Source organism: Zeugodacus cucurbitae, chromosome X (genome assembly GCF_028554725.1).
Source record: "Zeugodacus cucurbitae isolate PBARC_wt_2022May chromosome X, idZeuCucr1.2, whole genome shotgun sequence".
In the NCBI taxonomy this organism is placed as follows: Eukaryota; Metazoa; Arthropoda; class Insecta; order Diptera; family Tephritidae; genus Zeugodacus; species Zeugodacus cucurbitae.
The window spans coordinates 29,442,007-29,570,718 of record NC_071672.1 but is presented as its reverse complement, the minus strand read 5'-3'; the positions used below and the strand labels follow the sequence as shown (position 1 = coordinate 29,570,718).

The following is a 128,712-nucleotide window of genomic DNA, read 5'->3' as shown; positions in this document are numbered from 1 at the left end:
GAACTTTACCGATTAGAAATTAGTTGCCTGTACAAATACAAAATGAAAAGTTCAACCCTTTCATACCTCTTGCCTATAGCCAACATTGTTCATACCGGCTTCTAATTCTTGTTATTTCAATTTTTTTGACAAGCGCTTTTTTCTATTATGTAGTCTTATGTGTTTTGCAAGCTTCTTCTTCTTGACAGGCGTTGACACCGCTTATGCGGTTATAGCAAGTCCAAAACAGCGCGCCACGTATCCCTCCTTCTGGCAGTTTGGCGGCAATTGGTTATACCAAGCGAAGCCAGGTCAGTCTCCACCTGGTCCTTCCATCAAAGTGGAGGTCTCCCTCTTCCTCGGCTTCCACCAGCGGGTACTGCATCGAATACTTTCAGAGCTGGAGCACTTTCATCCATTCGAACAACATGACCTAGCCAGCGTAGCCGCTGTTTTTTATTCGCTGGACTCTGTCTATGTCGTCGAATAACACATACAGCTCTACGTTCCATCGTCTGCGATATTCGCCGTTGCCAATGTTTAAGGGACCATAAATCTTAAACAAAACCTTTCTCTCGAAAACTCCTAGTGCCGTCTCATCGGATATTGACATCGTCCACGCTTCTGCACCGTAAAGTAGGACGGGAATGATGAGAGACTTGTAGAGTTTGGTTTTTGGTCGAGAGAGGACTTTACTTTTCAATTGCCTACTTAGTCCATAGTAGCACCTGTTGGCAAGAGTGATTATGCGTTGGATTTCCAGGCTGACATTGTTATTGCTGTTAATGCTGGTTCCCAGGTAGACGAAATTATCTACAACTTCAAAGTTATGACCGTCAACAGTGACTTGGGAGCCAAGACGCGAATGCGCTGACTGTTTGTTTGAGGACAGGAGATATTTCGTCTTGTCCTCGTTCACCACCAGATCCATAAGCTTCGCTTCCTTATCCAGTCTGGAAACATGACATGAAAAGAATATAAATACATTTAAGAAACAATCGAAAATAAGTAGGAAGGTCATTAACATTATATTAGAAACGTGAGATCTCTCAAAAATGCTTCATAATAGCTCGAGAGCGCATAGACTAAACTTAGATCTCCTGATAAATATATCTTATATATATATATTTGTCCTAGTAACCGCTTACGCCATTATAGCCGAATCCACCAGAGCACGCCATTCATTTCTTCTTCTTGGTTTCTGGCGCCAACTGGAAACACGCCAGTTCCCTCTCCAGCTGGTCCTTCCATCGGAGCGGAGGTCTGCCTCTTCCTCGGCTTCCACCAGCGGGTACTGCATCGAACACTTTCAGGGCTGGAGTGTTTTCGTCAATTCGGACAACATAACCTAGCCAGCGTAGCCGCTGTCTTTTTATTCGCTGAACTATGGGGGATGGGGTCATATGTAGAAGTTCACGCAAGTGAGGAAAGTTTCTGATTGCCATTCACTTGGGAGTGGCCAGGAACGATTCTTTTGCATATGACTCAAGCAGCTCACGACTTCCGGTTTTAGACCAAGTATCCCCTGGGTAGCTAACAGACATCCGTTTGGAGGCGAGCTAAAGTGAGAAGGCGAAGCCCGCTTGTGCGGTTGTGCGTAGGGCTTGGGACCCACCACATAAAAAAAAATCTCCCCAATGAAAACAAACACCGAGCCTCGGATGAGAAACCCCCCTTTTGATGACGACCCCTGCAAACGTACTAAGGATCATGATTTGAGGGCATGCACCTGGAATGTCCGGACTCTTAATTGGGAAGGTGCCTCTGCCCAGCTGGTTGATGTCCTCATACAACTAAAGGCTGACATCACCGCCGTCCAAGAAGTGCGATGGACGGGACAAGGACGGAAGAAGGTGGGTCCTTGTGACATCTACTACAGCGGCCATATAAAGGAGCGCAAATTCGGTGTTGGATTTGTGGTGGGAGAGAGACTACGTCGCCGAGTCCTGGCATTCACCCCGGTGGATGAACGTCTTGCCACAATCCGCATCAAAGCGAGGTTCTTCAACATATCGCTGATTTGCGCCCACGCCCCAACGGAAGAGAAGGACGATGTGGCCAAAGATGCTTTCTATGAGCGCCTAGAACGCACCTATGAGCGCTGCCCCCGCCACGATGTCAAAATCGATTTTAACGCCAGGGTGGGTAAAGAAGGTGTCTTTGGCACAACAGTCGGAAAATTCAGCCTCCATGACGAAACATCGCCAAACGGCCTGAGGCTGATCGACTTCGCTGGGGCCCGAAATATGGTTGTCTGTAGTACCAGATTCCAGTATAAAAAAATTCATCAAGCAACGTGGCTGTCCCCTGATCGAAACACGCGCAATCAAATCGATCACGTTGTGATAGACGGAAGACATGTCTCCAGTGTTTTAGACGTGCGTACGCTCCGAGGACCAAACATTGACTCGGACCATTACCTAGTAGCAGCAAAGATACGCACTCGCCTCTGTGCAGCAAAGAACGCCCGTCAACAAACACAAGGAAGGTTCGACATCGAAAAGCTGCAATCACAACCGACAGCCGAACGATTTTCTACTCGACTTGCACTCCTGCTCTCTGAGAGCACTCATCAGCATCTCGATATAAGGGAGCTGTGGAACGGCATCTCAAACTCATTGCATACCGCTGCAGCCGAAACAATTGGTCTCCGGCAACGCCAAAAAACCAGTTGGTACGATGAGAATTGTCGTTCCGCAGTGGAGAGAAAACAGACTGCCTACCTCGCAACGTTGCGATCGACCACAACACGTTCGGGGTGGGATAGATATCGAGAACTGAAGAGGGAAGCGAGACGCATTTGCAGACGTAAAAAGAAAGAGGCCGAAATGCGTGAGTATGAAAAGCTTGAAAAGCTGGCCGACATGGGTAATGCTCGAAAATTTTATGAAAAGATGAGGCGATTAACAGAAGGTTTCAAGACCGGAGCATTATCATGTAGGGACCGAGAACGTAATCTGGTAACGGATGTCCAGAGCACACTGGGATTATGGAGGGAACACTTCTCCGACCTGCTCAATGGCAGTGAAAGTACAACACCAGGAGATTGCGAACCCGATTCCCCAATCGATGACGATGGAATAAATGTTCCATTACCCGACCATGAAGAAATTCGAATAGCAATTACCCGCTTGTAGAACAACAAAGCGGCGGGGGCCGATGGATTACCGGCCGAGCTATTCAAATACGGCGGCGAAGAACTGATAAGGTGCATGCATCAGCTTCTTTGTAGAATATGGTCGGAAGAAAGCATGCCTGACGATTGGAATCTTAGTGTGCTCTGCCCAATCCATAAGAAGGGAGACCCCACAATCTGCGCCAACTATCGTGGGATAAGTCTCCTCAATATCGCATATAAGGTTTTGTCGAGCGTATTGTGTGAAAGACTAAAGCCCACCGTCAACGAACTGATTGGACCTTATCAGTGTGGCTTTAGACCTGGAAAATCCACAATGGACCAGATATTCACCATGCGCCAAATCTTGGAAAAGACCCGAGAGAGAAGAATCGATACTCACCATCTTTTTATCGATTTTAAAGCTGCCTTCGATAGCACGAAAAGGAGCTGCCTTTATGCCGCGATGTCTGAATTTGGTATCCCTGCAAAACTAATACGGCTATGTAAGCTGACGTTGAGCAACACCAAAAGCTCCGTCAGGATCGGGAAGGACCTCTCCGAGCCGTTCGATACCAAACGAGGCTTCAGACAGGGTGACTCACTATCGTGCGACTTCTTCAATCTATTGCTGGAAAAAATAATACGAGCTGCAGAACTTAATAGAGAGGGTACAATCTTCTACAAGAGTGTACAGCTCCTGGCGTATGCCGATGATATTGATATCATCGGAAGCAACAAACGCGCCGTTTGTTCTGCGTTTTCCAGACTAGATAAAGAAGCGTCGTATAACTAGTACAGCTCATCGTTCCATCGACTGCGGTATTCGCCGTTGCCAATGTTCTGAGGACCATAAATCTTGCGCAAAATTTTCCTCTCGAAAACTCCTAGTGTCGTCTCATCTGATGTTGACATCGTCCAAGCTTCTGTACCGTAGAGCAGGACGGGAATGATAAGCGACTTGTAGAGCTTGATTTTGGTTCGTCGAGAGAGGACTTTACTTTTCAATTGCCCACTTAGTCCATAGTAGCACCTGTTGGCAAGAGTGATTATGCGTTGGATTTCCAGGCTGACATTGTTATTGCTGTTAATGCTGGTTCCCAGGTAGACGAAATTATTTACAACTTCAAGGTTATGACCGTCAACAGTGACGTGGGAGCCAAGACGCGAATGCGCTGACTGTTTGTTTGATGACATTAGATATTTCGTCTTGTCCTCGTTCACCACCAGACCCATAAGCTTCGTTTCCTTATCCAGTCTGGAAAAAGCAGAACTAACGGCGCGGGTGTTGTTTCCAATGATATCGATATCATACGCCATAGCCAGTAGCTGTACACTCTTATAGAAGCAGCTCGTATTATTTTCTCCATTATTTTTAAAGAAATCACACGAGAGTGAGTCACCTTGTCTGAAACCTCGTCTGGTATCGAACGGCTCGGAGAGGTCCTTCCCGATCCTGACGGAGCTCTTGGTGTTGCTCAACGTCAGTTGCGTTACACAGCCGTATTAGTTTTTCGGGGATACCAAATTCAGACATCGCGGCATAAAGGCAACTCCTTTTCGTGCTGTCGAAAGCAGCTTTAAAGTCGACAAAGAGATGGTGTGTGTCGATTCTATTTTCACGGGTCTTCTCCAAAATTTGGCGCTTGGTGAATATCTGGTCTGTTGTTGATTTTCCAGGTCCAAAGCCCCACTGATAAGGTCCAATCAGTTTGTTGACAGTGAACTTTAGTCTTATCCCACGGTAATTGGCGCAAATTGTGGGGTCTCCCTTTTTGTGTATTGGGCAGAGTACACTGAGATTCCAATCGTCAGGCATGCTTTCTTCCGACCATATTCTGCAAAGAAGCTGATGCAAGCACCTTATCAGCTCTTCGCCGCCGTATTTGAATAGCTCGGCCGGTAATCCATCGGCCCCCGCCGCCTTATTGTTCTTCAAGCGGGTAATTGATATTCGAATTTCTTCACGTTTGGGCAATGGAAAATTTGCTCCATCGTCGTCGAATGGGGAATCGGGTTCGCCATCTCCTGGTGTTGTACTTTCACTGCCATTCAGCAGGCTGGAGAAGTGTTCCCTCCACAAACTCAGTATACTCTGGTCATCAATAACTAGATCACCTCAGTTAGTCGCCGGATCTTTTCGTAAAATTTTCGAGCAATACCCCTGTCGGCCAGCTTGTCAAGCTCTTCATACTCACGCATTACGGCCTCTTTCTTTTTTTGTCTGCAAATGCGTCTCGCTTCCCTCTTCAGCTCTCGGTATCTTTCCCATCCCGCTCGTTTTGCGGTCGATCGCAACATTGCAAGGTAGGCAGTCTGTTTTCTCTCCACTGCGAGACGAATTTTCTCTTCATACCCGCTGTTTTTTTGACTTTTCCGAACACCAATGGTTTCGGTTGCAGCTGTACGTAAGGAGTTTGATATGCCGTCCCACAGCTCCCTTATACCGAAATGCTGATGAGTGCTCTCAGAGAGCAGGAGTGCAAGTCGAGTAGAGTATTTCGTGGCTGTCTGTTGCGTTTGCAGCTTTTAGACGTCGAACCTTCCTTTTGTTTGTTGACGGGCGTTCTTTGCTGCACAGAGGCGGGTGCGTATCTTCGCTGCAACCAGATAATGGTCCGAGTCTATATTTGGTCCTCAGAGAGTACGCACGTCTAAAACACTGTAGATATGTCTTCCGTCTATCACAACGTGATCGATTTGGTTACGCGTGTTTCGATCAGGAGACAGCCAAGTAGCTTGATGTATTTTCATATGCGGGAATCTGGTACTACAGACGACCACATTTCGGGCCCCGGCGAAGTCGATCAGCCTCAGACCGTTTGGTGATGTTTCGTCATGGAGGCTGAATTTTCCGACTGTTGTGCCAAAGACACCTTCTTTACCCACCCTAGCGTTGAAATCGCCAAGCACGATTTTGACATCATGGTGGGGGCAGCGCTCATAGGTACGTTCTAGGCGCTCATAGAAGGTATCTTTGATCACTTCGTCCTTCTCTTCTGTTGGGGCGTGGGCGCAAATAAGCGATATCCGCTTTTATGCGGATTGTGGCTAGACGTTCATCCACCGGAGTGAATGCTAGGACTCGACGACGGAGTCTCTCTCCCACACCGAATTTGCGCTCCTTTATGTGGCCGCTGTAGTAGATGTCATAAGGACCCACCTTCTTCCGTCCTTGTCCCGTCCATCGCATTTCTAAGATTGCGGTGATGTCAGCCTTTACTCTTACGAGGACATCAATCAGCTGGGCAGAGGCACCTTCCCAATTAAGGGTCCGGACATTCCAGGTGCATGCCCTTAATTCGTAGTTCTTTAAACGTTTGCAGTGGTCGTCATCAAAATTGGGGGCTGTTTCTTCCTTGTCATTGGGGGGTGTGTTTATGTGGTCGGTCCCAAACCCTACACACAACCGCATAAGCGGGTTTCGCCTTCTCACTTTAGCTCGCCTCCAAACGGATGTCTGTTGGCTACCCAGAGGATACTTGGTCTAAGACCGGAAGTCGTGAGCTGTTTGAGCCACATGTAAAAGAATTGTTCCTGGCCACTCCCAAGTGAATGGCAATCAGAAACATTCCTCACTTACGTGAACTTCTACATATGACTCCATCCTTGTGCAAGCTTACAGTTATATTTTATGTTATGAGCTGTGCACTAAAGTGGTTATACGAAAAGTATTCAAAAACATAAAAATAATTGTTTTATTTTAAAACAAAGAGAACAATATAAATAAATATAGATAAGAGAGTTATTTAAAAAGAAAATTTCATGAGAAAGGTTTTTAGTTTATTTATAATAATTTAATTTATGCCTATAAGCAACACCGTGTATCTAATGATCCAGGATACAAAGGGCTTTGAAATTTTTTTTCAATTCATATTTGAGTTAAGACTAACATATATCTGTACTAAAAAAATTTTAGCTCCGCCCATTTTAATCCGGACATGAGAGGGTTAAAGCGCTTTGTCGTCACTTAAGTGTCTTCGGCAGCCATTTTGAGTAGTTTGCGGCATGACAAAGGACAGGCTTTAGCTGTCTCCTGTGCCACAGCAGCCCCTTTGACTCTAACTTAACCTATCCCATCATAGCTATTTGTTTTCAAATTAATAAAACTGAAATTCATGTCCGGAGTTAAACAAATCATTAAGTCAGCACTGCCTGGATAACTCTTATCAAACTACTTCACTAAAATTTTGCATTAAACAAGTAAAGAAGTGCTTAGTTCGGGTGTAGCCGAAGGAAGGATCAAATGTGGTGAAATATCTTCAGGTGTTGGTTAAACTTTATGTATATACTATATGTATGGCGTAGAAACTCATCGGATGTTGTCATCGTCCATGCTTCTGCACCATACATAAGGACGGGAATAATGACTTGTAGAGTTTGATTTTGATACAGACAATATACCCCAGTCAAATAATTATATGTGCATTTCTGCTTTTGTTTATATTTCTTATTCACTGTTATTTTTTGGGTTTCGGTAAATGTGGAATAAAAGGTTGATATGTTACAGTTACTATGCACGGAAATTGTTTCATACTTTTCTCGTTCGTTGGACAGTTACATTAAGATGGTGCTTGGGAATTGGGTATTGCATAGTAAATATTTATATGTTCAAAATCAATTTAGCGGATCTCTTACTGATAGTGTCGCAGCAAAAACTTTGTTTTCAAAATTATTGTAGGTGCATTAACTTAATGAATTATTAAAAAATTTATTACATTTATTTAACATTAAGCCTAAAATGCCTCGTGGCACTAGTTTATCAGCTGAGGAACAAGTAATAATCATAGGAATGCATGAAAGCGGTTCCAAAATGGCTCTAGACCAAAGCGACATCGGAACTGTATCTCAAAATTTCTTAAAAACCCCACTAATTATGGTATAGTGCGACGCAGCGGACGAAAAACAACATTGATGAGCGGTGCGAAAGGATGATTCGACGACTAATAGTTGCGGACTTGATAAGCAGCTATCAAATATGGACCTAGTTAAGACAGAAAATTACAATAAATATAATTTTTCCAATTATACATAAAAATCAGTTTCTGTAACACACCTCCATGACACCTAAACCAACGCTAAAGAAAGACACAATCAAGCACATTTGAGGTTTGCAAATAAATATCAATTCTGTGCCGATGAGTGATAGAATACAGTCTTTAGTGACGAAAAAAAATTAAATTTGGTCGGCCCAGGTCATTGCAAGAAATATTGGAGAGATTCGCCCCAGGAACGACGGTCCTACTACAAGATATGTTTTGGAAGCGGTACCTTGATTTCATGGGCTGCGTTTTGCTGCTGTAGAAAGCTATCTACATGTTTTATATTCACTCAAGTAAATGCTAATGTAGATCTTTTGGACAGCGAGTTAATAAAATTTGCTAGCAATATTTATGGCTATAACTGGACTTATCGAAAGGATAACGCTTCAATCCACACGAAGAACATCAACGACCGGAAACTTCCGGTATTACAATGTGCAGCATTGAGTTCGAACCTAAATTCTATTGAGGATCTCTGGGGGAACCTCTCTGCTCCTGTTTTCCAAAACGGAAAGCAGTTTGAGACAGTACGTCACCTTAAATTAGCCATAAAGCAATAATTTGCCAATATTTACATAACTATTCTACAGTCAGTAGTTAATACTCTGATTAAGCGGCTTAATTTAGTTTTAAAATATAAGGACAATTCTACTGACTATTAAAATAAACATTTCTTTCAGTTAAACTCAAATGTATAGGCTTTACTGGTAAAAATAGTAAAATGCACATATAAAAATTTACCATTAGCCTAAACTTCAATTTTGTTTTATAGTTTATTAAATATTTTGAAATTTGTTAATTTTTTGTTTTTTATATCGTATACATTAATAATAACAAACCTGCAAACTCAGAAATATTTTGCAATTTTGTAATCTTTAATTTAACTTTTTGCAAAAAGTTCATGCACATATAATTATTTGACTGAGGTACATCAACCAACAGCGTCGCCAAACGTACAGCCAATAGTTGCTCGTGATTATTTTCTAAATGCCGAAGAAAACTGTTAATAAAACAATTAATTAAATATAAATCATAATTAAAAGTAACAATATGAATCCATTCGACTTACCTTTTTTGTTCGCAAATGACGTTTTTTCAACAGTTTTTTTATTTCCCATTTTTTAATTTTTTTGGCAATAATTTGTTTTTATTTATTTTTTATTTCACATTGCTAGTTCGAAAATATTTACGAAATAAAGATTAACAAGCAACTCTCTACCTTTTTCCGTTTGTTTTTATACTCTCGCAATAAAGTTGCTACGAGAGTTTAATAGTTTTGTTGGCCTAACGGTTGTTTGTAACGCCTAAAACTAACTAACTCGAGTAAGGTATGGAGTTATATATACCAAAGAGATCAGGGTGACGAGTAGATTTGAAATCCCGATGCCAAGAAAATTGAAAACTGAGATATCTTGATAAACCTTGGTACACATATTCCTTGGCACGATAAGAAGGTTGCTTTGGAACATGGGCGAAATCGGTCAACTGCCACGCCCAAAAAATGGCGAAAACCGAAAACAGATAAAGTGCCATAACTAAGTCATAAATAAAGCTATAAAAATTTGGTACAAAGGATCTCACTAGGAAAGGGCATATTTGGAAGGTTTTTCGGGAAAGTGGGCGTGGCCCCGCCTACTATTAAGTTTTTTGAAGGAAATCGGATAATAACCACGCCTACTCCCATACAAAGGTTATGTCGAAAACGACTAAAAATGCTTTAATTCAGTAAGGGAAAACACTAGAAACCTTAAATTTCATTATATGAAGCTACAGAAGGGCTCCACCCAAATTGGTTCACAGAATTTTAAGTGGGTGTGGCTCCGCCCACTTATGGGTCAAAAACCATATCTCCGAAACTACTCGACCAAAATCAATGAAACTAGGTTTGTAATATTTTCCTTACATCCCAATGAAATTTTGTGAAAATAGGCCAAATCGGTTCACAACTACACCAACTTCCTATATACCAGAACTTTGAAGTCGACCTGAATAGTTTACTTTACAATATGTAAAGTAAGCACTAGTGAAGATATCGAAACAGAACTTTGCATAAATACTGCACATATAGTGTGGCAGCCCCTTTATAAAAATTTTCCACCGTAGCTTAGAGTCAAGTTGCATTCCCAAGTATTTGGCGAGTTGAAGTATGGTATTCTTACACCGTCCATGAAAATTGGTAAATACTGTATCTTGCTGTACGTAAAAACAATCTGCATAGACTTAGCTTCTTCTTCTTAACTGGCGTAGAAACCGCTTACGCGGTTATAGCCGAGTCCACAACAGTGCGCCACGCATCTCTCCTTTTGGCGGTTTGGCGCCAATTGGTAATACCAAGTGAAGACAGGTCCTTCTCCACCTGGTCCTTCCACCGGAGTGGAGGTCTCCCTCTTCCTCGGCTTCCACCAGCGGGTACTGCATCGAAAACTTTCAGAGCTGGGGCACTTTCATCCATTCGAACAACATGACCCAGCCAGCGTAGCCGCTGTCTTTTTATTCGCTGGACTATGTCTATGTCGTCGAACAACACATACAGCTCATCATTCCATCTTCTGCGGTATTCGCCGTTGCCAATGTTTAAGGGACCGTAAATCTTCCGCAAAACCTTTCTCTCGAAAACTCCTAGTGCCGTCTCATCGGATGTTGACACCGTCCACGCTTCTGCACCATAAAGTAGGACGGGAATGATGAGGGACTTGTAGAGTTTAGTTTTTGTTCGTCGAGAGAGGACTTTACTTTTCAATTGCCTACTCAGTCCATAGTAGCACCTGTTGGCAAGAGTGATTCTGCGTTGGATTTCAAGGCTGACATTATTATCGGTGTTAATGTTGGTTCCTAGGTATACGAAATTATCTACAACTTCAAAGTTATGACTGTCAACAGTGACGTGGGAGCCAAGACGCGAATGCGCTGACTGTTTGTTTGATGACAGGAGATATTTCGTCTTGTCCTCGTTCACCACCAGACCCATTCGCTTCGCTTCCTTATCCAGGCGGGAAAAAGCAGAACTAACGGCGCGGGTGTTGTTTCCGATGATATCAATATCATCGGCGTACGCCAGGAGCTGTACACTCTTGTAGAAGATTGTACCTTCTCTATTTAGCTCTGCAGCTCTTATAATTTTCTCCAGCATCAAGTTAAAGAAGTCGCACGATAGCGAGTCACCTTGTCTGAAACCTCGTTTGGTATCGAACGGCTCGGAGAGGTCCTTCCCGATCCTGACGGAGCTTTTGGTGTTGCTCAACGTCAACTTACACAGCCGTATTAGTTTTGCGGGGATACCAAATTCAGACATCGCGGCATAAAGGCAGCTCCTTTTCGTGCTGTCGAAAGCAGCTTAAAAGTCGACAAATAGATGGTGTGTGTCGATCCTTTTTTCACGGGTCTTCTCCAAGATTTGGCGCATGGTGAATATCTGGTCAGTTGTTGATTTTCCAGGTCTAAAGCCACACTGATAAGGTCCAATCAGTTTGTTGACGGTGGGCTTTAGTCTTTCACACAGTACGCTCGATAGAACCTTATAAGCGATGTTAATGAGGCTTATCCCACGATAGTTGGCGCAGATTGTGGGGTCTCCCTTTTTGTGGATTGGGCAGAGTACACTGAGATTCCAATCGTCGGGCATGCTTTCTTCCGACCATATTTCGCAAAGAAGCTGATGCATGCACCTTATCAGCTCTTCGCCGCCGTATTTGAATAGCTCGGCCGGCAATCCATCGGCCCCCGCCGCCTTGTTGTTCTTCAAGCGGGTAATTGCTATTCTAATTTCTTCACGGTCGGGGAATGGAACATCTGTTCCATCGTCGTCGATTGGGGAATCGGGTTCGCCATCTCCTGGTGTTGTACTTTCACTGCCATTCAGCAGGCTGGAGAAGTGTTCCCTCCACAAACACAGTATACTCTGGTCATCAACCACTAGATCACCGCTGGGGGTCCTACAGGAGTGTGCTCCGGTCTTGAAACCTTCAGTTAGTCGCCGGATCTTTTCGTAAAATTTTCGAGCATTACCCCTGTCGGCCAGCTTGTCAAGCTCTTCATACTCACGCATTTCTGCCTCTTTCTTTCTTTTTCTGCAAATGCGTCTCGCTTCCCTCTTCAGCTCTCGGTATCTTTCCCATCCCGCTCGTGTTGCGGTCGATCGCAACATTGCGAGGTAGGCAGTCTGTTTTCTCTCCACTGCGAGACGACAATCCTCATCATACCAGCTGTTTTTTTGGCTTTTCCGAAAGCCAATGGTTTCGGTTGCAGCTGTACGTAAGGAGTTTGATATGCCGTCCCACAGCTCCCTTATACCGAGATGCTGATGAGTGCTCTCAGAGAGCAGGAGTGCAAGTCGAGTAGAAAATCGTTCGGCTGTCGGTTGTGATTGCAGCTTCTCGATGTCGAACCTTCCTTGTGTTTGTTGACGTGTGCGCTTTTCTACACAGAGGCGTGTGCGTATCTTAGCTGCTACAAGATAGTGGTCTGAGTCGATGTTGGGACCACGAAGCGTACGCACATCAAAAACACTGGAGACATGTCGTCCATCTATCACAACATGATCGATCTGGTTGCGAGTGATTCGATCCGGGGACAGCCAAGTAGCTTGATGGATTTTCTTATGCTGAAATCTAGTGCTACAGATGACCATATTTCGGGCTCCGGCGAAGTCGATCAGCCTCAGACCGTTTGGTGATGTTTCGTCATGGAGGCTGAATTTTCCGACTGTTGTGCCAAAGACACCTTCTTTACCCACCCTAGCGTTGAAATCGCCAAGCACGATTTTGACATCGTGGCGGGGGCAGCGCTCATAGGTACGTTCTAGGCGCTCATAGAAGGTATCTTTGGTCACTTCGTCCTTCTCTTCCGTCGGGGCGTGGGCGCAAATCAGCGATATGTTGAAGAACCTCGCTTTGATGCGGATTGTGGCTAGACGTTCATCCACCGGGGTGAATGCCAGGACTCGACGACGGAGTCTCTCTCCCACCACGAATCCCACACCGAATTTGCGCTCCTTTATATGGCCGCTGTAGTAGATGTCACAAGGACCCACCTTCTTCCGTCCTTGTCCCGTCCATCGCATTTCTTGGATTGCGGTGATGTCAGCCTTTACTCTTACGAGGACATCAACCAGCTGGGCAGAGGCACCTTCCCAATTAACGGTCCGGACATTCCAGGTGCATGCCCTTAAATCATAGTCCTTTATACGTTTGCCGTGGTCGTCATCAAAAGGGGGGTTTCTCATCCGAGGCCTGTGTTTCTTATTCACTGGTTATTCGTTTTTATGTGGTGGGTCCCAAGCCCTACGCACAACCGCATAAGCGGGATTCGCCTTCTCACTTTAGCTCGCTTCCAGACGGATGTCTGTTGGCTACCCAGAGGATACTTGGTCTAAGACCGGAAGTTGTGAGCTGCTTGAGCCACATGTAAAAGAATCGTTCCTGGCCACTCCCAAGTGAATGGCAGTCAGAAACTTTCCTCACTTACGTGAACTTCTACATATGACTCCATCCTCCTAGACTTAGCTTCATTGAGTTTTATCTGCCATTTCTTTGCCCAAAAGGACTTTATTTACTGCTTCTTTGAGATTCATAGATGAGTCGTGTTCACTGTTACCAACAGCAAGCAACGCGGTATCATCTGCAAATGTGTCTGTTGTGTAATTGCAGTCTACTGGCAGGTCATGTGTGATTAAAATATAAATAAGAGGGCTCAACACACTGTCTTGTGGAACTCCTGCTTTTATTTCCTTAAGACTAGAATACTCATCTCCTTGTTTAACACGGAAGTAGCGATCTGATAAATATGATTTTATGATAGCATAATGCTGTTTCGTTAGAATTAGTTTCAATTTCGAAAGCAGTCCTTTGTGGCAAACTTTAACAAACGCTTTTGCAACATCCAGAAACACCGTAAAACATACTTTTTTGCCTCAAAAGCTTCTTCTATAATATATGGATTTGATCAATCGTAGAATGGTTAGCTAGAAACCCAAACTGAAGCGCTGGAATTATGGCTTTTCGCTGTATGATTTTATTGAGACGTTTTATAAGAATTACAAGGCCTCTGTATTGTCTTTATAAATGACGGTTTCACTATAAGTTAAGTAAATTGACGAATGTTCCGGGTTTAGGCCATAACCCCGATTAAACGATAGATAGTTTCGGGATATTTTGCCGATAATGAAAAAAATCTATCAGGTCTGGAATCTTTTGGCTACCTGTTGGCCAATATGATGGTAAGCCCGTCGACAATGCATTACTCCGGGTTGACTGCAGTGCTTTATAAAGTTCTCGCCCCTTTGTAGCCGTAAGTCTCGAACCCAAGTTCATATTCTTTGCATTGGAATCTCCACCATTATGAATCTATACCTGTGTCTATTTATTAAGTTTTGGTACTCTTCAAATTGGATTTAATGTCTTGGTGGGCTATACACAGAGGTAAGTGAGAATGGACGTTTAGCTCCGTAAATAGTCACTGTTGTAGTTTGAAACTTATCAGTTGCAAGTTTTTTTTCCTCAACATGTTTAATCGCATCTTTAATTAATATTGCACTTCCGCAGCGGGCGCAATTGTTTGGATGAATTGTATGGTAAGTTTCATAGTTTTAATTATACTCTCGCTACACAGTTGCGAAGAGAGTATTATAGTTTTGTTCACATAACGGTTGTTTGTAACACCCAAAACTAAACGAGTTAGATATACGGTTATATATACCAAAGTGATCTGGGTGAAGAGTGGAGTTCAAATCCGGATGTCTGTCTGTCCGTCCGTCCGTTTGTGCAAACTGTAAAAATTAAGATATCTTGAAGAAACTTTGCACACTTGTTTCTTGGCACCATAGAAAGCTTGATTTCGAAGATGGGCAAAATCGGACCACTGTCACGCCCACAAAATGGCAAAAACCGAAAATACATAAGGTGCCATAACTAAGCCATAAATAAAGCTATGGAAATAAAATTTAGTGCAAAGGATCGCGTGGCCCCGCCCCCTACTATGTTTTTTGTACATATCTCGTAAACTACTAAAGCTATATCAACTAAACTTTCTAGAATCGTTCATTTTATGTACTGCCTTATACAGTCCAAAATCCATATCTCAGGAACTACTCGACAGATTTCAATGAAATTCGGTATATAATATTTTCTTGACACTTTGATGACATGTGTGGAAAATTGATAAAATCGGTTCACAACCACGACAACATCCTATTTAATTCAGAGGAAATCTCTTCTTTCTAATAGTGTGTCTCAATACCAGAAATGGTTAAAATCGGGTCATGACTTCCCCTAGCTCTCATATAACTAATTATAGGATTTTCAAAAATACGATGGGCTTAAGAGCTTTTAAATTGGTTAATATGTGAAATATCATAGCCAAAGTAAATGATCATATAAAAAAAATGAGGGAAATCGGTTCAGGAAATACCTCAGCCTATATACTGTATATGATGATTTTCGTGTCTATTGGACTTTTTGCCGAATATATGGGTAAAATTGTGTGTTATCTTAATAAAAATATAGCAATAAATTGCGAGAGTATAAAATGTTCGGTTGTACCCGAACTTAGCCTTTTCTTACCTGTTTGTAATAACTCAAATTGGCCGAGATTGTTTATTCTCAAAGATTTACCAAGATATAACCCTACTCGAAAGTGCTTTTGATATGTTTAACGTGTATATTCATTTATTTATTAGTTTAATGGTATAGCTTCTTTTTGCTTCCGATTTTGCAAGTGTATATTTGCTGGTAATTACTGCCATTGGAATCTCCAGACATCATGATTGGTGGAGGCCGTGAACTATTTTTTGGTGTAAGCGGTTTTGGCACTAATCACAATCGTGTTTTCTCATTCGCACTCTTTCAATAAGAACAAGAAATGAGATAACTGGTTTTCTTTTGTTTGGGAAATTCTAATTAAGTTTAAACAAATTGTGTTGGTACTTCACAAAGAAATGTGTAAATATGTTGAAACCTATGGGGAAAGGGGTTAGGTCTGGCTGACAGGGGTATGAATGCAAATCATATTCGTGCACACATACACCAATTTCATCTTGCTCCGCAAAAACAAAGGAACGTAGTCATCACTTTCGCTTTTAAGCGAATTGAAATGACCAAGTGAGATGTTGCTGACATGAATAGTCAGAGGCGCAGTGACCTTTGAATTTTTAAATATTTTTATTATTGCTTTATGTTACATAATCGTATGAATTCATACTTCCCAATACAAATCAAGCATTATCATTAATAGTCGAACCTCAGTTGTACGCCTCATTGTATTTCTGTTGTCGTTAGTAAAAACTTTTAGTTATTTATGTGTTGCATACTTTTAAGCGATTTTTTTTGCAGAGCTGCCCAAATTTTGCAAGGACTTGTTACAGTGTCGCTGAATTGTGCTAAGGCGCAGTCGTACTACAAAAGTAGTACTAAACAATTAAGGTAAGGCTAAGTTCGGGTGCAACCGAACATTTTATACTCTTGCAATTTATGGATATAGTTTTTTATCAATTTGACCCATATATTCGGCATAAAATCCAATAGAATAAAGAAAATCATCATATATAGTATATGAGGGTTGAGGTAATTCCTGAACCGATTTCACTATTAAGCCCATCGTATTTTTGAAAAACCTATAATTAGGTATACACGAGCTGGGGGAAGTTATGAATCGATTTTAACCATTTCTCCCTCTAACTTAAAATAAGATATTTCAAAGATTTACCGATATTTTCGGTGAAAAATTACGCGAAGGCACAGAATTTTTTATATTCGATATCCGGGCATCGAAAAGTTATAGTACGATTTCTAAGTTTTTTTCACAAATTATGATCTGATACTGATCCCATAGAGTAGTTGTGTAAAGTTTTATTACACTATCTTCATCGGTTCGTTATGTATATATAATAAAGTGAAGGAATGAGATGGAATTCAAAATTGAGTTATATGGAAAGTAGTCGTAGTTGTGAACCGATTTCAACGTCTTCCAAGTTTCATCAATATATCTCAATTTTTACTCAAGTTACAGCTTGCACGGACGGCCGTCAGACGGACAGACAGATCAGATTACTCGTTACCCTGATCATTTTTATATATATAACCATATATCTAACTCGTTTAGTTTTAGGATTTACAACCAACCGTTATGTGAACAAATGGGGGGGGTAAGGTTTGAAAACTTTTCTTTCATTTTTTTTTTTTTTATTTTTTTTCTGAACCATCAACATCTCAAGTTAGTTGTTAAAGTTAGGTCATTCGGAGAAAAACTAACAAGATTACAGCAGGTTAAATAACGGTACCTCTAGCCACCTGCTCTGAGTGTACAAAACTTTGAATCGATTTTCCCAAATATGTCATTTTTAAAGTCGGTGACCAGCCTACAGAAAAAATTACTGCATCGATCGTTTTGAAATTTTGAACAAATATTATACATATGTATATATAGCTCTCGAATGACGTCGAGTTTTATTTAAATACTACTAATTACAAGTTGAAAATTTAATTACTAACAATTTTACAGATAGGTCGATTTTTTCGTCTAAAATCGTCATTTTTTTTTAAACTAAAGAAAGCATTTTAATTTTTTGGTTTCGGATGATCCAGTGATGCTGTAGGCTGGTCACCGCACAAAAACTTCTTTTCGGGGTGCCTGCAGAGATCGACGATAAATCCGTTATTCCTCGCAATTTTTCGATAAAACTTTTTTTTAAGTATCCTTCAAATGTTGTACTTTCATGTAATAATAAGTAAAATAAACATACAGCAATAATTTTTTCTAAACAAATTCTTGAAAAAAGGTCTTTTTTCGACGAAACAAACCATTGCCACGCCCACAAAATGGCGATAACCAAAAACACATAAAGAGCTGAAAACTAAAGTTATGAAAATATAATTTGGAACATAGGATCGCATTAGGGAGGGGCACATTTGAATGTAATTTTTTGGAAACGTGGACGTGACCCCGCCCCCAACTAGGTTTTTTGTATATATCTTGCAGAAGGAAGCTGCACTGGGATTTTTTTACAAAATGGAAAATGGTCGTGGCGTCGCCCACTTATGGGTCAAAAACCATATCTCAAGAACTATTCGACCGATTTCAATGAAATTCGGTATATAACACTTTCTTGCGAAATCGGTTCACAACTACGCCTACTTCCCATATAACTCAATTTTGAATCCTTCTGATTCGTTCACTTTATAATGTATACATAAGGAACCGATAAAGATAGCGAAATAAAACTTTACACAAATACTGTATTTGAGCTGTGACATCACTTGTGGAAAAATTGTCAAAATCAGACCATGACTTTTCAAGGACCCTGATATCAAACATAAAGAACTCAGTGCCTAAGGGTAATTTTTCACCGAAAATATAGGTAAATCTCAAAATAAATTGCGAGAGTATAAACTGTTCGGTTGCACCCGAACTTAGCCTTTCCTTACTTGTTTTTCTGTTGATCTTAGAACTATTGTCTATTTAGAGATAATGGTACAGAATGTTGTACCAATTCGACAGCCTCGAACTCTGCTTGACTCTTTTGTACACAAGCAGAGTTTTCAATAAAGTATGACTACCTACAGAGATGCCGTTCGTTATCAGCATTCTATTATCAGTATGCTATAATACAAATATTATGATCATTTATGTTAGGCTTGAAGACGTGCTTTCTAACCTCGACTTCAACTACTTCAACTAGTCAATTTAGTGTGTGGTGAAGCAGCATAAGCCATGTTTAAAATTTACAGATCGAAGCGCATTACTTTAACTTGCGGCAAGTTATTGAAGAATTTCCGTGAATATGCCAGTACAAAATCGCCGCTGCAAGCACAACATACCGCGCTCTATGATTTCCATACGAAGCATGGCGGCAAAATGGTAAACTTTGGCGGTTACATACTCCCCGTACAGTATTCGGATCAGAGCATAATTGCATCGCATTTGCACACGCGCCAGCATGCTGCCATATTTGACGTTTCGCACATGTTGCAGACATATGTGCGTGGCAGCGATGCAATCGCATGCATAGAATCGCTATGCACCGCGGACATTAAGGGTATGGCAGTTGGTCAGAGCACCTTAACTGTATTTACAAATGAGAATGGTGGTATATTGGATGATTTAATCGTAACCAAAATTAGCGATGAACAATTGTATATTGTCTCGAATGCGGCTATGAAATCGCAAGACATGCAAATAATGATGTGCGCCAAGGTAAGTCAAAATGTTTCTATAATTTTGTATAATCTCTTAAAATTTCGCGCAACTTTTTTATTATGTCTAGGATCACTTTACAGCTGATGGCAAAAAAGTTGACATCGAATTTTTGTCAACAAGCGATCAATCGCTTATCGCCGTACAAGGCCCAAAGGCGGTAGCAAACCTGCAGAAACTGCTACCGAAAACAAAAACACTGGACGAGTTTTATTTTCTGCACACGACTGTTAGCGAAGTGGCTGGCATACAAGATTGTCGTATAACACGTTGTGGGTATACTGGTGAAGATGGTGTTGAGGTGTCGGTTCCTTCGGCACATGTTGTGCATGTAACCGAAGCATTGTTAAATGCAAATGAATATTTAAAACTGGCTGGCCTAGGCGCAAGGGACACACTGCGATTGGAAGCTGGTCTCTGCTTGTATGGCAGCGATATCAACGCGGAAACTACACCTGTGGAAGCGGGCTTGGCTTGGTTAATTGGTTAGTTTTAAATTATATAATTCTTAAATTTTTTGGTATTCTATTTGTCTTTTTAATTTATACAGCACGACGTCGCCGTAACGAAAGCAACTTTCCCGGCGCCAAACGAATTTTGTCCCAATTGGATAAGCAAACAGACGAAATTAAGCTGCGTCGTATTGGTTTGACTATGTGTGAGGATAAAAAGTCGCCTCCTGCACGCGCTGGTTCAAAAATCTATCATAAAGATAAAGAAGTTGGCTATATAACAAGTGGTTGTATAAGTCCTAGCCTTGGCAAAAATATATCTATGGGTTATATTGCAGCGGCACATGCTAGAACACCGCATGAAATGGTACAACTTAAAATTCGTGATAATTTCTACGATGCCTTTATTACACGCATGCCATTTGTGAAAACCAATTACTTCAATAAACCAAAGAATTCAGTTTGAAATGATATAAACTAATTGTGAATATCTTTCCGAATTTGTATAATTTTCGCAAATTAACATTTTTGAGCAAATGACATTCATCATTCATTTAAGAAAATTTAATGTATTTTATTAAATACTTTATTAGAAATGTAACCCTTGACTAACAACCTCAAAATAAATTGATTTACTGACAAAACAAGTTAATAACGCTGGCAAAAGCGTTATCGGTTATGGGAACCTCTCATTTTATTTTGGACCCAAAAAAAAAAACAATTCCAATATAAAGTACGTTATTACTGAAAATTATTCATTATTAGTCAATTTCCAAATTTGGAAACAACAATAATTTGTCTTATTAAATAGTAAAATATTTTAAATTATTGGGTCCGATCATTGAATCCGTTTTGATCGAAAATAAAAATTACGATCACATCGAACTCACTTGCCTACTCTAATAACTACAAAAACGAAAATTTTGGCCTAAATCTATTCGTTGATGATTGAGTTGAGGAAATTTAAAATAAATAAACAATTTGAAAGTTTTTACGTAAACAATTCCAAACAAACACAGACTAACAAAAATTAGTTTAAGGTGTTTAAAAGCGATATAAAGTAGCCCCCGAAATAGTGAATGAATTTTATTAAAGAATTAAATTATGTGTTGGAAGAAATTTTACAAGAGTTAAACTGAGGAGGTTCTTCAATCCAGGACAATACTGGATGAAATAAAATGTGTAAAGGCATCATGTGTATATATATTATGGGTTGATAAAGAATTTTATAGTTCGAAACAGATTTTAAGTTTTTAACCAAAAAAGTTACAAAAACGTACAACGCATATCTGAAACAGGGGTTGGGGCCTTTATCTAAGTAACTATACGTCCACTCGATGAGGAGGTCAGTTTTCAACTTTTTTTAAACAAAGCAAAAAGCACAGACAATTTGATTTATCAAATTTGACGCATTTATTTATGAAGGTCGACAAAACAGTTTATGGTCTCACTTTATGGTAAAGCAGTTTATCGACGGAATCAATGATTGCATGCAAATTTTCGATCGAAAATCTTTATCGTATCGAAATCGGATTTATTGCGGATTCAATGATTACCCTGCAAGACAGGTACCGGCGAATTCTTCGGTGAAATGCCAGGGAGCGGTACTAGCAGTTTCTATGCCATTCTTAAGGGCGAATTGACAAAAGTACCCGAAACTATTGTGTACGTGTGATCGTTCATCCCTTTCTTGCACATTACATTCATCATTTAGCAATTTATATATACCTCTTGCACAATTCTGTGAATGATCTTGGTACAATCATGGATGAAAGACCCGAAACGGCGAACGAAAACTCCACGTGCACTTTCAGTACTGCGACCCAAAAAAGCCCAGAAACTATACCCGCTATGTTCGGTTAGTTTTACCAAAATCCCAAATGAGAATTTAATAACAAAATCATTAATTATATTACATATTTATTGAAAATATCATGCCATTTAGGTGTTTATTATTATATTTACTTTATACATATATTATCGTACTACACTATATACATATGTATAAAGAATTGAATAGTTGAACAATTTTTGCTATCGGACAAATGCTGGAGGAAGAGTGGCAAATCTCACATACCCCGTGCGGGTTGGAAGTGTAAGCTGCGCACATTATGTGAGGACTCTTTTGGTTGCTTTAGGAGTTTTTATAAGATCTGTTCTTTCATTAATTTCACTAGTACTTGAGAATCTTGGAGGAGGGTTTCTATAAAATATAAAGTAAAATTTGAATTTTTATAAAGTTTGTAATAAAAGTTGGTAATAATTTCCTTATGTTTCAGGAACTCTAAATCTAGCACGGCACCGTTCAAGTCTTAACATCCATGCTCTTGCTGTAGTATTTCCATTGAACTAATTTCGGTGAATTTATGTCCTTGTAAAGCGATACAATAACGTTATGATTCCGCAATACAAGGTGAAAATGAATCAAAAAAGTCCTCCTAACTAAACATACAAAAAGTTTTTAAATTTCTATGAGCACAAACATTCACTTAAATTTATCCTTTAATTTCTGTGTTGTAGCTGCTAATGGCACGGCCAAGTGCCGATAAGCCCAAAAATACTGAAACTGCTTTGTCCTCTAGCTCATTGGCAAAACCCAGTTGACACACGTCGGTTTCAAAGGCACCTAAACCATGTCCAATTCCATGTTCCAATTGTCGTGCTTGTGTTGACCAAAAGGTTTAATTGCACGTAAAAAAGTGACATTCAACTTAATATCTGTTGTGTAAATGATTTGTGTGCCATGTAGCAGAATTTGCATCCATAGTTCTGGATTTGCTTGCAGCACATATTCCATCGCTTCGAAAGTTCTACGCTGCTACACTAAGTTACACCAATAATACGCCTGACAGACGGCGGCATTAATTCGGAATAACTGCGCTTTTAATCAGTTCCAATTTTGTGGGTGACAGACGGCAGCAAAGGGAGTTATAAACTCCCATAACAGCTGATTGGCAATAATATTTCAATTTTGGTGAAATAAAATTGGATAGAAAGCAAATATTGCGGTTGTTAGCCGCACAAATAGTTCAAAACCACTAATTATTAAAAAATAGACATAAATACGTTATTATTAGATCTTCCATTTTAGAAAAAATTAGCATACGTATGTTTTTGTTTACATTTAATTGAAAACCAGCTGTCAGTATTGAACATTTTCATTCACAATAGATAAAAAGCGGCCATGTTTAACAATGTTGCCTACGAAAATGACACGAATTCCAACTAACTCTCTACAATTTTGAAGATTAAATGGGAGTTAGTAAACCGAATTAACTGAGATAACTCTCGAATTAACTCCCATTAGAGCAGTTAATTCGAATTAACGCGCCGTCTGTCAGGGGTATAAGTTTGTGTACCTTTAACGCGCCATATGAGGTTTGAAATATCTGTGTGGAAAATTAATTAGAATTTAAGGCAAGATAATATTATTATATTCAACTATTATTTACGTATTCAAGGGTTTCGCCATTGATGTTGATCATTGTTGGCGTAGCTTCTATTGCGTGATTCGAATTGACAGTGTAATGAAGTATTACTGTATCACCATCTTCAATTCCATATTTTGGCTTTAGAAAACTTTTATTTTACGTTTTAATTATTTAAAAATGCGTGCTTCTATAATTTAAACTTTAATTAGGCTGCAGATCACTGAATTAAATAAAACACGCAAAATAATACTTCACAAATAGCCATGATATAGCTCAAAACAAAATTTGTTCAAATACGAGAACTTTGGTTGTTTCTTTCTATCATTCAGGGTGCTGTATGAGAGAAGAGTTGAGTTAAATGTTTATGCACATTTTACCCTTGTTGCGTATGTGTGTATGTAGCGGTGTTATTAAAATTTCTTTGAATGTGTTGGAGTTTCAGTACCCATGACTTGCTGGGTAGGCCCATTATTCACAAATTTCAAATCAATTCGTGAAATATGCTATACACACATCTTTGGAATGACATTATCTAGTTAATGAGTGAGCATTTTTTATCTTTTAATTACAACTATTTAATTCGTTCGAATATAAGATGAAAATGTGAACAAAAGAGCAAGTATTTATTTAGTAAAATTCTGTCAAAAATAAACTTTTTAATATTTTATTACTTTTACTGCGTTCATTAACTAGTTTTATCCATGTACTAACGAAATTTTATGGTTCTTTTTATTTTGGTTAAACCAATAATGATTTACACCGTTTAGATATGCATATAGAAATTAAAAAAAAAAAAACTTATTTTCAACCTCTGAAACCTTAAACGATAATTTTGTTTAATGTGCTGAACACATAGAAGACGACAAGCGACATCTGTCAAATATTAAAATGCACGCGTTCTTATACCTGAGACAGACACGTAGTACATATTGTAGTATGCTTCAGAAACCATATGTGTATCACCGGTTTTCCGAATTTTGTTTGAAAGCACCAAACTCGTGTGAATGCCATACCTCGAGCTACATCATCCAAAATACCAATCGCACTTATACACTGCGAGAGAAAAACTTCTTGTTACTAGACCTATTATTTTTGTATATTGTACGCAAAGCTCCTATGTATGCTTAAAGAAAGAAAGCTATACAGCTGACGTTGCTTGAATGCTTTTAGAAAACGCGAATAACTTATTTTTTCTATCTATGTATATTTAATAATTAAAAAAATTAATTAAATTTAAACAAATGTATACATATATAAACAGAGTGACTCGCACCTTCGTGTTTATGAGCTCTTTCTTTCGGTGATTTATATGTGCACTGCCGCGATTCCGAAAGAAATATATAGTACATATGTATATATATAAGAAAGCGATGAAGGATGAACTCTATTAAGAACAAAATTGCAAATTGAGTGGATGATAAAAAACACATGACAGTGTTTTCGAGTTTCCAACAACAATTTGTTTTATTGTAAATCAATATCTGCTTATATTAATAATAATTTTGATACATTTTTGTGTTAATACGGACAAAATTTATGAATTTTATAAAAATATTTGTAAATATTTTAATCTTTTTTTCTATTGGGCGAGATTCTGTTTCCTTTTCTAATGTAATTTCTGTCTATCGGGAATCAAAAAAGTAACGGGTCATAATCTTTAGTTTCGTCACTCTTGATATGTCTTAATTGACGTTTCATTATTAAACACATAAAAATCATAAACTCACTATTTTAGAAAGATTTAAGGCAAACACGCAAGGTAAATAAAATATACACTTAACCTTGATTTTTTTTTAATTACCTTCAAGGGAATTGTTGGTACTATCCATTCTTTATGTTTACGTTCGTTTTTTCGTTTTTTTTGTTGCTGCTTCCAAATTGCGACTTGCCTCGTTCAGCTTCGGAATATCCCTCAATCATTTGAAGTTGTATCTTCATTTTAATATGTATGCAAAAATTTATAAAAAAATAGCTTCAACGTATTGTTAAAAAAAAAACCGAGTATAGTAGGTGCTAAGCAATCGTTACAGAAACAGAACAACTGATCGTAAGCAATCGAGTAGCTAATCACCATTCTATGGATTATATATTACTACTACTCTTTGTTATTATGTATAGAATTAGTGGACAAAAACAAAATTTCTTGTTTGTCAAAATGTTCTCAATTATGATCTATACACTTTGAACCAATTGTAGTAGCACTTTTGCTCTGGTTGAAATATCACCAAAACATGCTGTCTGAACGCATCAACCGCCGCTTCAGGTGTCCCTTGCTGTATTTATTGCGTACGGGAATAAAGAGTAGTCATGCGGCGCCAAGTCAGGTCTGTACGGTTGATGACTCATTAAATCGATATTTTGAATGCTCAAAAAATGCAGTTGTGTCTATAGTTCTCTCAAACTGCACGCACAGCATCAATAGTTTCCGAAACAACTGATTTTTAACTAACTGCACGAAATTCGTCTTGGTTTGATATACGACCTGATTTGAATTCACCATATCAACAATAAACACTGAGTTTTGAAGCTCCAACGCCAAGAATTGAATTAAGAGGTTACGCCACCCTGAAAATTTAAAAACCATGAATTTGAAACATTAATGAAAAATTGAAATGCCAGTCATGTGCACCATCAAGGAGTGGTCCGGACGAATTGATCCACGCCAATGTTTATATCTCTGCCATTTTGAATTAAAATCAATTTTATTCTTTTTAATATGTATAGAGCTTAAGATATGTATTAAAATAGCAATAAATGTTAAGAAGTCCTACCTCAAATAGATTTGTAAAAAAAAATCCTGAAAAGCCATCCGATTTCCATGCGTTCGATGGGGCGTAACCCCTTAAGTTCATCTATGCACAGACAAACCACGTCGAAAGTTGTAAAAATGGCCGGTTTGTATATTTTAATTTACTGTAAGCAAAACATAATATGTCAAAGCTTTACACACATTTTTTATAACAAAAATAATGTTCAAGTATTTTATAAAAACGCATTTTCAAATGTTGTTTATTTGATTTCTTTTGGTGGGAAATATTTTCCAAGTATTTAAAAACTGTTTATTTATTGTTGTGTACATCTAAACCAATATTTAATAATTTTGCCTAAAAGCTTACAAAATGATAGTTCATAAATAAATAGCCAATCTTAAACAACCCGTGCTCTAATGCATTTAATGCGCTGGAATTTAATACACGAATGAACGTGTGCATTAACGTATTTAAAAATAAATAAGTAAAACTAATCATTTTAATATACAAAAAGCGTCATTTGTTTAGGTTTTCTGTTTATTTCTACGAATTGCGTGCAAAAATTTGAGATTTAAACAAATTTTGTTACACGTGTCAATTTTTAATTCATACAAAAATATGCATTGGAAAAGTTACAATGGTTTATTTGTATAATTTATGTTACAATTGAATTCAGCTAAAAAATGCGTATTTCAAGTTCACAGAAATAATTTAATTATACATGTATCCGTTAAAATTGTGTTTATTTTTTTTTTTATAATGGCAGACAGATGCGTATTTGTATTGTTTAAATTGAAGTAGACTGAAACATAGCAAAACTAAAAATTTGACAATTTTTTTTGGTTACAATTCTTTTTAAATGATAATATTATAAATAATATAAAAACCGATAATTTGATTAATTAATAGATTTTTACATCAGGTAGCCGGTTATTTACTCATCTACTGCAGAGTACCGTTAAAATATTTGACAATAGCGTGTATGCTAGCGAAAAGGCAATACTGAATAAACTAAAAAATCTAATTTTCTAAATTTATGATTTGCACTTCATGTTTTCCCATAAACATGTCAAAAATGTGTTTAACGCTGTAAAACATTGTAAGAAATATGCTGTGATAAATTGTAAGAAATATGCCAAAACATTGCCTTTGGACAATTGATCAATTCAAGAGCTGTAGACGTCCAACGCATGTATAATGTCAAAGTTCATTGTGTATTATTTGATAACATTTTCCATTAAATTCAAACTGGCTCATTAATGTACGTGTGTATTACTAGAAAGACTATCTCCGACAATTTATAATAAGTGTATCTATTTAAAAAAATATATATACATAAAGTGTTCAGTATAGCACAAATTACAAATTAGTTCATTCAAATCATTCATACAAAAAGTGGTTTATGTTTAGTTTAAATAGCTAATATAAAATTAAAACAACGTTCTATTTTTCATTAATACCTCACGCTTTCATGGAGGTTTAGTAAAAATTCATTACAACTTAGCAGTAATTCGTAGTTAAATAGAGAAAATAAAATTAAAAAACGAAACAAATCAATATTGCTGTTTGTGCATATGTTTTTATGTTGATAAAAGTATATGTATATTAATCAGTGTAAACAACGTAGGAGGAGTTGGAATCAATTTCGTTCATTTCTACTTTTATAAGATTTTGTGTAGCTATCTGCACTACACTGCTGGAATCGTTACTGATATTACTGCAATTACCAACTAGTGTACTTCGCCTGCAATTTTACATGGAAATAGTTAAATGAATGTGTACTCATCATATATATTTACTTAGTTTTAGCGTGTGTTAAAATATGTGATTTCAAGTTTGTAGACTGCGCAAACTTTTTGTTACAACCATCGAAAGGACAAACATATGGTCGATCGCCCGTGTGAATACGAACATGAGTTCTGTAAAATAAACAAAAAAAAAAACGAATTTATTGATATTATATATTTCATTTTTTTCGGAAAATATTGATTCCTGATGTGCTGAAATGTTACATTTTAATAGTACAATTAGGAGGTAGTGTGACCGTTGATAGAATTAATGAATATGTCTAACATTTCCTTAGCAAATAGCGCTGCTGATATAGCCTTATCGCAGCAGAATCAAAGCACTTTGCAAATTTCGGGCTTTGTGGCATTCGGCAAGATTACTGTAGCAGATAGCAACGAGTGAGGACACTGCGGTATGTATGGACGAAAGAGCATGAAAAATGGAAGACTGTAATTTTCTAGGATGAATACAAGTTTATTATCTTTGGATCAGTTGGTATCCGCCATGTATGGAGAAAGTCAGTTGAACAGTTCAGCAGAGAATGCAAACAAACAACAGTGCGCCAGCTAGCATATAAGTAGGCTGGCCAAGTTCTTCTTATATTTGACTAAAAGTGATTCACTTAATTGATGATAAGAGTAAAAAAAAGAAGGCATATAAAACTAATGCTGAAATCCAATTTGTACCCTCCATCGAAGAACTGTATCAACGCTAAAACAATATCATATTTTAGGACGACTCTGTGTCATGTCAGATGGGCTAACATTGTGATTATTATTATTTTTTTAATTCTACTAACTGTTATTAATGGCATACATAACTAATTTTGATGTTCTTCCATTTTTTGCAATTTCAAGATTTTCTGACAAATATAGGAATACAGCAGTTGGCGTGGCCTGGGAACAACCTCGATTTAAACCCAATCCAAAACCTGTGGGCAATTATGAAGAGACAGGTGGCCGCACATAACCCGAAGAACTACATTCCGTCCTTTTGAATTTTTAGCTCTTGCTTCAAATTTTCCTACCGACCAGTTTTTTTTTGCGCCGTGCTATATATTGTTTCCGAATAGACACTCTATATTTTCAAGTTTCGGATTTCAACAATTGAATTTAGTCGTTGTGGCACTTGCCAAGCAAATTAAATAGACATGTTACTTTGCAATGATATGACCTGAATGAAACAAAGAAGTACAAAGTTTCCATTTGCAGGAGTTTCAAGCAAACAGGCAGCGCTCGAGTTGGAACCCCGCGCTAACATGTTCTTTTACATATGCGCAGTAGTGTTGTGCTCCTTTATTTGGGGGAGAAATACTTAAATCTGTTCAATAAATTATTTATATATGTTAGTTTGAGCGGCGTATATGCTTTACGTTTTCCTTAATTGACTATAATTTAGCCATGTTTGAACGATTAAAAAATATTTGTCTTTTGACCAATTTAGGAATTGAAAGAACAATAATCACAGGACCGCAGAATCGATCACAAAACTAAAATTAATTTTTATTCAATAATCAACCAGTTAGACTTCACCTTTGCTGACATACTCTTTATGTTCTATTGGATGAGATGAAGAAAATGGAAGAAGGCAGAAGAAAACTTGCGGAATTGTATAATGTAATAGTATGAGATGTCCGGAGAAAACAGCAATATAGCTACGAAGGACTTTTAGGATTGAACTCAGAGTATAAGCAGCATAAAAACAATTGGGAACACCTTCGAATAATAATCAACACATTGCACAATGCTTTGTTGGGATGACACCTGTTGCATGGGGCAATCTAGGCCGGAATACATCGGAAAATGACACCAGTCGGAGCAAGAATTGCACTTGACTGATGTGACAGGCGTGGCGAGGAGCTATGAGATGGTACGAGGAACGAGGTGTTGGCTAGTCGTTCTCGGGTATTGGAGAGCGTTGAAGGTTGAGAAGTGGTCTACTTACCGCTGCTAACAGTGCAAGACTAGCGATAGGACAGCGTTTAGACGGATAAAATGCACAGAACACTTAACGTATTTTAGATGCTCTAAACGAAACGGCGGTGAAGAAATTTTTTCCTCTACAGGATACAAAATTCAAGACGTATTTTTCAACTTAATAACTGTGTGTTTATATAAGTAAAATGGTTTTTTCACTTTGCTATTTTAATACTAACATAAAAAAATATTAAAACACTATAATATTGGGTTAATTAAAATATTTGCAGAATTCGATTTGCATTACTCACCTTAAATTAAAATCCAGTGAGAACCGTTTGCCACAACCTTCAAATGTGCACTGAAATGGCTTCTCTCCAGTATGTACCAGCTGGTGACGCTTTAGCTTTGAACTCTCAACAAAGGCTTTTCCACATTCAGCGCAAACATGTACACGCGGACCGTGGGTGTGTAGATGTTTACGCATTGCAGAGTTATCACGAAAAAACTTGTAACATCCCTTTTGTGGGCATGCGATCCGTTTCTCTCCAGGACCATTGCAATTGGTTTCAGTTGCCGCCGTATTGATTTTGTTACTATAGCTTAAGGGCGGTGGTGAAGTGGAAATAACTTGTTGATTTTGTTGTACAACAACACTTACGGGTAATGTCGAGGTTGATAAGGTACCGCTATCCATACTAGTCATAGTAATAACAGCGGCATTGGTGGGATGCATAAGTGGTGCGGTCAAAACAGCCGTGCGTGAAACTGGCAAAACTACATTTTTGGCATTTTTTTCATCTGATGTTATAAAAGTGTCGGTTTTATTATTTGATACAGTCTTTTTAAATCTTAAATTATTGTCAATGTTGCTAGGGCCTGCATATTCAGATAACTGTGGGTGTGAAGATATATCTAAGCCTATTAATGTAGGTCCATTTGTACCACCACATCCACCATCTAACGGGTTTGATGCGTCACTAGAATCGACCGCGTTCTGTACTAACACTTGTGAGGGGTGCAACTCTTGTTGTTGTAAGATAAGTTGTCGATGTAATAGATGATCTGGTTGAAAATCATTACTATCGATAGTAGGCACTAATCCCTGTACAGGATCAGAAATGTTACATCCCTCATCCACTTCTTGTTCCTCACAGGATATGAACTCTTGATAATCTGTCTCATGTTCTGGATTTGATGTTTCATCATCTGAGTTGCCGGAAGCCCACATGGTTACACTAAACTCTCCTTCCATTGTTTTTATTTGCACCTGCTTCTGCTCCCAACGACGTGGCTTAGCAGGTTCTTCCATAATTTCTACAGGCTTATAGCATATAGTATTACTCGTATTTGTAGTTACCGCACCAGCGGTATGTTGTAATTGCGGTAGCTCATATTTATTAATGTATTTCTGCTGTTGTTGATTAAATAATACTACGTTGTTCCTGAATTCACCACTGAGAATTTGATCATCATGCGCACCAATCGTACTCATTTGATCATCACCCACATTACTAGTCAATGTAACTGGGTTGAGTTGCTTAATCACAGGTCTTCGTTTCCTAAAAATACACTCGTTTATTTTTTAATAAAAAAATTTAAGTTATAAAATGAACTGACCGTGTAGATATTACAGTTAGTTGGCTGGGAGTTTCAACCATTGGTACTGATGATTCCACATACAGATTACTATTAAAAGAGTGATCGTTTGCAGTTTTCTTATGATTAGTGGGTAGGTGGGAATCTGAATGTATCACTATACCTTCGCTTTTGAATACTAGAAAATAAATAAATTGCAATAAAATTTATTCAGCTATATTTTAGTATGATCCGTATATTATATATATATTAAAATTAAAATAATTGTAAACATATTACAAAATTAGTGCCCTAAAACTATATATTATTTTCTGGTTTCGTCGCCTGCAACTTAAAGTAACAAGTAGACACAAGAGTGAATGGTTAACACGTTTTGTACACCACACAATCAGAATGCAATGTTTACACGTTTGTGAATTTTAATATTGAACTTTTCACTGACTCTCTGACACTACATTTCTGATCGTACGCTGGTTATATGTAAAACGTATCAAAGTAAGGCGTTACACATCTCAATCTAAGCAATACAATATCACAATCACGCAATAAAATAGCACAAACATTCGTCGATTCGACAACTGGCGAATGGAATGTCCGCCAAAAAAATTAGATCATTTAAAGACCCACAACGTCAGTTTCCTGACCGAGCTACATTTTAGAGTAACATTTTTATACAGAAATGACAGTAAAGAGCTGCACTCAGATGAATAAAAAAATATAAAAAAATTGTCGTGACGTCGCCCGCTTTTTGGTCAAAATCCATATCTCAAGTAGTACTCAACCGATTTCAATGAAATTTGGTACATAATAAGTTTTAAAAGAACTATTTTTTTCTTATAATAATGTGTCGCTGTGCCGAAAATGTGTCATAGCTTCCCCTATCTCACATATACGTGATTTTTCATATTACGGTTTTCAAACATGCGATGGGCTTTATATGTATATAATATGTAGATATCTTAGTGAAATTAAGTGAGCGTATTGTCTTTAATATAATATAGCTTCTTGGTGAAAATTATTGAAATCGGTGCAGGAATAATCGCAGCTCTCATATACTATATATAATGCTTTCCAGTAGTCTGGTAGGATTTATACCGAATATATACACTTTTTTGACGTCTTTGGAATCTTAAGCGCAGACGAAACCCCCATGGTTTAATACAATTTATGTAAATTCAGTTAAGATTCAATTTGAAGACGTAGTATACATGAATTCATACATAAAATTCATTAATTACGGATATGTCAACCAGAATAATTTACCAAAATTAATCTGCAAAAATTTTCTGTTATTTAAATACTTTATGAAAAGGTATTTTTCAAATAATGTTTAATTCTACATGCTTTCCAGGTTAGTGGGCATTTTTTAAGAATGACAATGACATAAGTCCAGCAATCCTTTGAAGAGGTTGTAAATGTAATCAAAAAGACAAATGTATTCAAAGCCCAGACAGTTTAGAATTGATATCGTTAAACCACTTAGGCTCGAAGGAAGAAATTTATCTTAACAACGTTCTATATTTGTCGGTGACCCCTCTTAACTATTACAGGATGTCCCCCTACATAACGAGGCCTGTAGTTTGTACTGATATTGATTTTGTAACGTCAAAAATTTGGACCAAGCTAGATCTATGCTGTTGCCGGATGGGCGGTCCCATCTTCATGTATATTTGGAAACATGAAGTGTTCTAAACTGCAGAACGGCAAATGCCTGCAAATCTTGAAGGATTTAGGCACGATGGGAGTAAATTATCACACGAAGTTTCACAATTTAACGCTGATCACTCGTTAACTAGCCTGATATGTGGAGAATCGGTATAGTAGACGCACTGCTGTTACCAGGAAACCGGTCAAACTTATTATTCTATAAGTGTCTCTCCAATTTTCTCAGTGCTGAAAACACTTGAGGCCTTACTACTCACAAGATTTACACATTATCTGAGACTGGCAGCGCACCAACATGAGTTCCGTAAAGTGCACAGCCTTTCTGCATCTTCACGGCAAGGTGCCTAAGACCTCCTCCTCTACTACATCCACAGCGTCCTTACTCACTAACTGGACTTGGTCTAGCGCCCATATATGTATCTGTTTGGTAAATACTTTATAAAAGTAATAGTAAATAATAAAGAAAGGGTTTGTTTTCTTATAGACTCTCTGGACTCTGAGAGATTAAAGTCAAATAAAATATTTAAGGGACGTAAGTTAGAAAATGTATGAAATTTCAAAAAAGTAAATGGGGACATAAAATGTTTGGTTATCTAATTCTATTACTTTTTAGACTATTCTATTCATATTCTATTTAGACACATTCAACATATTTGAAATTCAATTCTTTTTACTAGCGAAATTGGTATTTTTTTATTCTTGTGGTATGAAAATTGAAAGCGAGTTAAATTCCTCGAATTTCTAAATTACAACAGAATACTAAAGGCTTTTGATAAAGTAGTCTAGTTAAAATATGTTATTTACCGTCTTCGATATTTTGCATCACAATATCCTGAGGATCTTCATTTTTTGAAGCAACTTCTTCTTCATATTGATCACTTCTGACTAGAATGCCAAATTGTGGATATCCGACACTAACTGCAGTTACATTCATATTATTGAAGGTTTCGCGATCGATTACTTCCTCCATTGAATCTGTTTGTTCCACCTCACAGAGTATATTTGACTGAGACATCCTGATAGCAAGTATCTTTTTACTATTTAGGTATCTATGTTGCGGAACGATTTGTTTTTAACAACAATCATCAAAGAACATTAAGTTTTAGACATAAGTTGGGGGTACAATCTGAAATTTTCCTTCCTTGTTAATCAAATGGTAATTCCTGAGTTCTGGATTTTGACTATTTTAGTTGGTCATCCTGAATTGATGTGTATTTCTTTGGTTCCCGTTATGTTTTGCTACTAAAAGAATAAAATTTCATTTAAACACGCTATATTGACAGTGAAATATTATTTTAAAAAGGCTAATTAAACTAAGTAATATCTATATATATCTATAAAAAATCGGTATCTCTTCGGCTTTATCGACTTAGACAATACTCAAGGAGGTACACGGTCTTTGCTACGGTGAGTCACTCTAATCTACCAATGTAGTAATGAAATCCGTTTACGACCTGGCTACACCATAACTTTAACAAATTGATTTTCCCACATTTGTTCCCGTAAATATGCACTATTTTGTAGGGAGAATTTCAAATCGAGATGTTAGGTTAGGTTAAAGGGCCAGATTTCCTGTACCACAAGAGATCCCACTTGGACAGCTCAAGCCAGTGTTTTGTGATGCCGCAAACAAGACACTCAAGTGACGACAAAGCGCTTTGAGCCTTTCACGAGTTTGTACAGGCTAATAATTTGTATTCGGTACAGTTCACTTACTGCTCTCCGTAGTTTGCGCTGCTAAGTTGTTTCGGTCGCAGTCTAGCGCAAGGTGGACAATGATAGCGAGTGTCTCGTTGTCTCAAACTCCCCTTTTTCCAGCAACTTTGGCAATGCATGTGTCAGGATATTTAGCCTCACTGCATGTAGCCCCAACGTATAGTGACCAGTAAGGGCTTCTATCATTACGGAGTCCTAAAACTTACTAAGCGCAAATATCTCAGACAGCAGGAGAAAGCTTAATAATATTTCAAATCGTGATTTAAAACATAAGATAACTTTAATTTGACTTTCCTTTAAAAAAATGAATGAATTTCAAACAGCTTGTAACAAAACAGGCTTTGAAACATGGAGAGCATTTCAAACAGTATAGCAAACTAAATATTCTGGATGAAGAATCAAAATCTACGAGAGCAACCATGATATCCATGCAGTCTCTTCTGGTAGTCATAAACACCTAGGTAATTTTGTAGGATCAAACCCAGCACCCTAATTGAACAGAATAGTGACAGGAGTAGGAGATTGGATGAGATCTTCACTCGGATTACTAAGCCAAAATAAATTTTATAAATTTTAACAGGTGTAGGAGAGTTTAACCCTCCATGTCACAGAAGCGAATGATTCTGATGAGAACAAGCATGAACTTATTATCAATAACGGGATGCACTTCATCATTGTGACCGCCAAACATGGATGTCCTGATGTTACTTGAATACAGTTGGCAATAATTTCGAATATGTCGGAACTTGGTATTAACTTCGCACGGGTTCGATGTGAGCGTGAGTGACGGCAACTATAGAGGTCATTCTTCCTCGCACGTTTCCGAATCACCCAATTCTTTAATGCATATACAAGTAGTGAACATATTGTCTCACTGAACCCCAGCACTATTCTTGGATGTATAAAAGTAGTAATGAGTTTAGGCAGAGCGGCGTTGGGCTCCATAAGTTGCAGAACGCAGTGCAGAGCTCTGATTAATTCGAATCACGATTTTGTTGGGTTGACGTTAAAATAGCATACACCCAACTAACTAAGATCATTTTCTAATATTTATACAACAACAGGTTTTGGTGTCATACAGCCAGATATAACCAATTTATATATTTACTTTACACAAAGTTCCGACAATAGATAAGTGGAGGTTACGACGCTAAAAAATAACTAATTTGTCTTCTTTTATATCACTTAATCTAATTTTTTTTTATTATAATTGCTGAATTGTTAACTAGTTTCTTTACAACAATTTGTGCCAAAATGGTTTTACACAATGATTTTAAGATTTGCTTACATACAAAAAATTTTATTTATCCGACGTTGCATATGGCTCATATGTATTGTTGTATATAAATCTGATAATTTTATAACATTAAACAATATAACGCCGGGTTTGTTCTTTAAAATTTTACTTAAAGAAACGACGCGAAGATATACTTCATCTCAATAGCGATAATGGGAAAATTATCAGCTAATATTAATTAAGGCGACACATCACAATTTGTGAACGTTATTTGACTCGTACTTTATAGTAAACACATCATGATTATAACGATTGTTTATTTGGAAATGTGCGGTGAATGGACATCGGTAAAGAAAAACAAATCTGTTTCAAAGCGTAACAAAAAACACAAAAAAAATTCGAGCTATAAGCCTTTCCGATCCAGTACAGCAGAAAACCGTTCGTATAAATATGGCGGCAACATGTGGACTCTGTTATAACTCGCTATAATTATCAGTATTGCCACAAACTGCAATATAAAGCTTAAAACAATAACATTATGACACGTTTACAATAGCAAAAGTATTTTCTTTAAACAAATAAAGTTGCATATAACAACATATTTTTGGTTTATTTAAGTTTATGAGAGTAACAAATTAAATGAACCATATAAGAAATAATCTTGCACTAAAATATCTTCTGATACAACAATGCATTCAAACCTTTTTTAACCCTTTATATCGAGCTTCTTTTATGCCTTACGTTATGCACGAAGAATTATAAAATACTTAAAATTAAATTTAAATTATATATATATTATTGACAATTTTTTTATTATAGCCTTTGCCAACGGTAAAAATACGTAAAACAAAACTTTAAGATAACCGTAACCAACCAGAAATTACTTCAATTACTGCATGTTTCGATAGGTTACTACTTACCCAGTTCCAGAAAAGTACTAAAAAAAATAAAATTTTTTCCCACTATACGTCGGTGTGATCAGATTGCTTGGTGTGCCCCGGTAATGCTTATTTTATTACTTATTTTAGAAAACAATTTGTTACTATGGTTAATAGGTCGATAAGCATTCCCAATTTTTCCAGTTAGCTTTCTCTTAGTTCGTTACCCAACTGTTACAAAAACAGCATATTCGTGATTACTTTCGTTACTAAATGAGAAGTAATGGTTGTTGCTTTGGTTATCAATTTCTACTCACGAGTCTCTATTCCTGAGAAGGGGCAAACTTTGAAGACCCCGTTTCCGCGTCAATCTCAGTGCCGTTTTCCGAGGGGTTCCTAGGTGTATTCCGGTGGATACCATAGCGGTACCACCTGTAAACTCGCAGTTGCGATTGTCATCGTTACGACGAACTTTCTCCGGAGGATATTTTGTCTCAACCTAATCATGACCAGTACTAAATTAGACGTTAGAGAATAACAATTTCAACTCCTTTCGGATTGCTGCTGCGATGAACGAACATCGTCTCAAAAATGTTATGATGCTCCGTTCACATACTCCCTCCTGCTTTACCAGTGTCTATAGCCGTATAGCTGAGCGCTTCGTAGGACCTCCTCTCCCTCTCTGCAGTGATATTTATTGGTGCTCTATTGATTGGTTCCTGAACCTGAGAGTCCATTGCTGGCCCGCTCAATTGGTCCCTTGCAAGTGACTTGATGCTTGGTTTATTCCGAGACTTTGGCTCATCAGTAGTTCATTTTGGGAAGGAGCCCACTGGCCTGAAAGCTGGTTCCGGCAACCAGTAACTGCAATTTTAGTGTTGCGTCTGGCGGCCCCAGAGCGTTTCACATACTTTCGGGCAAAATTTCCTACTTTTTTTTTTCTTTCCTGAATTTAAATTGGTATCAAAAATCTAAGATGAGCATGGCGGTGTTCACTTATGGGTCAAAAACCATACCTCAGGAACCACTCGTCCAGATATGGTAAATCAAATCATATTATTATTTCTATAATTGATAATAATAAGAAAAGAACAGAATATTTCAGAAGTGACCTATTACTGTCTCGCTAAAAGCGGCTTTTATTTAGTTTTTTTTCGGTTATTTACTAGATAAGTTTTGAATTAATGTGTGAATAGTACAAATGTTAATACAAATTACATTCACAAAAAACATTTAAAAATCGATTAATTTCGTTGTGAATACATAAAGCAATTTCACTTTTCCTGTCCGAAATAAATTGTATAGTCTAAGCTATTATCAAGACTGAGAATCGGCTTGATAAACCATTGATTTTTCAACCTATGGTTGCGCATAAAGAAGAATTTCTGTTGCAGTTAATTCATGGATTGTTTTGTTAAATAGTTTTCAATGTCAGGAATAAAGCAAATAAACTGAATTTTCAAATATAAAATTAATTGTAGTTGACAGTTTCAAGCCATGTGCGAAAAGTTCGCTTTGTATGTTTCAAATCGGGTATTTAATGTATATTTTTTGGGAAAAGTGGAATATTTCAAATGAAAACACTTGGAAAATAATGACTTTCTGTCATATCATAAAAACTGTGATGAAACCTGCTGATAAGGTAGGTTTTTAGTTGCGAATGAATGGTAATAGGCCGAATAAAAGAAACAAATATTTTCTTATTATTTGGAGTACTTGAAATAAACAATATGAATAACCAAAATTCGAACTATCGCATAGAATTTATAATGCATTTTATAGAATAAAATTACTATTATTTCCAGTCAACAGCTGGAACACATTTGTCTTGAAAGTGCACAAAATAAATTTAGGAAACTTGAAATGCATGGAAGTATAATAATTTAAATAATATGTGTAGGTATTAGTATAGAAAATCTGAGGTTAAAATTATATGTGCTCACAGGGAAGTTTCGGGCAAGCTTTAGTATACGATCCCACGATTTATTGTGTAAAATGGAAGAAATTCTACAGATTAAGCCATATTTGGTCAGCATGAACCTCTTTGTTATTGTGTGAATTGAAATAAAAAGAAAAATGCTTATTTAAAACATTTTAAATAAATACGTATAAACTATGTTGTAAAGTGTACGTACATAATGTAAATAAAAATTTACCTAAAGATAAGAAAATCGAATAAAAAATTACAAGTTAAAATTTTTGAACTTTTAGTGAGAATAGTTCGGAAAATCCGGCTATATTGACATATACATATATCTGAAGAATCTCCTCAATCTCACTACATGCAGCTTTTACATTTGTCGGTAATTAGCAGTTTTAAGAAATTCCTTAATTTTAACATTTTAAGTGTATTTCTTTTTGATTCGTATTAAATTATATTCCTATACAAATGCCTTTTTGATAAAAATACTTTTTCCGTTAATATGGCAAGCTTTTTTCGATAATACGGCTAAAAACACTAAAAAACTGGCGAGTGACTATATAACTTCTAATTGGTTCTACTACTGCGTTAAATTTTACAGCTGGTGAGATCTAACTAGAATCCGAAACTGCTATAGCTACAGTGGTCTAACTAGAATCACTGAACTGCAATGATTACTGTGATCTAACTAGAGTCTCTAAACTGCTATAGCTACTGTGATCGAATTAGAATCACTTTGCATACTTTTAGGGTATCTACTCAGCTGCTCGAACTTTTGATCAATGCCGCTCAAATATTTTAGTCACCGTTTCTGTACCACTGAAAATAGAACACAAGTAAACATAAGTAAATGGGACGTAGGAGGAAGGAAGTGTATTAAAAATAATGTTATGGATGATCCCTTATGTTAATGATACCTCGGTGTTGAATCAACTAGGGATAAATCCAATTAACCAGTCGGCAGTTTACTTGAATAATGTCAAAATAACGGTTTAAATGAGTAATATGGAACTATTGCTCAGATCATTAAACGTAAAAATATATTAAATAAAAACCATATCAAAGTCAGAATTAAAAAAAAAACTTGAATTTTTTACTTGTGACTTAGAAAAGAAGGGCATTTATAAATTCTTTATATTTATTGGCTCAAACTTAGTGGATATAGTTTCATCTCTAGCATTGTTCAATAAGAATAAGTCTCTTTTAGTGACTAGATTAACGAAATTTGTCACATAATAGAGAAACCTTACAAATGTGATATACAGTTGAACTTCTTTAACTCGAGTCATCATAATCCACAAAAAAATGTCGAGTTATGGAAAGTTATATGTAATTTGACATCTATTGCCAATTCAAGAGCTCGAGTTATGGAGAACTTCGAGTTATTGAAGTTCGAGTAATGGAAGTTCAACTGTACTAAGAGGTGCGAAGAAGAGCAAAACAAATTACAACATATATTTAAAAAGATTTAAGTTTTCCTATTTAGTATATTTAAACAGATAAGCATTGCCCAAGTTGAATGTCTTATCAGTATTTTTTAATTACTATTTGAAAACACAGTTTAGTATTGGCTGAAAATGTCACATAACTCAAAACACAAAATATGTGAATAAGCACAATGCAACAACAAAATCGGGAAACTTCAATGCGTGCAAGAGAAAAATAACCTGCAGCTTATTGAATTCCGATAGATTTAACATATTGCTATAGAAAAATCAAATAAAGTAATAAAATTAAATATATTAAAATATTAAAAAAATATAAATATATATATAATATAAAAATATAAAATATATAAAAACATATATAAAATATATAAAAAAATATAAAATATATAAAAAAAAAATAAAAAAGAATTAAAAAAGTAAAATTCTTAATAGTTATATTTCCCATTTCCTCATTTTAAAAAGCAACAATTTTCTGTTGTTAATATGTCTTATTTAATCTCATGACTATTTCAACTTACCTCATTGTTTGTGAAATGCGTTAGTAGTGAAACACATCGACTTAATCAGAAATTGTTTGGGATCTTTCAAATGATATGCGTATTTTGTTTATATATATTTTTCAGTAACTGATGCAAATAGCCCCATAACATTTCGGAGAAAATAATGTGGGAATAAATATAAGAAACAATTACGTTTGATCTATACGTAAGCACCACTGGCGCAGAATTAATTTTTTTGCTGGATATTTGAATATTAAAGAAAAAACACAACGATTATAAAAAATGTGCGCTTATTAAATAGTACTAAAATTCGAGCGAAAAAAACACATCGTTTTATTGTAAAAAAAATTTGATTTGTAAAATTCGTTGAAGGTGCACCGAAAATATGCCTCTATTTGGCAAAAAAGATTTTAGCAAAAAAATGAAAAAGGAGAATAAGGAGCTCAATAAACAAACATCCATAGAAGAGAAGTACAATCTCCATGGACTGCTTGGGACGTAAGTATAATTTTATTTCTATATTTGTAACGTGTTATAGTTAGCGTTGATTATTGACGACAGTTCAAAATTGTAATTTTTTAATTTGTATATATTATATATAATTCTGCTGTACGTGTATAAATCACTGCACACCTCCTAAACGGCTGGACCGTTTTGAATGAAATTTTTGTGTCTTCTGCTGGTTGCGAGTATGGTTTGTAGCCACCATGCGGTACAGTTTAAATAGCGCATTTAATTACATTGTTATTTTTTTTTGTTTTTTATATGCGCCAACTAGTTAGCGCCATTGTTACTGTATAGAAACAGCCTAAAGTATAAAAACTTGTAAATACTTTCTTTATATTACTTTTTTTGTGCGTTATTAGTTAAACTATTAAATTTCACTGCATATATTTTCCAGAGGTGCCTTTTCTGAAGTACGCCTGGCTGAGAGTAAGGAAAATCCAGATGAACACTTCGCAGTTAAGATTATCGATAAAAAGGCGTTAAAAGGAAAAGAAGAATCGCTTGAAAATGAAATTCGGGTATTGAGGAGGTAAGCATTTTTTAAATAGTATTTATATATTATATTTGAACGCAATGTCGAAAAGTCCTTGTTAAGTATCATGAACACATATACGAACGTATTTTTTAATATTAAATGCTATGGCTCAGTAGATTTTTCTACCCAGTTATTATTATTACAAACCAACCAGTATAAAAATATAGATATTTCTGCTTAAAAATAATTATATTATATAAACTAGTATGCAAAATCATCGGCGCTAAGGAAATCAAATACAGTGGGAACCATTTTCCATGCACTTGTATGTATTTAAATATATGATTTATATGCAAATCGTTTTTTATAATCCAAGTAGATAGCGTATACCGACTATGAACTTCGAGGCTTAACGCTTTTGGTGAGTTAAGACCGGTTATCCTGGTGATATATTGGTGCACAATATGAGTTATGTACATATATTAAAATGAACGGGATGACGAGACGAGTTGAAATCCGGTTGTCTGTTTGTCCGTCTGCCTGTGCAACTGATAACTTGAGTAGAAAGTGATATCTTAATAAAACATTGGTACACATGTATCAGGTTTGCCACGCCCACAAAATGGCGCTAACAGAGAACTTAGTACAGACAATCACAAGAGGGAGTCGCATATTTGGCTGTTTTATTTTTCAGAAAAGTAGGCGTGGCTCCGCCCTTAATGGGTTTTGGTTATAGTTCTTATATACTATATGTATATTATTTATTTGAGTTTATTAGGTCATATTTTTCTCGAAAATGTATTTGATTAGATCTTAATGATGGGACATTATTGTTTTTTTACCTCTTCTGGGGTGATTTCTTGGTTTAAGTAGTGAGACCACCTTGGTGAGGCGTTTAAGCAAAACCTGTATATATATGCAGTGACATAAAGAGCCCTAGTGCGAGAGGAAAGCTTTTTGTGAATATCCTCTTGGGATTATCGCAAACGTCCTCTCACAAATTTTAACTGATGAGGAAATTACGGAAATTTTTGGAATTTTCTCCACCTCAACGCATGTGGGATTTTGTTATGAAAAATATGGGTTGTGGTTCCGGACAAAATCGATACGAATTTTGTTTCTTGAGCTAAGAATGAACCTAGCATATTTTACTCCACCAATTTAATATCTGTATAGAAATAAATACCAATTAATATATCCTCGGGTCTCGGTTTGTGAAATTGTTTCTTAAGACACAGCTTTGGGTCTATAGTATGGGAGGGCAAATTATTGGTAAGACTGTTCCGAATGAATTAGATTAGATTAGATTATATACTGAGGATTGCACCGCGAACTAAGGTCTACTGTGCCCTCCAACCCCATTACGTTAAGAAACCTTAACAGTGTTGCAGCGCTGATGGATGTGATACTACCTCTTTGGGGATACAGAGCCCCATTTGTTTGTCCCCTTTTCTTCGCGATCGCCGGGCAGTCAAGGAGTAAGTGCTCTGGTGTCTCCTCCTACGAATCACAGAATCGGCAAAGATCCGACGAATAAATTCCCAGTTTGTGCAAATGACACCGTAGTCGGCAGTGGCCGGTACAGCGCCATTAACTGTTTGAATCTTTTCAGATTGTATCCTCCGAGGAACAGTTTGGAGTGGCGAAGTCCTTGCATGTGCAGCCAGCAGCGATTCCTGATTGCTACTTCCTCTTCTTGAAACGGCTGATAAGTACTTGCCGAACAACCGCGATGAAGGGCTCCTGCCCTATTGGGCTGGTAGCCGCGGCCTTCCTTGCCAGTTGGTCCGCAAGTTCCCGAGAAAGTTAAGGAATATGCCCGAGAAAGTTAAGGAATGTTTCCATCCTTTAAGCACCTCATCCATGATGACCTCCTGTAGGGTGGTCAGCATTTCTGCTTCCATGTCTTTAGCAGGGTAGTTAATCGAAGTACCGCCATCCGGATGTTTTTAAAGGCATCGGAGTAGCGGCCCCCATCCCCAGCTTGAGCACCACCTGCCTTGTGTTGCTGTTCGCCTTTCGATGCAGTGGGAGGAAGTTTTGAATGCGCCTTGTACTTTTTGTTGTCTGGCTCATTTGGCGTAATGTGCCCACTCCTCTTGTTAGTAGAGTTAATCGTGCTAGGAACTGCCGACGTTTGACACCAGTCGCTCGTGGTGTGCGAATACCTTCACCCTTCGCAGGATTGATTATCATGTCCTTTTACGGTGCCAGTGTTGTTGCCTTTAGGGGTATTGCCATTTTTGTTCATCTTTTTTTTACGACCGGTCGCTCGAGTAGCCAAGCATCGCGGTCTAACTTACTGAAGGAGAACTTACGGTCCACCGCAGTCACTTGGGCTGATACAGTGGCAGTGGATGTATCAAGACTTCATTGAAGCCTTTGAGGTTGAGGCTGTTATGTTCTACCTAAGCTTTGGCAGTCCCCAATATTATTTGGGATCTTGAACTCAACTCATAATTTGTTCATATGTTTCCCGATAGTAAATAAGATGTTAAACTTTTAACTTTCTACTTGCTTCCGGTTAAAATTTTTTACGTAATTAAAATGGTATTAGAAATATATAAAACTAGCAGAACGCTCCGGGTTTAAACAAACATTTCTAAAGTTATAAGTTTTTACACGCTTATACACACTCTCCCATACATATGTATGTACTTTGCCGTTTCTTGAGTGGGTTCATTTTAAAAAAGTAGAAAGAGGAAAATTCGAATATGAAATAATATTTTATTTGCAATGAGCTAAAACTTGATTTCGACCTCTAGTCTTTGGTGTCCGTTGATCTTTAAGATTAAGAAAGCGTTGGGAACGCTCAGAGTACGACGACCTAGGTCGAGCTTGTATATTTCTAATATTTTGTTATTTAAGCCGCTGCACACGCTCCGTACTCGACTATCTGGCACGCGATTGCGATGCAAAGATAATGACTTGCAAGACGATTTTCAGTTTCAGATTAAGATTCTCCATCACGGAGTCTTTTTGATACCCTCACCTGGAATCTATTTCCAGAAAGTTTATATTCCAGCAATAAATATAGCCTATCTTATTCGGGGTGAATGTAGCTTTCCAATGGTGAACGAATTTTTGAAATCGGAACAGTTGTTTTCAAGTTTATTCATTATAAACATACATAAATAAAAAATAATACGAGCTGCAGAGCTAAATAGAGAAGGTACAATATTGATATAATCGGAAGCAACTACCCCGCCGTTAGTTCTGCTTTTTCCAGACTTGATGAGGAAGCGAAGCGTATGGGTCTGGTTGTGAATGAGGACAAGACGAAATATCTCCTGTCATCAAACAAACAGTCAGCTCACTCGCGCCTTGGTTCACACGTCACTGTTGACAGTCATAACTTTGAAGTAGTAGATAGTTTCGTCTACTTGGGAACCAGCGTTAACAAACACCAACAATGTCAGCCTCGAAATCCAACGCAGAATCACTCTTGCCAACAGGTGCTACTTTGGGCTGAGTAGGCAATTGAAAAGCAAAGTCCTTTCTCGACGAACCAAAATCAAACGCTACAAGTCGCTCATTATGGGAACGTCCTGATGTATGGCGCTGAAGCGTGGACGATGACAGCATCAGATGAGACGACTCTTGGGGTTTTCGAGAGAAAGGTTTTGCGCAAGATTTACGGTCCTCTAAACATTGGCAACGGCGAATACCGCAGACGATGGAACGATGAGCTGTACGATTTATACGACGACATTGACATAGTTCGGCGAATAAAAAGACAGCGGCTACGCTGGAGGTCCTGTTGTACGGATGGATGAAAACACTCCAGCTCTGAAAGTGTTGATGCAGTACCCGCTGGAGGAAGTCGCGGAAGAGAACGATCTCCACTCCAATGGAAGGATTAAGTGGAAAGTGACCTGGCTTCACTTGGTGGTTTTCGAGTTTATTCAATACAAACATACATACAAATCTTTCATCTTTATAATGGTAGTATAGATAAACGTAGCCTATGTTACTCAGAGTGAATGTAGATTTCCAATGGTGAAAGAATTTTTGAAATTGGCACAGTAGTTTTTGAGTTTATTCATTACAAACATATACATTCTAATCTTTCTCTTTATAATAGTGATATAAGTATAGATAGATAACTAAAAACTGTTATGTTAAGAAGCATCAGGCTATTTGGCTGTCTCCCGATCAAAGTGCGCGAAGCCACATTGAACAAGTTGTAATATACGGAAGACATACTTCCAGTGTACGCTAGATTGCTCAGCGCAGACGGCCTTCCGGTCGGATTTTTCAAAAATGGAGGAGAGGAAATGAGAGTGCTTGCTTCAACTTCTCTGACAAATATGGGCTCGAGAAGTGGGTGTGCTCTGTCTCATCCACATAAAAGATGATCTTGCAATCTGCGCCAACTACCGCGGATACCTATGAACAGATACTCACGATACGCCAACTTGTGCAAATATCCTAAGAAAAACAGATTGACCCGTATCATCTTGTCGATTTCAAAGTTGCTTTCGATAGTTTAAAAAGAAATCGCCTCTATGCCGCAATGTCGGAACTTATGATCCCTACAAAACTTATTTGGCTATGTAAAATTACGTTGAGCCCGATCAGAATAGCGAAACACATCTCCGACCCATTCGATACCAAACGAGGTTTCAGAATAGACGACCCCTATCGTGCGATTGCTTTAACGAGTGCTTGCTCAGATATTTCGCGCTGCTATCTTTTTCATGGTAACCGATGTACAGGGCATACTGGGATTATGGAGGGAACACTTTTCCGACCTGCTGTATGGCAGTGAGAGTACAACACCAGGAGATGGTGAACCCGATCCCCCAATCGATGACGATGGAACAGATGTTCCATTACCCGACCATGAAGAAATTCGAATAGCAATTACCCGCTTGAAGAACAAGAAAGCAGCGGGGGCCGATAGATTACCGGCAGAACTATTCAAATACGGCGGCGAAGAACTGATAAGGTGCATGCATCAGCTTCTTTGCAGAATATGGTCGGAAGAAAGCATGCCTGACGATTGGAATCTCAGTGTGCTCTGCCCAATCCATAAAAAGGGAGATCCCACAATCTGCGCCAATTACCGTGGGATCAGCCTCCTAAATATCGCATACGAGGTTCTATCGAGCGTACTGTGTGAAAGACTAAAGCCCACCGTCAACAAACTGATTGGACCTTATCAGTGTGGCTTTAGACCTGGAAAATCGACAACTGACCAGATATTCACCATGCGCCAAACTTTGGAGAAGATCCGTGAAAAGAGGATCGACACACACCACCTTTTTGTCGATTTTAAAGCTGCTTTCGACAGCACGAAAAGGATCTGCCTATACGCCGCGATGTCTGGATTTGGTATCCCCGCAAAACTAATACGGCTGTGTAAATTGACGTTTAGAAACACCAAAAGGTCCGTCATGATTGGGAAGGACCTCTCCGAGCCGTTCGATACCAAACGAGGTTTCAGACAAGGTGACTCACTATCGTGCGACTTCTTTAACCTGATGCTGGAAAAAATTATAAGAGCTGCAGAGCTAAACCGAGAAGGTACAATCTTCTACAAGAGTGTACAGCTGCTGGCGTACGCCGATGACATTGATATCATCGGAAGCAACAACTGCGCCGTTTGTTCTGCTTTTTCCCGCATGGATAAGGAGGCTAAGCGAATGGGACTGGAGGTGAATGAGGACAAGACGAAATATCTCCTGTCATCAAGCAAACAGTTGGCGCATTCGCGTCTTGGCTCCCACGTCACTGTTGACAGTCATAACTTTGAAGTTGTAGATAATTTCGTATACCTGGGAACCAGCATCAACAACACGAACAATGTCAGCCTCGAAATCCAGCGCAGAATAACTCTTGCCAACAGGTGCTACTTTGGACTGAGTAGGCAATTGAACAGTAAAGTCCTCTCTCGAGGAACCAAAATCAAGCTCTACAAGTCGCTTATCATTCCCGTCCTGCTCTACGGTGCAGAAGCTTGGACGATGTCAACATCAGATGAGAGGACACTAGGAGTTTTCGAGAGGAAAATTTTGCGCAAGATTTATGGTCCTCAGAACATTGGCAACGGCGAATACCGCAGACGATGGAACGATGAGCTGTACGAGTTATACGACGACATTGACATAGTTCAGCGAATAAAAAGACAGCGGCTACGCTGGCTAGGTTATGTTGTCCGAATTGACGAAAACACTCCAGCCCTGAAAGTGTTCGATGCAGTACCCGCCGGAGGAAGCCGAGGAAGGGGAAGGCCTCCACTCCGTTGGAGGGACCAGGTGGAGAGCGACCTGGTTACACTTGGGATCTCCAACTGGCGCCGAACTGCGAAGGAGAGAGAGAGGTGGCGCACTATCGTCGATTCGGCTAAACGGTTGCAACGCCAATCACATACATACATCTTTTTCATGAGTCACCAAGAAAAAGAAGCCAAGCACATGAGATCCAATGAAGGGTACGCAAACGTTTCATTATAAAGAAAATTTTCGAAGAATCTACCGCTAGTTGACATTGCAATAATTGTTACTTTATACAGACGGCGGCGTTAATTCGGACTAACTGCTCTAATTAAGGTTAATTCGAGAGTTATCTCAGTTAACTCCGTTTGCTAACCCCCTAATTTTAGAGTGTTAGTGGGAGTTCGAGGCATTTTCGTTGGCAACATGCCCAATTTTATTTTACCAAAATCAGCTGTTAATGGGAGTTTATAACTCGCTTTGCTGCCGTCTTATACCCCTGACAGACGGCGTCGTTAATTCGGGTTAATTTTAATCGGGGCTAATTCGAAAGTTATCTCAGTTAAGTTCGCTTGCTTACTCCCATTTAATCCTCAAAATTTTAGAGAGTTTTTGGGAGTTCGGGGCATTTTCGTTGGCAACATTGTTAAACATGGCCGCTTTTTATCTATTGTGAATGAAAATGTGCAATACTGACAGCTGTTTTTCAATTAAATGTAAACAAAAACATACGCATGCTAATTTTTTCTAAATTGGAAGTTTTAATAATAACGTATTTATGTATATTTTTTTTATAATTAGTGATTTTGTACTAGTTGTGCGGCTAACAACCGCAATTCTATCCAATTTTATTTCACCAAAATGGAAATATTATTGCCAATCAGCTGTTATGGGAGTTTATAACTCGCTTTGCTGCCGTCTGTCACCCACAAAATTGGAACTGATTAAAAGCGCAGTTAATGCGAGTTAACTCTGCCGTCTGTCTAGCGTATTACAAATTTGGAACTGATTAAAAGTGCAGTTAATCGGAGTTAACTCTGCCGTCTGTCTAGGCTATTAGCTATAAGTTTTGTTTACACCTGAATATATTTCAACGCACTTGATTTTTACTAATTGGGATTGGGTACTTGTGTAATGTTCGGTTGCAACCGAGCTTAGCTTTAACACTTAATAGATATTACTTCGGTTATAAATTTCGTTTAGGGTAAGCACTGTGATGTCTTACAGACTTGAAAATTTTTATTTTACCAAAATTTTAAAAATATTAATTTTTCTTGATTTGAAAGCGAATAAACTCTAGGCATCTAAATTATTTTCTAGTTTCTTAATTGTTTTACTTCCATACATTTGTTTGTGTATCACTACTTGTCCTTAAAAAATAAGAAAATGCTTAGCGGCATTTATTTTTTGACTTAGGCAGCACAATTATGCAGGAATTGTTTTTGTTTATTGTTTATGTTTTTCTTTCTTTGATGAAGTTCTTGTCTTCTTTTTCACTTCCATTTTTCTTTCTATAGGTTCAGTGCAAATGACTCCGAGAATGGACAGCGGTGAGTTTAATAATACTAGAAAAGGAGAAGAATAACTATAAATTTTATATTGCATTTATACATATGAATTATTTTCGTATTTTTTTCTTTGTTTTTGTGTTAAGTGCTCTGTGCCTAATAGCGTGCAAAATTGTATTTTTCGCTGACCAATTGGCCGTTGTTTACCCCGCGTACAGTCCACAGTGGGAACGCATACATTTGTTATGTGTCATGTAAAAAATGTATTGTCCGATCCCGAGTCCCAATTTGCCACGCAATTATAACGTTTAAGGTTTTTTTTTAACAAAATCGTTTCCACAGTTCGATTCCGCCCATTTATGTGCCAATGTTTTCGGAAATCAATTTATCTAGTCATCCTAATTATTTTAATGCATATAGCAAGTGTTACATACAACCGTCTGTCCAGCATCATCTAATTAATGTTTGTAAAACAACTTCCAGTATCATTTATATCATTTTAAAACTGTTTTATTATATTTTTTTGTGAAAATTAATCGAAAAACAATGGAAATTTGTATTAATATTCGATAACAAAAAATTAAGTTACGAAAATAGGTGATTTTTTTATACAAGTGCTAAAACTATTGGGCAATACCCAGCAATCCTAAATCCGATCGTCCACCTTAGATATATTAATAGTCTTGTAGAAAAAAAACTCTGAACATTACTGCCGTAAAAATTGGAAATACTTTGGAATATGATCACAGTATTAATGTCAATTCCGAAAACATTCGAAAATTTATGAAAATACACGGGTTTCTTAGCCCCCTATAGTAAGCTGACAAATCAAGAGAATTCCGGTCGCATGTAAAGAGTGATTCATTTCGAGGTTTCCTACTTTTTTAAAGAAAAAAAAAACACAAAAAATTCAAATTTATTATCCTTTGAAGGAACATACTTTGGTATTTTTATCTCTTTCAAATGTTGGCCTAGGCTACGTGTCAACTGGTCCATCCGTTGAGTGCAATTCTCGATGACTAGTTCGAGCATTTCGACTGGTAACTGGCGAATGGCACACCTGATTTTTCGCTCCAAGGCCTGAATCGAAGCAGGATTGTCCGCATAGACTTTAAATCCGCATAGACGGTGTGATATCACACGATCTTGGTGGCCAATCGATTGGCCCAAAACGTTCAATTATCTGCTCACCGAAGTGTGATAAATCCATTGATTGTTTGAAAATGTACCTCTACTTGTATCACCCGATATAATTTAGTGTTGAAAGAAAGTTTAACTTATTCGTTTGTGATAGCAAACAAACAATACGACGAAAAGCGTACTAAGAGTTTCTCCCGAGAACCTCATAGTTGGAGAAGCAATATGAAGTTGGTTCAGCCATAGTATGGCGCAGCTGTGATTTCTGCTTGGAACACACTGCAATGATCCGGTAGCCGGAAGACGATTCTGGTATCCAGTTTTTCTGAGAATACCCCACCTCCAACTCGTTTGTCTAGTTTTGACCCGTCCGTGTAGATACTTGTCACTGAATTTTTGTCCACTTTTTTCATATCCCACTCCTCTCTAGAGGGGAATGATATATGTAGTTCAGATTTTAGATTCATTTCTATAGGATTGCGAAAATCCGTCCTTTTTGGTAGAAATGGGAACTTGCCGAGTATACTAGAATGTCCCCTATTGCAGGTTTGCAGTAGTGAAGATTCTCTCAGTCTAAGTGCCGATTTCGCCGCCTGCTGCTTACAGAATATGTCTATAGGCAGTAAGTACAGAATAACATCTAACGCCTGGCTCGGCGTTGTTCTAAGAGCTCCACTGATACATATACATTCCGCTCTTTGTAGACTTCACATGCGTACTTCTTGTCGATTATTGGCCACCAGACCAATATACCGTATGTCATAATTTGCCTTACTACAGCTGTGTTAGTCCCCATTTTGGTCCGACCATCCTTTTAAAGGTGTATAAGGCCAAAGCCGCCTTCCTTACCCTAGCTTCCAAGTTTGGTTTCCATGATAGCTTCCTGCCTAAAATTAGTCCCAGATAGCTTACTTTCTCACTTATTGTTAGTGATGTGTCATTTATTGAAGGTGGTGTGAACTCTGGAATCTTGTGTTTCCTAGTAAACAGCACTATACCCTAAATACTAACTAATTAATACATTAGCTGTAAACTTTTCTTTGGTTTAAATTTTAACAACTGTTTCTTAGGGGTAAGTATGTAAGTCTATATATCTGAATCAATATTATTGTTCGTTTATATTTGTCTGGTATATTCACTTTTTATAAATCAAGTTATTTTTTGGCTTAATTTTTACACAAAAAAGACATTTTATTGAGGAAACGCACTATTATCTGTGTGACTGTATATAATAAAGCATATAGAGATAACCTTACAAAATTCCATAGACATGTTATTCATAGTTAATTGAAAACCAACAACCTGTTTTTTAACTCCCCTAGTGATGAATGTTTTCTACATGTGTAACTTTAGTACCTTCTGGCATGCATTTTATTGTAATAATAAAGAACTTTATTGCTCGCAAATGGGATGGAACTTATTTTTGCATTACCTTTTCCTGAAATGAAAACGTATTTAAATGTAACCAACTTTATTGTATTTTATAATTGAAAATCAGAGTGTTAATTGTGTTAAGCCTTAGTTATTTTAAGAGTTTGAAAATATCCTAATGCATTGCAGTACAACAATATAAATACATAATTATATAACCGGACTTTGCGCGATTAAAGCGCTAATTTAGATCGATTTATCATGGAATAAAAAATCTCTTCATTTTTAATTGAATACAAATTGATTTGAATCTGGTATGCAGCGCTGCGGGTTGTTATCCACACCGTACATATATTTGGCTGTAAATTTGATAAACTAGCAATCAGTTGCTGAAACTTACCAATTTCTTATGAAAACCAAATACAAAAATCTATATGAGGTGGTCGTTAATCGTCATTAATTTGGCTGTGCGAAAGGGCTAAGACTTGGCGTTTCCAATAAAGTTAACAGAGGTAGTCAAAATTATTTACACATCGGACGCTTTTCTACAAGTTTCACACAAAAAGCTTTCGCTTGTTGTTGTTGTTGTCGCATGGTCACAAAATGCTATGTTGTTGTAAACCTTGATCTATTCCTGAGCGAATGAAGTCAGTTTGGCTAGAATAGCTAGAAATATGACGGAGAAATAAGCAAATGAACTGATGTCGAAAACAAAGGAATTATCGATTATAACTAGATTGCAGACTGTAACTAAGTTTAAGACTCGGGTTTCGGCATCGGAATTAGTAAAACTTTATAGAATTTAAAGGATTACTGTTTATAATGTTATTAAAAAGAAGGACACGAAATATTACAAGGGCAATTTAAAGATAACTGGGTGGAAACCTGTGATAACTCAAAGAGAATGCAGAAGATTAGTAGGAACTGTCATACAAAATCCCTCAATTAGTCCTGTTAATATTGCAGCAGCATCGAATCAGCATATTACATGAACAGTCAATGATGCTACACTGTTTAGGACATTTAAAAATAGTAACGTAAATACCTACGTTGTGCATAAAGTTGACCACTTCCGAAACCATGAAAGCTTTATTTCCGAAACCAAAAAAGCGATATGCCTCTCATTTGCCATTGATTGCATTCTAAAGCCTGTCGTGGGCAGATAAGGCTAAATTTTAGTTCCAGGGCTTCTTTAGTAAACGCTTTATGCATTTACCACGTGAAAAGAAAAATAATGCAGTTTAGACGCTAAATAGAGTCGGGAGAGAGTCGGGGAGACTGATTTTTTGAATTTTTTTTTTGGAAATTTTCCTTACTTTTGTTTTGAAGATTTGGTACTATTTTAGGGACCCTAAATCATCCGGATATATCAGAATTCACATGACCATGTCATTGTAGTGGTTAGTCGGCCTTTTCCAACTATTGACTACATTTTACAACAGGACAATGCTCCATTTCATAAAGGATCTTTACCTACAAAAGTTTTATATGAAGCAAATCAAGTTGACCTCCGCACAGCCCTCACCAAAACTTTAGTGAAAATGTTTGGTCTTTCGTTAAATATTAGAGGACAATTGATATAATAACCGAAAACGCCGAAATTACCGACATTCGGTCTAAATTAACTGTTAACTTAGTGCACAATTGTGTTGAATCAATTCGGACCATAAAGCAGGCTGTTATTGATGCCAAAGGCGGTGTAAACAATTATGAATTTATCGCCTTAGAATTGTAACTTAGACTAAACATTAAAATTAAAAAAAATTATCATTAAATAAGAACAGGATAATAGAGTTCAAGTTGTGTGTAAATACTTTTGACACAAAAAAAATGTGTGTAAATACTTTTGACTACTGCGAGTCTTTAGTTCATTTGCGTATTTCTCCGCCATAGCTCTAGCAATTCTAGCCAAACTGACTTCATTCGCTCAGGAATAGATCAAGGTTTACAACAACTTAGTATTTTTTTACCCCGCGACAACAACAACAACAAGCCAAAGCTTTTTCTGTGAAACTTGTAAAAAAACGTCCGATGTGTAAATAATTTTGACTACCTCTGTACTTGTAAATCAACTAAATGTATATGTGGTACTTGTGCTGGGATTTATTATCTGAAAAAAATTGGAATATAACTTTGTTTGTATTGTCTGGACCAAAGTTTACAAATATAACTCCGTACTACTACACTTATTTTCTCAAATTTCGCTGTGGTAATAATCATGTTTTGTTGATATGCGCTGCTAGCGGTGAGATAGAACATAAGAGAAACTTTTTGATGAGTATTTACATTTGTTTTAAAGAAATTCCGCATTTTTTGGTGACTATCTTCGCGCTGTTACATTCTTTTAAATCTGTAGCTAACATTCTAAGGGGGTTTTTATTTTTTTTCTAATTTGGGGTTTTTTCATATTGAACTCTTCAATATATGTTCGAGTTACACACTCTTATGGCGTCGAGAAATTGTTTCCCAGAAGTGTTAGTTATGCTTGATGAGTTAATGTTTTTTGTTTGAGGAAAAATTTTAATTTCAAGGTGATCTTGGTTTAGACCGTTGGCATTCCACTAGGATATTTTCATTTAAAAACAAAATATGTGTTGAAAACTCATTAGGATATCCCGTTTCGTCTGTGTTTTAGCACACAACAGCAGGAATTTTATGCTATGTGTTATTCACTAGCTTTCAAAGGTTTTGGCTTTTGGACCCCCTTCAGCCTCTTGCCATAAATTTTGGTTCAGATTAAGGTCTGCCAATTGCGTGGATCAGCTTGATACTTAGATAGATGAGTGTTTCGGGTCACTATCTTCATGAAACAAACATCGAAGGGGCATATTATATACATGGATACACTTAAATTAATATTGGTATAGCATGCATTATACCATCGAACCGAAATTCGAGACTCCAGCCTGTTCTACGTTACCGGAGTTGACGCGGATTTTATCCGGTCAAGGGCTTCCCTTTCGACGATCTAACCCTGTTAGGATCGGTAAGTACTATATCTAGTTGTACGTCATTGGAGGAACGCCTTGCAGGAACTCACGTTCCTCAGTGAACATCGGAGTCGCCAAACAACACCGAAGTGCGACATTTGCCACTCAGATCTTCTGAGTTGTACAGGTTTCAACGTTTTACGTAAAAATCGCGAGCGAGATAGTGTTGGAGGCCTAGCATTCATACTACACATACATCGAAGATGACATCGACCGCAGAGACACTATCCTAGAATGTCAAGGTATAGCTGTCCGGTTAGACGAAGTCGAGTTCGAAATTTTTAATATATATATCCCCAACGACAAGTTGTCCATCATGATATCACCCGAATATTAGTGCGCTACTTCATGGTGAAAACCGATTGGTGCTAGGCGACTTTAATGCTCACCACGATCGTTGGCATTCTTGCCTGTCAGAACAGATAGACGATTCGACATTCTGCAAAATGAATGACGAAGCCCCCACCAGAATTATGACATCACCATTGCTAGCGGTAAACTGCATAACCTGCTGACCTATGCTAACTCTTGCATCAGATCATCTGCCCATAATTATCTCGATTGAAAAACCTTTTCTGTGGACAACCGAACCTATGTTAACTTTAATAAAGCTAACTAGGATGACTTCACAGAATTCACCGAGAATGCCTTCGCCACCCTACCCATTCCTAAGGACAGAATTGTTGGCGAACGTCAATTCCGCAAGGTTATCACCGCTGCTACTGCTCGCTTCATACCAGCTGGAAGACTTGCAAACATGCGCCCGAATTTCCCGGCTGAAGCGGCAGTTTTAGCAAATGAGCGTGACTCCTTACGCCAGGTCGATCCCTGTGATCCCCGCATAAGGGATCTCAATTTGGAGATTCGACAACTGGAAAACAACTATAAGCGGACGAAATTGGTAGAGCACTTGAAGTCCTGCAATCTTTCCACTGGTGTGAGCAAGCTCTGGTCAACCGTCAAATCCCTGTCAAACCCGAGGAGACATGACGACCGGGTTGAAATTCAATTCGGTAGCCATGCCTCCTCGTACCCGGAGAGGTGCGTGAGCTATTTTAGCCGACAATTTATACTGCACAGACACGCTCTTAACGCCATTCACAGTGGAGCTATTAACACCTTCCTTGACTTCCTTCCAGTGAATGGCGTCCTTGGAACCAAACCACCCCCATTAGCAGACGAATAGCTCGAGTTGTCGCGTGAAACCAGAGTGACCTGGTGATCTGGTTATTGTAGCAGGTTAAACTTCTAATCATCCAGACTGAACCCCGACATACAAAATACATGTCCTGCATGCAAACAGTCCCCGCATGACAATAACCACCTTTTTGCATGCCCATCGAACCCTACTCATCTAACACCCCTTTCCCTTTGGTCCGACCCCGTCGAAACAGCATGTTTCCTGTGCCTCTCATTAGATGACCTCGACGACAACTGGATTTATGCTTTCCGTTCCAGCAGGGATAGATAATCGTTACAACAACAACAACCTCTTCCAGAAGAGAAAGGAGAACAGCTTTATAGTTTATTGTGGAAGGAATTCGGTATTGGGCGGCTTTCGCACAGAACGAGTGCCTTGATCAGAGTTGAATATGTGCACTTTGGTTTAATTTGACTTAAGAATGTTTCGCCACTTACTAGCTGACCAATGCGCACAGTCAAATTTTGATTTTTTTTACTGACTTTGGTAAGAAAGGACCTTCGACTTTAGCTTTAAACTTTTTTTGATTCCACGGTTGAAGCATCCACGTCTGATTGCTAATACTGCTTCTTAAGAGCAGAAAAGGTCACAAACGGTTCCCACTGGTTTTGAGTTTTTACTCCTATTTTCGGAGTTTTGTGGCAATTTATTGTATTTCCAAAAATTTTCTTTGAGCAGCTAACTATTTGAGCAAATTCCCTTGGCTTTGGGTACATATTTTTATTATAACATTTATTGCGTCTGAATTAATTTGGAATTATAAGATTTATTTAGCGAAAGCCAAATAAAAGCAACCGTTGAAATCACAAAACAGTGCAGCTGAAACGCAAATTTAACTTAACATAGTGACAAAAATTCAGATTTAATATTAATAACTTATTTAGAAGTAATTTTATACTAAATGATAATAGTAATGTAAATATTGCTTTTTTTATTTTAGATTAGCACATCCAAATATCGTGCAGCTCTTGGAAACATTTGAAGATAAGTGGAAAGTTTACCTGGTTATGGAATTGTAAGTGTAACATTTTTACTTATTTAAACTTGCTTGAAATTACGGAAATCTTATAATATTATCTTGTCACTGGGTATTTCTGGTACGTTCTGGTCGGTGCCCTCAGATCGCAAATACGCCCTTAATGAAGACTCAATGACTCCTGAATGAGAACAAATCAGGCTGATCTGTTGCCACGCGGTTAATGCAACTGAAGCTAGTTGTATTTGTTTTGTGTATCTGTTTGATATATCTGTGTATCGCATTTGATCAAGGTACTGAATCCTCTTGATAATCTCTTAACTAACCCTAAAACGGCTGGCGGGAACCAATCGCTATTTTTGTAAATTTTTCATGTATCAGCATCAATTTTTATACTCTCGCAACATGTTGCACCGAGTATTAGAGTTTCATTCACATGATGGTTGTATGCATCACCCAGAAATGAAAGAGGTGGATGTGGGGTTATATATATTATATCTGTGTCGTTTTACCATAACATCTTAAGTCGACTTAAGTCTAAATCGAGTAAAGGTCATGTTCTAGTTCTCCTATTCATAGTCCATATTTGTGTACAATCCGATTTAAAAAATTCCAATTTTAAAGAAAGTTATCGCCTTTTGTATTTTTCTTATCTTTATTTTTGAAAATATTACATACATTAAAACATCTTAAGTAATCTTAAATTTTATGAGATGCTTTATTGGTTGTTAAAAGTTTCTTCATTTAAACTTATGTCAACTGAAGCTCTATTAATATTAAAAAAAATATGTATTCAATGAAACATCTTATGTCCTCTTACGCTAATATGTTAAACTTATATTCTTATAATTTCTTCACTTAAATGGACATAAGTTGTTTGAAAAAAACTCGAATATTCAAAGAGAGAAATTTTTACATTTTGCAAAACACTTTAAGTCTACTTAAAATGTTATGCAATAATTCGCTTCGAACATAACGGCATTTTAACTCAATATAAGTTTGTTTGGATGCGTGCTCACAACGCATTATTGCGCACATAAGCGATCAGTTGAAAACAAGTCGTTGTGCTAATAACTTCAAAAATGGAAAGTGATTTATTGAATAATATAAGCAATGTAGATTTCGATAGTGATGATTCCATTATTGATCCAAATTTTAATATAAGTGGATGTTCTGCAGCAAGTTCCAGTTCCGAAAATAATGATGTAAGTTTTATAGTGATTGTATTTATAAAGTGATTTTAATAAAAAGTTAATATTAGGAAAACTCTATAAGTGTTGCAAATAAAGTGGAAACAGAAAAATATTCACACACAGTACTGGAAACTAGGCTCAAACAATTTACGCAAAACATTTCTTGGTGGCTTAATTGAAGTTGAAGAAACAAAAACAGTGAAAAAGGCTAAACATGACTTCAAACCAAGGATAAGACCTTATACAAACAATTATTTCCGGGAAGTTGGTAGTAATAAAATCGCAGTGTGCAAAAAATGCTTTACATTCACATTATCCGAGACAGAACAATCTATAAAAATGGTTGTGAGTGCAAAACTTGATGGGCGTGTAATCGGCGATGGACGTGGAAAACATAAATGCGCTAAAAAACTTTCTATCGCAAAAGAGAATGAAATTTTAGATTTTATTAAAAGCTTCCCATCGTATGAGTCGCATTATACTCGAAGGGACACATCAAAACGTTATTTGCCAAGTGATTTATCTGTGAATGAAATGCATCGTCTCTATTGTGAAAAATACGCTTATTCCGTTTCAATTTAAAAATTTTCGCAATTGTTTAGCACACTCAACTTGAAATTTAAAAAACATAAAATTGAAACTTGTCATAAGTGTGATTTGCTCCAATGCAAAATACAAGTTGCTAAACCCGAGGAATTGGACTCTTTACAACTAGAGCAATCTAAACATGTAAATTTAGCAGAAAAAGCTTATGATGCTAAAAAAAATTATAAGCAGAGAGCTTTAGCTGATGCTACACCTAAAGTGTTGTGTTTTGACCTACATCAGTGTCTTCCTACACCATTATTAAGAACCTCACTTTCTTTTTACAAAAGGCCTTTGTGGACCTTTAATCTTGCTATGTGGCATGAAGCAATAGCAAAAAGAGGGGGTAATGAAATAGCATCGTGCGTGTTTGATCATTTATTAACATTAAATACCAATGCAAAGCACGTTGTTTTATACAGTGATTCATGTCCAGGACAAAATAAAAATTCATTCATTGCAACTATGTTTGCAATTTTTATGCAATTTAAAAATAATGTAGACATTATAGATCATAAATTCTTGGTCCCTGGTCATACTCATATGGAGTGTGATAGCGACCATGCTTTGATAGAAAAATGAAAAAAACTAACTTCAACCAAAATTCACCATCCCCGTGATTGGTACCAGTTTATCAGAACAATTGGCGTAACAAAAAAATTTGTTGTTAATGAAATGGCACAGTCGAACATATATGACTTTGCACATGCATCAAAGAAGCTGGATCGACATTAAATGGCTAAGATATACCAAAGAAACTGGAAATGTTTATTTTAAAAAATCCTTAAATGAAGAAGAACCTTTTAAATTGATAAACATATCTAAACGAGGAATAAACTGCGTGAGAATGACAGATTTAAAAATATGCTACGACGCACCAATAAAAATTTGCACAAAAAAAAACAAGATCTTTTAGATATGTTACCTCTTGTGGATGAAGTCTATAAGCCATTTTAAATAAACTTAGCAACAGAAGAGCAGTTAGATTGTCATCCAGATCTTACATAAGCTGATGAAACTAATGCATAATTAATGCTTTAATTTGCTTTGAAACCAGATTTTTCGTACTATGAGTTGAACTTATTAATATGATTTAAGAAACAATACATGAAGCTGTATATTTTTGTTATGAATAAATTTTTTGTTTTAAAAATAAACAAATACAAAAATCTTATTCAATGAGTTATTTGTTTCAGTTTTAGCAAAAGCTCTTATGTCAACTTAAGTATTATCCAACTGAAGTATTCATTTTGACAAAATATCTTAAGTCAAATTAAGATTTGATTTTTCTTAACTTTTCGTTTTTTTAAATATCTTATGTACAAAACAACGAATAAAACATACTTCTTACTAAAATTTTTTTCAAAATCGGCATATAATGTCTTAAGAAATTTTTTTACTTTTTCTTTGATTAAAAATAACTCATTAAATTTCAACACAATAGATTTTAAAGGAAATCGCCAATATCTCAAAACTCAATTTTAAGACTTAAGATGTTATGGTAAAACGACACAGATATATAAATGATCAGGATGAAGAGTGGAGTTGATCCGGATGTCTGTCCGTGCAAGCGATAACTTAAATAAAAATTGAGATATCTTAATGAAAAATGGTACACATATTCCTTGGCACCCTAAAGAGGTTCGTATTGAAAATGGAAAGCGGACCTTTGCCACGCCCAAAAAATGGCGAAAACCGAAACCCTATAAAGTGTCATAACTAAGCCATACATAAAGTTATTAAGGCATAAGGGATCGCACTAGGCAGGGGCCAATTTGTATGTAATTTTTTGGAGAAGTGGGCCTGACCCCACCCCAAAATTGTTTTTTTTTTTATATATCTCTCAAATACATTAAGGCTATATAAATCAAACTTTCTGCACTGACTTCCCTTACGTATCCCATTAAACACCATAAAGAATTGGTAAAATCAGATAATAACAACGCCCACCTCCCATACAAAGGTTAGGTTGAAAGTTACCAAAAGTGCGTTTACTCACTTTTCAATGGCCCGGATATCGAACATGAAGAACTCAGTGCCTAAGGTAATTTTTCACCGAAAATATCGGTAAATCTTTCAGATATTTTAATTTAAAGGGGGGGGGGGGGGTATTTTTTTCTTCTAATAATGTCATAACTTACCCTAACTCCCATATACCTAATTATGGGGTTTTCAAAACTACGATGGGCTTAACACCTTATACATCGGTTAATATGTAAAATATTAAATTAAGTGATATAATGTACCTGGGTGTGATCGGTGGATCAGAAATCGGTTCAGAAAATACCTCAGCCCGCATACTATAATAATGATTTTCGTTATTCTATTGGACTTTATGCCCAATATATGGATCAAATTGTGTGTTATCTTAATAAAACTATCTCAATAAATTGCGAGAGTATAAAATGTTCGGTTACACCCAAACTTAGCCTTTCCTTACATCTTAAATATTACATTACGCGAAATGTTGCTTTAATATATCCCTTAACTAGTTTAGTCGCCACTTATGAGCTTTGTAGTCATTTGCATTTTGACTTGAGTAAGAGTGCATCAAAAAATAATAATTTCAAGGAAAATTTTGTACTTTCAAATGACTAACATGAGAGTCCAGTGGTTTTTAAAGATGGAGCACGATGGCCACATATCAATCAAATGTGAATGTTCATAAATATATGAACATGAAATTTGTATAATCGTTTATTACGAGTATGGTAAATAACACAGAATATATATAAACCATAATATAGAAGTGAAGTTAAAACTTTAGGACCTGGCAAAATGTTCATAAATATATGAACATGAATTATTTATTACATTAAGATTGAATTATATGTAGAACATTATATTTATGACACAAGTACATTAATATATAAAAATACACATGTAAGCAATAAGTTAAATGAAAAGAATATACAGTCCACTAAATATCAAATGCAATGGTTACGAAATTGCAATATAAGACTTGCTCATACAAATGTGAAAATCATTGCATATAAAAGAAACCACATCAACATATATGCATTAATATGGAACAAACATACATTATATGTTGCACGCATACATGCAACACACATACACTTATATGAGGCACGCATGCATCTTTATGCAACACGCATGCACTCAACTATTAATAAAAGTGTGCTCATTTGAAATAACCCCTTATCGTGCAACATATAAAATATACATATAAACATACACACATACACATATAATTAGTTCTTAAGATGTATTCAAAAATTGTAATTAACCCTTTCATTCCCAATGTTGCCTATAGGCAACATTGAACTTACCGGCTTCTAAATCTTGTTATTTAAATTTTTTTGACCACCGGTTTTTTCAATTATGTAGACTAATGTGCTGTGCAAGCTTCCAGTAACATTTTCTGTTATGAGCTGTGCACGTATTCATTCAGTATGCATTTTCCGCAGAGTGGAATTATCAAAATCGGTTTCGGGAAAAAAGTTATCCTAAAGTAGTTTTACAAAAGTGTTCAAAAACATAAAAATAATTGATTTATTTTAAAACAAAGTGAACTATATAAATAAGTAAAGATTATAGAGTCATTAAAAACAAAAAATTCATGAGAAAAGTGTTTAGTTTATTTATAATAATTTATTTTTTGCCTATAAGCAACATCCTGTAACTAATGAACCAGGATATATAGGACTTTGAAATTTTTATCACTTCATATTTTAGTTAAGTCTAATATATATCTGTACTAAAAAAAATGAAAGCTCCGCACATTTTAATTCGGGCATGAGAGGGTTAAGCAGTGACAAAATGAAAATAAAACTGGAATGAAATAGTTCTCAGTCAAGCTTGGTGTTTTAAATATTTTCCCCGACCCGCGATAAGAGGTATTTTTTGTAAAAATCAATATTTAAAATGTATTTCTTTAATGAACACCTACTGATTCCTCTAAGGAATATACGCTGTAAAGCCAAAAATAATAATTATTAAGAAAAATCGTAGAACAAATGTTGTTTGTAACTGGCAATTATAATACATATCATAATTTTGAATTTAATTTGGAATGGAAGTTATCAGGCTTTTAATGGTTAAGCTCTTCTAGAGTATTTCATTTTGATTGTCTCTCCACTAGTTCAGACACTGAGGAGGCCTCAACCTACTCAACACATCCGACATTTCTCGAGGACTCCAATGGGATATTCCTCGGAGTATTTTAAGAATAGTTGCCAAAAGACATTGCAAGCAATCGCTGCTTAATCGGTGGAGTTTGCTTCGCAGATATCTTTCAATAATTATTTGCGCTTTCTAATGGATTATATGAAAGATTTTATAAATTACTCACATTTGATATTCATTGCCTTTATACAACAAATTATTTCTTTTCTTTCAGGGTAACTGGTGGAGAACTATTTGACCGAATTGTCGAAAAAGGTTCCTATACCGAAAAAGATGCATCAGATCTTATACGACAAATTCTAGAAGCTGTTGACTATATGCATGAACAAGGTGTTGTACACAGAGATTTAAAGGTAAGCATGTAATTTTCATACTAACATGACACCTTTTATTTATGGACAAACATGAACATGGACAAATCTATTTATGTTACGCGTTTCCAATTTATCAATAGATTTAGGATACAATACTCTCGTTATTTGCAATTGAAAATTAGTATGGTATTTTATAAAATATACAGATTCAACAAAAATGCTCAAGTACTTAGAATATGCTTATTTTATTTGTTAAATTTTTATATAATCGTTATATAACTCCTCGTCAATAGGTCCGTACTTACAATAGTATTCAGCTTAGAACTTTTATATTGCATACAATTAAATAGTAGTTGATATGCGAAAGCCATGGTTATTTAATAATATTTCTGAGATAATATTCAGAAGATTTAACAAATTAACGAAATTGTTTTTTTTTTTTTTTGTAAAATATTTTCTTAGAGCAGTTTCCATATTTTTTTTGGTCACGTGAATAGACGCACTTAAAGTAATTAATTTTTGGAAGAAAAATAACTTATTTTAAACTATTATTTTTAGCGAGTATCAATATTAGACTTATTAGGATAAAATGGAAAATATTTTAAATAAAGTGTACTGCTTCCCTTGTTTGCAATAACTTCATATATCTGTTTCGTCCTTCAATGTGTCTATAGCTGTCATCGATTGGTTAAGTGTTATAAGGAAGCCAATAGAACGCACTATCCTGTAATTCAGGTGGAAAAGTCTGCATAAAAATATTTTTGTATCCCGTTGTTTTGCGTTGCGTCTATGCCTTACGTTTTATTTAATAAATTAAAATGTATTTCAAAGTAAAAACAACAAAAATATATATTTGTATTGTCATTTTTGTCTAAAATTTGTCCTTTGAGTTGTTTTTACCATTGTAAAAGTCTAGTCTATATATGTAAAACAAAATTTGGCAGCACTCAGCAAGCGGCTATAGCATTTTTAATGACGTATCCGCATACTCTCCTGCACGAATTCAATTAGATAACTTTGTTGTTGGATTCACATGTAGAATTTTTGACAGGCGAGCAGAGCCCAAAGATAGCGAGCTTTTGCAGTTTATGTAATTAATCGAATTCTCACTTCAAAGAATGTGTTATTGCTACAATTATGGTGACCGCAGAATATGGTGACCAATCTGATTATGGTCGAGAGCAACCTCGAATCACTAAATCACTATTGGAGAAGTTGTAGGCATATTGATTGGCTCATGACAAGTAATTTTTAGCAGTTTTCTTCACTTTCTCCACATTTTCATCGGTTGTCGATTTACTGGGACATCCAGGGCGAGCGCCGTCATTCACGTCTTCTCGTGCTTCTTTGAAAAGCTTGTACGACTTGGCAAACATTTTTTTGTCGACTGGTGACTCAATAAATGAGACCTAGCCTTTTCTAAGAAATTGAGATGTGGCCCAATCTGACGCAGTTCACGTAGTTTGTGGTCAACCAGCTTCATGACACCTCGTTGGAACTGCGCATGTATAACACCCACTGGTCGTGGAGACTTGAAATAGTTAAACGAATTTAACGTTCAGTTGAGGGGGTGCTCGTACAGAAGGTCCAAGAAGGCTGTACAGCGCTCCTGAAGTTCCACATGGGATGCCAGGCTTTCCATTGATTGATTTCTTCAGCTTAACCGACTCCTCTCCTCTCGAAGTCCAGTCACCAGCTTTATTTCGCACACATTCCAAGTGGGATTCTTAGCATGGATGCGTCTAAATCTTGAGGTTTCCTGACAGCCCTTTACGTTTACGCAGCAAGCTCTCCAAGTATTAGCCCTATATTTAGGAATTCCTACTCATCTCTGCAATTTATGTAGAAGCTCTCCCGACTGTGTCTACTGTTCGCATCGGAACCAATGATGTCATTCGTCTGTTCCTGTCTGGGTGCTGGAACAGCTAAAACGGCTTAAGCAAGTTTTCTTAATTATATATGTATGGAGTATCCCCATATGCCTCTTTTTGTGTTTCGTATATTCGTTATCATAGACTGGTTCTCGCTTTAAAATCGGCATTGTTAGTGTTTTTGAATTTCAAAATGTGCTGTGGTTTTGGTTTCCTCTACATGAGGAGTGTGTGAAAGTAATGCAGCGTTGCATTTATTTCGTTAAAATAACATCTGTGTTATAATTCGTTTTCATAATATTGTGCCAATTTGTGAAATAATTATATTTTTTCCACAATTGATTTTTAGTGTCTAAATCGTCAATTACTTTTTTTAATATTCTTATTACTTTTCCTATTTTTTAGTTGTGAGCACTTCAAAACGGCAGTTACATTTATAATATTTAAGGTAATTTTATTTACAATTTTTTTTTTTAATTTATTTTTGTTTTGTTTTATACAATACTTTCTTTAAAAACTTTTGCGTTTTTTTTTGTACAAAATTTTGTCTGATAATTTTTATATTTCGCTCAGTGTAACTAAAATTTTATTTGTTTTAACATTACTAATAACAAATATTTGCAGTGCTTGAATACGGATTTATGCATATGCATGTGCCATAAATGGTTTCATCGTTCGTTTTTTATGTTTGAATAGTATTAGCTTGTGCTCTTCTGTTGCGCTTAGTTTTTAAATGGCCATACTCTTATTTAATATTTATGTTAATTTGCAACGTAATAGGCGTATCCGCCATCCATCACATATAAGCTGCATTATGATCATCGGTGATTTTTGCTTCGGGGGTTACGAAACGAAAAAAATTTGTGTTGGGCTTTACTAAGCTATCGTTGCCTACAAACGAGGCAATATGTTTATATTTTAACGGAGATATATGTATACTTATGGTAGCTTTGCTTTTTTTCGTTGACTTGTCACACTTTGAATACTTGTAGGAAAAAATAAGCGCTTTGAACACTATCAAAACAATGGATCTCCAAGGAAGTGGAGGTTCTTCCATTGCTTCTCCAAGCGGATACTGCATTGAATCGAACTTTCAAAACTGGAGTGGTTTCGTCCATTCGAACAACAGGACCTAGCCAATGTAGCTGCTGTTTTTTATACGCTGAACTATGTCAATGTCGTCACTCATCGTTTCATCGTCTGCGGTATTCGCCGTTGCCAATGTTCAAATGTCCATACATTTTTCGCAAAGCCTCTCTCTCGAAAACTCCTAGTGTCGTCTAGTCCGTTGTCGACATCGTCCACACAACTGCACCATAAAGCAGGACGGGAATAAGAAAAAACTTAAAACTTAAGTGAACGACTACCTCTTTGAACTTCCTCGCTTCCTTCTGCGAGGAGCCTGGCACTCGCTCCCGCCAATTCCACGATGACCCTTTTTACCAACTGGAGGAAGGAGTACAGACTAAACCTTAACATTTACGTCGATAATATACCAATAGCGATCGTGAATAACCCCACGATTTTAGGTGTTACCTTTCGCAGTCTGTACTCCTTCACTTCGCACACGACCGCGACAATGACCAAAGTGCAGATCCGCAAGTCGCTAGCCGGTAGCACTTGGTGAAAGGAGATAGAAACGTTGCTGGTCAATTACAAGGCTATCGTCCAGTCGGTCGTCAACTACGCAGCACCGTTATGGTCACCTGGATGCAGTGAAATGAGTCCCCGCATGATAGTAGTCACCTCTTTGTATGCCAAACAAACCCAACTCATCTAACACCCATTTCCCTTTGGTCCGACCCTATCGAAACAGCAACTTTCACGGGTCTCCCATTAGATGACCTCGATGACAACTAGGCTTATTGTTATCAATCAAAAATTTATTTATCAAAAAAATTCCCAAAATTCGCATTTTTTAAATATCTATCAAAAGAGCAAAATTTTGTCTATGCATTTTGTAATAAGCCAATCCGCCGGTAACTCATGTTCTACACAATATTTTTAGCTTAAAATTTATATTTATACTGTCGAAACTAACTAACTATTTACTTACCGTAGAAAAAAAACTGAAAAAACAAGCCGTCATATTGAACGATCCCCTTAATGCAGCAAATATATTTTATTCACCACTCGGCTGTTAGCCGTTTAATTAATTTATAACAATTCACAGGTTTTTTGTATTCATTACAGCCAGAGAATCTGCTTTACTACAGTCCTAATAATGACAGCAAAATAATGATTAGTGATTTTGGATTGTCGAAGATGGAAGACTCTGGTATTATGGCAACAGCTTGCGGCACACCAGGTTACGTAGCGCCGGAAGTTTTGGCACAAAAGCCATATGGAAAAGCAGTTGATGTATGGAGCATAGGCGTTATATCTTATATATTACTCTGTGGTTATCCACCATTCTATGATGAAAATGATGCAAATCTATTTGCACAAATCTTAAAAGGTTTGTTTAAAATATTTCATTTTCATTTATTATATTATTCTTTACTAGCGTCGAAAGTTGTCGACAGTATCTTTTTATTTAATAATGTCTGTATAATATTGTATTTCATTAGGTGAATTCGAGTTTGACTCACCATACTGGGATGAAATAAGCGAATCTGCTAAGAACTTTATTCAAAACTTAATGTGTGTAAACGTGGATAAGCGCTACACCTGTAAACAAGCATTGGCCCATCCTTGGTAAGTAAATAAGTTTATGTTGAAGTGAGGTGTATTAAGTTGCTATAATCCTAATATATTTCAAACATCTTGATAACATAAGGTAAGATAACAAATCGAAAAGTCGTAATATTACATAAAGATATTGTTAAAGGTGCCGATCCATTATGAAAGAAAAAAAAAACGTTTACTTAAACAGTGGCTCAGCTAAAATGATGCAGCAACGAAATGAAAAATCATGTTTGTATTTCGAAATTAAAAAGGTTTACTCATTTATTGATTAGTAGGTACATATATATTTAATCTTGTATTATAAATAGAATAAAACGCAAAAATTATTTATATTTTACAAGCGGTAAGTAAAAACATGTTCGTATACTGAAGTACAAGCTCAGAGCCAAAATGATGCACAGTTAGCGGCGACAGCTCGGCGTCGATTTTCGAATGAAAAGTAAATACTGTTATAAATGTGAGCTATCCTGGAATAATATTTAATAGTTTTGACATTTTAGTTTGTCATTTGTAAAGTATATTTCAAAATGGGCCTCGAAACAAGTATTGAAGTGTATAAAGAGGGAAAAAGTCAACACAAAGTCGCCTAAATGGTAAAACTGAGTCAAGAAACTATTCGGTATATCATTTAACGTAATGTTCGTGAAAATCGTGTTGCAAATAAAAAAAGATGAACTCATAATAAAATATTTAACGTTAGTTATTCCCGTTGTATTGTACGGAAAATACGAGAAAATCCTCATTTAAGTGCTCCAGCTTTAAACAACGAAGTGGAAAAAATTATTGGAAAGGACTGTTATTCCCAAACCACAATAAGAATGCTCAGAGGAGCTCATTTCAATGGCCGCACATCCCGAAATAAACCATACATCAATGTTAAAACTTGAAGTACAAGGTTGAAGGTTGCAAACGAACAGTTATATAAGCCTGCAAACTTCTGGAATACCGTACATTTTGCAGATGAGAGTAATTTCAACATGTTTAGATCGGATAGAAATAGATATGTATGGATAAAAGCAATTGCTGAGCTACAACCTCATAATCAGGCATGGGCAAAGTCTTAGCAGGTGCTAAAAGAGCGTAAGTGATCGTATATGTACACACACCGATTGTCACTAACACGCACAAGCGAAGAGCGTAAAACGAGCACCTACGATGGGACAATACGATAAATAAACGACGATAAAATCAGTCTGCAATCAGCAGTTGACTGTGCAGGTCGTTGCGGACGGAGTTGTATATTTTACGTATGGAATGAAAACAATCTTTTCATTATAAATTAGCACTAAATTACTTTTTTAAATTATTATATTATCCAATTTTACTATAATTTATATTATATATAAATTATTATTAATTTTTACATTCATTAGCACGTGCGTATATTCGCATTGTACAACCGTGCGGCATAGACCTGCTCGCTCAACCTCTGCAAGCAGACTGAATATTTTTGATTGCTGATTCGTTTGGTACCACAGTAAGCACACTAACACAATCTCATTTTGTGATACTCGTTTGATTGTGGATGTGCCCATCCCTGCTCATAATCTACGTAGTACTGTAAAACATGGTGGAGGTCATGTAATTGTGTGGGATGTATGTCGTCTTCTGGTGTTGGGAATTTGGAATTTATTGATTATACTATGTACACGAGTGTGTATCTGGACATTTTGAAACGAAATTTACTACAAAATTAAATACTCTTGATAATTTTCGGTACTATCAAAATAAAGATCCGAAACACAAATTCGGGAGTTCTGCAAAGTTGGCTAATTTGGACCTGTCCACATAGTACAAACACCAGAGCAATCTTCAGATTTGAATGCAGTAGAGACTCTGTGGTCAGTTTTTGAACGAGACATGCGAAAATACAAAAGAGTACTTAAAAAACGCCCTGGACGAATAAAATTGCTCCAAACTATACAAATTAATTGGTAGAATCAATGCTGGAACGAATGAAAGCAGTTATAGATAGTAAGGGGCATCCCACAAAGTACTAATCGACCTAAAATTGTTGTTAAAGTTTCAATGTATTTGTTTTTTTTTTGTTACTGCATCATTTTCGCTGTGAGGTTCAATATTATACTGTCGTTTGTTTTTGTTGTAGATAAATAAAAAACTGTAAAATTTGATTTTTTTTAAGCATAAATTTTATGTGTATATCTGCCGCTGTTAATTGGTATTTAAATTTTTTCGAAAGTGTATTTAGTTTTCAAGTAATACTTGCTTTAGTATTTATTGTACGCTTGCATCACTTTGCTGTGAGCCACTATAGATAATAAAGACCATTGTATGTCGTTGTATCGCTTTGCTCCTCACAATTTGACCCGTATATTCGGTATACAAGTCGATCAGTAGACTTTCCAAGGTGTGAACAGGCCACATAAAGCTGCTCGCAGTTGTAGATGTTGCAATGGGCAGTACAATACTATTTTGCGATCCTATGGTTGCCAAAATGAGTGAAAGAAGAAAAGGTTCCACCGGGTGCGTCTATGACGTCCACAGCATTGTTCTGTAATCAACTGCGTAAGATTAGTCTGAAATGTCTCCAAATCGTCAGATCAAAGGAAATATCTTAAGCGATTGCCAAATCATTTATCATTTGAAACAACATTCTTTGGCATTAATTTTTTAAATGTGTTTCGCGGCTACGTCTTAGCTGGCCCATCCGTTGTGTCCAATTTTCGATGACGCGTTTCGATGACATACGTGTTGTTTTGCTTCAAAGCGAGGTTGTCTTCTTAGACTTGAGAGCTCGACGTAAATTGCGCCAAGTCGTTTCATTCGTCAGTGCGAGTAGCTGCGAACGGCGCCGAATCGACTCTCCACGGTTTTCGTGTACACTATCAGCTACGGCCGCTATATTTCCTTCACTGCGTGCTGGACGCGGTAGATTCGTCGTTTAAAACTGGCGCTTGTATAATAATTGACCTTGATTAACACGGAAAGTTATTGTAACAGCAAAGTCATATCAATGAATAAGGGATGGAGATACACACCTGTTCAAAATAATAGATACACTTTTGATGAGATATTTAATTGGGAAAAATAAATTATGATACAAATGTTTTGTTATATATTTAACATTACCTAGTTAATAGCCAATATATCCACCATCATTCCGGTTTGGCTTACTTATTTTTTTAGACATACCAAATGAGTCGCAGGTCATACTGTCCATTGAAGAAGTCATGCTAAAAAGATAAATCCTTTCTTTATGGGCGACGTAGACTTCTTTCACTAAACAAATTTATTTTTGTTTCGTCGCACCAAAGGATATTTCTCCACTTTCTGCTTCCACAGGTCCTGGGAAATCCACATGATTTCATGGCAAAGTTTAAAGTTATAAAAAAAATAGTTAGCTTTTAATAAGCTTTGTTAGTATTTGTAAATTAATTTGATACAGTTCTTTATTTAAAATAATTTGTTCGATCAGAAATAATAATACAAAGTCCTATAGATGCAGAAACATATCTAACCAAATTTTTATTGTTTCCTTTGCAGGATTTCTGGTAATGCTGCGAGCAACAAGAATATTCATGGTACCGTGTCCGAGCAACTTAAAAAGAACTTCGCAAAATCTCGATGGAAAGTAAGTAAAAACTGCGTAGTTTTTTCGTTCGTGTACCAATACGTATATTTTCCAACTCGCCCATTCATTTCAGCAAGCCTATTATGCGGCAACCGTTATACGCCAAATGCAGCGCATGGCACTGAGCAGTAACAGTGGCGGCGGTAGTAGTAAGAGTAACATGTTAGCCACGGAGAGTGTAGTTAGTAGCAGTAGCGTTGGCGCTTCGGATACGACTGAAAGTCTTAGCAGCAGTAATACTGAGGGCGCAATTTCCCTAAATAATGTGAACTCAAGTACCAACAGCAGCTGTTCGAAATCAGGCCAGCATGAGGACTCAACTGAATGCAATGCAACAAATGTCAAAGAGTGCAAAGATAACCGACCAATGGAAAGTAATAGCTGTAAAAGTAGCACCACTGCTTGTGTAAATGGCAGTGAATCAAATATATAAGCCTTGCACAAATTAATGAAAAAAAAACACAATCAGTTATAACGGACTTGATGTCTTTTAAAGATAATAATTCCTAGTAATACTTTTTTTTAATATGCTTTGTATAAATATGTATGGTATTTAGTTTTAGTCTGACCATATACGCTCCGAAACTTCCATATAATATGTTAAATAGAAGCGATATAATTTTCTTTAACCATATTTAAGGCGTTAGTAAATTAAACTTTTGAAAACACACGAGTGAATTAATACTTGACAGTTTTATTTGAAAAACAAAAAAAATTGCAACAAATTTGAAGTTATATGCGCAATAAAAAACCTCTATTTTAAATCTTTATTGTAATTATGAGTGTTGAAGAAATCTTACAAATACATATAACATTTAATTAACACATACAAAATACCGGGTCATTATTAGTGGACATTTTTTGCGCGGATGGATGAATGGATATCTCTAGCAAATGTCTAGGAAAAACAAGTCTCTTAACGCTCCAGCGTATGTAACGTAGATAGCCATTATACAGTCATGAGAGCCCCAGTTGGATATGATTTCTATAGTAATTTTTGGTACAATTGAAAAAAGGACAAAGTTGTTAGCAACAGAATAGAGATGAGTACAAATTCAATATATTTCTCTGAGGTCGTCAGTGCAAACTTTTTTTATTTAGAAATAGCAGAATTAAAAGATAATCACAATAATGATTGGAGGCATTCAATTGACAGCGATTACGACACCCTAGTAATTAAATATACCAACCCAAATTCCGGTGGTGAAATTTATTCCAAAAATGTTCATTAGAACACTCTGCAGCTCAAAGAAGAAAATTTAAAATTTATAATATATACATATATATTTTACTTGATTTCTTTGCCACAATACGCTTTACTTAAGGTAAGTAACTATGAGTCAGTAAGAAAAGTCGAACAGCAGTGAAATTCAATCATTTCTACTACTGAGATTGTTACGAGTTTGTTTTAAATGTGTAAACTCACATTTGGCAAACTGTTAGTTATCATGGCGACAGGGGCTAATGACAATAGCACGTCACACACGTCGCCGCTGTATCAGTATTTACCGTCAGTTTTGATTTGTGAATTTATTAAGTTAAATTTTTATTAATGCAAATTCTTGTTAAAATATATGTTCAGGAGTGTTGTGAAATCCAAACAAAGATTTGCTGAATGTGAGAATGGCAAACCAATTCTGATTTTAAGTGTCCATATAGTATATTGTTTTACTTTTATGTAAAAAGTTAGATATTTCTAAGATCTCTTCTGAATTAACGGCAAATCAAAATAAATTTGAACATAATATTTCAAATTTGTCAGCTCTAAGGCTATTGATTTGTTTCAGATAGTTAAACCAATCAATTCCCAATACAATTTCTGATTCGAATATCAAACTAATAATATGAGAATTCATGACATCAACCGGAAATTTTTGTTGGTTTGAATTCTAATTCCGACAATTATCAGATACCACAACAACCCTGTTTAAGATGGTTTAAATAAATGTAGGAGTTGTCAACAAAAAAAAAGAAAAAATTAAGAAATTGCGAAAAACAATCTTGTATTCAAAAAATAATTCATAATTTTAAATTGAAGAAATAATTTAACTAATAGAATGTAAGCGCTCTGAGATATGTACAATAAATTTCTAGACCTTCTAGAACGTCGAGTCAACTTTAGATTTTTGGAAAAAAATTCTAGAAATACTTAAATAAAATTAAAATCGATTTTTTGAAGTCATGAGATCCCTTACTTTCATACTAAATCCTATAATTTTTCTTTTGATTGCAATCCGACCCAATCTTCGACATATCTCGACAACCATTCTTATGTGAACTGTTTAAGATTTGGTATATAATAGCACAGTATGTACCATTGTTTTAGTCGGGTCATTGTGTCCTATAGAAAAGCAAATTTGTAATTTTTGTTTGTTCTCTCACATGTTCGGCCCTATTCCCGTTGTCGTTGTCGTTTTAATAGTCGTTTCTAAGTCGTTGTCGTTCTTATCGTCGTTTCGTTCCTAAATTGGTATTCTTGAAGTATATCGTAACGCCTAAGAAAAGTTATCGAAATTTGTCTACATATTTTATATAGTATACTTTAAGGAGCTCTTTTCCCATATAAAAATATTTTTCTTATGCAACGAGACACATTTTTAAAGCAGTCCTTAATGGATTTTGTGCTATTCTATATTGACTCTAAACAACGTAATCACTGTAATTATTGTACTTCCGTACAACAATGTTAGCCTTCCATCTTTATTTGATTTTTTAAAAGAAGTAGTGGTGACATCTGCGTCCTTTAAACTTTCTTCTAAAATATGTTATACTTCCAGCGTCTCATGCTCCTTGCTTCTGGCTAATCCAACTACTCTAACTAATGGACCAGCCAAAGGAGACATGGGTATCTGTTTATTAACTCCTTCTCTTGTTGGAGTACTATTATTTTCTTCGTTTTGAATTTTAAGATCTTTCATATCTTAAATATATTCTTAGATATAAAAATGCAATTTTATTAATGCCAACAATTTCCGACGCGAGATGGCTGTGGAATGGATTTATTTATTTTTTTTTTGAGAAAAAAATATCCCTCCCAAAAAATCGAAATTTAAAGGATTTATCCCTTTTCTAAAGTGCTTGGCATATGCAGGATATTTTTCCACTTCAGAAATTAAAATTTTAAACTGTTTCCGATTTGGAATTTTCATCTTCACTTCAAATATTCCTTCAAACAACCGCGTCGTTTCTACGTCGCTCACAATTATAGCAACGACCAAAAACGACTGTTTCTATGTCGTTTCTATAGTCGTTTCAAATTGGGGAATCTCAATTTTTTTTCGATAAATGTCGTTAACGCCAACAGGAATGCCAAATAGGCGTTCTTAAGTCGTTTTAAAACGATAACGACAACGGGAATAGGGGCGATTATTCTAAAAGTAACTAAAGCGTAATAGTTGCACATCGAAGGAATGATGCTGTATCGTACCAAAAAATTGATAACATTTTAGAATTTCTCTCCATTTGTGTTAGGTCGTGTGAGGACACCTGTTTTCATATTAAATAGTATTGTTCTTAAATTTCAGTATACATACACATGTATATCATCAAAGTTGCCTATGTCCTTTCTACAAATGCAGATAGTCAGGCCAACCTAGGTTAGGTTAGGTTAGGTTGTAAGGCTGTTTCCCAAAGGGAAAACACACGTAGACTTTGAAATATAGTCCTTTGTGAAGCCTGGTTCCCCCCTAGATTAACAATTAGGAGTCGACAAAGCGCCCTGAACCTACTACAAATCTGTAGAGATTTTTAATTTCTATATTCGCTATTTCGTGAGCCTGTTCTAAAAAAGTTAGATCCAAGACATCTCTTTCTTGATCTCGCAAATGCGGGACATTCCAGAAGAAAGTGATGAGACGATTCCACCTCACCCTCCTCCATGCAGCTTCTACAGCTAGCATCCGGTATAATTTTTAACCTTACAGCGTGTATCCCAATAAGGCAATGGCCAGTAAGAACCCCTACGACTAAGGAGAGGTAAGGTTTACAGATGGCGAAAAGTTCAGTAGACCTACCGCGGTGTACCTTAGGCCAGAAGGATCTTGCGACTAAGCATGTGTTGGTAACTGACCAGCACCTACCCAGCTCAGCCGAAGCCCATCTGTCCAATAGCAGACCGACGTAGGGAAATGGAGCTCCTACATGATTCCTGCTTCTAATAGTGGGCCCGTCGTTCCTGACCTTGCAAGCTCATCAGCCTTACAATTTCCCGCGATTCCGCAGTGGCCAAGAACCCAGGCTAATCTAATTGAAAAGTATAACGATGCCGCATGGTCAATGAACTCAGGGCTAGTATCGCCGCTCTACTATCCGAGTGGATCGCCACCTTCCTAAAGGTTGTTGCGCTTTGAAGCAGTATATCCGTCTCTGCTTTAATAGCAGCCACTTCCGCTTGAAAAACGCTGCAGTAATCGGGAAGCCTGAAACTAAGGTTGACGGACGCTTTCGCGGACAAGGCGTTAAGTGCCAAGGCTGGTGTTGTTCGGAGGGCGACACTCATACTTACGCTCGTTGAACACTTACTAGTATATTGGCTAGTGAAGCCTTTTCCAGAGACTTCCACCACACGAGTATCCCATATAACATAATCGGCTTGACTATAGTTTCATATAGCCAGAGAACCACCTTAGGTGAGAGACCCCATCTTTTTCCGATGGCGCCTCTGCAACAATATAAGGCAACCGAGGCCTTCTTAGCTCTCTCCTCTATATTAGCTTTCCATGAGAGCTCTCTATCCAGGATGAGCCCTAGGTACTTCACTCTATCCGCTGGACCGAGACAAGTTCTGCCCATCAATGGCAAGGGCGCTTATGGAATCTTGTACCACCTTGTTAACAGAACCATTTCGGTTTTGCTTGGATTTACTGAAAGGCCACATTCCGCACCCCATTTAGTTACCACGCCAAGATAACTTTGTGTAAGTTCATACACAGTACCTAGGAATTTCCCCTCGACCATGAGTGCTACATCGGCAGCGTAGGCTACCACCCGGCAGACCCTCTCTGCAAGCTTCTCTAGCAGGTCGTTAACGACCATGATCCAGAGAAGAGGCGAGAGAACTTCTCCTTGGGGGTTCCCTTTTAACAGCACGATGTACATGCGCGCTACCCCAGTCCGTCACGATCGTTCTTTCGCAGCACAGGCTGAAAACAAGATAAGAACATTATTGAAAGCCCCCTCGATATCGAGAAAGGTTCCCACGGCAAAGTGTTTTTGTGCGATAGAATTTTATATCCAAGTAACCACAGTGTGTAAGGCGGTGTCTAATGACCTGCCTTTACAGTAAGCGTGCTGCGCGCTTGATAAAAGATCTACTGGTATCCCTCCCCTGATGTACCGATCAATCAACCTCGCCAACGTTTTCAATAAGAAAGAGGACCCCGGAATGTGGCCCAATCTAATGCAGTTCGCATAGATAGGGGCCAACCAGCTGCATGATGTTTTGATGGCATGCTGCAGCTGCGCTGGTATGATACCATCCAGCCCAGGGGACTTGAATGGTTTAAATGAGTTTATCGCCCATACGAGATTCCGCTCACTCAAAAGGTCTGGAAAGGCTGCGTGGTCAGTAAGGAGCACTCCAAGGTGCGCTCCATCAGGGGAGGGATTGCTCGGAAAGTGAGCGTCAAGGAGCAGCTTGAGGGTTTCCTCGCTGCTCAGAGTCCACCTTTCATTGCCGTCTTTGACGTACCCCAAAGGGACGGGTTTCTTTGCGAGAATTGTCCTAAACCTAGAAGATTATCGACATCCTTCGACCTTTTGATAAAAGGCTCTCCAGGAGGACGTTTTAGCCTTCTTAATCTCGGACTTGTAAATCGTGAGTCCACTCTTATACAATATCCAGTCACCTGCAGACCCGCTTCTGCGAGCTTTATTAAATAGCCTTCTGCTAGATGCCTTAATTTCAGAGAGCTCCGAAGTCCACCAGAAGGTTTCCCTCTGCCTTTTGGTGTTACCATTGGATAGGAGCTCTCCAAGGCATAATTACACGCGGAACTAAAGATTCTGACATATTCACCCACTGCATCCGTCGTGAGCAGAGATCCCCGCTCCGGCGCATCTGGTAGAACAAGTCGGAGTCTCCCACCGTAAAGTTCCCAGTCCTAAATTTCTTATAGCTTTTGCTGGGCGGAATTTCTTCATCAAGACAAAAAGCAATGTATCTATGATCCCAGAAAGAGTGGTCCTCTAGAACCCACCAGCCTGAGATCATAGGTCCAATCGTGTTTGAGGCAAGGGGAGGTCTAGGACCTCCTCCATGTCCGCAGTCACAAAGGTAGGGGTGTTTCCCCTATTACAGACAAAAAGATCTACATCTACGATGAACTCAAAAAGTGACTCACCCCTTTTATTTGTATCCGAGCTGCCCCAGATTTGATGTCGCGAGTTCGCGTCACATCCTGTGAAGACCCTGATTCCGGCTTTATCCGCCTCCTCTAGGGCCCTTCTTAGCAACATGGGGGGATGGTTCCATCTCATCCTTATGAGACATATAGGCTAATATCAGCCAGAGTCCATCTCCGCCACTCTCCAGTAGCAGGCTTTATCCGCCTCCTCTAGGGCCCTTCTTAGCAACATGGGGGGATGGTTCCATCTCATCCTCATGAGACATATAGGCTAATATCAGCCAGAGTCCATCTCCGCCACTCTCCAGTAGCAGTTAGCAGGCCAACCTCACTTATAAAACAATATAATTTGTGTAATCCCTCATTCTCTAAACTAAGTACTGTGGATTTTGTACTTACATGAAGTGCCTGCTGGAGTCAACAAAATTTATATTGCTGATTACTACGGAGGATGGAGTCATATGTAGAAGTTCACGTAGGTGAGGAAAGTTTCTGACTGCCATTCACTTGGGAGTGGTCAGGGACGATTCCTTTGCATGTGGCTAAAGCAGCTTACGACTTCCGGTCTTAGACCAAGTATCCTCTGGGTAGCGAACAGACATCCGTTTGGTTTGAGACCCACCACATAAAAACGAATCACCAATGAATAGGCATGGTAAAAAGATACGACAGTAGACCGAATATACAGAACAGGTTTACACCAAACAATAGACAACAGTCACAATACTTACCACAACATAGAGTTCCCCAAAACAATAACTTACAAACATTTACGGATAACAATAATCATAACTTCGGACAGTTACGTCAAAACAGTAATAACCCATATAATTCTGGACAGTTACGTCAAAACAGTCTTCTTCTTCTTGACTGGCGTAGACACCGCTTACGCGGTTATAGCCGAGTCCAAAACAGCGCGCCACGTATCCTTCCTTCTAGCAGTTTGGCGACAATTGGTTATACCAAGTGAAGCCAGGTCCCTCTCCACCTGGTCCTTCCATCGGAGTGGAGGTCTCCCTCTTCCTCGGCTTCCACCAGCGGGTACTGCATCGAATACTTTCAGAGCTGGAGCACTTTCATCCATTCGAACAACATGACCTAGCCAGCGTAGCCGCTGTTTTTTTATTCGCTGGACTATGTCAATGTCGTCGTATAACTCGTACAGCTCATCGTTCCATCGTCTGCCATATTCGCCGTTGCCAATGTTCTGAGGACCATAAATCTTGCGCAAAATTTTCCTCTCGAAAACTCCTAGTGTCGTCTCATCTGATGCTGACATCGTCCAAGCTTCTGCACCGTAAAGCAGGACGGGAATGATAAGCGACTTGTAGAGCTTGATTTTGGTTCGTCGAGAGAGGACTTTACTGTTCAATTGCCTACTCAGTCCAAAATAGCACCTGTTGGCAAGAGTTATTCTGCGCTGGATTTCGAGGCTGACATTGTTCGTGTTGTTGATGCTGGTTCCCAGGTATACGAAATTAGCTACGACCTCGAAGTTATGACTGTCAACAGTGACGTGGGAGCCAAGACGCGAATGCGCCGACGTTTGCTTGATGACAGGAGATATTTCGTCCATTCGCTTCGCCTCCTTATCCATGCGGGAAAAAGCAGAACAAACGGCGCGGTTGTTGCTTCCGATGATATCAATATCATCGGCGTACGCCAGGAGCTGTACAATTTTGTAGAAGATTGTACCTTCTCGGTTTAGCTCTGCAGCTCTTATAATTTTTTCCAGCATCAGGTTAAAGAAGTCGCACGATAGTGAGTCACCTTGTCAGAAACCTCGTTTGGTATCGAACGGCTCGGAGAGGTCCTTCCCAATCATGATGGAGCTTTTGGTGTTGCTCAACGTCAACTTACAAAGCCGTATTAGTTTTGCGGGAATACCAAATTCAGACATCGCGGCGTAAATGCAGCTCCTTTTCGTGCTGTCGAAAGCAGCTTTAAAATCGACAAAAAGGTGGTGTATGTCGATCCTCTTTTCACGGGTCTTCTCCAAAATTTGGCGCATGGTGAATATCTGGTCAGTTGTCGATTTTCCAGGTCTAAAGCCACACTGATAAGGTCCAATCAGTTTGTTGACGGTGGGCTTTAGTCTTTCACACAGTACGCTCGATAGAACCTTGTATGCGATATTTAGGAGGCTGATCCCACGGTAATTGGCGCAGATTGTGGGATCTCCCTTTTTATGGATTGGGCAGAGCACACTGAGATTCCAATCGTCAGGCATGCTTTCTTCCGACCATATTCTGCAAGAAGCTGATGCATGCACCTTATCAGTTCTTCGCCGCCGTATTTGAATAGTTCTGCTGGTAATCTATCGGCCCCCGCTGCTTTGTTGTTCTTCAAGCGGGTAATTGCTATTCGAATTTCTTCATGGTCGGGTAATGGAACATCTGTTCCATCGTCATCGATTGGGGGATCGGGTTCGCCATCTCCTGGTGTTGTACTCTCACTGCCATTCAGCAGGTCGGAGAAGTGTTCCCTCCATAATCCCAGTATGCCCTGGACATCGGTTACCAGATTACCACCTTGGTCTCTACATGAGGATGCTCCGGTCTTGAAACCTTCGTTAAGTCGCTTAATTTTTTCATAAAATTTTCGAGCATTCCCTCTGTCTGCCAGCTTCTCAAGCTCTTCCTTCTCACGCATTTCGGCCTCTTTCTTTTTTGTCTGCAGATGCGTCTCGCTTCCCTCTTCAGCTCTCGGTATCTATCCCATCCCGCACGTGTTGTGGTTGTTTGCAACGTTGCGAGGTAGGCAGTCTGTTTTCTCTCCGCTGCGAGACGGCACTCCTCATCGTACCAGCTTGTTTTTTGTCGTTGCCGAAAACAAATTGTTTCGGCTGCAGCGGTACACAGTGAGTTTGAGATGCCGTTCCACAGTTCCCTTTTACCGAGATGCTGATGAGTGCTCTCAGAGAGCAGGAGTGCAAGTCGAGTAGAATATTTCGTGGCTGTCTGTTGCGATTGCAGCTTTTCGACGTCGAACCTTCCTTGTGTTTGTTGACGGGCATTCTTTGCTGCACAGAGGCGGGTGCGTATCTTCGCTGCGACCAGATAATGGTCCGAGTCTATATTAGGCCCCCGGAGCGTACGCACTTCTAAAACACAGGAGACATGTCTTCCGTCTATCACAACGTGATCGATTTGGTTCGCGTGTTTCGATTAGGAGACAGCCAAGTAGCTTGATGTATTTTCTTATGCTGGAATCTGGTACTACAGACGACCATATTTCGGGCCCCAGCGAAGTCGATCAGCCCCAGGCCGTTTGGCGATGTTTCGTCATGGAGGCTGAATTTTCCGACTGTTGTGCCAAAGACAGCTTCTTTACCCACCCTGGCGTTAAAATCGCCAAGCACGACTTTTACATCGTGGCAGGGGCAGCGCTCATAGGTGCGTTCTAGGCGCTCATAGAAAGCATCTTTGGTCACATCGTCCTTCTCTTCCGTTGGGGCGGGGCGCAAATCAGCGATATGTTGAAGAACCTCGCTTTGATGCGGATTGTGGCTAGACGTTCATCCACCGGGGTGAATGCCAGGACTCTGCGAGGGAGTCTCTCTCCCACCACAAATCCAACACCAAATTTGCGCTCCTTTATATGGCCGCTGTAGTAGATGTCACAAGGACCCACCTTCTTCCGTCCTTGTCCCGTCCATCGCACTTCTTGGATGGCGGTGATGTCAGCCTTAAGTCGTATGAGGACATCAACCAGCTGGGCAGAGGCACCTTCCCAATTAGGGGTCCGGACATTCCAGGTGCATGCCCTTATATCATTATCCTTAAAACGTTTGCAGGGGTCGTCATCAAAAGGGGGGTGTCTCATCCGAGGCTTTCGTAGATTTTTCATTGGGGGGTGTTTTTATGTGGTGGGTCCCAAGCCCTACGCACAACCGCATAAGCGGGTTGAAATTTAGTACATATTATTTTTTTGCCACCCTTATGTTACCGATGGTAAAGATATCGAGCCAAATCTTTGCACAAATACTGCATTTCTAGTGTGACCATCGGACGGCTAAAAATCGCTGTAATTATAACCTGTCAAGGCCCCATATATCGAACATGAGCACCTTAGTGCTTGTGACAAAAATTAGGTAAATCTCTTAGATATTTTATAGAAATTCAATGGAGATGTGTTCATTCTAATAGTGTGTCACTATGTCGAAAATGGGCAAAATCGGGTCAATACTTCTTTAGACCCATATACCTGATATATGGCTTTTTAAACTTCTGATGGACCGTATACCGTATATATTGGTTAATATGTGAGATATCATAGTCAGATCAAGTGGACGTAAAATTTTGAATATGATATAGCTTGGTAGTGAAAATGAGTGAAATCTATATATAATGATTATCGTTATTTCAGTGGATTCCGTGCCGAATATACAGTTCCAATCTTAGAAAAATTTCATAAATAAATTGCGAGAACAAAAAATGTAGCACACGTACTTAGTGATTCCTTACTTGTTTTAGTAATTATGACTATTTAAAAATCTTAAGTTAACGAACTTGAAATGTTTTATTTTTATTTTTTCATGTGATAGGGTCCGATATATTTCATCCACAAAAACACATTTTTATTATGATATATTGTATATCGACGTTTTATTAGTATTGTCTATTACAAATATGCAAATATGTAAGTATGTCATTTGTCTACATTATATTTTTTCTCATATATATATATATATATATATATATATATAATATATCTCACTCGATATCAACTTTGGTATGCGATTAAAAGAAAGCGATTTAAATAATTCTAAATTGACATACATATAAAATAAAAAACCAAATTTGAAGAAATAAAAAAAAATATGTATATATAGAAAATATAAAAAATATAAAAAAACTACAATAAACTTAAAATACGTTGCATATTAAATTAAACAAAAAATATTATATATTTAATTTATAATTTTTACTGGTATCATGTATGTACATATGCAAATGTACTTTTTTAATTTGAATTAGATTGTGTAATATTATGCTAATCAAACGCGACCGTTAGTGGTCTTTTTAAAATGTTTTTGTGTAAATAATATCGAACACTTAGAATTATTATAAAAATGCTTAAGATTTTACAATAGTTTGTGATCGATATCAATATTTCGTATTTACAATAAATATTTGTTATATTTTTTTCTTCTCGTATTTAGCAATTACAAATACAAGTTACAAATATTACGAATTGCCATTTATAAATACTTTATTTTAAAATATATATAAATATTTCGATGTTTCCTATTTATTTCAATTTCGTCGGTTTGCACGATATATGGTTTACATGAATTCTCAAGTATGTATCTTACTTATGAAGTATACATTTGCTTTGTAAAAGAACAATACAATTTACATTACAAGTCTGCATGTTAGTAATAAACAAGGCATACATACATATGCACTTTTCGCTCAACAATTAATTGTACAATTAAACGGCATTTGCGCGATTAAAGCGCTAATTTAGTTCAATTTATCATACATAATAAAAATCTCTAAAATGTATCATCAGCTGTTCGTTAAATGGGAAGCGTAAAAACTGGTTGCTCAGTTATAAACTTAATGTATTCAATAAATTTGGCTGTGCGAAAAACCTTTAAGCTTTTATAATTTAATGCCAAGTGCTTGTAGAATTTTATGATGCCAAATTGATTTATAACAAACTCATAGAAATCATGTGAAATTAACATTTGTTTACTTAATATATATTGACCTGTGCCCTCAGCTAAACATCGCTCGGTATGATTTCATTATTTCACAACATATATGTATATTAAAATGGGTAGTCAATTCTTATTTCGTGTATATGCTAATTTTGATGTGTACTTACATTTATGGTATATGTATAGTATAAGTATATGAGTAACTTTGACATTTTATTATTTTTATATTTCAATGCATTTGAATAATTCGGTTGTTATATTAATATTTCATGATGCTACAATATGTATCATTCTCAATTCATTACTAGAAGTATACTCCTTCGTGCACGTTACGTTTTTGCTTGTTGTCGATTCTCGAAGGCGTTTGCAGAAAGGATTATTTAAATATTCGTGGCGCTTGTAGCAATTACACCTTATAAAACGGGCTTATATATATGTCCAATGCAATCCGGCAAAAAAATTGAGCCTTTTAAGTCTTTGTGGTTTGTTTTATATAAATATATGTTATTAATATTTTATTTTTTCTTTTATTTTTAAGATATAACAATTTATAAAAATTAGTTGTAATTCTGTAATTCTATATATATTTATATATATATATATATATATATCATTCAAGGAAGTTTTTATAAAAAAAAACTAACCTAATTAATACTAACTTTTTTTACATTTAAGACTTTTATTAAATCAGTCATAAGTCGTTTCTCATGTCTTTAGTAATTTGTATATATATTTTGATTAAATATGATGATTTCAATTTTATACAATTAATAATGAAATACCGCAGTAGACAACAACAATTGTACGGCAAACCGTTGTAGCAGTTCTAATAAATATGTGCTTCAGCGTACAACATTAGCATTGTTATAGCCTTTTCGCACTGTGGCTAATTGAACAATTAACCGGTCTTGGCGCGCTTAAAACGCTGATTTAGCGCGATTTACCAAACAAAAGAAAATTTTAAATTTAATACAAATCTAGTTGAAAATGCAATGCAGCGCTGCGGGGTTGTTGTACACGCTGTAAATTTTGCTATGTTTATTGATAAACTAGCAATCAGTTGCTGAAACTTACCACCTTCTTATGATCAGCAAAAACCAAAATATCTAACAGCAGATCGTTAATCGAGCAGCCGGCAATGCGAAAGGAAAAACTGATTACTTAATTATAATTTGAATATATTCAATTAATTTGGCTGTGCAAAAAGGCTATTACGGCAACACAAAACCATTAATAACTAAACAATAGAATTAATTAGACCCTAATAGCATTAAATTCAACTAACAAGTTAACCTAACTAACTAAAAAGATTTCTTTCTGGCCATTTTATACGCCTTAATTCGCAAGAATCACATATGGGCAAAACTTGCTAGAAAAGTAAAGAATGGCCAGCGACGTAAGCGAACTCTTTAAACAAGCGTAATTCGTAAGGAATATTTTGCTTTGAAACCGTTTATTAAACCAGTATGGAAGCGCTAAGTTCGGCTTTAAGTGGCACACCTAGTGTGAAATTAAAAAAATTTTTTGTTTTATATTTCGGTATATTACACCTTTAAAAATAACATATTAAAATTTCAAATCGAAATCTCAAATAGTTTTTGAGTTATAGTAATTTAAAGAGCAGCCGCTCGGTAACAGTGAAAACGATCATGTTATCTTTAAACGCGTTTTTCTCAAAACATTTTCCGAATTTGCTGCAGTGATTACTCAAAAACAAATGATCCGATCACTATCGAATTTTTTTTTACATGTTCTATATATAGTTCTCGGTACAATGACCTATTGATTTTTGATCTGATCAAAAAATCGAATTTTGGCAGGCCAAAAACGACCAAAATTTTGGGTACAATTCGACTATTTTTTTTTAAACGCCGCCATATTGTCAATTTTTGATTTTTTTTATCGTAGGTCATTGTACAGACAATATTATCTAGTTTAAGGAGAATTTTATGTTTTAGATTTCATCCACGGAGAAGGCCGGAATCACTGCAGCTGTGAATGACCTTTTTTTTGCGCCGTTGGAGATCGACTATAACTTAAAAAATATTTAATTTTTTTCTTCAAAAATTTCACTGCATATTCTTGAGACATGTATAAATATATTCTTAAAATTTTGAAATAATTGATAAAGTATTTTTTTAATAAAAATTCCCAAAAATCCTTTTTTTTAGGCCATTACACTAGGTGTGCCCCTTAATCGTATATTTTATACGCTCGGATTGATCGATAAATTTGTGAAAATCTTATGGAATATCGGATTTTTTACAATAGGTAGATGGGGCTCCATGGATCGATTTTACGCTATAAACTGATACACAGTGCCGGTTTAAGTGCCTGTCCCGCTTAAGTGACCATATTTTGCAACATCGTTGTTTTTTCACTAAATTTACATATAAAATTCTACACTTAAGTGCCTTTCCAGCTTAAATGCTTGTAATATTTAAGCCACAAATACAAAATTGTTTGCAATTTTCCTCTTTTAAGTGCCTTTTGATTTTTTTGACATTTAATGTGCTGAGAACTGTCAAAAAGACAACATATACATGGTTTTGTAATGTTTGTTTCACATTTATTGCACTAGTTGCATTGACATAGTTCAGCGACTAAAAAGACAGCGGCTACGATAGCTAGATCATGTTGTACGAATGGATGAAAACGCTCCAGCTCTGAAAGTGTTCGATGCAGTACCCGCTGGAGGAAGCCGCGGAAGAGGACGACCTCCACTCCGGTGGAAAGAACAAGTGCAAAGTGATCTGACTTCACTTGGTGTTTCCAGTTGGCGCCAAAAAGAAAAAAGGAGGAACGAGTGGCGCGCTCTGGTGGATTCGGCTATAATCGCTTAAAGCGGTTTCTACGGCAAATATATATATATATATTGCATTAATAAGTATTTTTGGTACTAATAAGAAATAAATGTGACTCATTCTAAAAGAAAAAATATAAAATCGAACTATTTCAGAAAAAGCTTGGTAAATACCTCGAGGCACTTAGCGGGATTTATTTAAGTGCGTTTCCGCTTAAGTGTCTCAAGTCTTGCATGTTAAGAAGGGGCACTTAATCGGGGATTACTGACTGTACATATATGCCATTCGTTAGTTGGCTGTCGACGCGGATAGACGTGCGTGAGTTACGTCCATTTCTCATTCCAATGAGTCGTTCAACTCGCTTCCAATAAATTGGGGCAAATGACAAACAAACAGTTTTAGTTGTTTACGCAATAAAACTACAGACCAATCAAATTTTTTGATTTTCGAACTAACAAATTCAATTGTTTGCTTGCGCAGCAACAATGTCACCTAATTAATTTTGTTTTGTATATAACAACAAAAAAAATCATTGAACACTGCAATAGTAATTCGATACTTCCGTTTTGGTTTATTTTAATAATTTTGGTGCAACGATCGATTTCGCTGACTTAATTGATTTCACAAACAATGAATGAGTTCAACTGATGTTGAGCTGAGTCTGCATTTGAAAATTTAAGAACCATATAAATATAAGTAGTTTTTAAAGAATGTAGTCAGTTCTTAAGAACCAACCGAATTGTAAAGTTAAACAATAAAGATTTTAAAACAAAAATTCTAATCGTTCGGCATCTATTACAAAAGTGGCGCAGTCGATAATCCTCGCAAGTAATCATTAGATTACCACGGTATTAATCTAAAGATTAATAATAAAAATTACAAAGATTAATAATAATTAATCGGTCGGTATTAATCAGTTTTAAGTGACCCAAAAAAAAAAAGAAGAAACATGGCGACTGAATCAACCATTCACTTAACGTGTTCGGAGTTAATAAAAGAAGCGTCAAGAATACAAGAGTATACGGGCAAACTACGACTTATCATCCTTTATAAGGGAGGTATAACTAATTCAAAACAAAAATTCAAAACAGTCTTCTTCTTCTTGACTGGCGTAGACACCGCTTACGCGGTTATAGCCGAGTCCAAAACAGCGCGCCACGTATCCCTCCTTCTGGCAGTTTGCGCCAATTGGTTATACCAAGCGAAGCCAGGTCCCTCTCCACCTGGTCCTTCCATCGGAGTGGAGGTCTCCCTCTTTCTCGGCTTCCAAAAGCGGGTACTGCATCGAATACTTTCAGAGCTGGAGCACTTTCATCCATTCGAACAACATGACCTAGCCGCTGTCTTTTTATTCGCTGAACTATGTCAATGTCGTCGTATAAATCGTACAGCTCATCGTCTGCGGTATTCGCCGTTGCCAATGTTTAAGGGACCATAAATCTTCCGCAAAACCTTTCTCTCGAAAACTCCTAGTGCCGTCTCATCGGATGTTGTAAAGTAGGACGGGAATGATGAGACTTGTAGAGTTTGGTTTTTGTTCGACGAGAGAGGACTTTACTTTTCAATTGCCTACTTAGTCCATAGTAGCACCTGTTGGCAAGAGTGATTCTGCGTTAGATTTCCAGGCTGATATTGTTATTGCTGTTAATGCTGGTTCCCAGGTAGACGAAACTATCTACAACCTCAATGTTATGACTGTCAACAGTGACGTGGGAGCCAAGACGCGAATGCGCTGACTGTTTGTTTGATGACAGGAGATATTTCGTCTTGTCCTCGTTCACCACCAGACCCATAGGCTTCGCTTCCTTATCCAGTCTGGAAAAAGCAGAACTAATGGCGCGGGTGTTGTTTCCAATGATATCGATATCATCGGCGTACGCCAGTAGCTGTACACTCTTATAGAAGATTGTACCTTCTCTATTTAGCTCTGCAGCTCGTATTATTTTCTCCAGCATCAGGTTAAAGAAATCACACGAGAGTGAGTCACCTTGTCTGAAACCTCGTCTGGTATCGAACGGCTCGGAGAGGTCCTTCCCGATCCTGACGGAGCTTTTGGTGTTGCTCAACGTCAGCTTACACAGCCGTACTATTTTTGCGGGGATACCAAATTCAGACATCGCGGCATAAAGGCAGCTCCTTTTCGTGCTGTCGAAAGCAGCTTTAAAGTCGACAAAGAGATGGTGTGTGTCGATCCTATTTTTACGGGTCTTCTCCAAAATTTGGCGCATGGTGAATATCTGGTCTGTTGTTGATTTTCAAGGTCTAAAGCCACACTGATAAGGTCCAATCAGTTTGTTGACGGTGGGCTTTAGTCTTACACACAATACGCTCGACAGAACCTTATACGCGATGTTGAGGAGGCTTATCCCACGGTAATTGACGCAAATTGTGGGGTCTCCCTTTTTGTGTATTGGGCAGAGCACACTGAGATTCCAATCGTCAGGCATGCTTTCTTACGACCATATTCTGCAAAGAAGCTGATGCATGCACCTTATCAGCTCTTCGCCGCCGTATTTGAATAGCTCGGCCGGTAATTCATCGGCCCCCGCCGCCTTATTGTTCTTCAAGCGGGTAATTGCTATTCGAATTTCTTCACGGTCGGGCAATGGAACATCTGCTCCATCGTCGTCGATTGGGGAATCGGGTTCGCCATCTCCTGGTGTTGTACTTTCAGTGCCATTCAGCAGGCTGAAGAAGTGTTCCCTCCACAAACTGAGTATACTCTGGTCATCAATAACTAGATCACCGGTGGGGGTCCGACAAGAGTGTGCTCCGGTCTTGAAACCTTCAGTTAGTCGCCGGTAATAACCAATATAATAACTCTGGACAGTTACGTCAAAATAATAATAGTCCAAATAATAACTCAGGGTCATTTCGTCAACAATTCCCAAATTCACAACGAATTAGGCAAAGCCAAAATAATAATAAAAATGATGGAGAAGAGGTAAATTTTCAATATCAGGCCGAGAATATAGTTTACCGATAATCACAATAACAATAAATAACAAAATTAATTAGGTGACATTGTTACTGTGCAAGCAAACAATTGAGTTTGTTAGTTCGAAAATCAAAAAATTTGATTGGTCTGCAGTTTTAATGCGTAAACAACCAAAACTGTTTGTTTGTCATTTGCCCCAATTTATTGGAAGCGAGTTGAACGACTCATTGGAATGAGAAGTGGACGTAACTCGTGCGCATCTTTGTGACTTTTTGATGAGTAGTTGTTCTTGCGGTTTTCGGAATTTTCTTTTGTGCGGTCGTGTGTTTACGCAGTGTGTAAGGCGCATGGCTTGCGGTATTTCGGGCGAGTATTTTTGTACAGTTCCGGTTGACTGTACTGTGTATTTAGGTAAGTACTACTTTTTTGTAGTTCTGTGAAGAAGCGTAGGTATCCACACAGTTGTATTTGGTGGGCTGTCGCACAGTTTCAGTGGTTTACCGTGTTGTTGGTATTCCTGCTGGCTGGATCGCCTACCAGTGAGTGCTGTGCTGAGCGTCTGGCGTTCAGTTGCACCTGTGTCGGGTTTGCCGGGATAGTTTTGCCCAAAGGGTGCCTGAGGCTGTCCCAGTGCTGGAGTTGCTGACTGTTGCGTGAACTGCGGTCGTAGCAGTGTACTGTTAGCCCACAGTGCGATTGGTACAGTGCCACAGCGGTTAACCCGCGACCGTTACGGCGACATTGATTTGTCAGGCGGTCTTTTCTGAGTAATCAGCCATATTGCTGCCATGAAGGGTAAGGTAAGCGCCTTGGTTTTCGGTGCGAAGGACTTCGAAGTCACGGCTGCGAAGGGGCTGATGGAGCTTGCCTCAAGGTACGAGGCACTCCTGATGACGGTAGTAACCGAGAATGCCCAATTTCGCGGTCAGGTTGATGCGCTCAGAGGGGATGTGGGGGATCTCCAACCGAAGAGGTCGGTTCCGGCTTCGGATGAGTCGGCACGTGCTCCTCCAGCACCTGTTCGGGGAGGTGGGATTGAACGTGACTGTAAACCCGGAAGTTGGGTCCACGGGATGTAGTTCAGGGGGTTTACACAGAAATCTCCCATTATGAGTTCATGGAGGAGCTCTTTCAGTTGAACCTTCAGGACTTCAGCCCTGAGTCACGTAGGTTAGACGTGAGGATGGTCAGTCGGCCCTGGAAGGTGGTCCCTGATGGTAGCAACAACGTTGTCCTTGAGGGTTCGGACAAATTAATGTCAACACTCTTGGAAGCGGGAAGGTGCTACATCAAGTGGTTCTCCTTCAGGGTTCGACCGGATAGCCCTGTTGCTGGCTGCTTCCGGTGTATGGGTTTTGAACATAGAGTGGCTGAGTGTAGGGCCAAGTCAGATGTCTGTAGAAGGTGCGGTCGCAACTGTGCATTTAAGGGTAAGCCAGCTGGGCATCTTATTATGTCAGCTGTCTGCCCGATATACTGTGGCGTTGTTGAGCGTGCCCTCGACAGACACTGATAGGGATAAGCTTCATTGTCAGGGATCGTATGCCGTAATGTGTGAGTTGGGGGTTGTATGCTTGAGGGAGTTTTCAGGGTCTTTACGGACCCTGGGTTTAATGATCCAAACGACGATTGCGTAGTGTTGGATTCGTTGCAACAGGGGGTGTGTGTTTCAGTAGAGGGGGAGTTCGGTAGAATGATTGTCGCAAGTTTGTATTGCAAATTTAGCGAGCCTCTAGACCCCTACCTGGGCTATATGGATAAGCTACTACTGCTGGGGAGCATAATCGTCTGGATATCAAAGCCACATCCGAGGCGAGGTATTGAGTGAATGGGTGGTGGCTAAGAGCCTCCACATTTTGAATGAGCCGAGTGAATGCTATACGTTTGAGGGGCCAAGGTATGAGTGATATTGACGTAACGTTTATGAATGAGGCAGCAAGGAGAGCGTTTGATGTCATATGGGAGATTAGAGGAGGGTGGGGATTGAGTGACCATAATTTGATCCAAATTATGGTTTCTCCGCAATCCCCTCCCTCGACGTATGTGGGTCCATTGCGGCGATGGCGTACCTCTGGTACTGACTGGAACCAATATGGACAGAATGTAAGGGAAGCTGTATTGGAAATACCGCTTAGTGAGTTCGAGGATCTGGGGCGAGCAAATTGCTCGGCTGTATGAGTTGGTCTGGTGTGTTAAGTTTTAAGATTAGGAGAATTAAGTGGTGGACGCATGAGTTAACCTTGAAGAGGAGGACTGTCCGGCGATTGAGACAAAAGTTTCAACGTGCTCGGCGGTCCAATTCGGATAGGTTATCCCAGATTAGATATGATTTTAGTTGTGCGATGAGAGTATAAGGATATGCTTGTGAAAATTAAAGAAGAAGATTGGAGGCGTTTTGTGGGGGGAAATAGGGACGACCCCTGGGGTCAGGTCTACAGGATCTGCAGGGGTGGTAAGAGGGAGAATATCACCTCTCTCCGCGTTGATGACTCTGTGCTAATAACGTGGAGAGAGTGTGCGGAGGTTCTGTTAGGAGCGTTCTTTCCCAGGGCTGAGGTTCAGGCACCTCAAGCACAAGAGGTACCTGTTCCTCCACTAGATGATGAGGAGTTGGGATACGCCCTTGGCCTGGTTAAGTTTAAACGGTCCCCAGGTTTTGATGGTTTGAACGGAGAGATGTGTAAAAGCTTGTGGAAGTTCATTCCGGAATACTTGGAGGCCATTTATAATAAGTACGTTCCAAGGAGTCGTTCAACTCGTCATTGGGGCAAATGACAAACAAACAGTTTTAGTTGTTTACACAATGAAACTACAGACCAATCAAATTTATTGATTTTTAAACTTACAAGTTCAATTGTTTGCTTGCACAGCAACATTGTAACCTAATTTTGGAGCAATTATCGATTTCGTTGACTTAATTGATTTCACAAACATATGAATGAGTTTAACTAACGTTGTGCTGAGTCTACATTTGAAAATTTAAGAACCATATAAATATAAGTAGTTTTTAAAGAATGTAGTTAGTTCTTAAGAACCAACCGAAATGTAAAGTTCAGTAATAAAGATTTTCAAATAAAAATTTTAATCGTTCGGCATTAATTACGAAAGTGGCGCAGTCCGCGCAAGTAATCATAAGATTAGCACGGTATTAATCTATTAACATACCAAAGCAACGATTTATATTTGAGAGGGACAAGAAGCCACATGGCCAGACATCAAAGAAGAACTCATCAAAACTTCGTCATAGAGGAATCGTACCATAACCTGTATCACCAAGCAGTAAACTTGAAGAATTATAATGTAAAACCAATACTGACGATTACAACACTAATGAAATTTCTGATACTGAGCAACGCAACCGTAATGGTGGAAAACGTTGATGGTACAAACGGTTTTACTGAAATTTCTCTTGAAGACGCAAAGATAACAGTCAATTACAGCACAATACTACATATTATCAACCCGTTAGAAATTATAAAAGTTACTGAAACACTTGAACATAATATCGAACAAATTACAGATAATAAGGAAAAACATTTTTTGATACAAGAATTAAATAAGGTTAAATCGAAATTAATAACTATTAACCCACGAAGAGGATTAATTAATAACATAGGATCAGGTATGAAATGGCTATATGGTACAATGGACGATAGCGACAGAAAAGAAATAGAAATAAATAGAAACCAAAATATAGAAATAAATAACGTATTTAATATAACAATTGCAAAACTTAAAGATGCTATAGATGAAGATAGGGAAATATTTAAAAGGAAATTTAATGAAATCGCTACAAGTGATCAACAATTAGAAAGAAAAATAATGTATCCTGATTCTCTGTTAAAAATTAAAATTTTATTAGACAATGTTGAAGACATACAAAACAACCTTATGTCAGCAAAAATGAATATAATGAATAACAATATAATAACTAACTAACTAACTGAAGAAGAAATAGTTCGTTGCAATATAGATTTATATAAAATGCAAAATATTAAAGTTAGCACAGCTCAATATAAAAATAATGAAATAATTTTTGTTATACAAATACCAAATTACCAACATGAAGAGCTTTTGTTTGAAACCCAATAAGTCAAAAAAATTAATGGAACTATGTATGATCATAACAATGAATCTTCATTAAAAAATTTATAAATATCACAATTATGTATCTTCATAAAAACTTGTTTAACCGTTTCGAGACGATGGGGATGTTTTTATGACGAAGAAATTCAAAAAATCGTATCTGTCACAATATGGAAGCGATTTGGTTCAAAACAGTCCCAAATCATTCATTATACTCTTCTCTACAAAAACAAAAATACCAGCTGGTGGTTGGAGTCATCAGTTTTTTAGGAACTACGCTGCCCGGCGGAGTTATTTTTCGGATAGGAAGGCCTCTATCGTGGCTGTCCGCAGGGATCCATCTGCGGTCCATATATGTGGAATCTCATGATGGACTCTCTGCTTGGGCAGCTCGAACCTCTCTGTAGGTGTTGTGAGTATCTTCTTCTTCCGGTTGGATCGTTCAAGGTCTGAATTGAACCGGTTGGCAGGACAATTTTTAGAAATTGCCCACAACTGGGGGATTGATGTGTGGTGTTGACATATCGATGGACAAATCGGTGACATTGCTTTTAAAATGCAGACTGTCACCGGGGCGTCCACCGGTTGTCCGAGTGAATGGGGTCGGCATCAGGTATGTGACGCAAGTCAAGTACCTGGGGTTGACCATGAGTGAAAGAATGTATTTTACTCCACACCTGGTGAGTGTGAAGGAGCGACTGCAGGCGGTCGTTGGTAAGGTCATGCGCGTTTTGCGGAGTGATTGGGGCCACGGACACATATCACGGCTTATTTGTGGCTTATGCCACTTACGGGGCTGGGGTATGGTGGGAAACAGCCACAACGGTCTTTGGTCGCCGAAAGCTCCTCTCCGTGCAGCGTTGCATGATGATCGCCTGTCTGCCTGTATGTCGCACCGTTTCTACGGATGCGTTGCAGGTGCTATTAGGTGCGCCCCCTCTTGACCTGGTTGTCATACAGCGTGCTGTGTCATTCAGGTTAAGAAGGGGTCTGAGTGTGTCATTGCTATGGAACGATTTGATTTCCGATGGATGGAGGAGGGTTCTCTAGGGAGCAAGAGGCTTCTAGATGATAGGGTTAGATGTAGGTGGAAAGACCGTTAGGTATGTAGAAGGAAACCCGGACTTCAGATTCTGTCTGAGTTTGGGTTTCCTGCTTACGGGGTACGGGCCTCTGAATGCATTTCTGCATAAAAGGCACCTTTAAGATAAGTCAGAGTGTAGGTGTGGGGCGCGTGTTGAGGATTGGTTACATGTTATAGCGGAATGCCCGATGTACTCGGACATTAGGGACCTTGGGGGTATGGGGATTAGTTGGACTGATGGACGGTTAGATGTTAATGGTGCGATCTCCACTAGTCGGAATGCCGAACAGTTAAAGTCGTTTCAAAGGTTTGAGCGTATGTTGTTTAGGCGGAGAAGACAATTAACTGAAAACCGGGGTTAGCTTCTCGAATGAATGGCGTATATATTGGAGGGGCGGTATAAATTAATCTCATTAATTTAGATGGTTACCAGGGTTAGCTTCTCGAATGAATGCCGTATGTATTGGAGGGCCGTTATAAATTAATCTCATTAATTTAGATGGTCACCAGTCCGGAACAGGATGGAAGCTCAATTGGTAGTAGTTTCGGCTATGAGGTCTGACCAGAGACCTAATTCTGGTACTAAGGGGGGGCAGGACTGTCCCTTCGAGGAGTATCGTGGTTGTTGTGGTTTAATACCCGAATGCAGGAAGAGTGTTTCGATCACTCAATGGGGAGTTTTATTGCAACCGGATCCATAGTACGGAAGAGGTTTTAGATAGGCCTTGAACCCTACCAAGTTGGCTAATGGCAACCACGTTTATAGATGTTTATTAAAATCGATACCATTGAGGTATCTGAAGCAGTAACGGGCTTTATTTACGGATTAATCCATAAAACGTTGTTGTTCGAAACGTTTTTTCTTTAGAAGTTATTACCGTTTTGTATGTAAAACATTTTACATCGCTTTTAACGAAATATGCGATTTTGTGTTTGAGTACGTTAGTAGATATAAGTTCTGTGATAATTATTAAATTGAAATTGTTCAAACCCTGGTCACCAGTTCAGAGTTCTATGGAAGCTCAACTCGTAGTAGTTTCGGCTACGAGGTCTGACCTGAGGCTTAATTCTGGTACCATAGGGAGCAGGAGCCCTTGGATTTCGCTCCAACCTGCTCATGCGGACTGGCCCCTTGGGGAATATCGTGGTGGTTGTGGTTAATACCCGAATGCGGGTAGAGTGATCTTAGTCACTCAATGTGGAGTTGCATTGCAACCGGGTGCCGGACCCAAAGTACGGCAGAGGTTTTAGATAGGCCTCGAAACCCACCAAGGTGGTTAGTGTGTCCATTCCACACCCCAATTGATATCGAAAAATGCATTTCATTTTCGGGGCGCTGATCATCGCATTGATTTGATCCGCTGTGCTTTTGAGCACCGTGGAGTAAGGCCGTCATCGGCAAATACCCCCGTTAATCACACCGGACGTTGTACATATATGCATATCGGGGTAGAAGTACGGCACGGAATTTCTTGTTTTAGGTCCATTTCCGCGCATTTTGAAACTTTAAGATGTTATGCACCAAATTTTAAGTTTGAAAACGTAAGTCAAAATGGCTAACGGTGAAGCTTTAACGTTGATTTAATTACTCGCCTTATCGCAGATAGTAATATAGCTTTATGTGTGGCTCAAGGACAAAAATATCCTGAAACATAAAGCAATGACTTTATTGGTAATATGAATCCTCTATATCGAAAAAAATTGCTCAAAACTCATTCAGGTATTAATACAAGTTTCTTATTCATGACGAATGTAATGTGACCACCCGAAATGGAGCAAAAAAAATATAATCTGACCTAACACAAGTCCTTATATCTCACCAATTTAGGGTTACCACAAAAAGGGTACAAAAGAAAATGGCTCACCAGAACTTAGAATGGTCATTGACTCAAGATTGTAGAAGACAAGATTCCGCCATTCTTTCACAGTTATCTTTTTTGGGTTTTAATTTCCTGTTGAGTGACACACTCACGACCCCCAAACACGCGAGCAAAACGAAAAACGAAAGAAAAACTGACAAATTGCACGGTAGTACAAAACAATAAAACCAAAACAAAGAGCTGAAGTCAAGGCTTGTGCTTAATTATTATTTAAAATTCTAAGTGAAAAATGTATTAACTTGAAAAAGAAGTCCGCAAACATATAATTTTAATTATAAATATGCATTATTATATTGGATCATTTTAAAGATGACGATTTTAAGAATCACGTTCATTGTGATATTTTATCTGCACATTATTCAATTTGATCCACTAGGTTTTACATTTCCGTTTTCCATTTGACAATTCTCCTATTGCGCGTCACTATGTCATAATCTTGTCTTCTATCATTCTTGTCATTGTCTATACTAAAAATTAAATCAACAAACCACTTCCGATCATTATTCGATTCCGGATACTAATAAAATCCTGTTTAATTTAGGTAAAGCAAAATATGATCAATCATCTAGAATAAGAGTTGCATCAAATCTTAACGTCAATCAAATGATATCGAAAAGTCAGCTTTTCCCCATAATAACGGGAAGTATGAATTCTTGAGAATGCCTTTTAGATTCAAAATGCGTCTCGATGCGTGTTTTTCGGAGAGCAATGGATGATATACTACGCGAATATATTGTTTACATGGATTTCAAATTATTTTCTCTGAAGATAAAACGCAGATAGATATTTGTCTGCGGGAAATGGTAAAGTTTCTAAAAACAAAAAACAAATATATTAAGATCAAAATTTAATAGAGTTTTTCCCAATTCGTGGTTACATGCGATTTTGAGCACAAATATGGATATGTTATCCTTAACTCTCGACCATTTTTAAATGTTGTATATTATATTTGACCGGATTTGTTGGCCTCACTTTCAATTTCTAAGTTTTTCAGAACTTTTAAGATTGATAGTGGTGTTTCCTACCTGGAAAATAATCAGAGGGAATGAATGAAATATCATACGAAATAAGGAAAACACACTACCACTCCAAATTACAAAAAGAAATACAGAAATACATCACTAATTGTGAAATATGCAGTAAAGCGAAGTTCATCAGAAACCGTATCAAATATAGTTTAAATATTACGGAAACTCCATGGGGACCTCCACTATTAAACAGAATCTCAAATGTAACACAAAATAGAATCTTGTACATGGCTACTCAGTAACATATTAAAAATTTAAAAGGAGAAGGATTAGGTCAACAGCTACCAGTACTTTTAATAAGTCTTAATAAGAGACCAGCAGATTTCGGTTACACCTAATCGCAAAAAATTTACCCACGTTACCAGGGAGACTTTTCTGATATGCACAGAGTACCAAATATTGTCAAGTACATTAAAGAATTTTCTATCGACACAGCAGGTTTTAATTCATGGAGAAAAGGCGTAGAAAGACTAATACCATACGACCTGCTATACTAATCGCAGTTGCTGTAGGCCGCTCTTAATCCGAACGCCGGCTTTTCAAACACAAATAACATAACCATTGACCATGCAATATTAAGGAACTAGATAGAAACCCAGATGTCCAGATCTTCTTCTTCTTGACTGGCGTAGACACCGCTTACGCGGTTATAGCCGAGTCCACACCAGCGCGCCACATATCCCTCCTTCTGGCAGTTGGTTTATACCAAGCGAAGCCAGGTCCCTCTCCACCTGGTCCTTCCATCGGAGTGGAGGTCTCCCTCTACCTCGGCTTCCACCAGCGGGTACTGCATAGAAAACTTTCAGAGCTGGGGTATTTTCGTCCATTCGAACAACATGACCTAGCCAGCGCCGCTGTCTTTTTATTCGCTGGACTATGTCTATGTCGTCGAATAACACATACAGCTCGTCGTTCCATCGTCTGCGGCATTCGCCGTTGCCAATGTTTAAGGGACCATAAATCTTAAGTAAAACCTTTCTCTCTACAAAGTGACGTGGGAGCCAAGACGCGAGTGCGCTGACTGTTTGTTTGACCACCCTAGCGTTGAAATCGCCAAGCACGATTTTGACATCGTGGCGGGGGCAGCGCTCATAGGTACGTTCTAGGCGCTCGTAGAAGGTATCTTTGATCACTTCGTCCTTCTTTTTCGTCGGGGCTTGGGCGCAAATCAGCGATATGTTGAAAAACCTCGCTTTGATGCGGATTGTGGCTAGACGTTTATCCACCGGAATGAATGCCAGGACTCGACGACGGAGTCTCTCACCCACCACGAATCCCACACCGAATTAGCGCTCCTTTATATGGCCGCTGTAGTAGATGTCAAAAGGACCCACCTTCTTCCGTCCTTGTCCCGTCCATCGCATTTCTTGAATTGCGGTGATGTCAGTCTTTACTCTTACGAGGACATCAACCAGCTGGGCAGAGGCACCTTCCCAATTAAGGGTCCGGAAATTCCAGGTACATGCCCTTAATTCGTAGTCCTTTAAACGTTTGCAGTGGTCGTCATCAAAATTGGGGTCTCTCATCCGAGGATGTTGCTTCCTTTTCATTGGGGGGTGTTTTTGAGCTCTCGGCTCGGCATAGGTCAGCGTCCACTCTGCAGCCACCCTTACTCTCCATTACGGCAAAAAAGGGACATAGGTTCCTTTGAGTACCAGAAACAACATTCCAAATTATATAAAACTTAAAGCTTAACCTTTCTCTTGAAGACCGAGACGATCATATTTGAAATGGTAAAACCACAGTCGGTAAAAAACAAAAAAAAAAAATACTTATTTCACGGACTGGAATACGTAATTGGTGCAGTCAAAAGTTCCGATTCTCAAACCTTAGTCATAAATCGTCCGCTTCCATTACAAAAACAAAAAAATTGGCATAAAAGTCACAAGTGGATGTGTCAAGCAGATTGAATTCATTTTGTAAAAAAGTAAATACAACACATAAAAATATCAAAAGTCCTTACCTTCATTGAGGCAATTGACAGAGTACGAATGGACTATGAAGGTCAGGAAGATATTTTTTTTTTTTAACATTTGCATATACAGTGTAAACGGTTACATGAACTAAGAATAGAGACTAACAACTTTCAAGTTAATACCAGTAACAATCATTCGGTACAATGGAAACATATATATAATATTTATCAAAATAAAAATTCCTCGGAACAACAGCCACACTATAAACATAATATTTGTGCAAAGTTCGGCATCGATATATTCACTAGTGCTTACTTTATATATTGTAAAGTAAACGATTGAGATCGTCTTCAAAGTTCTGGTATATAGGAAGTAGGCGTGGTTGTGAAGGGATTTGACCTATTTTTACAACTTATCATTGGGATGTAAGGAAATTATTACAAACCAAGTTTCATTGAAATCGATCGAGTAGTTCTTGAGATATGGTTTTTGACCCATAAGTGGGCGATGCCACGCCCATTTTCCATTTAGTATAAAAATCTGAGTGTAGCTTCCATATGCCATTTCTTATGTGAAATTTAGTGTTTCTGGCGTTTTTGTTAGTGAATTAACCCACTTTTAGTAGTTTTCAACATAACCTTTGTATGGGAGGTGGACGTGGTTATTATCCGATTTCTTTAATTTTTGGACTGTGTTAAGAAGTGGCTAAAAGAAACGACTGCAGAAAGTTTGGTTTACATAGCTTTATGGGTTTGCGAGATATATACAAATAACCGATTTGGGGGCGAGGCCTCGCCCACTTAACCAAAAAAATTACATCCAAATATGCCCCTTCATAGTGCGATCCTTCATACCAAATTTTACTTCCATAGCTTTATTTATAGCTTAGTTATGGCACTTTAAGTGTTTTCGGTTTTCGCCAAATTAAGGGCGTGGCAGTGGTCCGATTACGCCCATTTTCGAACTTAACCTTCTTATGGTGCCTAGAAATACGTCTTCCAAGTTTCATCAAGATATCTCAATTTTTACTCAAGTTACAGCTAGCACGGACGGACGCACAGACAGACATCCGGATTTGAACTTTTCTCGTCACCCTGATCATTTTGATATATATAACCCTATATCTAACTCGTCTAGTTTTAGGACTTACAACCAACCGTTATGTGGCCAAAACTATAATACTCTCGTAGCAACTTTGTTGCGAGAGTATAAAAACGTTACATTTATCCCCAAAGACATAGAAAGAACAAGACAAAGTAACTTACAAAAATTAGCTCATAAACAATGTAAGGACATCGAATGGCAAAATAAGAATATGTACGCAATTAAATAAGTACTAGCATTATTTTCCATACTATTACTACTGGTACGCCTAGCGGAAGTACAGGTCCGCACAATTTTGAACCTCAAAAATACATTAGAAGGTAAAAGTCAGCATATAAGTTAACACATCACATATTAACAGATCATCATATCATATGACATAAAGCAACGGGATATAACACCACCAAATCGCGGAAATTGTAACACGTGCACTGCAATTCATGGGAAGCGCCAAGTCAGGAAATTTAAACAACGCAGTGCCAAACACCTAGGTTTATAGTTAAGAAAATATAATTGTATTCAATAACAAGTAAGGAAGAGCTAAGTTCGGTTGTGACCGAACATTTTATACGCTCACAATTTATTTGTTTAATATTATATAATAGACAATTTCCACATATTCGTCATATACAGTATGTCAACTATTCGATCACATACTTTTCAAAATACAAAATATTTTGTTCGTTCTTTATTAAAATAAACTTTTGAGTAAAAAAGTTAAGTTTCATAAGTAGGCCTATAAAATAACAGTTAGTAAGTGCGGAATTACTGGAAATGTGCCGTTACTTTTCAAAGAATATTTAAAAATGTTGAGAAAGCCATGTGATCAATTAGTTGACTTTGTTAATTAAAGAAGTATTGGCCGCCTTAATATTGCTCTGATATTAAAGTTTTAACTTTTATTCTGTAATTAATAGTGGTGGAATCGGTAGATACAAGTTTTTGGTAAAATTTGGGTATTTTTTATTCTTCTTCTTTGTTATTTCCTTAAATTTGTCTTTACTATAGATAAAAAAAACTAAATTCAACAATAATGGAAAATATTAAAGGGTTTATTGATTTAAACACAATGCATAGAGAAATTGCAAGGCTCGTTGGTGTTTCAAAAATAAGACAATCAATGAGTGTTTTATGCATAAAAACACTCCTGGACGAAAGCCAATTTTGTATGTGACATTAGTAAGGCGTACTGTTAGGCTGATAAAGTTTAGTGTGTATGAAAATGCGGGTAAAATCAGATGTTATCTCTTCCATAGGGATGGAATAAATGTGAAAAGTGGAGCTATCCAGAAGAAATTGCGGAAAAACGTATTGCACGGACGTATCGAAGTAAAAAAAAACACTATTGACAAATCGACACCGTAAATTGAGTTGAGCGTGTCATATGGTCCGACGAAACAAAAATAAACCGTCTTGGAAAAAATGGTCGGCAATGTATTTGACAAAAACCTCGCGCGCCTTTGACGAGCCCTATTGTTCAACCAACAGTGAAGTTTGGGGGGGAAAATGTAGTGATGTGGGGGTGTATGAGAATGGAGTGGGTAGAAGGGTGCGTAGGGGTTGCCGGGCGAATGGATAGCAACCAATATGTTGATATTATTCAACAAGGTTTGTACAGGAGTCTAGAAGTGTGTGGCATGAATGTGTCGGAATGTGTCTTCCAGTAAGATAATGATCCGAAACACACTTCTCATGTAGCTAAAGCTTGGCTTCAAAACAACGACTTTGATGTACTCGACTGACACCGTCAATAGTCAGACCTCACTCGAATCGAATATGCTTGGGTTGAAGTCAGTCGTGCGATTTCTGATAAACCAGGTGAGTGTCAGAATCTTAACGATATATGGCAAAAGGCTCCAAATTCCTGGGAAAAAATTAGTGGAGATTTCTTCATAAAGGTGGTTAAGTCTATGCCTAAACAAATTGAGGCAGTAATCAAACTAAAAGGGGATCATATTAAATATTTAGTAAACAAATCGTTAATGTCAACCAATAGATCAAATGTTCAGCGGAGCCATTTTCAAAAATTCTTCGAAATGAAACATATGCTTGAAAAAACTATTTGTCAGTTTTAATTCATTACCTTTAATAGTTTTCTATCTTCTATAATATAAAAATGAATCGCAAAATGTGTTGCTAAGCGCATAACTCGAGAACCGCTGAACCGATTTCGCAAAATCTCTGTTTTTAGAATGTTTTTAGAGGTACCGGGATGGTTCTTACGGAGAGAAAAATTAGAAAAATTGCCTGAAAGTCTTAAATCCACAATTTTCTAATCACCCATACAAACAATTTGTGTCGTTAGTCTCGAAAAAAGTCAAGAAGGGCCAAACCGATCTGGCTAATTTTAGTTTTGAAATATTTATGGAAGGCCAGGGAAGGATTAGAAAGTAAGTATATATCGAAAAATTGTGAGGAAGATAACAAGATGATTATTTTTGAATTGACAACAAAATTATAAAAAAAAAAACAAAAAATAATATTTTGAAAGTTGTCATTGTTGCTTTGTTAAAATATTTTTATCATTGTTCAATTGTATAAGGCTGTGTCGATAGCCCAAAACAATTTGTAACAAGTAGGGAAAGGCAACCGAACATTTCATACTCTCGCAATTTATTGATGTAATTTTATTACACACAATTTGAAATAAAGTCCAATAGAATAACGAAAATCAGCATATATAGTACATGAGGATTGAGGTAATTCCTGAACCAATTTCACTCATTTTCAACGCCCAGTTATAATGGGAATAGGGGCAACTTGGCATCTGTTAGTAGGCAGACAAACGGAAATTCGGCCTTGAAACTCCTCCTGAATTGCGAAACACCAGTCTGCAAAATCGCCAAAAAAAGAGCTATAAAGAAGATTTTCCAGATATTCAAGTCGCTGGAGGTACTGCACAGGACTTTAAAAGATTTACGCGACAACGAAAATATTTTTGGTGAAGCCATGATTCTGACGAACTAATCACATTCCTAAAATCATCTAATTTGTGGCGACACATAAAGAATCGCCAATGAAAATATAACATACGAGTGTTTTTCCAACAATATCATACTGCGATTGTAGAAATAGTTGAAAATGGTAGCGACGCAGTTGACACCTCGATGGATTAATAACATTTTTAACGGGTTTCTGTCACTTCACGGCCTCGAAAGAGGAGCTTATTCATCGTGTTATTCAAAATCAAAGTTTTACAAATTATGATGATTTACGCTTAACACAGATCTACAATAATGTCTATCAATCTTTTTAAAATTTATCGGCTATAACGTTTTCGTCTTTATGCGTAAGAATTTTTTCTCTGCATTGAAAGATTTACTAATTTAATGTATACCTTAGCCACAAAAACGTGTGGCCGGGTCTGTTAGTATGAAATATTATTTGATTATCATTACAAATAAAAAAGTTGCAATTAAATATATTTTTCTGGAACCCAAGATCAAATGGTGACATACTGTATATGGTATAAAGTCCATTGAAAGTTGGAAACCCTAATAATAGGTTAGAAACACTGTGGTCCTACTGTTCGATATATGGGGTCTTGAAAACATTTGGTCCGATTTCGGCAATTTTTAGAATGGGGCTGCCGATATCTTCAATAGTGCTTACTTTATGTATAGTATAGATTCAGATGAACTTCAAAGTTCTGGTATATATGAAGTAGACGTGGTTGTGAACCGATTTGGCCTATTTTCACAACATATCATTGGGATGCAAGGAAAATATTACAAACCAAATTGATCATTGATATTGGTCGCGTAGTTTCGAAGATATGGTTTTTGACCTGTGAGTGGGCGGAGCCACACCCACTTACAATTTTGTATACTAATTTGGGTGGAGCCCTTCTGTACCTTCTTTATAATGAAATTGAAGGTTTCTGGTGTTTTCTCTTACCGAATTAAAGCATTTTTAGTCGTTTTCAACATAACCTTTATATGGGAGCTGGGCGTGGTTATAATCCGATATCCTCCATTTTTGGAGTATATAAGGAAATGTCTGAAAAAACCAACTCCTGAGAATTTCGTTGATATAGCTTTAGTAGTTTACGAGATATGTACAAAAAACTTAGTAGGGGGCGGGACCACGCCCAAAAAAATTACATCCAAATATGTCCCTTCCTAGAACAATCATTTGTACCAAATTTTATTTAAATTAATAATGAAAATAATTAACTTATATACAATCTCTAAATCAGTCGGTTCTATGATACACCGGGATTGACTCGGAATTTCGGATCCGACCAAGGGATGTTACTGGCCAACCGAGACGAACGAAGCTTCTACAATTTAACTGCAACGGACTCCAGAGTAAGATGGAGGAGATAGTTGAGCTAATGAGTCGGGAAGGCGTATTCATAGCTCCGGTCCAAGAAACCAAGCTAAACGGCAGCTCAGATCTTCTGAGCTGTGCCGGTTTCAACGTTATACGTAAGGATAGCGAACGAGACAATGGTGGTGGTTTGGCATACATCTTGCACAACAAAGTGAAGTATCGTTTAATCGATGGAAACATTGACCGCAGGGATACTACCCTGGAATGTCAGGGCATAGCTATCCGGTCAGGCGATGTAGAGCTAGAAATATTTAATATATACATCCCCCCAGTTATATGTTGCCCAACAGGATATCACCCGAACATCGGTGCGCTTCTTCGTGGTGAAAACCGATTGATACTCGGCGATTTTAACGCGCATCACGATTTTTGGCATTCTTGCCTGTCAAATGAACGTCGGGGGATGGAGCTGGCAGAACAGATTGACGATTCGACATTCTGCACAACACCAGAATTATGGGCGTAATTCGTTAACTTCAAAAAATCTAAGTCGGCTTCACAGAATTTAGCGAGAGCACGTTCAACGCACTGCCCATTCCTACGGACGTATACGTTGTCGAACGTCAATTCCACAAGCCAATCGCAGCTGCTACTGCTTCCTTCATTCCTGCTGGACGCATTGCGGATATCCGCCCCATCTTCCCAGCGGAAGCAGCAGTTTTAGCCAACGATCGCGATGTCATACTCCGTGTCGACGAACGGTAAATCAATCTATCAAATATAAGCGGACGAAATGGCCAGAGCACCTGAAGTCTTGTAATCTTTCCACTGGTGTGGGTAAGCTCTGAACTACTGTCAAGTCCCTATCCAAACAGAGAAGGCATGATGACCACCAACATCACCAAGGTTCTCAATCTGTCTGTGAACACTCTTAACATACACGATTCGTGTAAAACCGGAAGAGTGGTCCCACTACTGAAACCAGGGAATCCAGCTAACCAAGGGGAGTCTTATCTTCCGATAACTCTTCTTTCCCCAATAGTGAAGACACTTGAGGCCTTGTTACTCTCGACCTTCACTCACCACAGCACTTAGGGTCATAAACGCCCAGGTAACTAATGGTCTAAATCAAAAACCTCCCTGCAAGAGGACGGTCCTAGCAGCGCTTGACTTGTCAAAAGCTTTTGACACAGTCAACCACACAACGCTACAAGAAGATATCGAACAATCTCCGCTACCTCCAGGGCTGAAGAGGAGGACCATTAATTACCTGAGCGGTCGTCAGACATGCGTAATGTTTCGAGGGCAAACATTCATGCTAAGAAGAATTAAACAGGGGGTACCTCAGGGTGGTGTCCTATCCTCCCTGATTATTTAACTTCTATATTTCGAAACTCCCTCAACCACCAGAAGGAGTCTCAGTTACCTCTTACGCTGATGATCATACGATATTGACGTCGAGCAATGGAATCGATGACATGTGTTCGAAAGTTGACGGCTACCTCCTCCACCTTTCTCGCATCCTCACTACTAAGAGCCTAACACCTCCCCTACCAAATCCACAGCGACCCTATTCACTAATTGGACGAAGGAGTTCAGTCTAGACCTGAACATTTCAGTCGATGACTTTAGAATTCCGACGGTCAATAATCCCAAATTTTTTGGTGTCATATTGGATAGCCTGTACTCTTTCACTCCTAACACGACCACGATTGTAACCAAGGTACAGAGCCGCAACAAAATCCTCAAGTCGCTAGCCGGCTGCACCTATTGTAAAGGCAAAGAATCGTTGTTGGCAACTTACCAGGCAATCGGCCGACCGGTCCTTAACTACGTAGCCCCAATATGGTCGCCTGGATGCAGTGGGACGCAGATGGGGCAGCTTCAGACTTGCCAAAATACCGCCCTCCGAACAACCTCAGGTTGCCTCTTGATGTCTCCGGTCGAGCACCTTCACAACGAGGCCGGAAACCTACCTGGCAAGGAGCATAGCATAATGTTTACCAAACAGTTTCTGTTGGGATGCTTTCGTAGAAATCACCCCTGCAGTTACCTGCTGTAATCCAAGCCGCCTCCCAGAGCTATCAAGAGTACTTTCCTGAAATACGTCGACGACTTAAAAGACTATACCGACAGGAGAAACAACACCCACCGTTGCAGACACTGGGTCTTCCGTTAGATGACTTCGATGACAATTAGGCTAGGCTTGTCATTTCAGGCAGGACTGGGTAACCGCTACAACAACAATAACAACAACTTATATACTCGGACAATGGAAACGTAGTTTTCAAAATGGCAATCAAGAAAAATTCAACTGTAGCTCCCATATTGAAAGCAGATAAAATTAAATGGTATTTTGGGATGTCGGATGCTCTTCACTTCGAAGGAATTTTGAAGGCAGGAAGGCAGTGATAGGCAAGAGTAAATTGACATTAGAAGAAATGATTACTTTGTTATCGCAGATTGAAGTAGTGCTGAATTAATGACCTCTATGTGCGATTGATAGTGAAAGCGATATAGATGTTTTAACATCTGGTCATTGAACGATGTGAAAGCGAATATGTTTCAATGTTGCAACAACGAATCAAATTGAAAAATAAACGGGCCTTAACCTTAATAGCTGAAAGTGGTCAATGCTCGAAAATCACATTACAAACATCCCATAAAAATGTTCGAAATCACAACATAACGTCGAAAGAGCAGCTTAAAAGAGCTCTGTCGGAAGAATGGCTGGAAATCGGGGCCGATGTTACAAAAAAACTAGTACATTCAATCCCCAATCTTTGTCGAGAAGTCATTAAATGGAGGGGGTTGCAAACAAATTGTTAAACTTTGTATAAAAATTTGTTTAACATACGATTGTTGAAATTGGCAAATACTTTTGTGCAAACAATTTTTGAGCTTGTTGGTGTTTTTTCGCTTAAATATTATAATTTAACTAGTGGGCGGGCTATGGATAAGGTACATACATATATGTTAAATTCCCTTCTGGTTAACTATTTGCAGATTAATACATTTTGTATTCGGTTGCAGTTCTATTCCACCGCTCCAAATAATAATATTTCTACTGAGGAATCAATTGGCAGCTGTATCCGATTGAAGTATTTCACCATTTCGCCATAAAATGTTTTGTACGTGCCTTATCCTCATTATCAAAAGTACATAAGGATGTCAAAATAATATGCATCCAATTTGGATCGAAGCGACCAAAGAGTAGTGTGTAGTGGTACGACCATTCTCTACTACTTTCAATACTTTCCTAGTTTTCCGTCAGCTTTAGTAATTTGCGATAAATATACCAATACGCTCTCTTTGGTTTTTACCCTCCAATTTATCAAATAATGAACCACATATGCCCTTCCGGACCTAGATCATGTGTTCCGAATTTTATAGCTTATATTGAAGAATTGTTATATCCCTTTTTGTTTAACTACTATTTTTTAGTTGTTGCAGAAGTTCGATTTTCGGTTTTGCCTATCTACAATACAATCTCATATTGCTAATTGTAACGTGTACGCAGTTTTATTAAGATATCAAGATTTCAATTCAAATTATCGTTTGACCGAATGACCGAATGCACAGACGGATGGACATTACGACTAAAATTTGAAATATAAACCATCATATCTTTTAAGTTGGACCAAACTGCAGGCGTGTGCAAAATTTAATTAAAATCAGTTCAGTAGCTTAGGCGCCAATACTGACAAACAACGTACCATGGAATTTTTATATATATACTAGTGGCCGGGCCACGCATTGCTATGGATAAGGTATATGTGTGTTAATGTCTAGATTACGATAGTGAAGTGATTTTTTTAAATTTCGAAGTCGTTTAGAAGCAGTTAAAAAAGAGCTGTTCGAAGCGCTGAGTTGGCCGTCGGAAACTTTGAACGTGTATTTCTCAAAACTGCGTTTTTCAAAATCTCAAAAATTGCTTGTCTTGAAATTTATAGCGTACACTCAGCACTTGTAAACTCATGACATGGATTATTATACAAAAAAAATTAAAAAAAAAATAAAAAACAAGGAAGGGCTAAGTACGGGTGTAACCGAACATTTTATACTCTCGCAATTTATTCATTTAACTGTATTTATATTATATAATACACAATTTGACCCACATATTCGTCATATATATTGTATAAAGTCCATTGAAAGTTGGAAACCATAATATTAGGTTAGAAGCACCGAGGTCCTCGTGTTCGATATATGGGGCCTTAGAAACCTATGGTACGATTTCGGCGATTTTTAGAATGGGGCTGCCACACTATAAACATAGTATTTGTGCAAAGTTCTGCACCGATATCTTCACTAGTGCTTATTTTATATATTGTAATGTAAACGATTCAGATCGTCTTCAAAGTTCTGGTATATATGAAGTAGGCGTGGTTGTGAAGCGATTTGCCTATTTTCGCAATATATCATTGGGATGTAAGCAAACTCTTACAAACCAAGTTTAATTGAAATTGGTCGAGTAGTTCCTGAGATATGGTTTTTGACCCATAAGTGGGCGACGCGACGCCATTTTCCATTTTGTAAAAAAATCTGAGTGCAGCTTCCATCTGTCATTTCTTATGTGAAGTTTAGTGTTTCTGACGTTTTTCGTTAGTGAGTTAACCCACTTTAAGTAATTTTCAACCTAACCTTTGTATGGGAGATGGGCGTGGTTATTATCCTATCATTTTTGGACTGTATTAAGAAGTGGCTAAAAAAACGACTGCAGAAAGTATGGTTTATATAGCTCTATTGGTTTCCGAGATATGTACAAAAAACCTATTTAGGGGCGGGGCCAGCCCCACCTCCCCAAAAAAATTACATCCAAATATGCCCCTTCATAATCTTCCATAGCTTTATTTATGGCTTAGTTATGGCACTTTATGTGTTTTCGGTTTTCGCCATTTTGTGTGTGTGGCAGTGGTCCGATTTTGCTCATTTTCACAACCTTCCTATGGTGCCAAGAAATAAGTGTGCCAAGTTTCATCAAGATATCTTAATTTTTACTCAAGTTACAGCTTTCACAGACGGACGGACGGACAGACATTCGGATTTCAACTCCACTCTTCACCCTGACCCTGACGCAACTTTGTTGCGAGAGTATAAAAACGAAAATTCGTAATTTTTGTCGAATGTCTACCAAAGTCCAATTTTCGGTATATTCATTTCGCGATAGTCCATTCCATGCATTTAAGCTTCCAGCTCAAAACGAAGCTAAGTTTTTTTGCTTCCGATAATCCGATCAACCGGAATGGTGGCGGAAGTGTGAGCACTTTTTTCGAGAGGGGCGTATTCAGAACGCTGTAGACGTACAAAAATAAGTTAAAAAAAAAATACCTAAAAGACAGGCTGTCACATGGGATGCCTCCCTTAACCCTTCTGCTATGTTTGGGTCAATTTGACACAATTTTCAGTAAAACTCGTTGAAATTCGCGTGTTAGTCTAGTCGTATTGTATTGATCATTCTTCTATTTGTTAACTGCAGTAAAAGGAATAGATAAATATGAAAATTAAAATAATATCTGTTGTTTATGTTGCTGGAGGATGCCAAATGTAATTTCATTACACTTATTACGTTGTTGGGTCAATTTGACCCACCTAGTATTTTGAAACATTTTGCCGTTTATTATTACATCACTCGATCAAAAACGCCGACAAAGAAAGCTAGTTATCGGAAATCGAGTATATTTTGCACAGCTCTATGCTCTGCCAGAAATGAATCCCCCAATAAACGACAGCGATATTTCTTCTGTCATCATACAAAAAATTCGAACAAATATTTAGCTGTTTGTAGTACGTGCCAAAAATTTGTTTGCAAGGAAACAGCAGCTTAGTTTATGAAAATTGCGGTTAAAACATACATATCTCAACTAATTTCTAAAATTAACATACACTTAACTTGATTCAAATAAAAAAATATGAACTCTTTCAATAAAATAGTGTTTTTAGTGGAGTTTTTATAAGTATAAACACTATATGTATAATTTTTTCCTAACATAGCAGAAGGGTTAAGGGGTTAGCTGGGTTTCAGCGTCTGAAAACAAGCGCATTTTTTTTAATTTTTTTACAATTAAATATTTCTATTTAAGAATCCAGCATAAAGTATTTCAATAGTATTTGGTGATATTTTTATTTAAAAATTGGTAGCAGGTCCCCCTTTAGGTCTAAAAAAAAAAAGCGCTTGCCATGAATTAAAAATATAAAACAAAACATTCGGCCCTATTCCCGTTGTCGTTGTCGTTTTAATAGTCGTTGTCGTTCTTATCGTCGTTTCGTTCCTAAATTGGTATTCTTGAAGTATATCGTAACGCCTAAGAAAAGTTATCGAAATTTGTCTACATATTTAATATAGTATACTTTAAGGAGCTCTTTTCCCATATAAAAATTTCTCCTTATGTAACGAGACACATTTTTAAAGCAGTCCTTAATGGATTTTATGCTATTCTATGTTGACTCTAAACAACGTTATCACTGTAATTATTGTACTTACGTACAACAATGTTAGTCTTCCATCTTTATTTGATTTTTTAAAAGAAGTAGTGATGACATCTGCGTCCTTCAAACTTTCTTCTAAAATATGTTATACTTCCAGCGTCTCATGCTCCTTGCTTCTGGCTAATCCAACTACTCTAACTAATGGTCCAGCCAAAGGAGACATATGTATCTGTTTATTAACTCCTCCCTCTTGTTGGAGTACTATTTTTTTCTTCGTTTTGAATTTTAAGATCTTTCATATCTTAAATATATTCTTAGATATAAAAATGCAATTTTATTAATGCCAACAATTTCCGACGCGAGATGGCTGTGGAATGGATTTATTTTTTTTTTTTAGAAAAAAATATCCCTCCCAAAAAATCGAAATTTAAAGGATTTATCCCTTTTCTAAAGTCCTTGGCATATGCAGGATATTTTTCCATTTCAGAAATTAAAATTTCAAACTGTTTCCGATTTGAAATTTTCATCTTCACTTTAAATATTCCTTCAAACAACCGCGTCGTTTCTATGTCGCTCACAATTATAGCAACGACAAAAAACGACTGTTTCTATGTCGTTTCTATAGCCGTTTCAAATTGGGGAATCTAAATTTTTTTTCGATAAATGTCGTTAACGCCAACAGGAATACCAAATAGTCGTTTTAAAACGATAACGACAACGGGAATAGGGGCGATTATTTGTTCACTAGTTAGATAACGTTATTGCAAAGATATGTGTAAAATTTGCACAAAATCGATTCATAAATTTTCGAGAAATCGGTTCCACTAACTTACAAACTGATGTGGCTTGTTGGGTTTTGGTACTTTTGCAAAACCGTATATCTAACTCCGGTATTTACACATGTTATATGGTTTATATGAATGTATTTTATGTAACTAAAATAATAAATTCGACTATATATATTATTGCATTTTATATACCATATACTTAAAAATGTACGATAAGTGTTTATGCCTTAATTATTTCCTTAAGTAATACGTATCTATACTATTTTGAATAAAGTTTGTCAAAACTATTTGCATCCTTACGCCTGAATTTCTCATATAAAAGTTACAACTTGATATTGATTATACGTTATTTTCTTAAATGCTTGTTTTTTATGAATACGAGTATATTAATTTTATAAGGGATATATATATATTACTTTGCCATACAATAAATACTAATATTAACTAATATTTATGTAAGTCTTAAATCTTGCATTCAAATATATACTTTCAAACCTAAATATACCATACGATGTATGTTCCATTATGAAGAATTTTAAATGCTTATAAATTCTATGTTATTATTAAAATGTATGCTAATTTGCTGTTTAGGATTTATGTTTAATTGGGACATTTGATTGCAGTTAATTTTTTGTTTTTGTTATTTTTTTTCTATATGTATATATGCAGCTGTGCATGGTAAAAATATAGCTATGTAAATGCATAACTGTCTCACTTCACAATACCATATTCATTGAGATTCGTAGAGGGAATCAGCTTTAATAATTTATCATAAATTTGAATAAGTCATGTATCATACTATTATGTATTATGTGTGTGTGCATAAATGTAGTTATACTTACTTATTGCTTATGCTAGTATGCGCATAGCATGGTAAACGCTTAAACTGCAAACGGGACAAACGGCATCACCTAATTCGCAAATTCGATTGGCGCATTCCATACAGAACATATTGTGACCACATGGCACCAGCACTGCCGTAATTTCCTTACTCTTACAGATCAAACAATCGCGTCGCTGCTGTGCCGAATTACTAATTATACTATGTATTGCGTCGTCACTTTTAAAATGTGGTTGTTGTATGACATTTTTTAGATTATCTTGCACATTATTCGTTTCGTTTAAGACGCCAGTCATGTTAACGTTGTTGTTTAGGTGGGTGTGCGCTGAAATATCGCCCAGCAATGAATCAGTCGGACTTATTGAAGTTGACGGCGAGCAATGAGAACCCGTCAACGTCGCCAATGGTGTTGGTAAAGTCCAAATACTCGGTGAATCACCTATACCCTCATCTATATCCAGAGAATCGCCTAAACTTTTCCAAATATTCACCAGTTCGGGGCGGCTACTGCTGCCACAGCCGCTGTTGTTGGCACTTTTCGATGACGCAGTCGATGAAGCCGACGAACAAGAGCGCGCCATACTACTAAGCATATTGTTGTTATTTGTATTGGAGTTACTATACTTTATATGTGTCATGCCAGCTGCACTTGTGCTGCTTGCACTAGCGGCGCTTTGTGCTTTGTAATCCAACGCTGTGGAATTGTTCGAAATATTTATTGTTTGTATATAACAACCAAGATTGCCGAAAAGCAATGGCTGTTGCTTTTGTTGTGGCTGGTTTAAACCAGCTGTAAACTGTGTTGGTGTTGCTAACAGGTTTTGTGGTTGCTGCTGCAGCGTTGTTTGTTGATTAGTTTGTTCTAAATCGGAAAAGTTGTTGGATTTATTCAAGTCGCCACCACTATTTGTAAAATCATTTACGTAATCAGGCATTTGTTGTGCCCAATTTTGTAGCTGCGTATTTTCAGACTGCAATATTTTCATATAAGCTGGCTTCTCGATGGCATTATTTTCCAAACAGTTGATATTGAAATTGATTTTACTCGTCTTTGTGGGTAAGTCAAAGCATTGCACGTCTGTCTCAACAGCACCCACTTCTTCATCATAGTCTAAAGCGCCTCGCAGGCGTTCGGTTTTGTAAAGTGTTGCCAGCAAATCGGCATCTACTGATGGATGATTAAGTATTTGACTTAATATATTCAAATTGTGCACGGCCAGCACATCATTAGTGGTGCCTGATAGCATAACTGCGCTATTGCTGTTTCCACCAGACGTTGGTAAAGTGCCCGTGCGGAGCGCAATGTGTGCCTCAATTTGTTTACGTGCCGATTGCACGTTGTCCGGCAAACCAGTAACCTCAAATATTGGCTCTTTGTCGCGTGATGGTGTCACAATATATGTCTGTGTCTGATGCTGTATATGTTTAATAGTTGTGCCTTTAGGTCCTACAACTAAGCCCACAACGCGATAGGGCACTCGCACCTGTATAGTCACCTGGCCTGGTATAGACGGTGGCCCAGGCGGTGCCTTCCGAAAGCCATTCGTGCCACAATTATTTCCATCCATGCTATTATTTACTGTTTCATCGAGACTACTGTTAAGTAATGGCTTGCGTGTAGCCCGTATAAGGCTAAAATGCTCTGCGGCAGATAATATTTCGCGTTTGGCTTTAGCCACATCTTCTTTACGCCCAGTAACTACAAAGACCGGCTCTTCGCCACGCACAGGGGTTTTTATATAAGTATTTGTCTTTGCGCGTAGAGCTTTAATTTTACAACCTAAAAAGATATAAAGTCACATGTTAGGAAGTGTGGTTATTTGTATTCATAATTGATTAGAATTTGCAGACCTGCAAACCTTCGCAGAAATCGCCTTAAAAATATAAAATTATGCCGATGGTTAATGGTTACAACGACCAGATCAATGTAAAGACCTATTCGAGTTCAGCTCCACGAGAAAGTCGAGCGGCCAAGACAAGATCACCAACAAATAAAAACTACAAAATTGATGAAAAGCTGTCAAAGACGCAAAAATGTTTTTCTAAGGTTTCAAAGTGGAAACCAACCACTTGTAGTAATTTTGTAGTGGGGAGTCTCTGGTAAAGACGTTACATTTCTTCAATACTGTGAAAAAGTAATTAAAACTTGGACAAAGAAGAAGAATGCGTAGCAAAACTACTCCTCGAGAGTATTGCTTCCGCTCAAGCGAACAAAGCACAAACCCCTCGGCAGTGGCTTAAAAGCTGCAGTTGGTTGCTCACTGTCTGGAAGTTTAGACTTGAAGGCATTGGACAACAGTTTACAATCAGAATTCTAGAATATGGCCTGTAGAATATATGTATATGATTGGCGTATAACCGTTTAGCCGAATCGATGATAGCGCGATAGTGTTGAATATGCCACAGAAATTTGGAGTCTAAACAAATCTTTGGTTGGAGCAGCGTCGTCACACCAATAGAAACTAGAGTAGCAAAACCATCGATAGCCGCCCTAGGAGCCTCAGTAAAAGGTTTTCAAATAAGGTCTTTCAGCACATCAACAACCGATGAAAATGAAAATGCAGAGTGGCAGCGTGAGTCAGTAGTCCATAGCTGACACCGGCACATATTGGTATTCCATCCATTCCACTGAAAAAATTATCTTAACTAAAAAGTAATGTTAACTCATTTCCGTCGTTCGAATGTTTTATCAGCAATAACACACGTTAAGTAAGAAAAATTTTGGAAAAGGACTCTGTTCGTGCAAATAAATCGTTTATGTATGAGGTCCTTCCATTCCTTCGTTAGGTTAACTTCAAAGGCTGACTCTCCGACAGCTGTCCAATTGGATCCCAGTTTGACAGCTGAAGCCAGTGCATTGTGATGCCAAAAGACTGCTAGGCATCGAACGCAAAGAAGATCCAAAGAAAGAAGGATTCATCGATAAATTTGAGCACTTAGCTCTTATCGCATTATTTGTATCAAGACAAACAGAATAAATTGATTTAAACTTGATGGATTCTGTTAAGTTTGACTTTACTTAAAAAGTTATTACAACTACAACTTTCTAACTCACTCGTTCATAGCGTAACTAGGTGTGTAAAGTAGATGTAGGGCGAAAATCAACACTTACCTTCTTATTGTTAGCCACGCCCTTATTTTCCAAATGGCATCATGCTAATTCATCCGCTAGCATACCACAATAAACACTGCGCCCTGCCTAATGCTTGTTACAGTGTTTCTATTTTTTTCTCAGTTTAGGACTAAATACAAGTCATTGTTGCTCTCTTTTTACTTATAAACAAAATAGTGCAATTCTTTTCAACTGCAATCAAGTGTGTAAGCGCGAGCAGCACGAAATAAACCTCGCTCTAACAGAAACGAACATAAAATACCCTGGTCCCTAATGAATATGTGTATGTATGAACGAAACAAATTTAGTCAAATTTACAAATTCACCATTAAAAAAGCCAATTTACCAATATTACTGATCAGACTAAGAGTCATGCTGTTTAGTTGAGCTTCTGTGGCATTCTTGTGCATTGGCAGCATGGAGCCACATAACCAAAACGGGTCTTGAAATGGCTCCATCCATTGCATGAATCATAACTAATCGATATAGAGTTTCGACGGCATATCCTTACCGCATACGCAGCAGAAAAATTAAACGAGGACTAAAATTGAGAAACTTGGAACACATATTCTTTGGCGCCCTGAGGAGGTTGCTTTCGAAGATGGGCACAGTCAGTCCACTGCCACGACCACAAAATGGCGAAAATCGGAAACACATGGAGTCATAACTAAGCCATAAAAAAAGTTACGGAAGTAAAATTTGGACCAGTGGATCACGTTAGGGAGGGGCATATTTGGGTGTAATTTTTTTTTCAAGCGGATCACAAGCACGCCAACTTCCCATATAACTCAATTCTGAATTCCATCTGATTAGTTCACTTCATAATATTTACATAAAAAACCAATGAAGATAGCGGAATAAAACTTTACACAAATACTGTATATCATATGTGGCTTCATTTATGAAAAATTTTTCGAAATCGGACTATAACCTTTCAAGGCCCGGAAGGAAATTTGTTTCTCCTAACTTTGTGTCTCTCTTCCAAAAATTATTAAAATCGGATCAGAACTTCCCCTAGCTGCCATATGTCTAATTATGTGCGGGCTTTATCTTTATTATTGGAGTCTTTTTGCTGTTTAGCGACCATATTGGAATACTAACAAAAGTATAATTCAACGGCGACATTTGCAACGATAGTAATAACACAAATCAATTTAAAACAATAATAAAGAAAACGGAAACAGAAACGGCAAATGTATTCCAGAAAATGTTTTGAGCCCGGTAATCTCCAAGAATTACTTCTCCAAGTCTACGGTCATGTGCCTGGCTACACAAAGCTGTGTTTTACATGAGCTAAGTGTGACCTACCTAACCAGCCCCAAGTCTCTTTAACTAAGAGAAATTGCTCATTTTCTTAAATTTCCATAATCATTTATTTTATTTAAAAAACAGTAGTAAACAAAAGTGAAAATTGTCTTACAAACTAATACAGTTAATATCATAAAAAATTGTGTTTTAATATTAAATTTATTACCAGTAAACAATTAGACTACAAACACAAAATAACATTATTATATAAGAAAATATTTTTAAAGCTAATACTTACAAATACAATAAAATAAGTTTTTGGTAAAAAATAACTTTGAAAAGAAGATTCGAAATTAACTCCACTGATGGTTGCAGTAGTTTCACAAATGATACATAGAAGTTCACAAGGAAAACAACCATATTCGAAATTCATCCGACGAGATCGGACCATATTTTGTCAAGGCCCCAGACAACAAATATGATGACCTAAACGCATATTGCTGAAACCTGGTACTGGTGTTGAAAACTGATACAGAACTGTTATAAAAAAATAATAATTGTTACAAGCATGCGAGCGGTTTTATACCATATTGATCCATTAATATGTAAGATATCTCATCAATATTAAGTGAAGTGGATACCATTTTTTACCATATTTATATCTCAATAAACTTTCGTTTTGTGTTCCCCGCATTAACCGACGCGTTCGAAACTGGTAGTTTTGCTGGACCTAGCGCGAATATGGAATAGAAGATACAACAACGACAACACACTTGTATTCAATAGTTCCAGTCGGTAAAGCAATAGAACCAAACTAATACTAAAATTTATTCAACTATGCCATGTGAAACCAGCGTGAGACGCATCTTCGTTCTGGAGACTTTGCCGATTTAACTCCTACTTATCCAGTTTGAACAATTACATACAGAATATATGCCCTGCATGCAACTCCTATACCACTGCCCGCCTAGAGCCGAAACCCGCAGCCCCGAAACTAGACTCGGATGCAGAAACCGAAGTATTCACAGTTAAGATACGAGGTCCTATGTTCCATCTAGGAACTATGGGAAAATATATAAACACATCGCAACACAATCGTACTCATTATAAAATCCAATACAAACGTTTGATTAAAAACATTTTATAAAAATAAGTATCGTTTGTAATGTGCTATATGGACCCATAAATTACAATATATAAATATCAATATTCCCGTAAAAAATATGTTCATGTATCCACTGAAATTTACCTACCTTGACGTCCTACTATTTCGGCAACATGTTCTGAACTGGGTACTGGCACACATTCCGTCATGTTTTGCGATTTCTTGGAGCGATCTTCTATTGTAGTTGGTAATAATGGAGTTGGCATCGAAAAATTATTAAATGATATACTACTGTTTCTGCTACCATTGTTGCTTATTAAACCGTTTATATTATTTTCACTAAAACCATTGGAAGCAGCTGACACCGTAGGCTGAATACTTTTATTGGCGCTTATATCGACTTTTTGATTCGGCTGTTTTTGTTGCAAATCGGCAATTACTTGTTGATTACCTATTTGTTGTTGACTAGATAGATTGTTGTTTTTTTTACGAATGTTCATAGAATGTAAATTTGGTTGGATTGTAGCCGTATCATTTACACCGACGGCTGTTATCTCCAAAGCAAGTTGAAGAGCTCGCTGATCGCCAACATGAAACTTGTGGTGATTTTGTTGTTGTGAGCGATCTACTGAAACGAGACTATTAAAGACTAGATGAGAGGATCCTCTAGAAGGTGCTGATAATAGATTAATATTTGTAGATATGGGCGCAGACATCATGGTTGCTGTAGAAGATGCGGATGTCGCTTCAATGGACAACATATTTGATGGGCAAACGTTTACAGTTGGCGAAAGCAGTGCAAGATTTGATGCAGTCGCTTCCATAACTGTATATGCTTTATTTATTAAAATGATGGCACTTCTTAAACAGCGGCGATTTAAGTTGAGAACCTTTTAAAAATTCTGCAGGAACTTTACCATGCGGTTGAAAGCAATAGAATGATATGAATGGTACAAAAGCTGCTGATATATGAACGAATAATCACAATCAGTTAATAGTAATGAGATCGCTGCTAATATGAATTGTTGATGCGTATGTGCTGTGTATAGTAATTTGACTGTAGGTGTCTCTAAATGGTTTTATTTTTTTTTTTAATTTCAGTCGATATTTTTTATAGTCTGCAAATAGAAAGGATTTGATAGTTGACAATTAGGATTCGCAAGCAAATTATTGCTAACACTAAAATAGCTGTGGAAAAAAGTGAAAAGGTATGAGTGGTGTTTATGCTTACCATGTTAGGAATGTTGAAATTATTATTATTTTTTTTTTCAAATATATAAATGAAATAATTATATAATAACTTTCGGCCATTGTTAACTGAAAAATCACTATATTGTTATTTTATAAAATATAAAACAAGAAAACCAAAAGAAATTCCGCAGTACAGATAAAAAAAATGTAAGTCGTGACTGATAATACAAAACCATTCGGTACTTGACCATTCTTGTTCTTTTTAAATTGCGACCGATAATTATTGAAAATACTAAAGTCAGCTCGGAGCTAGCTTAGCTAACTTAGCCATTTCTTTCTTAAAGCGCGACCGAAGGTGTGCTATTGTGATATACAGTAAAAAGTTGAGTCCGTCCGATTAATCGGCATCGGTTTTTTCAGGCCAATTCTTAGAAAACATTTGTACTTTGTATGCATTTTATTTAAAAATATCGTTATTTTTTGATCGCATTAAAGCTTAAAATACAAATTCTGTTTCTTTTAAAACACAGCTTGATTCATATTTCACGGAACCCAAGGAAAGTTTAGAAAAATAGGTAATCCAGTATTTTTGCATTAATTTGAAGGTTTTATTTGGCACCAACCGTTTTATATTAAACACAGTTGCACAGTTTTGTTCAACTACTTTTTTTAAAACATAATTTCATTAAATAATTAATTAATTAATTAATGTCACTTTTATGGAAACCCTTGTTTTTGTTGGTAAAATAGTTTTTAGAATTTCTCTTGACCCAAATTTTTCACAAGCAACATAACTCACCATAGGCAGGAGCAGGTCTGGACTATAATAAGGTGGCAAAAGAACCTTGCAAACACCGTCCCAAAGCTTCTATCGGGTCACTGTCAACATGTGAATCGTGACTCCTCAGAAGCAAATTGCGATGCGGAGCAACAGATCTTCCGTTACCTTTACCACTTTCGTTTTAAAAACACTACAATAGTCGGGAAGCCTAAAACTTGAAAAGAAGCTATCTGCATTATACTCCACCGCCAGTCTTCCTCGCCAATTTAGGCATGCATTTTCCAGCTATGTCCAGGGTTGCTACGTATATACAGTCAAATATTAGGTGCCAAGGTTGTTGTGGTCCGAAGCGCAGCAATCATAGTAATGAGAATCGCGCTTACTATTTTTTTTCGCGAGTGAAGCCTCTTCAGATATAATTATGGCTTCATATAGCCAAAGAACCACATAATAGACCCTAGTTCATATTCAAATCAGTTAGTTTAAAAATAACAAGTGAGAGGGTTGGGCTCCGTTTGCAATAAAGTGCGTTAAAAAAGTAGAAGTCATTGGGACTGCTTTTAGAGATCGAATCAATTAAATGTAATCATAAATCTTTGCATTAGCAGATTTGTTCTTGATATTTGCAAGTTCTTCTGTGCTGAAATTAATATATATAAAACTTATTTCTAATGATCAACATAGTTCATATAGAACCTTTCCATAATAACAACTTCTTTTACATGAGTTAATTAACATAACGTTATTCAAAATTCTAATAAATAAAATATTTTCAGTTGAACGTAACTGCTACTATACAAACTACATATATTTACAAAACGATAATTTTCGACCTATATTGGAAATTTTAAATACGTATTTAAAACTTTGGTCTATGTCGCCGATGTCTAAATAAACTACAATCCACATACAAATAAAAAATATTTAAACTAACCGACAACTTCCCAAACGGAAAAAATCTAATTGGATAAGATACAAAATATATAGAGCACTCTTCAAATGTATAGACAATATTCGTATCAAATTTTATATATATTTGCATACACGCGCCCTTCTTTTATGTATAGTTTTAAAATATTTGCAAACACAACAATAATACTTTGGGCAGGAATACTATTAAATCCACTGTAAGTATATATGAACCTTAGGCCGGTAGTGTAACTATATTACAGCACATACTTTGTACGTGGTTAGATATATGTCTGACACAATAAATCAACTTGATATATTTAAAACTTACTTTTTAAATTGCAATAATTTTATACGATTTTGGAGTGGAACTTTTTGTACAATATACAAAATGTACGTTAACAGGAAACATCACTTCTATCCCATTGATGTAAAAGCCAAACCAACTGGTCTTAAAAACAAACTATCCGGAATACCAATAAAGACGAACCAAACAACATATCGATAACTAAGAAAAGTGTGTATAATATTTTTATTGTCAGTAAGTTGAGAGCAACCTAATAGCGAGTTCACATTTACCTGTTTTGGAATTGTTCAGCATTTGGATACAAACCTGCAAGACGGATAGCGTTAAGAGCTGTATACATAGACGACGACAAGCGACGAGCTGTCAAATATTAAAATACACGCGTTCTTATGGGCACAGCTTTTTAGACAACAGCATGACTTCGCGACAAAAGAGTTGAAGTCTTCGCTGTTGCCAAATTAGAAATGTTTCTAATTTTGACGACGACAATGGCCGTTGTAGAGCTGCCACTAATATGTGAAATGTAAGATTTTTCAAAGTTCTAACAAGTATATAGTAACAAGCAGAAGCGAAAAATAGCTTTGATATATCATTTATAATGATAACAATTGATTATTTAAAACAAATAAATCGACCTATTTTTATATTTTCCACAAATAATTTCACTTTAAACAAAATATGTAAATTTTATTGAAGTGAAAGATTTCAGTACGGCAACTATGAAATTGCTGTTTGATATGTCGCTGACGTGTTCAAAATGTTCAAGACGCTGGTTTCAACGCGACATTTGTGATCAGCCAGCGGTACGTCGTGTCGTGTCGTCGTCTTTGTGTTCAGCACTTTACTCATCTTATGGAACGGTGGTCACCACTAAAAAAAAAGTCGTATTATTTTTGTGGTCACTCTTGTTCTAGCATCAGGAAAAAGGTTAACACTTCTCCTCTCTTACACTTTTTGTTTTGGAAAGCCACACGTCACTCTGTGGTTAGCAGAGCTATCTGAAGTCGTTTGTTTGCTTCATCAGTTTTTCGTCACCCCTTAGTCACTGGAACTGGTCATTTGTGTGGTCACCGTTTCGTTACTAAAATTTGGTTCAGTGGTCACCTCACAAATAAAAAAATTTCTATTTTTTTTTATTTATTTAATTGTATGAAGTATTTACATTTATAAATTAGTATGGTATTTTACATTTTTTATAATTAATTTTCAAATGTTAGCATTTCAGTACAGAGTAAACTCTCATTTTTACAGACGTATTTGCGACTATACTTCGTGCATTGATACAATTTATATATTTTACATATAAAGCTAGTATTAATTGTTAAATTTTTATAATATACAATTTCTCAAAAGTTTTAACAATTGATTTTTAGTGTTGTTATAACAAATTAATTGTTTTTTCATTGGGGAGTTTTTTTATGTTGTACGAATGGATGAAAACACTCCAGCTCTGAAAGTGTTCGATGCACTACCCGCTGGAGGAAGCCGCGGAAAAGGACGACCTCCACTCCGGTGGAAAGACCAAGTTGCAAATTGACCTGGCTTCACTTGGTGTTTCCAGTTGACGCCAAAAAGCAAAAAGGAGGAACGAGTGGAGCGCTCTGGTGGATTCGGCTATAATCGCTTGAGCGGTTTCTACGCCAAATATATATATATATAACAAATTAAATTCCACTACTATTACGATTGTTACAAATATTCGTACATTCGCAAAATTACAATATCGTAAAACAGTTGTTAATTTTTACATGCATTTCATTTTACGACAATCTTGCAAATATGCAAGACCAAGGCATGCTTACAATTAATTCACAATAAGCTTATATTACAACAATTTTGCCAAAGAGCGCTCATTTAACATTTGTTGCCATATTGCAAATTTACTATATACTTTGGGTGTTGCTCAACGTCAACTTACATATCCGGGAATACCAAATTCAGACATCGCGGCGTAAAGGCAGCTCCTTTTCGTGCAGTGGAAAGCAGCTTTAAAATCGACAAAAAGGTGGTGTGTGTGGATCCTCTTTTCACGGGTCTTCTCCAAGATTTGGCGCATGGTGAATATCTTGTCAGTTGTGGATTTTCCAGGTCTAAAGACACACTGATAAGGTCCAATCAGTTTGTTGACGGTGGGCTTTAGTCTTTCACACAGTACGCTCGATAGAACCTTATAGGCGATATTGAGGAGGCTTATCCCACGGTAATTGGCACAGATTGTGGGATCTCCCTTTTTATGGATTGGGCAGAGCACACTGAGAATCCAATCGTCAGGTATGCTTTCTTCCGACCATATTTTGCAAAGAAGCTGATGCATCCACCTTATCAGTTTTTCGCCGCCGTATTTGACTAGCTTGGCCGGTAATGTATCGGCTCCCGCCGCTTTGTTGTTCTTCAAGCGGGTAAATGCTATTCAAATTTCTTCATGGTCGGGTAATAGAACATCTGTTCCATCGTCATCGATTGGGGAATCGGGTTCGCCTTCTCCTGGTGTTGTACTTTCACTGTCATTCAGAAGGTCGGAGAAGTGTTTCCTCCATAATCCCAGTATGCCCTGGACATCAATTACCAGATTACGACCTTGTTCTCTACATGAGGATGCTGCGGTCTTGAAACCTTCGTTAAGTCGCTTAATTTTTTCATAAAATTTTGGAGCATTACCTCTGTCTGCCAGCTTCTCAAGCTCTTCGTGCTCACGCATTTCCTCCTCTTTTTTTTTTGTTTGGAGATGCGTATCGCTTCCCTCTTCAGCTCTCGGTATCTGTCCCATCCCGCACATGTTGTGGTCGTTTGCAACGTTGCGAGGTAGGCAGTCTGTTTTCTCTCCGCTGCGAGACGGGAATCTTCATCGTACCAGCATGTTTTTTGTCGTTGCCGAAATCCAATTGTTTCCGCTGCAGCGGTACGCAGTGAGTTTGAGATGCCGTTCCCTTATACCGAGATGCTGAGGAGTGCTCTCAGAGAGCAGGAGTGCAAGTCGAGTACAGTATTTCGTGGCTGTCTGTGGCGATTGCTTTTCGACGTCGAACCTTTCTTGTGTTTGTTGACATGCGTTTTTTGCTGCACAGAGGCGAGTGCGTATCTTTGTTGCAACTAGATAATGGTCCGAGTCTATATTTGGTCCTCGGAGCGTACACACGTCTAAAACACAGGAGACATGTCTTCCGTCTATCACAACGTGATCGATTTGGTTCCGCGTGTTTCGATCACGAGACAGCCAAGTAACTTGATGCATTTTCTTATGCTGGAATCTGGTACTACAGACGACCATATATGAGCGCCTAGAACGCACCAAGTAACTTGAAACACTCCAGCTCTGAAAGTGTTCGATGCAGTACCCGCTGGAGGAAGCCGCGGAAAAGGACGACCTCCACTCCGGTGGAAAGACCAAGTTGCAAAGTGACCTGGCTTCACTTGGTGTTTCCAGTTGACGCCAAAAAGCAAAAAGGAGGAACGAGTGGAGCGCTCTGGTGGATTCGGCTATAATCGCTTGAGTGGTTTCTACGCCAAATATATATATATATAACAAATTAAATTCCACTACTATTACGATTGTTACAAATATTCGTACATTCGCAAAATTACAATATCGTAAAACAGTTGTTAATTTTTACATGCATTTCATTTTACGACAATCTTGTAAATATGCAATACCTTTTTCAGTGGCATTCAAGGCATGCTTACAATTAATTCACAATAAGCTTATATTACAACAATATTGCCAAAGAGCGCTCATTTAACATTTGTTGCCATATTGTAAATTTACTATATTTATATCATTGCAACGTTAAATGAGTACCACTACTGTCTTTAGCACATCGAAAATAAGTGCTGAAACTGCTACTTTAAAAGTCCGATGTAATTCGTTGTACATCATCCAATCTCTGAAAAATATTTATAGTTGGTTAGAAATAATTTTTATCGATTTCAAAGCTGCCTTCGACAGCACGAAAAGGAGCTGCCTTTATGCCGCGATGTCTGAATTTGGTATCCCCGCAAAACTAATACGGCTGTGTAAGTTGACGTTGAGCAACACCAAAAGCTCCGTCATGATTGGGAAGGACCTCTACGAGCCGTTCGATACCAAACGAGGTTTCAGACAAGGTGACTCACTATCGTGCGACTTCTTTAACTTGATGTTGGAAAAAATAATACGAGCTGCAGAGCTAAATAGAGAAGGTACAATCTTCTACAAGAGTGTACAGCTGCTGGCGCACGCCGATGATATTGATACTATCGGAAGCAAAAACCCCGCCGTTTGTTCTGATTTTTCCCGCATGGATAAGGAGGCGAAGCGAATGGGTCTGGAGGATCTCCTGTCATCAAGCAAACAGTCGGCGCGCTCGAGTCTTGGCTCCCACGTCACTGTTGACAGTCATAACTTCGAAGTTGTAGATAATTTCGTATACCTGGGAACCAGTATCAACAACACAAAAATGTCAGCCTGGAAATCCAGCGCAGAATAACTCTTGCCAACAGGTGCTACTTTTGACTGAATAGGCAATTGAACAGTAAAGTCCTCTCTCGACGAACCAAAATCAAACTCTACAAGTCGCTTATCATTCCCGTCCTGCTTTATGGTGCAGAAGCTTGGACGATGTCAACATCAGATGAGACGACACTAGGAGTTTTCGAGAGGAAAATTATGCGCAAGATTTACGGACCTCACAACATAGGCAACGGCGAATACCGCAGACGATGGAACGATGAGCTGTACGAGTTATACGACGACGTTGGCATAGTTCAGCGAATAAAAAGACAGCGGCTACGCTGGCTAGGTCATGTTGTCCGAATGGACGAAAACACTTCAGCTCTGAAAGTGTTCGATGCAGTACCCGCCAGAGGAAGCCGAGGAAGGGAAAGGCCTCCACTCCGTTGGAGGGACCAGGTGGAGAGCGACTTGATTACACATGGAATCCCCAACTGGCGCCGAACTGCGAAGGAGAGAGAGAGGTGGCGCACTATCGTCGATTCGGCTATGACCGGCTCAACGGCGTGCGCCAGCAGCTGTATACTCTTATAGAAGATTGTACCTTCTCTATTTAGCTCTGCAGCTCGTATAATTTTTTCCATCATCAAGAGAAAGAAGTCACACGATAGTGAGTCACCTTGTCTAAAACCTCGTTTGGTATCGAACGGCTAGGAGAGGTCCTTCCCAATCATGATGGAGCTTTGGGTGTTGCTCAACGTCAACTTAAATAGCCGGGAATACCAAATACAGACATCGCAGCGTAAAGGCAGCTCCTTTTCGTGCAGTGGAAAGCAGCTTTAAAATCGACAAAAAGGTGGTGTGTGTGGATCCTCTTTTCACGGGTCTTCTCCAAGATTTGGCGCATGGTGAATATCTTGTCAGTTGTGGATTTTCCAGGTCTAAAGACACACTGATAAGGTCCAATCAGTTTGTTGACGGTGGGCTTTAGTCTTTCACACAGTACGCTCGATAGAACCTTATAGGCGATATTGAGGAGGCTTATCCCACGGTAATTGGCACAGATTGTGGGATCTCCCTTTTTATGGATTGGGCAGAGCACACTGAGAATGCAATCGTCAGGTATGCTTTCTTCCGACCATATTTTGCAAAGAAGCTGATGCATCCACCTTATCAGTTCTTCGCCGCCGTATTTGACTAGCTTGGCCGGTAATGTATCGGCTCCCGCCGCTTTGTTGTTCTTCAAGCGGGTAAATGCTATTCGAATTTCTTCATGGTCGGGTAATAGAACATCTGTTCCATCGTCATCGATTGGGGAATCGGGTTCGCCTTCTCCTGGTGTTGTACTTTTACTGTCATTCAGCAGGTCGGAGAAGTGTTTCCTACATAATCCCAGTATGCCCTGGACATCAATTACCAGATTACGACCTTGTTCTCTACATGAGGATGCTGCGGGCTTGAAACCTTCGTTAAGTCGCTTAATTTTTTCATAAAATTTTGGAGCATTACCTCTGTCTGCCAGCTTCTCAAGCTCTTCGTACTCACGCATTTCCTCCTCTTTCTTTTTTGTTTGGAGATGCGTATCGCTTCCCTCTTCAGCTCTCGGTATCTGTCCCATCCCGCACATGTTGTGGTCGTTTGCAACGTTGCGAGGTAGGCAGTCTGTTTTCTCTCCGCTGCGAGACGGGAATCTTCATCGTACCAGCATGTTTTTTGTCGTTGCCGAAATCCAATTGTTTCCGCTGCAGCGGTACGCAGTGAGTTTGAGATGCCGTTCCCTTATACCGAGATGCTGAGGAGTGCTCTCAGAGAGCAGGAGTGCAAGTCGAGTACAGTATTTCGTGGCTGTCTGTGGCGATTGCTTTTCGACGTCGAACCTTTCTTGTGTTTGTTGACATGCGTTTTTTGCTGCACAGAGGCGAGTGCATATCTTTGTCCGATAATGGTCCGAGTCTATATTTGGTCCTCGGAGCGTACACACGTCTAAAACACAGGAGACATGTCTTCCGTCTATCACAACGTGATCGATTTGGTTCCGCGTGTTTCGATCAGGAGACAGCCAAGTAACTTGATGCATTTTCTTATGCTGGAATCTGGTACTACAGACGACCATATATGAGCGCCTAGAACGCACCTATGTGCGCTGCCCCCGCCACGATGTCAAAATCGTGCTTGGAGATTTCAACGCTAGGATGAGTAAAGAAGGTGCCTTTGGCACAACAGTCGGAAAATTCAGCCTCCATTACGAAACATCGCCAAACGGTCTGAGGCTGATCGACTTCGCCGGGGCCCGAAATATGGTCGTCTGTAGTACTAGATTCCAGAATAAGAAAATCCATCAAGCTACTTGGCTGTCCCCGGATCGAATCACCCGCAACCAGATCGATCATGTTGAGATAGATGGACGACAGCTGGTATGATCAGGATTGTCGTCGCGCAGTGGAGAGAAAACAGACTGCCTACCTCGCACTGTGGCGATCGACTGCAACACGAGCGGGAAGGGAAAGATACCGAGAGCTGAAGAGTTTTTTTTTTTTTTTTGTTGTCGGAGGGGGGATCTTCAAAAGATACCGTATTAAATAGTATACGGCATGCACGATTCATCCCATTCGCTTAAGATACACCAATTTTGGGATCACGCCCAGCAACTCTAAGTTTTGCAGGACTTGCGAAGAGGGACGCCTACGTACTAAACCCTAAACTCCGTCTTCTATAGCTCTTTATTCTCCCTTGCGGTACCACCGCTAGGTATTTCATCACAAGGGTAAGCTTTAGCCAATTTGCTCATCTCCAATCCAATTTGGTCTACTGGTCACTCGTCATCCTCCTTTCGCTGCTACGTTGCCACTCATTCTTTCTTAGCTCTGTTAGAGCTCTCGCGGACCATGCTCTTACTTGATTCCATACATTTGGTGATTGGATCATGTGCGCCACTATATTTTCTGGTGTGAGGCGTTCCTTTAGTAGTTTCTCCAGTTCCGTTCTTCCACATTCAAAACGAGGACACTCAAAGAATACATGTAATGCGTTTTCGCATCCATTGTCACAGAGGGAG

The 128,712-nt window shown here is 37.8% G+C and overlaps 4 protein-coding genes across 25 annotated transcripts; 2 read left to right on the top strand and 2 right to left on the bottom strand.

The window, feature by feature from the left end:
- Positions 1 to 16,460: 16,460 nt before the first annotated feature.
- Positions 16,461 to 20,373, top strand: LOC105218332 (aminomethyltransferase, mitochondrial). Of its 2 annotated transcripts, XM_054235447.1 has the most exons (4): positions 16,461 to 16,550; positions 18,760 to 19,320; positions 19,391 to 19,805; positions 19,871 to 20,373. In XM_054235447.1, the coding sequence occupies exons 2-4, from the start codon at positions 18,838 to 18,840 to the stop codon at positions 20,236 to 20,238; spliced, it is 1,266 nt and encodes a 421-aa protein (XP_054091422.1). In that variant the 5' UTR covers positions 16,461 to 16,550; positions 18,760 to 18,837; the 3' UTR covers positions 20,239 to 20,373. The 2 variants fall into 2 exon arrangements, with proteins under 2 accessions (XP_054091422.1, XP_011192164.1); XM_011193862.3 differs by lacking the exon at positions 16,461 to 16,550 and having other exon boundaries at positions 18,602 to 19,320.
- A 6,199-nt stretch (positions 20,374 to 26,572) lies between these two features.
- Positions 26,573 to 36,356, bottom strand: LOC105218333 (polycomb protein PHO). 11 transcript variants are annotated; one of them, XM_011193863.3, is made up of 6 exons: positions 35,926 to 36,356; positions 33,726 to 34,163; positions 31,278 to 31,434; positions 29,969 to 31,219; positions 27,753 to 27,872; positions 26,573 to 27,697 (listed from the first exon to the last, which is right to left on the bottom strand). In XM_011193863.3, exons 2-6 carry the CDS (start codon positions 33,934 to 33,936, stop codon positions 27,559 to 27,561), a joined length of 1,878 nt encoding a protein of 625 aa, XP_011192165.1. In that variant the 5' UTR covers positions 33,937 to 34,163; positions 35,926 to 36,356; the 3' UTR covers positions 26,573 to 27,558. The 11 variants fall into 11 exon arrangements, with proteins under 11 accessions (XP_011192165.1, XP_011192167.1, XP_011192171.1 ...); XM_011193865.3 differs by having other exon boundaries at positions 33,726 to 34,160; XM_011193869.3 differs by lacking the exon at positions 33,726 to 34,163 and having other exon boundaries at positions 31,278 to 31,346; positions 31,420 to 31,434.
- A 1,732-nt stretch (positions 36,357 to 38,088) lies between these two features.
- LOC105218335 (calcium/calmodulin-dependent protein kinase type 1) lies at positions 38,089 to 71,858 on the top strand. Of its 3 annotated transcripts, XM_011193871.3 has the most exons (10): positions 38,089 to 38,394; positions 40,745 to 41,119; positions 41,523 to 41,657; positions 49,339 to 49,371; positions 56,969 to 57,043; positions 63,143 to 63,281; positions 67,307 to 67,571; positions 67,684 to 67,810; positions 71,306 to 71,393; positions 71,467 to 71,858. In XM_011193871.3, the coding sequence occupies exons 2-10, from the start codon at positions 41,007 to 41,009 to the stop codon at positions 71,824 to 71,826; spliced, it is 1,335 nt and encodes a 444-aa protein (XP_011192173.1). In that variant the 5' UTR covers positions 38,089 to 38,394; positions 40,745 to 41,006; the 3' UTR covers positions 71,827 to 71,858. The 3 variants fall into 3 exon arrangements, with proteins under 3 accessions (XP_011192173.1, XP_011192174.1, XP_054091419.1); XM_011193872.3 differs by lacking the exon at positions 49,339 to 49,371; XM_054235444.1 differs by lacking the exons at positions 38,089 to 38,394; positions 40,745 to 41,119; positions 41,523 to 41,657 and adding an exon at positions 47,824 to 48,039.
- Positions 66,793 to 121,469, bottom strand: LOC105218336 (uncharacterized). 9 transcript variants are annotated; one of them, XR_008472150.1, is made up of 6 exons: positions 121,256 to 121,460; positions 118,192 to 119,161; positions 78,137 to 114,358; positions 77,735 to 78,068; positions 70,892 to 71,107; positions 66,793 to 70,800 (listed from the first exon to the last, which is right to left on the bottom strand). XR_008472150.1 is itself a non-coding variant. In XM_054235445.1 (4 exons), exons 2-3 carry the CDS (start codon positions 118,865 to 118,867, stop codon positions 112,587 to 112,589), a joined length of 2,448 nt encoding a protein of 815 aa, XP_054091420.1. In that variant the 5' UTR covers positions 118,868 to 119,161; positions 121,256 to 121,460; the 3' UTR covers positions 66,793 to 71,107; positions 112,580 to 112,586. The 9 variants fall into 9 exon arrangements, 1 of the variants encoding a protein (XP_054091420.1); XR_008472149.1 differs by having other exon boundaries at positions 66,793 to 70,732; XR_008472151.1 differs by having other exon boundaries at positions 66,793 to 71,107; positions 78,137 to 78,320; positions 78,469 to 114,358.
- Between the last annotated feature and the right edge of the window lie 7,243 nt (positions 121,470 to 128,712).

Coding starts and splice junctions, on each gene's coding strand:
- LOC105218336 (XM_054235445.1), bottom strand. CDS start 118,867: ATGGAAGCGACTGCATCAAATCTTGCACTGCTTTCGCCAACTGTAAAC. Junction 114,359..118,191: donor CGAAATAGTAGGACGTCAAG/GTAGGTAAATTT, acceptor ATATCTTTTTAG/GTTGTAAAATTAAAGCTCTA.
- LOC105218333 (XM_011193863.3), bottom strand. CDS start 33,936: ATGTCTCAGTCAAATATACTCTGTGAGGTGGAACAAACAGATTCAATG. Junction 31,435..33,725: donor GATGCAAAATATCGAAGACG/GTAAATAACATA, acceptor TTTATTTTCTAG/TATTCAAAAGCGAAGGTATA. Junction 31,220..31,277: donor CTAACTGTAATATCTACACG/GTCAGTTCATTT, acceptor GTGTATTTTTAG/GAAACGAAGACCTGTGATTA.
- LOC105218332 (XM_054235447.1), top strand. CDS start 18,838: ATGTTTAAAATTTACAGATCGAAGCGCATTACTTTAACTTGCGGCAAG. Junction 19,321..19,390: donor AAATAATGATGTGCGCCAAG/GTAAGTCAAAAT, acceptor TATTATGTCTAG/GATCACTTTACAGCTGATGG. Junction 19,806..19,870: donor GGGCTTGGCTTGGTTAATTG/GTTAGTTTTAAA, acceptor TAATTTATACAG/CACGACGTCGCCGTAACGAA.
- LOC105218335 (XM_011193871.3), top strand. CDS start 41,007: ATGCCTCTATTTGGCAAAAAAGATTTTAGCAAAAAAATGAAAAAGGAG. Junction 57,044..63,142: donor GTTTACCTGGTTATGGAATT/GTAAGTGTAACA, acceptor CTTTTCTTTCAG/GGTAACTGGTGGAGAACTAT. Junction 67,811..71,305: donor CAAGCATTGGCCCATCCTTG/GTAAGTAAATAA, acceptor TTTCCTTTGCAG/GATTTCTGGTAATGCTGCGA.